Below are 144,179 nucleotides of genomic sequence, written 5' to 3'. Positions count from 1 at the left end.
GGGAAATCACTAGAGAAAATAAATACAGAAAGAAGACAAACATTTTAAAGGTCAAACTCACATCCAATGAGACTGTAGCTAAAATTTATTATGGTGCTAATTGGAACGCCTGCCCATCTTTACAGCTCAACTATTTTGCATGATTTATGAGTTTAAATAAACTTCAGTTCATGAGTTTTAACCCTCAAATACCAGACTATATTTGGGCCTAAAAAGAATGTGTCACATGTATATTTTTTTAGATTGTAGATTTTTTATTCTATTTTCCATATGTGATAATTGTTGTCCTACTGTGAATGATGGATCCTTTGTTATTTATATATAGGTGTTACCTTTCCATGAGATGATTGCTGATAAGTTATCTTTATATAACAGTGTCATCCTATTGTGAGACTCGAGCAGAGGAATGAGCAAAGGATGAGAGTAGTGGTTATGGCTCCCTAAGGCCATCCAATGACTGGATGGCGCACCTTTTCTTCTCTCAGGGCACACCCTGGTATTGGGGCCCCTGCCTGGTGGTAGTTTGGGTGCACTTGATGTTGGGTGTGAGTCTGAGTGCAAGGTAGGAGAACAGGAGCAATGGGCGGCAAATGGTGGGGTCAGTAACCAGGCCAGTTTGGTAACAATAAATAAGTCTCTCTTTACTAAAGTTCAAATTAGGATCGTACATCCGACAATCACAAGGCACAATTCCAATGCATATATCACAGTGCAATAATTTTCTAATTGCAGCATATGGACAGCAGCAATGATGGAGGTTGTAGTTCTCCTTCTGTCTGTCTCTATAAAGTGTCTCAACAGAACCATTGGAAAGCAATGAGGCACTTGTTAACTGCTTGTGCAGTTTCTACATTGAGGGGTCCAGATCTAAGATACAGTTGGCCAAACCATCTCCCATTGTGAAAGGGTGTGTTAACAATGTTCCCTCACACAGCAGCAAAGTCTCTCGGCCATAAATGTACACAATACCTTACTGACTGCATCTAATGCACAGCTTTGCAGATTCAAGGCCTTCTGATTTTCTTCTATCTAGAGCACATTTGATGATAAAGTAGGTTGTTTGGCTGCAGAAGTCTCACAGATGAAGGCTTTCTGAGCTTGGGCCTAGAACCAGGGGGGCTTGCACATTTAAGTCTTCAGTGTAGCACAGCTAAGAATAGACTCTATACTTGCTAACCAGGAGGTGGACTCAGGTTTATCTACTGGCAACCTAACAGCAGTGAGCTTTTAGGTATACCAATATAATAAATCAGGACATATTTCACTTAGCAATATGACTTTACATCAGTAAACCGTTAACTGCAATAAGTCACAACATTTAACTTGGCAATATAACATAAGTTAACTCTTTGCAGTGACCCTTTTTTGTACTGCATTTGTACATTCTAGAACAAGTCACTGATATTAAATCAAGCATTTCTATTGTTCATGTATTACGTTGTCACTGTGGATTCTTTTATAAAGGAGAGACAAGTCAGCTATTTTCAGGACCCCCATAGTGGTGAAAGGAGGGAGGCCAATCATGTGCAGCTTGCTCTCCTTTCACTTCAGGGTTCCATTCTGGAGACAGGACCTATCAGATCTTTATATTCTAGCAATATACCATTGGACTACCCCGTCAAGGTCTAAGAGATGTGATGTCACACACTGCATCAGGTCCTAATCCTGTGAGCAACAGAAAAATCCGAGAAAGCAGAGAGCCATGCCATACTGTTTGATGGAGGCTGACTTCTATTGACATCATGGTTTTCTTCATGAAACAAATTTTTTAATTCTACATGAAAATGGTGTTCAAAGACGGACGATGCATTTGACAATCCAGTTTCGAATTTTCAGCAGCAGCAGAGAAAGACATAATTGATAGATCACAAGAGCCAGACTTACGATAACATGTTATAACACAGTACTATGATTGTTACCGTTACAACATTTCACAGTTAAATAAAAAGCAAGCAAACCTAAGATTATAAATTTGAGGCTTCTATGCTGCTATGCCCAGGGGCTCTCCCACAGTAAACAAATAAAATCTGGAGGTAGCAAGGCCTTTATTTATTTAACAATTACATTTATTTGTGTTGGGAAGGAGATGGTGATATATCTGGTGGATGCGCTATAGGGTGGGGGCACCTTCAAATTGCAATATAAGCTTGTATGCCGAAGCATATTTCGTTGGTAGAATTTATATGTTTTCATAAACGTTTAATGTTTTTTTCCCTCCTGAATTCGAGTCTGATGCCTAATGGCTGCATCCACACGGTAACGTCGAGCCAAGGAAAATAAAGACAAAAGTACATTTTCTGAAAATATTTCCATTTTCATGGCAGAGTTCAGCATTTCCAGAGAGAGGCAATGAAATATCTGTCAACAGCAAAGTAGAAGAAGTAGGTTTTAATTTTTAAATGTCTGTGTAATGAAAGTGTTGGGCTATGTTTGATGGCCTTGCTCTGCAAGGTGATCTATTTAAGTCATTCAACAACGCAGCTTTTATGTAGAATTACAAATCCTATTCCCTCTCTCCCTTAACTAACATATGGGGGATTTAATCCTAGCTCCGCTCTTGCTAAGATCGCCATCAGTCATCCAAAGTTTTTTAGCTAAAAGCAAGTCTTGTGGCTGTGCTGTCCTGCAGAGGTAAGAAACAGCGCTGTGCCAATTATAGCCAAGTCCATGCTGAAGGTGAAGTAGTCCATCATTACACCATGCTAGGGGACCCCTATGGGTTGAAATGCAGTATAATTGGGGCACCTGCGATAGACACTATAAGCAGTGTTGTAGTGCTTGGAATGAGAAATACTGCAGACGTGGAATAGCAATTTAAAGCATTGGTAGCCGTAGGGAACAAGGGAGATGGTTTAGATAAGGAGAAACAGCAGAGAAAAAAAAAACACAGCTCACCAAGAATTAGAGGATTTTATCGCCAGTAGGGGTAGAGTTGTCCTTGATATTTATATACCGTACAAGGAATTGAGAACATGCACTTAATTACTAGATATTTTGTTCACGCAGCAGGAAATAGAAGAAAAGGAGGCTAAGAAGTGTTTATCATTTACCAATCGGGTGTAATTATATATTGTGGGGTTTCGCTCTGGTAGACAGGATTAGCGGACGCAGTATAGAGGCAACAACAAGTTCTTTGGATCAAGCAGTTCAGTGTTTTATTCACTTTAGGCAAGTGACAAAACAAGCAGTCATAATCAAACAAAAAGTCACCTTGCGGTGTTGGTGGTAATTCACACCATGCGGCAATTCTGCCTCAAAGAGACCTTGACCATAGCAGCACCAACCTGTTTTCACGCCAAACAGGTAGCAAGCCTTCATCTAGACACAAAGCTCCCAGATCCCAACACAGAGACCTGGCTTCTGAGCCCAGCTGCCTATTTAAGGACAGCCAGGTGCTGCCAAACCCAGACGTACACTTAAAATTCGGTCCGGTATTTGACCTCAGCTGGCTGTAAATCAGCCCAGCAGCACATGCTGGGAGGAAAATACCTGTTTTCCCAGACAAAACCTCTCACTGTGTCACAATATCTTATTCCATAAACCTGTTACATGCTGCTTCAAGTCTATCATATAACACATGGTAGACAAATAACATAGTCGGCACTTTTCATATTTGTATATTGACTTGAGATTTGTAGATTTTTTTAATTTAGCAGAAATTATTTGTCAGTCCTATACATTTAGACAACTGAGAATAGCTAAAGGTAGGAGACCATGGATTTTTATAAGCTTTAGTGACTTTATGACAAAATAAAGACAGCTGTTAAAAAACTGTTGATTCAGTTTGGCCTACTCCTTGGCCCACCTACCAGATAAATAAGAGGTTAGAAATACAGTATAACTGGTTGGCTTTGGATTGCAAAAATACAGCACGCAGTGATAGAAGAGAAAGGGATCACACATACATTTTTAGCAAAATCATGTGATTTGATTACCGTATTTTTCAGACTATAAGATGCACTTTCCCCCCCCCAAAAATGGGGAAAAGTGGCAGTGCATCTTATAGTCTGAATGATAATGACTGCTTTCATTATTATAGAGTCTGATTGGGGGTCTGATCTGAGTCTGATGGTTGCTGGGGGTTTTATGGGGGCTTGGGGTTTTTATCTGAGGCTAAGTGGGGCTGGGGGTCTGATCTGAGACTAATATGGTCTGATTGGGGGTCTGATATGAGTCTGATGGCAGCTGGTGGGGTCTGATGCGGGGCTAATCTGAGGGTAATGGACGCTGGGGGGGTCTGATCTGAGGCTGATGGAGGATGTGGGGGTCTGATCTCAGACTGATGGAGCTTGGAGGTCTGATTTTTGGGTATGGTCTGAGGTCTTATGAAGAATGAGGTTCTGATTTGGGGGTCTGCTCTAAGGTCTGAAGGAAAATATATTTTTTATTATTTTCCTCCTCCAAATCCTAGTTGCATATTATAGTGTGGTGCGTCTTATAGTCCGAAAAATATGGTAAGTTAAACGATATCTGTGGTAAGAAGCCATTCACTGCTAAATGTTGACTGGACTAATTTTTGCCGTCATGTATAACGGAACCAAAAGGAACCGTTATGTGTCCCCATAGACATATATTAGGGCGGAGCAAAACAGAATGCCCCTTAAAGGTTTACGTTTTGCATTCCGTCGTAGAATTCCATTATATTCCATTATAACGATGTTCTAACGGAACCTAAAATGGAATTCAATAACGCCAATGTGAACCCGCCCTAAGTGGAAGCTTTTGAGTACAGTTTGCTTCTAGTGTTCATGCTAAGAGGTTGTATTTGCATTGTTGCTAAAAAAAAACTCATTAAGTGTTATTATAGGGGCACAAATAGTGACGTTACACAGTGAAGGATACTCTGAGCAAGACTTCTATCAATAACGCTGTCACAAAATATCTGGATTCATGTGATTTGAGTGATGGAAAGAGAAATGGATGTTTTAGGAAAACTAGCACATGTTATAATAGCTCCATAAACCGAATTGTTATGTGGTCTCCAAAGAGTTCTTTGACGAAAATCAAGGCTCATGTTCGTTCAAAAGGGTTGTATAATAGTATTAACGCTGTTTGCTGATGGCTCACCAAAGAATTTGGATTACCGTCACATAAACCTGCATGTAAACAGAGACTAACCCCAGCCATGAAAAAGAAGAGGATAGTTTTTGTGAAGCCTGAATCGTGAACTGTTTAAGATTGGAGTAGAGTGCTCTTTTCTGAAGAATCACTGCAGTAATGGGGTAATGCTTAAAAGACAAACCAATTTTTTAAAATTTTAATGAAGAATCCTATATAATAAAATCTATGTGTGCATGCGCATCTGCGCGTGTGTTCCCGAATTGTTAAGTGCACATGTGCGACGCGCTGGCCAATCGGCACACACGCACGGACAACGCCTGCAGCGCCCATACATGTGTGTCTGGCGGCAGTCTCTGTGAGTGGAGGTGAAATACCACTCTGCTAACCATGCAGCTGGATAACAGCTGACCCAGTCTCTCACAAAGAAACCGCTTTTATCAAAAATTGCCCTTTCGGCTCTACAAAGCTACACCTATTCTATAGATCACAGGCTCAACGCGTTTCTAGTTTCTACACTACAATATGCCTCATCAGGAGCCTCATATGTAACCCTTCACTATGAGCAGTACTCTTAACCTATTAAGGACACAGGGGGTACAGGTAAGCCCTGATACCCTGGTATTTAAGGACACAGGGCGTACCTGTATGCCCTGTGTAGTTCCGATAACCGGCAGGCGGTGATCAGAACTGGGTGCCTGCTGAAATCAATCAGCAGACACCCTGGGTCAATGCCGAGGGGGGTCCTGTGACCCTCCTGTATCGGCAATTGCTGCAAACTGCAGGTCAATTCAGACCTGCGGTTTGCAGCGCTATCGGAAGTTTCTGATCCCCGTGGTCACTGACCGCGTGGATCAGAAACTTAAAAATTAAATTTTTTAATGTTAAACCCCCCCTGCAGCCCTCTTTGTGATGTCCAGGCGGGCTGTGTGGGGTGGGAGGTGCGGGCGGTGCGTGCGGTGCTGGGGGGGCGCGGGCAGACGCGCGATCATCCACCCGCCCCCTCTCTCAGGATGGCCGAGCTTGTAAAGCAGAGTGTCAGCACATTGCTGACACTCTGCTTGAAACGGCTGACATCATCACACAAATGTCAGCCGTTTAACCCCTTCCATGCTGCGGTCCATAGGGACCACTGTATGGAAGAGGTTAACAGGGAGTGGGCTCCCTCCCTCTCCCATCGGGGGCTGCTATGCCTTTTCAGCCTCCAATTCTTGACGGGATCACAGAGGGAGGGGGCCCCCCTCCCTCCCTATCACCCGTTGCTCTGTTGTGGCAGCGAGTGATGGTTACCATGGCAACCAGATGCCTTCACAGGCTTCTGGCTGTCCATGGTGCTGATCAGACTTCTGCTAAAGGCAGAAGTCTGATCAGACTAAGTGTAAAGTGAAAATACTGTACTATATAGTGTACTGTACAATACTATATAATGTACTGTACTGTATTATACAGACATCAGACCCACTGGATCTTTAAAAACCAAGTGGGTCTGAGTCCAAAAAATAAAAAAAAGTGAAAAAAAAAGTAAAAACAGAAACACATTTATCACTGATTAAAAATGTAAAAAATAAAATTCCCAACACATGTTTGATATCACCGCGTCCATAACGACCTGATCTATAAAACGGTCATGTTACTTTCCCTGCATGGTGAACGCCATAAAAATAAATAAATAAAAACTATGATGAAATTGAAATTTTGCCCACCTTACTTCCCAAAAAGTCATATGTATGCCAAAATAGTACCAATCAAACCATCACCTCATCCCGCAAAAAATGAGCCCCTACATGAGACAATGGCCTAAAAAATAAAAAAACGATGGCTCTCAGACTAAAACATGATTTTTTTGTTTCAAAAATGCTTTTTTATGTTAAATGTAAAAATAAAATAAAAAAGTAGACATATTATGTATCGCCACGTCCGTAAGAACCTGCTCTATAAAAATCCATGAACTAAGCCCTGAGGTGAACACCCTAAAAAAAAAAAAAGTGTAATAGCAAGCGATCAAAAAGTCGCCCAAAAAACCTGAAAAAACATGATTTTTTTTTCTTTCTAAAATTATATTATTGTGTAAAACTTAAAAATGCACCCCAAAATAGTGCCAATCTAACCGTCATCTCATCCCGCAAAAATGATACCCAACCTGAGACAATCGCCTAAAAACTGAAAAAACTATGGCTCTCAGACTATGGAGACACTAAAACATGATTATTATTTTTTTGTTTCAAAATTGATATTATTGTGTAAAACCTAAATAAATAAATAAAAAGGTATACATATTAGGTATCACCGCGTCCGTAAGAACCTGCTCTATAAAAATAGCACATGATCTAACCTGTCAATATTTATTGCCCTGATTCTTTAGTTTACAGGAATGCGCCATATGTGGTCATAAACTGCTGTATGGCCACACGGCAGGGCGCAGAAGGAAAGGAACGCCATATGGTTTTTGGAAGGCAGTTTTTGCTGGACTGTTTTTTTTACACCATGTCCCATTTGAAGCCCCCCTGATGCACCCCTAGAGTAGAAAATCCAACAAGTGACCCCATTTAAGAAACTACACCCCTCAAGGTATTCAAAACTGACTTTACAAACTTTGTTAACCCTTTAAAAGTGTTCCACAAGAGTTAATGGCAAATGGAGATTACATTTCAGAATTTATATTTTGTGTTACTTACAAAAAGTGTAATATAGAGCACCCTAAGGTACCCTAAAATAGTACCAACAAAACTGCCACCTTATCCCGTAGTTTCCAAAATGGGGTCACTTTTTTGGAGTTTCTACTCTAGGGGTGCATCAGGGGGCTTGAAATGGGACATAGTGTCTAAAAACCAATCCAGCAAAATCTGCCTTCCAAAAACCAAATGGTGTTCCTTTCCCTCTACACCCTACTGTGTGACTGTACAGCAGTCTACGACCACATATTGGGTGTTTCTGTAAACTGCAGAATCAGAGTAATAAATGTTGAGTTTTGTTTGGCTGTTAACCCTTGCTTTGTTACTGGAAAAAATTTATTAAAATGGAAATTTTATCTACATTTTCCATTAAATCTTATGGAACGCCTGAAGGGTTAATAAAGCTTGTAAAATCAGTTTTGAATGGAAATCACTTTTATGGAATTTCTACTCTAGGGGTGCATCAATGGTTCTTCAAATGGGACATCGTGTCAAAAAAATCATCAAAATCTGCCTTCCAGAAACCATATGGCGTTCCTTTCCTTGTGCGCCCTGCCTGTTTGGTCATATAGCAGTTTACATACACATATGGGGTATTTCTATAAACCACAGAATCAGGGCAATAAATATTGAGTTTTGTTTGGCTGCTAACCCTTGCTTTGTTACTGGAAAAAATGTATTAAAATGGAAATTCAAAAATTTTATCTCCATTTGCCATTAACTTTTGTGGACCACCTAAAGGGTTAATGACATTTGTAAAATCAGTTTTGAATACCTTGAGGGGTGTAGTTCTAGAATAGGGTCATTTTTGGGTGGTTTCTATTATGTAAGCCTCACAAAGTGACTTCAGACCTGAACTGGTCCTTAGAAAGTGGGTTTTTGAAAATTTCTGAAAAAATTCAAGATTTGCTTCTAAAATTCTAAGCCTTGTAATGTCCCCAAAATATAAAATGTAATTCCAAAAATGATCCAAACATGAAGTATACATATGGGGAATGTAAAGTAATAACTATTTTTGGAGGTATTACTATGTATTATAGAAGTAGAGAAATTGAAACTTGGAAATTTGCTAATTTTTTTAAAATTTTTGTAAATTTGGTATTTTTTATAAATAAAGATTTTTTTTACTCCATTTTACCGGTGTCATGAAGTACAATATATGACAAAAAAATCTCAGAATGGCTTGGATAAGTCAAAGCGTTTTAAACTTATCCCCACATAAAGTGACACTGGTCAGATTTGTAAAAAATGGCCTGGTCCTTAAGGTGAAAATGAGCCCGGTCCTTAAGGGGTTAAAGGGGTTGTCCGGGTTCAGGGCTAAACCCGGACATACCCATAATTTCACTCAGGCAGCCCCCCTGATGTTAGCATTGGAGCATTTTATGCTCCGATGCTCTCCCTTGCCCTGCGCAGGATTGCACAGGGCAAGGGCTATTTTATTTACAATAACACACTGGCGGGTGAAAGCTTCCGTCCAGCAGTGTGTTCGGTGACATTACCGGCTCTGATGGGCAGGTTTTAGCACTGCCCTAGCCGTTTTACAGGATAGGCCAGCGCTAAAGCCTGCCCATCAGTGCAGAAACCTCCGCCTGGCAGCCCTAAGGAGAGCCCGGGTCATCACCAGAACGCCAGAAAATGCCTTTGGAACATGAACTGCTCCGATGCACAAGTCAGGGGGGCTGCCTAGGTGAAAATGGGGATATGTCCGGGTTCAGCTCTGACAACCCCTTTAAGGTAGGAAAGTGTCAGGGACGCGCAACCCCTCTAACACAGAAGCAACTTTGTTTTAATTTGTATCACGTCAACATGTTCGACATCCAAAAAGGCAAATGTTACGATGAAAAAAAAAATTGGGAGTAGAGATGTGAAAAGTAATCAAAAATTTGATTCGGCTGCTTTGCCGAATTTTACAAAAAAAGTTGCTTTGTGACAAATTACTTTGTAGCAAAATGCATTTCTTTGTAAGTAGTGGGTGCAATGACAGGTCATTGTACCCCTTTGGTGCTGTATTCATATATGATCTATATCTAAAAAATGTATATAATCATACTTACCTCACTATTTTCTTTTAACGGGCCGACTGCCAGCATCTTGATTGAGGATTTAACGCAAAATTTTGCGCACCCCGTGATGACGTCATCACATCCCCTGGCATGGTGACGTCATACATCACCGCATACAAGATTTTGTGCAAGATCTTCAATCAAGATGGTGGCGGCCAGCCTGTCGCAAGCAAATGGATGAGGTAAGTATGATTTTTTTTTTTGTTTTTGTTTATTTACACTATTTCAGCTTCATGGCGAATCAAATTTTCCCTGAAATTCGAATCGAAGTCCATATAGTGGATTCCATATAGTGGATTCGCTCAACACTAATTGAGAGCACTGTGATACTTTGGCCAAGTCAGATGATATGGGGTGCTATGTCCTCGAATGGAACCACTGCATTATGGTTTTTGCCCTGGGGGACTACCATGACTGGTCCTGTTTATTTGGAGTTGTTACAGGAAAAGTTATTAAGTCATATAGAAGTGCACATTCTACATGATGGTGCTCCATGCCACAAATTAAAGCCAGTAAAGGACTAACTGCAGGAAAACAACATCAACATGCTTGACTGGCCGAGTAACAGTCCTGACCTAAACTCCATAGAAAATTTGTGGACCATAGTACATTCTGTTCATTATAAAAAAGCAATGGTGGCTACACAAATTAATGATTTTAAACAGTTTGCGTACTCAAAGACAATAGATCCTAATACATTTGTTGAAATATCTCTGACAAACTAGTTAGTGGTGTTTGTTAAAGATGTGATTTTAAAGGGCATCTGTCAGCAGATTTGTACCTATGAAACTGGCTGACCTGTTACATGTGCGCTTTGCAGCTTAAGTCATCTGGGTCCCATGTTTATATGTGCAGCCAATGCTGAGAAAAATTATGTTTTAATTAATGCAAATGAGCCTCTAGGAGCAAAGGGGGCGTTTCTGTTACTCTTAAAGGCACTGCATTCTCTGCAACTGCGGCCCCCTCTGCACTTTGGTTGACAGGGCCAGGCATTATGATGTTTTCACTGCCTGGCCCTGTCAATCAAAGTGGAGAGGACGCAGTAGTTGCAGAAAGAACTGAGCCCCTGTTGCTTCTAGAGGCTCATTTGCATATATTCAAACATATTGTTTCTCAGCAATGCAGGCATATATTAATATGGGACCAACACAGATGTCTTCATCTGCCAAGCACACATGTAACAGGTCAATCAGATTCATAGGGACAAATATGTAGACAGGTGCCCTTTAACTAAAATAACAGGTGGTCCTAAACTTTTGTAAATGACTAGAGATGAGCAAAGTTTTGAAAAATTTGATTCAGTACCTTCACTGAAGTTCGACAAGAAATTCGATTAGCTACAAATTAATTTGTCACGAAACTGCCCAAAAGTAACAGTGGTGACGCACAGTAACTCTACAACAGAATGGATTAACTATGACTCTTGGTGCACTGCACAGTTATGTACACAGTGATAAATTGTTGCTGAGTCCACTATGCCAGGGGGCGCCAGGCAGCAGGCAGTAAAATGACGGCGATGGAAGCCGATGGCCGATGGCTCCCATCCCCTCCGTTCCACCTTATAAGCTTCATGCCATTCATGAAGCCTATAAAGCAGTAGAGTGGCGCAGGAGATCGTGATTACATCACAGTGACCTCCTGCACTGGGTCTCGCGAGATGATGCGATGACGCGGCGCAGAAGTGCACAGTGATGTGTCATATCTCCTCCTATGCTCAGCTCACAGGAAAATGGCGGCGACCACACTAGTTCAGGGTTTTATAGGGCTCTGCCTAGCTGTGACATCACAGGGGGATGGCTACCTGCGGATTGGCTAACTGCACGGCATTATGGGTGATCTTGCGTTCCTTGGCTTGTCTCCTCTACACTTACTTTCACTTTGTAACATGTGCAGCTGCTATTTTAGGAAAACTGATTTATTTCTACGAAGCGCGAGGAAATTTGGATTCATTTAGAATGAAAAAAATGTCTAAACTTCGGAATGAATTCCCCTTCGGATGCTTCGCTCAACACTACAAATGACTGTACCTATGAATACTTAGCTAAGCGGATAATGCATATATATGCTGGATAGGGAGAAACAGATCTTCGCCAAATCAGCATTCGGACAACATCTACCTCTCGTATATGACCAGCTCTACACAGTTGTTTCGAAATGCTTTATGTACAATGCAGCGTATCTACTGATAGTACCCAATTGGATGTCAAGGAGGCAGCTGAATGAAAAGATATTATCCAAATTTGATGACCCCCTCAAGTGAGTTATCATGGGACGCAAGTGAAACAGGTGAATGCGTACGCACAAACAGATCAATGGCTCTAGAGCATTATATGACTGTATAAAATTGTATATTTCCCTGTATCATAAACCGCTTTTATAGAGGAGATACTGCAATAGCAATTAACGCTGCTCAATGGAGAATGACTTTTACATTTTTCTCTGAGAAGAAATGTAACCTTTTTAACAAATCCTCTAATCCTCCTATTGCTGGACAAATAAATATTCTTGCTGGCGAGGTTTTGTGAAGAGCTTACCTAATATAATTTCTGTGGCAAAACACAGACTTGCTTTATGTTTCCCTTCCAACAAATGCTTCATTCTGTTATTGCAGCTATCTTGACATAAAACATGAAGTTAGAGGAAGTTTAAAATCACTGAGCGTCACACTCCGACCTTAACATGGGATGGAATCCAGATCCAACAGCCTTTCTCTAACTTTGCTTCGAGAAGTTTACACAATCTCCAAAAACAGGAAGCCACGCCTTCATTTCCAAGAGGAAAGGTCAGTGTTGGGTATTTGGAAATATTAATTGAATCCCGAGCAGGCTCTTTGGCAGCCAACTCCTCACGTCGTTAATCTAATAAATAGAACCAAGGCATAATGTGCAGAAACATAATGACTGCTTGCAACACAGATTGTCCATTGGAGATTTCAAAAAGAAACACAAAAATTGTTATGCATAGAAAATAATGTAAAATAAATGAGAATATAGTTTTATGTACTAATACAATGCTCAGTACACAGATTCTATTCATGCACTTCAGTTTATATCACTACCTGAAAAGTTTCTTTCTACGCGCTCATGCGCAATGCGGAGCCATGTGCACAGAGCCTGCACAGCAGTGCACAAAGGCTGTGCAACTCCTCAGTCTCATGGGCTCCATGTGCTGCCGTAAAGACTGTATAAACTCTCATAGGTACAGATATTTTCTACCCTATGAGCTTTGCTTCTAGGAGATGATTCCTTTAGGGTACAGCCACGAGGTCAGGCACCTGTATGCAGTTTTGGAACCCAAAACCAGGAATGATTTCAAAAAGAGAAGTCATGTCTGTCCTTTAGGGTATGGCCACACAGTCAGGTTTCTGCATGCAGTTATGTAAGCCAAAATCAGGCATGATTTCTGAGTTTTTAATTGAGGTTTTGAGATTGGGCAGAGGATCTCAAAACCTGAATTAAACGGATCAGTTTTGTCCCCATTCATTGTCGATGGGGACAAAACTGATCCGGATACATCAGTTCAGTTCAGTAGCGTTTTGGGGCCGGAGGCAAGCAGTGTTTTTGTGCATGGTTTGAAAAACTGAACAAACCTGATCAGGCATGAAAGTCAATGTAAGGATACTGTCACGGCTGAGGATGGGGGAAACCCTCAGCCGTGTGATGCCAGGTGTTGTTGTGGCTGCTCGGCCAGGAGAACAGGATAGGGAGCAGGTCACCTCCTCAAGCATCCCTAACCTGACCCTAACTCCTACCTGCATGGGCCGACCTTTAAGGTAGGAGGACCCATGTGCAGGAACCTTGGAGCCCTGACTTACCCTCCGCAGATCCCTGAGCTAGGAGCTGGGTAAGATGACCCACTCCTCCTAGGCACGGAGGAGCGGGAGTCTCAATGGCCAAGCTGTTGGGAAAAGGGGAACTCATACAGCCTTACGGGAATGACAGGCAAACTCATAGTTCCACCAACCTGTCACAGCCTTGCTGACTGGATCCCTGCGCAAACAGGAATCCAGAGCCGTAAGCTGCACCAAACACATAGGAAGGTCCCAACAGAACATAACATACAACATCAACACACAGCAAGACATCAACATAACGACAATATCCCTATGACCACAGGGGTGGCTCTTACTGGCAGGTAATATGCACAGGAGGCTGCTCCAGCCAAGCATGACTGAAGCAACCTACTGAGCCATGCCAAACACCAAGGCTATATAGGCCAAGAAGCCACACCCCACAGTCGGACACACCCAGTGACACACACACACTGGGAAGGGAGTTAACCCTTCCAGCACCTGAGAAGGGAAACACACATAAAGGGAAAGTGACCAAACTAAGATCACCCTGTGGACTGTTGCCGCAGGCAACGACATGGGTGGCAGCCGTCCTGGGAGACAGCCCGAAGGCCAGGACACTGCCACCACATGTACAACATACCAAACGTTGCCACGGGCAGCCACAGTGAAAGGAAGATGTCCTTGCGCACCAAACATAAAACACAGTGCACACCAGACATACAAAAGTGCCTACACACACGCACACAACTCCAAGGGAACCGCACACATAGCTGTTGTCCGCGGCAACCGCACTTGAGGCGATCAACATCAAGCCTCAAGCTGCGGTTGAAACAACAACCTAAACCGCGGGCAACTGTATGCGGCTCCCAAGGAGTCACGACCATAACCGTGGCCGTGACAGATACTTTCACACTAGCGTTAATATTTTCCGGTATTGAGATCCGTCATAGGGTCTCAATACCAGACAAAAAACACTTCTGTTTTGTCCCCATTCATTGTCAATGGGGACAAAACGTAACTGAACAGAATTCTTCAAAATGCATTCCGTTCTCATACCGGAGAGCAAACCGCAGCATGCTGTGGTTTTCTTTCTGTCCTTGGATGCGGAGCAAGATGGATCCATCATGAACCACAGTGCAAGTCAATGGCTACGGATCCGTTTTATCTGACTCAATCTAGACACAATAGAATACTGATCCGTCCCCCATTAACTTTTAATGGTGTTCATGACGGATCCATCTTGGGTATGTTAAAGATAATACAATCGGATCCGTTCATAACAGATGCAAATGGTTGCATTATCAGTAACAGAAGCGTTTTTGATGAACCCTGCCAGATCCAGCAAAACCACTAGTGTGAAAGTAGCCTAAGTCTAATGGTGCCTGATCCGTTTTTTTCTGCAACCATTAGCGGCAGCCTTCTCCGGCAGGCTGTTCTGGCGGGTGAACAGCCTGCTGGATCTGTGCTGCCGCTAGTGCACCATGCTACTGGAGGTCCGCTCCGGCCCCATTGACTATTATGAGGGCTGCCAGAGGTCCGGAAGCAGCTCAGCAAACATGCTGAGAGGCGGCCAGAATAAAACTACAACATGTCTTCTACTTAAATGCCCTACTTTCATGATATAATGAAAACTTTTTATGTTTTTCATAAATTTCACCCGAATTTTAGCCAAATATCCCAAACTTTTTGTGAGTAGTGTACATATGCCAATCTAATAACAAGGACAGGTGCACTCTACGATCTTCCTAAGCCCTCAAACTGATGTTAAAATTGAGAGATTAGCCAACATGTCCTACAAAGAGGACATGTCTGAGCCCGAGCACCGCGCCAAGGTTGCGGGATTTGCTCCCCTGTATATATATGCATAACCACATATGGGTTCGAGCACTTCCTGCCTGTTTAACACCACGCTATTTCTGTTAATCTGCTTGTATATGGAGGTGTAACTCCAATTTAAATGTGCCTGTTTTCCATCCACAGGCTACATTTAGGTGTGACGTTACGTTCATCATCACATGGCTTAGGCGCAGCTCAGTCCTATTCAAGTGAATAGGCCTGGGCTTCAATACCATGCATAGCCTCTATACAATGTATGGCACTGTGCTTGGTTTGCTGTGAGGAGGTCACGGTATTCACTGATGGCCTTTTCAAGCAGCTGATCATTGGAGGTGCTGGGGGTTATCCTGAGGATAAGTCATCCATATTGTATTCCAAGAAAAACCCCTTAAAAAGACTCAAGCAGGATCAAATTCAAATTGTAGGAGAACTCTAAAGTTGACTTCTATATATTTCTTTGTTCAGTGGGAAAATAACAGACAATAAAGCATGCCACAAACCTTCTGCAATATGTGGCCCCTGCCATGGACCCAATCCATTAGTTGGCAGATCATGCTTCTCTCACATTACAAAAATGACTCCCATAGGTGCCCCACTATTCCTACTATAGACTGTATCCCATAAAGCAATTAACAAATTTGGTTTAAACTTAAAATATAACATTATGCCTACCTACTGGAGCCACTGGTATTTCATTCCAAAGTGTTTCCTATTATTTTACAAAACTATATCTCATGTGAGATTTTTACAGTTAGACCCATTAGTAGGATTAACTGCTATATAAACATTGTACTACAGTCGAGATTCTTTGACAAATGATCCCTATAACCCATAATACGATAATTGATAATACTAGGCAGAGATAATAAGGGCTGGGGTGATTTACCCCTCTGGCTGTTAGGAAGGAGATTAAATAAATACATATGTATGCTTGAATTAGACCTAAATCCAAGGCTGCCAAACTAAAACAAGAATTAATTAATACATTAAATTATAGTCAACTGGCTTACTGTTCCCTGTGACTGTGAAAAATGACCTGTCACAGATCTCAACACTATGATTTACACAGCGAGCCGTGTGTAACCCGTTGTTCAGCGCGTACAGGCCTATAGACAGCTAGGCAAAGAATTTGTCTCATGAAATCTTTGTTAAGGGGATAGCGCTCTACAAGGAAAGACTGCGACTTTATCTGGCACTTAAGAAATCTTTGGTGAATATAAAAGCTAACAGTCCTTTAACCAGTTTAATTGAAAACTACTGCAAGTGGCTATAAAATATTACTAGCATGGTAAAAAAAAGGCATAATACCCGACTTTTATATAGTACGGCTCTTGTGCACAGTAGCCCAGGCATGAAGACTTCTGCCATAATATTTTTTTATAACAAGGCTATTATGAAATCTCAAAGCCATTAAGTGACTATTTAACTTGGTATTTTTTCTAAGTAAGCAAAATTTCTAACAAGTCTATGCGCACAGAGGTGTTCTTTGATATAATAGACAATAGTTATCGGCTGCTCTTTTTTTTTTTTTTTACAGAATTTTTAAGAAGATATATAAGAGATACCGTATATTCTGTAAAAGGTGAAACAGATTGGGATTCGTTTTTGAATTCGGACAACATGAGCTAAATATTATTTATTTATATCCCTTTTTTTTTTTTTACCAGAACCTGATAGTCTGAAATCCCAGCTATTCTGGCACTATTATTACTAGTAATAATAATGATAGTACTACTAATACTAATTACTATTATTACTACTACTACTACTACTAATAGATAACGACCTACAATTAGCGAAGCCAAGCGGTACAGATGCAAAAAAATATATGCTTTATTGAATAACATGTTTTCATACATAAAAGACATTATATTACAAAGAGGTAGTAGCAGGAAAAAAAAAAAAAAACACCATCCCAGTGGTACACTACGCTAAAAATAATAACATAGTGAAAATCATTAATAAAGCTCTATAACATGAGTCTCCTATGTTATGTGCAATCAATATCTCTCTGTGGGACAAAAAAGTCACTACAGGAGATGGTAACAGCAATCAGACCTGCAGATGTAACCAAAACATATGAGGCCCAAGTGGAGCCGTTGCATCTTGCAGACTATTGACCATAAAAAACAAATGATAGTCATGTATGGAGGAGACTCACCAAGAAAGGTAGTATATCCAACCGGGATGGCCTTACCCCAACGAAGGCACGCCGAAACGTGCGTTAGGGTAACGCCATCCCGGTTGGATACACTACCTTTCTTGGTGAGTCTCCTCCATACATGACTATCATTTATTTTTTTATGGTCAATATTCTGCAAGATGCCACGGCTCCACTTGGGCCTCATATGTTTTGGCTACATCTGCAGGTCTGATTGCTGTTACCATCTCCTGTAGTGACATAGCAAAATTTGTGGAAGATAACAATATAAATATAGTGCTAAGGCTAATTTCACATCTGCATCTTTGATGGATCCGGCAGGGTTCAGCAAAAACGCATCTGTTATGAACGGATCCAGTTGTAATATCTCTAAAATAGCCATGGTGGATCCATCTCTAAAACCATTGTAAGTCAATATAGGACAGATCAGTTTTCTTTTGTGCCCGAGAAAATGGATCCTGCACCACTGGCGTACATTTTATGCCATCCATCTTGCTACGCATCCCATGCCAGACAGAAAAACGCAACCAAACGGAACTGTACACATTCAGGTGCACTCCGTTCCATTCAGTTTTGTTCCCATTGACAATGAATGGGGACAACATGGAAGCTTTTTCCTCTGGTATTGAGATCCTGTGACAGATCTCAATACCGGAAAGGAGAAACGCAGATGTGAAAGTAGCCTGAGACTGCAGACTAATAATAGCTATACACACAAGCTAAGATGACCCAGAGACTATGTAACTGGGGGGAACCACAACATGTATTGTAGGGGAGGAGGGAAGGTTTCCTACCCAGCCACCCAGCATAAACACATAATAACCCATCTAACTACGATCTGGGGTACATCAGACATCTAACAGAGTCTGATAGTCGTGAGAGCCCTGCAAGAGGATGCAAGGGGTCTAGGTGAAAACAAAAGTATTGTGGGTATTCCAGAGGAATGCAGTGTTTTGAGTATTTTTTTTAGCTTTTTGAGGTGGAAATACACCAAAATAAGCACCAAAAACTCAGTGTGAGCTGGCCCTTAAAGTAATACGTTTCCTATCACCTTTCTCTGCTCTACTAGTCCTATTGAGTTTTGTTTCTTTTCTCAGTTCTCAGGTGCATTCCCTGTTATTGGGCCAGATTGACCTAGACCAGTGATGGCTGACCTCCAGCACTCCAGCTGTGGTGAAACTATGACCCCCAGCATGCTCCATTCCTTTCTGTGGAGTTATGAAAACAGCCAAGCAAGTGTGCATCTTGGGAGTTGTAGTTTGTCCACAGCTGTAGTGCCAGAGGTTAGCCATCACAGACCTAGACCTTGTTCCTATTGTTGCACTGTAACCCAGTTTTCTCTGTGTTTCACCTGATAAGTCCCCATAGCTCGTGAAGGCTACTTCAGAGTGCCAGCCATTATTTTCTGCCATACCCTCCTCCACCCGTTGCTTTATTCCAACCGATACAGCTCATCAGTCCATTAGCACTATTTTCCAGTGCCAGCGGCTGCTGTATGCCATGCTCAATTTGTCTTTGCTCTCATCGCTATTGGCAAATCTACATATTTGCCTCCTGTGTCTTTTTCAGAGGAGACAGCTGGTACACTGTCACAGCGCTGTCATTGTCCACCACTCAAGGTGTATGACACCTATTAGATGCAGATGTTAATTAATGCTTGTAAAATTATATCAGGGTAATGGAAGCACGTATAACTGTTTCAGAAAACACGACCGGTTCTATGACTAACTATAACGGAAAAATCAATTAACACCAACTACTGCAAATGGAGACTTTTTTGCATCACTTATCAAGCAATCCTTCGGACTGCACTGATACGGTTTTACCTTTTGTGAATTACTATATCATTAGGCACTTATTGTAATAGGACTGATTAAAATTTCGTTTTTAGACTTCCTTCTTGTTGCTGTTGATTTCAGTGCACCCAGACAAGCACTTTTCTCCCTGATTAAATTATTCTGCATGGTTAGTACCGGGGAATGTTCACACTGACACAGTCATTATTTTTTACTCCATTTGTCCCAGGGCATTTCATTCAGTAAATACTTTGTGCAGACCTTTTTATTTGTAATGTATAACTGATATTACTACTGCACTCATCAATTGAAATCCCAACATGATTGATGAAAATGTTACATGCAGTATAATTCCTGATAGCAAGCACAATTGTCTTGCTCTTCTACTTATGGACAAGGAGATGATACATAAAGTACAATGATTCAGTTATTGTCATGTATAAATAATTAATTAGTAATGATTACCTATAGTTTCAACAAATCCGAATGCTGGAGAAAAAGCGAATATTATCCCTAAAGAAGGTTCTTTTTCCACAGTGTTCAGACAGGTTCAGCATCCCTGTGTCATGCACAATCTCTTTTATATATAGGGCCTCATGCGCATGGCAAAATTATGGCTCCATACAAGCTCCAAGCTCCTGTGATAAGGCACACATTGAAGTCTATGAGACCATGCATTTTTTGTGTCAAATTAAAGGATAAGAAATTGCAAAATGCTCCATCAGATGCTATATAGCATACAGTGGTGCTTAAAAGTTTGTGAACCCTTCCAATTTTTCTATATTTCTGCATCAATGTGACTTAAAGAGGACCTTTCACTCGTATACAAACTAAAAACTAACTATACCTGTGGGCAGAGCGGCGCCCAGGGGCCCCCTTGCACTTACTAGTATGCCTGGGCGCCGCTCCGTTTGCCCGGTATAGGCTCCGGTGTCTCAGCTCCGTCTGTTGTACTGGACTGATTTTTTGTAGGAGGCGTGTCCCTTGCTGCAGTGCTGGCCAATCGGAGCGCACAGCTCATAGACTGTTTCAACATTACAAAGTTGAAGCTGTTTTGTACAGAGGAATGGGCTAAAATTCCTTCAAGCGTATATGCAGGACTCATCAATGATTACTGTAAATTAAAGATGAGCAAGCCAGGTTTGCAATTTTTCAGATGACAGATGAACCCGAACCTTTTCATGTTTGTGAATCCAGTAAAATGGAGTATAGTGCAATTTTCCTGCACATGTCGGTGGGAAAAAAGGACTAGAGATGAAGGGTGCTTACATGACCATGAGTTAGTGAGGAGGAGGGCTTGCCCTGATTGGCTCACAGGCTGACAGACAGCCTAGATGAGCCAATCAGTGCTGCAGAAGGCAGGGAGGTGCTCTAGCAGAATGAGCAGAACACCCTTCTGTGTTGGGCTGTGAATGAGGTTGGATGGATCTTACAATGTCTACCAGAAAAACAATCTTAGGGATTCAGGAACAGTCAAAAATCAAGTTTGTATTCTACTGCCAGGGACAGTGAAAGGAAAGGTTAGAATTACAAAGTAAAAGATTGTGTGTGTAGAATAGAGCCAGGCAGTGAGAAGTGAGGAGCTGAGGCTGGCTGTGCCTCCTAGCACAACTGAGGCTGCTGCAAACCTCAAAAGCAGCTTCCTGCAAGAAAATGTATTCTATTTATTTATTTTTGCTCATTTTAACAGAAATTATTTATTTATTTATTGTTATAAAAACCGTATAAAATGAGCAGGTTAGCGGACAAAAATATCAGTGATTGATAACAAAATATTAGAGCTAAATACATTTATTTCTATCTCCATTCGGTTACAATTTTTTGGAGGGCTTGTTGAATTTATTAAAACCAGCATTTATGTGATTACTACACCAATACACAGTACAGCGCACAACATTATCTGCGAATGATAACTTGGTATTGTGCCTTAATGCGTGTATATCTGTCTCCAGGCACTTTCAGTGTTCGGGTGGTTTCAGGGTAAAATGATTTCATAGTAGTTTGTCAACTTCTGTTTTACACTGGATAATTTTTTGTAATCTGAATATTTTAACGAGCAAAAGGCATTAGGCACAAATCTGCTAGTGGCGCCTATGCTGCAGTATTTTGGTAGTAGTGTCCTCAGTGTGTTTGTGTAAATGGAAGGATATGTTATGGAACCTCCCTGTCTTTAATTTCCAGAAAGAATATTTGCAAACCATTCTATGCTTTGTGTGATTGTGCACATTAAGGCCCAAAAATATCAGGGCTCCGGAAGGGTTAAAAATAAAAGACCCAGAGCCAGAATGTAGATAGTAGCAGCACCATATATCCGGTTAGAAGTAGTAGTAATAATAATAGGCTGCATTTGTCCCTGCTGGCTTTGGAACAGCGCAACATTATCATTGAGGAGAAAGAGGATGAGATAATGGATTGGCTCACTCCTCCGCTAGTGGACTGTCTCACTCCTCATCTCAGTCACAGCAGGATGATGTGGAGGTGACTTTGGAGTATGACACTGTGCCGTGAACCCAGATATCACAGCATTCCTTCTGCTTCTCCTTGCAGCCCCAGAGCAGGCTTTCATTGGAGTCCTCTCTGTCTTCACTGCCCTTTCTTAGTGGGAAACCTACCTTTTCCAAAGAAGTGGCAAGAAAACCCCACCATGCCCTATGGCAGACAGTCAAGAGAGTCTCCTTGATAATTACTTGTGTGAGCTGAGTCACCATTTGAGCTGCCCTGTGAAGGAGATTCAGGAGAAGGCTGGGGGCCACATGCATAGCTGTGTTGATAGTGATGGCAATAGTAGCACCCAAAGCAAGGGCATTGATGGTGGAAGCAGCAACAGTAGTAGTCGGGGAAAATGCAGAGCAGGGGAAGGGGACCCAGGAGCCCACTATGACATCTTACAGACTGATAAAAGTGACAGGGAGAGTGAGGACTCTGATGCTGATTGTGTGCTGGACAGGACCTGGGAGCTGGATCGGGGTGCTGAGGAGGAGAGAACATCAGTGGAAAATGGTGGTGATGGCAGCAATAAAGAGCAGAGGCAATGCACCTCCTAAAGAACAACCGGGGCTACGTCTGCTTCGAGATCTAGTGATGCTGCTGACACTGTGGGTAGGTTAGGCCCAAAACGTGCCAGAGCTAAGCTGAGCTCAGCTGCCTATAGCTCTGTGAGCAACTCCCATATGGCGCTTAGTCTCCACAAGGCAGGCATACAAAACCACAGCCGCTTGCAAGATGTGCAGGATTAAAATAAGCTGTGTGCAAACACAATCATAGGTACAGTACCAGAGGTCTGTAGCAGCACATACGGCCAGCATTCCAAATCAGAACAAGTCTGTCGTCCTTCTCCTGGTCCTCTTTGTGGCAGCCAACCTGCACTCCACAGTGGACATCTGGAGCAGTTCTTATGGGCAGTGACAGTACATGTCTTTCACATCCCACTGGGTCAATATTTTTTATGACAGTTGAGAACCACCACCTCAGCAACATGGCCAGGTCCTTTTGACTCCCCCTCCCCATGATATCATCAGACTGGCTTCCATAGTAGGCACTTATCCACCGCCTCCTTTATGGACAAGACCCTGTCCCTAACAGCAACAGGGTACAGTGTCGCTCAAACTTCCCCTCCTTCCTGTCACGTGTCAAGTTACGCAGTGTCATATGATGTGGGAGCTGATCGGCCTATGTGATAGTAGCCACACAGGTGAGCAATTGCTAAAGTACATCAAGCAGCAAACATCCCTCTGGCTGTCACCCCGCCGGCTCCAACTGGGCAAGGTCATCGACGAAGCTCCTGAGGCTAAGGATAGCTCAGTTGAGATACCCCAGTAGTAGGAAAGCACCTCCTGGGAGAAACCTGCAGCCACCTTACCCACCCAGCAGTGAAGACAGCTAGGAAAAGAAGGTATTGTAACCTAGTCAAGTGCCAATACTGGAGGAAGGATTTTATACCAAGGATTTAAGCCAGCAATTAGGCATCCGGGCCTTGGAATGCAGCCAGCTAGAATAGCTGTGGGGACAGAGCAGCATTGCACTGCAAAGCATTAACTATATACCCTCCAAGTATCTTGCAAGATAGGAACCTGCTGTGATATAAACCTGCTGTGCATTTGGAACTGTAAAGGACTGCATTAACATCTTCTGTAACTGCATGTACAAAGTTGGACGGTTTCCACAAAGTAAAGCAACGTTTGGTTCGCCAACTGTGTACTCATTTAATGCCACCGTTACAGGCACTGGCGTCACGATCCTTAAAGGGACCTTACCTAAGGCACTCAAAACACCTATAACATCCAGGGCACCCAACACACCATCAGGCCTGGTCCCTATCTACGGAGTGTGCCCCAGAGGAACTAGTGTCTACCTCTCTTTCACTGTCGCATGCCTGCCCAGGGTTCTCCTCAGAAAAGTGAGTAACCCTCGATTGCCCATACCGTGACCTCACTGTCGCTATACCCTGCAGGTCTGGCGTGCTGCATATGTATTTTTGAAGAGACACTAATGCTCATGCGATGAAAGAAGGAGAAAAACAGCTAACATATCTTGCTGTCTGCCCTGTAGCTGTTGGGGAACCACAATGAGAAACTCCCATGGGGGAGGAGGGGGAGATATGGGTACTAGAGGAGGAAGAGGAGTCAGAGGAACAAGAGAATGATGATGATGACGGTGACATCAGCAACGACACCCAGAATGGCGACCAGTAGACTCACTTGCTTATGCAGTGACAGGTATATAGTTGAAATCAAGCATTCTGATGATTACTGGATAGCCATGCATTTAGAATCTCACTATTAAAAGAGATTGTCCCATGAAAAATATTCTACAGTTTTCAAACCGGCACCTGGATCTCAAATATTTTGTAATTGCATGTAATTAAGAAATGTAGCATAGCCACTGAGTTATTCAATAAAATGTATCTGTACAGCGCCACCTGCTGTTTTTTTTTTCCTATTTTTTTGACCTGCTCACTGAGAAGGCCGCACATGCTCAGTTTCATCCTTCTAACTGCCTCCTGAGCTGTGATAGGGAGAGCAGAGAGCATGTTACACACCTTAGCTGCAGCATAAAATACACTTCAGCAATTAATGGGGAAATCTCTGGTTCCATGTGAGGTGCTGGACTGGTTATATCTTTGTTAGAAAGAGATTTTCATGTACTGGATGATGTCTGATTTTAATTTTTTATGTTAGTCATAGGATACCCCCTTTAAAGCAAAATGGGGGAATGTTTCCTGCGCCAGAAAGGGAGGATACATTTTGTTATAACCAGGAAACACTGTACGCAGCTTGCCACCAGCGTATCTGAAAGGGAAGCTCCAGTCTCCCCTCCCGCAGCCACAAGCAGCAGCAGTCAGTTCAGTCTTCTCAACATGATTGAGCAGTTTTTCCACATACCGCACCAGGCTGTGGCCGGTCAGCAAGCCGACACCTCCCGCCTCAACGAACAGGTTCAGGCCTACCTACACTCTGGGCAGTCATCATGCTCTGTTAGGTTTCTGCTGCCTCCGCCATGCCACTGCCGCCTTCATACCACTGCTGCGGCCTGTGCCTACCATCATCTTTTGTAAGGCTGCTGCTGCCTGACAACATGTACCATATGGCTGCCGCTGACACTGCCACCTCAGCTGCTGCTGCTCCTCGCTGCTAATCTCCTACTGCCACCACTATTAACCTAAAGCATCTGCCACTAATACCACTAATAATACCAGCACTACTACTAATACGACTACTACCCATAGACAGCCGACCTAGTGCCTTGTATGTTCCATGCTATGCTGCTGCCACTAATATTGCAGTCACATGCCACTATATCTGTACCGCACCCTTTCCACATCCACAATAATCTGCCGATGCTCCAATTAAAAGGTATAATTTTTCTAGGCTTCTTCACAATGAGCCATGTTTTCTTCTGACAATCAACACTTTTGTGTGTCATATGAGATGGCATTCTAACCCCGTCAAGGCATAATTTTTAGAGGCTTTGTCCCCAAGCCATAATTGTCCCTGATAAGGGACAAGTTTTGGAAGCTTTGGAATATGAAAAAGCATGAGACATGTGCCAATGCGTTGTGTTTTTAACATGCTGTATGTTAACACAGTCAAATGTGTGATAACCCACAGCTATGTACAGTGGATATAAAAAGTCTACACACCCCTGTTAAAATGTCAAGTTTCTGTGATGTAAAGAAATGTAAAAAAATGAGAAGATAAATCATTTCAGAACTTTTTCCACCTTTAATGTGACCTATAAACTGTACCACTCAATTGAAAAACAGACTGAAATCTTTTAGGTGGAGGGAAGAAAAATATAATAAAAAATTATGTGGTTGCATAAGTGTGCACACCCTTTTATAACTGGAGATGTAGCTGTGTTCAGAATTAAGCAATCACATTCAAAATCATGTTAAATAGGAGTCAGCATACACCTGCAATCATTTAAAGTGCCCTTGATTAACCCCAAATAAAGTTCAGCTGCTCTAGTTGGTCTTTCCTGAAATTATATTAGTCGCATCCCACAGCAAAAGCCATGGTCCACAGAGAGCTTCCAAAGCATCAGAGGGATCTCATTGTTTTTTTTAATTTTTTTTATTAAACATCTTTATTATTTGTGCAAGGAGATAACAGAAAGAAAGTAAAAACACAAAAAAAGGAAAATAAATCACAAGGAGATAATCGTTAGCATTTAATGTATTTTAAACTATCTCCCCGCTATCACCCCATCCCATTTTATCCCCTTCCCACCCCCCCCTTGAGATGCGTCCAGTGTCCTCCCTCCCCCCACGCCCCCATAGGGGGAAGAAGAGAGTGAAGAGAGAAAGAGAAAAGGAGAAAAAAAAAAAAAAAAAAAAAAAAACAAGATTAAGTAAAGGAAATAAACCAAGCCCATCAAAGCCTCCAAACCTCTCATATCTTGTTCCATTTCTCCAATCCTCCTCTCTGCTTATACAAGATCCGTAGTTTTTAATCTTGGTAACCAGATTAATCCAGTTGTTTAACTTTGGGGGATGGGGTGCAAACCAATTTCAACTGATCAACAGTCTGGCAAATAGTAGTACTCTACCCAGTAAAATCTTTTGATATTTATGGGCCGTCAATAAAGACAAATCGTTAAACAAAAACAGCTGTGGATCAGGAGTTATAGATATTTTTAACCTATCGGCAAGAAAATTACCAATGCCCTTCCAGTATACTGAGAGACTGGGACACAACCAAGTCATATGAAAATAGTCCGCTCCTATATTATCACAGCGAAGGCAATTGGTAGTATCTCTCAATCCACATCTGTTCATCCAAACAGGGGTAACATAAAGTGTATGGTAGATGTAAAACTGTATAAGCACATGATTAAAATTATGGGAGAGTACATCAGGGTTAGTGAAAATAGTTCCCCATCCTACCGACTTTATATTTGGGCAGTCCACTTCCCAGGCCCTTTGACCTGGTGATTGTGTATCCGAAAAACGTGACTTGATCAGTAATTTATATATATTTGAAATCTTCATTTTTCGTGACGTCTTCCCTAACCATTGATTTAATGGTGAGAAGGTATCTATTTGCAATCGTGATTTATCTTCCAAACTAAAAAGTGCAGAGCGAAGCTGAAAGTACCTGAACCATGAAAGGTTCTGTACACTATGTGATAATTCCGCAAAGGTCATAATTTCCCTATTCTTAAACACCTGTGCCAAGTATACAATCCCCTTACTTTGCCAAAATTGATCAGTTGCTATACTATCTAAAGCCTGTAAGTGCTTATTCTGCCAAAGAGGCGTGAAGTTAAGTGATCCCTTCACCCCCAACCATCCTCTAGTGATAGCCCACATTTTAAAAAGTGATTTTGTGGTTTCTTTGTAACCCCGGTCTCCCTCACCTATTAACCCAGACTCTAACAACGTAAAAATGTTATTATGCGTAGAGGCACTTATTAGATCAGTCAAAGCGGCACTATTTACCCACTCATTACATGTCCATAATTTAGCTGCCAAAAAAATAGCCTTTGAAGTATGGGAGGTTTACGCCCCCACACTCCAGAGGCTTATATAAATATTCTATTTTTAATCTCACTCTTTTCCTTCCCCAGACTAACTCATTAATTATTCTTTCCAGAAGTTTAAAGTATTTGTCATCTATCCAAGTGGGTATATTTCTGAGGACATAAAGAAATTGGGGGAGGATTATTATCTTAACCAACGAGACTTGATCGGCTCTGGATAAGGGAAGTCGCAACCAAATCCCTACTTTTGCCCTAATTTTCGCTATCAGTGGAATAAGGTTCAATTCCAAGACACTTTCAACCTTAGGGGATATTATATTACCCAAGTATTGAAAGGTATCAACGACTTCTAACTGATTTAACAGGGGCTCTTTTTGCGGCAGCTGGTCTAACGGCATCAAAGTTGTCTTTTACCTCCAGTCCTGAAACCTCACCAAATAATTTAACCGATTAAATAATCCTTGGGGCATTTATTTCTGTATCCTCTATAAAAAAGAGAACATCATCCGCGTATAGGGAAATGCGATCTTCCTCTCTTAGTGTTCCGAACTCTTCAATTTGAGGATCTTGCCTGAAAACCAACGCCAAAGGCTCAATGTATATATCAAATAGGAGAGGGATAAGGGACAACCCTGCCGGGTACCTCACTCTAAGTCAAAACTAGGAGTAAGGCTCCCATTAAGATTCAGTCTAGCTATGGGATGTCTATACAAGGTTTTGATAATATTTATAAATCTCTCCCCAAAGCCCATCCTGAGCAGGACCTTCCAGAGGAATCGCCACTTCACCCTGTCAAAGGCCTGAGAGGCATCTAGGGACAGGATAGAGCGATCAGATCCCCCAGGAGCCTGTAAGTTTGCAAAGAGACGATGAAGGTTATGATGCGTACCCTTCTTTGGGATAAAACCGTTCTGATCTGGATGGACGATGGAAGAGATGACGCCAGAAAGTCTGGACGCCAAGATCCTAGAAATAATTTTTACATCGGAGTTCAATAATGAGATTGGTCTATTCGGAACTAAAATTATTAGCCCTTCCATCAGTGAACCAGGAAGGTTCCCTTCTACCACTGATTCGGTCAGCACCTCCAGTAATTTAGGTAAAATTACCTCCTTGTATTTACTATAAAATTCGTATGGAAGACCGTCCGATGCGGGGGTAGAGTTGGCAGAGCATAGTTTAATTGCCTCTTCAAGCTCATGCATTGAGAGGTCAGCCTCTAGTGCCTTCTTTTGGGCCGCAGTGATAGTAGGGAAGATAATATAATCCAAATAAGAGTCCATCCTTTCCTCAGTAATCCTACCATTGGCTCTATAAATGTCTGAAAAGTAATCCCAGAAAGCCTCCTCTATCGCAGCTTGCTCCGTAACGACCCTTCCATTAGGCAGGCAAATATTATCTATGTTCTTTTTAGGGTCCTGACTCCTGATCACTCTGGAAAGAAGTTTCCCAGGTCGCCCTGACTCAGTAAAATACTTTTGGCCCTTAAAGAATAAAGTATGTTGCGCCTTTTCCAACAAAAAGTTGGAATATGCTTGTGTGTTTTTCTGCATTGCCTCCCTATTACCTTCTGAGCTATTCATATAGAAACTTTGTGTTGCCACGAAGGCTTGTTTTTTTTTATTTTTCCTCACTTTCCCCATATTCTTTTCTTAAATTTGCAATACTACTAACCATTTTTCCTCTCATATATGCCTTGAGAGTATCCCATACTACCTGAATCCCGGTTGACCCATAATTGGCCTCCCAAAATTGATCGATTTCCCTTTCTATTGTATGATGATTCTTCATTATTGACAGCCAATAGGGATTCAATCTAAAAGGGAGCGAGACTATTTGTTTATCCTGGCTCAAGCAGAGCTCAAGGAGCAATGGTAAATGGTCCGAGACTGACCTAGTTTCATACTTCATCCGTTTTACATAGCATAAGTATTTCCTATTAATCAGGGCATGATCGATTCTGGACATTGACTTACCTTGTTTACTAATACATGAAAAAACCCTTTTCCCCGACCCAGCCTTCCCCAGATGTCTTCAAACCCGGCCTCCGAACAAAACCGTGCGAGGGGGGACCCTGGGCGGAAACCACTCTTTCAATATCCATGGATACCCTGTCTATTACAGGGTTCATTACGCAATTGAAATCCCCAATGATCAATGTAGGGCATTCTGACCATTTGTCCATAAATTCCAACAGAGACTTAAGTATCGCAAAAGAAAAAGGAGGTGGAATATAGACAAATGCCAGAATACACATCTTCCCTGCCAGCCTACAGTATAGAAATACATATCCCCCCTGTTGGTCAACAGATGACGCCTCACACAAGAAATCAATCGCCTTATGGACAAAAACCGTCACTCCTCTGGAGTGGCTGAAAAAAGTAGAATGATACGTGTGCGCAGCCCATCCCCTGGTGGCCAATCTGGAGGTTTCCCTGGTAAGATGTGTTTCAGTAAGAGATACAATTGCTGGAAGATGTCTACGCATCCAGTCAAAAAACGCTTGTCTCTTTATTTTATCTCCCAGACCCCTAACATTCCAGGTAATAATTCTAATAGCCATTACACATAAAAATTATAACAACAAAAAATAAATAAAAAGGGAAAACAAAAAAAAATTCTCTCTCTCCCCCCCACCAGGCGCATCGCAAATAACCCCCCATCCCCCCACTCCCCTGAACCCACTAGTAATCCACCGCAGTGCAGCAGATCTCTTACCTATGAGCTGCCCTCCCCCCTCCCCACTGCTCGACGCCCCCCCAATATATAGCCACCAAAGAACACAGAAAACAAAAATAATAAGTCTGCCTGCTCCTACTCTCCTCCAAGGCCCTAGATAATAAAGTTTACATATTATTTTGTTCAAGCCAGTCCGCAACACTATCCGGTGTATCAAAAAAGAGGGTTGAGTCATAAAAATTATCCGTAGTTTAGCCGGGAAGATAGTGAATATTTGATGCCCCTTTCTCTCAGGGTCTTTTTCACGGTGATGAATAATCGTCTCCTTTCTTGAACCTCCTTTGAGAAGTCTGCAAAAAAAAAGCCAGTCTGTTTCCATCGTATATCACCGGGGGCTTTCCCTCGCCCTTCTTAGTACCGTATCTCTATCTCTTGAGGTAAGAATTTTAGCAAGAAATGTCCGAGGTTGTCTCCCCGGAATAATTTTACCACCTGGGACCCGGTGTGCTCTTTCTACTAAGAACTGGGGCGAGAAATGCTCCCTACCAAAATTTTCCGTCAATAACGCCTGTATAAATTGCGCAGGATTGTTATCTTCCGCACCCTCTGGAATCCCCAAAATTCTTACATTATATCTCCGGGATCTATCCTCTAAGTCCAGCACCTTTTTTTTTAAGGAACTTAACATCTGACTTCAGAGTGGCCATCTCTAAGTTCATTTTTTGGTAGTCATCCTGTATAATGACAATCGCACTTTCCACTTTATGAACTCTTTCCCGGATTTTAGAGAGATCATCTCTGATCAGACTCACGTCAACTTGGATTACCCCAAGTTGAACTACAATGGCCTGTATTAAATCCCCATTTTGTTTTACCGCCATTAATATCTCTTTCGATGAAGAAGGGTTAACGTCAGGGACATCTTCTTTCTCGATACCCTCATCACTTTGATGGTAGAGAGGGTCTTTTTGTGGGACCGAATCGGGCCCTTCCGGATTATCAGGCTTCTTAGTACCACTGCCTATATCCCTTTGTGTCCCTCTCGTATTGACCCTCGGGGACTTTAAAAATTGGTCTATTTTCGGTCCCTCATAACTTTTAGGGGCTGATTTCAGTAGATCAATAGAGCGCCTACTGGTTTTTGGTGGTTTTTCGTTCCCTTTTCCCCTCCTTCTCCATTTTACTTCTCTCTCCCCTTTCCTCCTTTATTCTGCGGGATCTCATTGTTAAAAGGTAGAGAAGGGTACAAAATTTTTTCCAAGGCATTAGATATACCATGGAACACAGTGAAGACAGTCATCATCAAGTGGGGAAAATATGGCACAACAGTGACATTACCAAGAACTGGATGTCCCTCCAAAATTGATGAAAAGACGAGAAGAAAACTGGTCTGGGAGGCTACCAAGAGGCCTAAAGCAACATTAAAGGAGCTGCAGGAATATCTGGCAAGTACTGGCTGTGTGGTACATGTGACAACAATCTCCCGTATTTTTCATATGTCTGGGCCATGGGGTACAGTGGCAAGATGAAAGCCTTTTCTTACGAAGAAAAACATCCAAGCCAGGCTACATTTTGCAAAAACACATCTGAAGTCTCCCAAAAGCATGTGGGAAAAGCATTTATGGTCTGATGAAACCAAGGTTGAACTTTTTAGCCATAATTCCAAAAGATATGTTTGGCTCAAAAAACAACACTGCACGTCACCAAAATACCACCATACCCACAGTGAAGCATGGTGGTGACAGCATCATGCTTTGGGGCTGTTTTTCAGCTGGAACTGGGGCCTTAGTTAAGCTAGAGGGAATTATGAACAGTTCCAAATTCCAGTCAATATTGCCACAAAACCTTCAGGCTTCTGTTAGAAAGTTGAACATGAAGAGGAACTTCATTGTTCAGCATGACAACGACCCAAAGCATACATCCAAATCAACAAAGGAATGGCTTCACCAGAAGAAGATTAATGTTTTGGAATGGCCCAGCCAGAGCTCAGACCTGAATCCAATAGAAAATCTGTGGGGTGATCTGAAGAGGGCTGTGCACAGGAGATGCCCTTGCAATCTGACAGATTTGGAGTGTTTTTGCAAAGAAGAGTGGGCAAATCTTGTCAAAATGTCAAAATGTGCCATGCTGATAGACTTCTACCCAAAAAGACTGAGTGCTGTAAAAAAATCAAAAGGTGCTTTAACAAAATTAGTTTAAGGGTGTGCATAATATTTTATTTTTATATTTTTTCTTCCCTCTACCTAAAATATTTCAGTTTGTTTTTTAATTGAGTTGTACAGTTTTTTGGTCACATTAAAGGTGGAAAAAGTTCTAAAATGATTTATCTTTGTCTAATTTTTTACATCACAGAAACCTGACATTTTAACAGGGGTGTGTAGACTTTTTATATCCACTGTATGTCAGTGTCACTCAGACATCAATTACTATTGCTGCCATTGTGTTCCAGAGCTTGGGGAGGAAAAATAAATCATTAATAAAATAAATCATTAAAAATAAACGAGAGTGACTAGAGAGTGTTATATACCAATTTTAAGGGCAATTGGAGCAAATTTGGTTTGGTCCAATTTGATTTGGGTCTGATCTGAATTTTTTGAAACATTTTGGTTTACGAATCTCGGGTATGCTCATCTCTACTGGAAATGTTATGTAAAAGCACAACACATGTGTCGGTGTGGTGTCTTTTTAAACACGCTGTATGTAACACTGTCAAACATGCATTTACCAACGGTTATATATGGCAGTGTCACTCACGAATTCCTACTGCTGACAGTGCATTTGAGCGCTTGGGGTTGGGGCGAGGAAAAAATAAAAAAAATCATTAAAAAAATCAACTAAAAGAGATAACAGAGTCCTAGAAGGTGTTATATACCAATTATCAGGGTAATTGGAGCAACTTTGGTTCGGTCCAAATTGATTAAGGTCCAAACCAAAGTTAAAAAAAATAATTCTGGTAGCCTGAACCAAACCGAATCTTGAGTGGTTTGCTCATCTCTACTGGAAATGTTTAGTTGCAGTTATTGCTGCACAAGGGGGATCACACCAAATACTGAAAGCAAAGGTTCACATACTTTTGCCACTCACATATAATATATTGGTTGGTTGTGGTATTGCAGCATTTTCATTAATAGACAAATTACCTATTTACTATTTTTATCTGTTATGTCTGACTTTTTTTTTATTTGGTTATATTTATCTACTTTTAAGATTAGTTTAGGTCAAATTTATGCAGAAATACAGAAAATTCTGAAGGGTTCACAAACTTTCAAACACCCCTGAAGGTGTGCTCCTCTGAAAGCTCTAGTGCTAAGGGAGAACTGGCAGCACAGAGAGTGCCTACAGCAGGCATCCTCAAACTGCGGCCCTCCAGCTGTTGCAAAACTACAACTCCCAGCATGCCCAAACAGCCTACAGGTATCAGCCTACAGCAGGGCATTGTGGGAACTGTAGTTTTTCAACAACTGGAGGGCCGCAGTTTGAGGATGCCTGGCCTACAGTTATCTTTTATGAATGATAGGGAATATCAATGCCACTGTAAAGCCTTAATAAAACTACTGCTAATGCCAGTTAGGATGGCTTATGTTTCAATTGTAATGATGGGTATTTCCTGAAATTTAATTCAGATTCCATCGGTTGGCCTATTCAAGTGTGGTATGAATAAATTCAACCTAAATCGAAAGTGCCCCGATGTCACAGACGTGGCAGGTACCAGGAGCTCGGAGAGACTGGAAACTCGTGGGTTAAATTGACAAGTTCACTGTGGATCTTATTGTGTCTGTGTTTTGGTGAATGCCACACCCCTTGCTTCAGGTGTTGCTTGTTGGTGAACTACCTTTTCCACAAGTAGCAGCTTCTATAACTGGAGGTGCAGCTTATAGATTTTCTTCCTGCCTTCTAACTAGCTGGTCGGTTGCACTCTGTGCTGCTTCTGGAGTTGCCAGTTTTCTACTTTCAGATAAGTCTTGTCTGTTCTTATTGTTTTGTGTTTGTTATATTCCCTGTTGTTTGTATCAGGGCCTGAGACAGAGACTTCCATTTGTCCATATGGGGAGGAATGGGTTGTCTCTGGTTCTAACCTCATTCCAGGGCCTTATAGGGATATAAGGACCTAGGTATACAGCATATGAATATTCCTACTTTCAAGGTCTATTCATATTGATAGGTAGTTAGGGCTCGGATTAGGATTGTTTGGGAGGTGACCTGTTTCTTCCCTAGTTTCCAGGCCTAGTTACTGTTCCCCTTTCCTCCTGTGTTCAGTGTGGAGTTTTTACCCCACACTGATCGTGATACCCAATTGCCCTGACAAGTTGTGGATGACACAGTAATGTCAAAGGTGCAGCAACATAATGTATATGTTTACGGCAAATTAGTTGTAGTGGTTGGTAGCAAACAGCCTGTTTAATAACACAATGCACAGGAATTTTTACACTCAATATTGTCCCAAAGTTTTTACTTTTTACACCACCTTAGGTCTTGTGTTCCTCCTTCTTCATGTTTTCTGTCTTCTGATCTGAAAAATGGCTGATACCATTTTGGAAATTTGTCTGAATCGAATCTCCAAATATTTCGATTTGATTTAAACAAAAATTTTTGAAACATTCTGGTTGAATTCTATTGGGACTGTATCAATTTGCTTATCTCTAGTGCACAACTTTGTCATCAACTTTTTATGGAACTTGCAGAATATAACTGATATGTGTTAAACCTGGCCTAAAGTCATTGTACAGGTTCATCTACATGAAAGTGAATGGGGTTGAACCAAAATACTCAACCCAGCCTGTGGACAACAGTGGCACTGTTTCTCAAGAAATTACAGACCCTTTTTCTTCTAATCTCACACAAACTCTGCAACTAATAGGCTTACATTTTACCATTATTGAATGATGTACCGATTCAGATGTATCATTTAAAAATGTTGCACAGGTTTAATAAGCAGTCAAGGAATGGGAAGTAATTCTATAATGAATTGCACATTGGTCAATGTGTGGCTGATAGGAGACCTGGCGTAGCTTCTTCTGCTAATATACAAGGCTGCGGCTTTTCCTTGTATTTTGTAGCACTCATGTAATCATGAAATGCAGCATGAACAGATGTTGTAAGTAGCTAGTTTGGCTCTAGTACACTAAGACAAAACACATCTTTATCTTAAGAGCGGTTAGATCTCAAGTATCTCCTGGGGAATATGACTTGACACAAGCTGTTTACGTGGGGTTTTTTTTTCCCACCGTTAACCATCATTTTGTATTCTGCATCAGGAAGGGACAATACTCTAACAGAATCTTTATTTAAGAAGAAAGGCATCTATTGAGCCTAGAAACCAACAAATGCAACATGACCGCTTAAGAGTGTATGAGACTTTTTAATTTAAAGAAAATGAGCTGCATATATAACCTTTGCGTAATTGTTCTTTTATTTTTCTAGTTGTCCTTTTCTTTTCTGACCCGTGAGTTGGAAAGTGGAAGTCAGAACAATCAGCAAACTCGCATGCAGCCTATCTCGCCATGATCCATAACTGCCTGTACTTGAATGTTGAATGCATGGCATTCATCTGAAGCCTCTAGGGAAAAGATGTTCTGAAGGAAGTGGGAAAATATTCACAATATTTTAATTTGACGGCATAGCAACATGCTGTATGCCAAAGTCTTATTTTAATGCTCAACCGAATAAGAGGTTTGGGTGAAGAAAAATCTCTTCAAATACAATACATTATTCATGGTATTGTAGTTTGTTTCTACAGTATGCATTCTGTAGGTATTGTATACATATATTTCAATATACACTAGCGGAAAATAGAAAAACAGAACACCTGGCAATCTTAATGCTGAGATTGACAAAATATAAACTGTTGGTGGCTCGGTGTTCACACAACCAAGATGGTGCACCCATAATTTTGGGTTCTTAAGCAGGATATATGTTGAGGCAGGGTCCCATTAATATTGGGTGGCATCTCCCCTTACAGTGATGCAGGCTGCCACTTTGTTATGGTAATTTCATTCCAAGCTCCTTATTTTGGAACCATACTTCAGTTAAGGTGGTTGTTGGCGGCTGTGCATGAGAGATCTATTGCCCCATCCAGTTCCAGACTTGAAAGAAGATATCTGGTGATCAAGCTGGCCTTGGTGCTGCTGGATACCCTGGCCAGCTTGATAACCAGATCAAGCGGAATACCCTGGATACCCTGATCACCTTCCCTGGATACCCTGAAGAGCATGTTGTATAGCACAGGCAGTGTATGAACAGACATTATCTTGTTGGAACACCACACCTCAAAAAAGGAAGTTGGACTGGTTCCACAATGTCCTGGACCGGGACATACCGAAAAACTGGTCATTGTTCCCTCCATAAATACCAGATAGGAACAGGTATGGCAACTAATGGTGCCCCACACAATGACACCTGGTGTTGGTCCTGTGTTTCTCCATGCAATGCATGATGGCAGTAGGCGCTCATCAGCCCCCCTAAAAACTCTCATGCGGTCATCATTAGTAACAAGGCTGAACATGCTTTCATTACTGAGCACTATTGTTACCTCAAATGGGCTCTCTCGTGGCACCAGTGAAGATTAGTGATGGACGAACATCAGCCAGGACGTTTTGTGAACACGAATGCGCGTCCGCGAACCGCGCAATCGCGGCGGGCCCCATTCACTTTAATGGCAGGCTAACCTGAAAAACCTTCAGGTCATATTTGCAGCCACCAAATACTTACTAGAAGTGTACAAATAGTCCCACAACATGGACAGTGACATACCAGAGGGGAATCAATGGCAAAAATTCCCACAAAAAATATGTATTTTAATCAAGGGCCATTTTTATGCATCTTAAAGGGAAACTCTCAAAAATGTGCCCTGCTGGGGCCTAGAAAGATTTTATTTTAGGCCACGTGAGTATAGGCCCCAAAAATTTGGTATTCACCTGACAGAAAAGAACAAGTGATTATGTGCCTGGAGGTATATTAGACGGTCAGTCGATAAGAATTTTACTGTAGGCCAGTGCAGGCCCCAAAAATTAGGCATTCACCTGACAGAAAGGAGAAAGTGATTATGTGGCTGTAGGTACATTAGGCGGTCACTGAATAACAATTTTACTGTAGGCCAGTGGAGTACAGGGCCCAAAAATTATGCATTCACCTGACAGAAAAGAACAAGTGATTATGTGGCTGGAGGTACATTAGGCGGTCACTGAATAGCAATTTTACTGTAGCCCAGTGGAGTACAGGCCCAAAAAATTAGGCATTCACCTCACAGAAAAGAACAAGTGAGTATGTGGCTGGAGGTATATTAGACAGTCAGTGGATAACAATTTTACTGAAGGCCAGTACAGGCCCCAAAAATCAGGCATTCACCTTAGTTACACGTGGTCGTCACAGGTGTTGAATTCCTCAGAGATCCATGCCTCATTAATTTTTAGAAATGTGAGGTAGTCCACACTGTCATGAGCTAGTCGAGTGCGTTTATCGGTCACATTCTCCCCTGCTGCTCTGAGCGTCCTTTCGGACAGGGACACTTGACGAGGGGTAATCCAAGAGTTCCATGGCAATTTGTGCCAGCTCTGGCCACAGGTCAAGCCTGCACACCCAGTAGTCAAAGGTTCCTCGCTTTTTAGAGTGTCTACATCGGCCGTTAACCCAATGTAGTCGGACACCTGACGGTCAAGACATTCCCTGAGGCTGGATCCGGAGGGCGGCTGTAGATGGGTGGGCTGCAAGAGTGATCTGATATCGGAAGTGACCAACACAACTTCAAACTGCCCTTTTCTTGCAGGTGTGGAAGGATTCCTCTGCCAGTGCCCGCAATAGCAGAATGCAGCATTTCTCGAAGCAAGGGCTGGAAATGCTGCATTCTGACAGCCCTCTGTGATGCTGGTAACATGTCTGAAATTTTGTATTTGTACCGGGGGTCTAAGTGCGTTGCCACCCAGTACTGGTCCTTGCTCTTTATGCTTTTTATACGGGGGTCCCTCTTCAAACACTGGAGCATGAAGGCCCCCATTTGCACTAAATTGGAAGCGGTGGAGCGCCCTGGGGAATATCGTCCTCGGTTTCCCCCAGCCACGGACAATACCAGGGATCCCTGAAAACCACAGACAAAAGGAGGATGAGAGAGCCGCTGCAAAACCCTGCTAATCCTGCTGCCCTCTGGCTTGGATAAATTAACACACTGCGTGGCAGGCTGCCTTACCGCAGTGTTCTGCTCCAAACTCGATGTGCACGATATGGAAACTGAGAGCAGACCGGTGAAGGCGGCGTGTGGAGCTAAATTTGTACTAATTAATTGTGGGCTTTAAAAAGTTAAAATACCTTTGAAAAAAACAATTTCAACAGAAAATATAGCATTTTGTATGCATGGGAGCACATTTCTGCTCTAGACGAAGAACCTGCTACAGTCAGAGGTGTCTAAGTTTATTTGTCGTGTTGACCGGTTCTGGTGGGGGCCCATTCCTAGGAACACATTCCTGCTGCAAAGAACCTGCTGCTGTCTGTTCTGATCATGCAGAGTTATATGTTGGCCTTGTACTACACCATTACCTTTATCTGCTGCTGTCTGTCCTGATCCTGCTGAGTTATGTGTAGGTCTTATAATCCACCGTTACCATTACCCGCTGCTGCTGCTGTCTGTCCGGATCCTGGTGAGTTTGCCATTGACTAAAGAGGCGATACTGCAACCTTATGGTTTAAAATTACATGAAAACATAACAGTATTTAAAAAGTACGCACATGTTTTAACTACAAAAGCTATTTATTCAAAAGCTCGAGGCTCTATGGCAACTTTTTAAGTAACTCCTGCATCTGATTTAGTTGCAGCGCATCAAACTGCTGCACCTTCAGTGCAAGCTTCCGCTGCTGCTCATGGAACTCCTTCACCTTCTTTGCCAGCTGCCGCTGCTGCTCCTCTATCTCCTGCATGTATTTTTTCTTCTCCTGCTGCATCTTGTTCAGGAGTGTTTTAAATTTACTGAGTAGTGTTTTGTTAGGGAAAAAGAATATATGTGAAAATTACTCGCTATTCAGATTAAAAGGCAATTAGTGCATTGTGTGTAGTATTTGTTTAAGCACTGCCGATTTACATCTCAATTCATTAGTTATATTATCTAATTCATTAGATATTTATGCTAATTATATAGTTGGTTAGTTAGTGATAGTTAAGTACAGTATAATGTTATTTATTTGGTCCAGTGTGTCCAGTGTTGTTTTCTATTACTGTACTTTGTCTTGTCCCCTCATTGTTGGCCGTTTTAACCCCTTTCCGACCAAAGCCGTAATAGTACAGTGCATCGGGACGTGAATTGCCGCCTAGCGCCGTACTATTATGGCGAAACGAACACCCGGCCGCCAAGCATAATTGTTCAGGAACTGGCGTGCAAAGGGTGCTCTGCTGAGCAGGCAGTCTTGTTAACTAAAGGCTGCAGGAGATTTTTCCGGCCCCTTGCAGCCCCGATGTCACAGAAGGTGTACAGGAAACAAGACAACACAAAATAAATATACGACTCACTGGATTCAAATCTAAGGAACAAAAAGGGAGACCCCTGCATCAGACCTGGCACTCTCCCTGACTGCTCAGACTATGCGAAAATCCCAATGGTAGATGATCGCATATCCTCGTACCTCGACTGTATAACACCTGAACACCCTATAATAGTGAGGGGACACGACCACCGGCTCCCTACACTAGATACGGAGGGAGTCAGGGTCACCTGGGATCCAGCAAACAGAAAAACACAAATTAATGCACAACACTTATCTTGTAGAAGACTGGGAAGTAGGATCAGCATGCACACACACTCCAGGAAGTAATATAAACCGCAAACTGATGCACTATGGGGAGGAATTTAAAGGGATGCAATCAGTACAACTACATGACAGCTGAGAGAGGCTAATGAGATGAGGAACTGAAAGCAAAACAAAGGAAGCTCAAGGAGGAGGTTCTGAAAGGCATCTGTCAGAGCTTCTCAGATATCTGGTGGTGACACCCGATTGCTCCTATTGGTGGGATTCCTTACACATGCGAATCGCAGCTCCGGAGCTGCGACGGGCGAAGCCGTTGGGTGTCGTGTGGCGGTGACCGACGATGAAAAAGTCATCACCTGTCTACTCCGAGGTGAGGAAGGGGATATCAGTGTTTTGGGTCACCTGCCAGCACTGCTATTGGCTGGAACAACGCCTCAGCCAATGGCAGGTCTGTAACTGTACAGGAAGAGGCAGAACTTCCCTGCATGCAGCTATTCTAGCTGGTGACTGCATGCAGAGAGGTTATGGACCTCTCTTATGGATTGCTGGGACTTGTGGTGCACACCTGCGATTTAACCACTTTCATGCTGAAAAGAAAAAAGAAGAAAAGAAGAAGAAAGAAGAAGAACATCTGGAAATGCTGCACAGATTATTTTTTTTCATTTGCAGATGTTTCAGATCATTCCCAGCTGAAGTCCCCCAGACAGCAAGAAATGGAAGGACCCAAAAAAGATGCAGAGTGTGTTCAAAAATGGGTATTATGAAGGACACCATTTACCACTGCAAAACCTGCCATGAAAAACCCGGCCTGTGCATGAAGTAGTATTTTAAAGTCTACCACTTATCCATGGTGAATAAACCTAATTTCATCCTTTATGGTCCCTGTAATAATTCCACTTTATATCTCTGATTTAGTCCACATCGCTTGTATATCCACTTTCTAACAACCAATACATAATTTTTCATGTAAGACAACTTTTAGGTCAAAAGTGCCCTTTCCACCCCTTAAAATGTTCATACGCGGGTGCTCTGTCCAAAATGGGGTCACTTGTTGGGGTTTTTATTTCTGGGGACCTCAGGAATATATTTAAAACATGTCTGCCAATTCAGGCCTGTCATCAAAATTCATATTTGGCAGTTTTACTCTAGATCCCTGCCATGGGCCCATATATATTTTTTTTAGCACATATGGGGTTTGGCGTATTCGGGGGAAATGGGGAACTAAATGTAGGCTGCATTTTGTCCGGTAACCCTTTGTGAAAGTGAAAAATGTGGGTGTAAAACAACTTTTTCTGGAAAAAATGTTAATTTTTATTTTTCACAGCCAAGCATTTCCTAATTCTATGAAATGCCTGATGGGTGAAGGTACTCAGTATATTCCTTGAGGGGTGTAGTTTCTGGAATGGAGTCACTTTTTGGGTTTGCCACTGTAGGTCCACCTCAGGGTGTCTTCACATGCAACATAGCTCCCAATTACCATTCAAGCTAAATCCTCTCTCCTAATGCCATATGTTGCTCATTCCACTCTGAAGCCTGCTGTGCGGACATCTAACAAGGCCTGGATAAGTAAAAGCTTTTTAAAGTTATTACCACATAAAGTAACACATGTCAGATTTGCAAAAAATGGCCTGAGCAGGAATTTGAAAACTGGCCTGGGGTAGAAAGGGTTAATGTTTCTGAATTTATTATGTATACTGTACAGAATTATATTGCTGTGTGCACATATTTACCCTCCTGGCGGGGGCTGGTGACATCCTCCTCATCATGAGCTGGGGGGAGGAATCCGGCTGATGGGAGGGGCCGGTCTCTTACACTGCCACCTCCACTACTTCGCCAACATCAGGTAAGGGAGGGACATCCACATTCTGATAGGGTCCCGCCTGCTCACCCTCCTTCTCCTCTACGGAGACCTCCGCCACCTCCAAATCCTCCGTGGAATGCCTGCGGCGGACTGAGGGAACAGGAACCACTGTAATCACACAATATTCATAATTTTGACAAACAACTCAGAACTTATAACAAATGCAAATTAAGTGGCAGATGTATCTAATGTAATGATGGGCGGGCCTTTTACTGGAATACAGAATGATGATTGCATATATATACTTATGTGTGTGTGAAACATGCAAAAAACAGCCGGTTACATCATACATGTCTACCTCGTTGTGTGTGTGTATATACAGTACAGACCAAAAGTTTGGACACACCTTCTCATTCAAAGAGTTTTCTTTATTTTCATGACTATGAAAATTGTAGATTCACACTGAAGGCATCAAAACTATGAATTAACACAGGGAACAAGCTGAAGAGACTTGTTTAGGCTAAAGAACACAAGGAATGGACATTAGACCAGTGGAAATCTGTGCTTTGGTCTGATGAGTCCAAATTTGAGATCTTTGGTTCCAACCACTGTGTCTTTGTGCGACGCAGAAAAGGTGAACGGATGGACTCTACATGCCTGGTTCCTACCGTGAAGCATGGAGGAGGAGGTGTGATGGTGTGGGGGTGCTTTGCTGGTGACACTGTTGGGGATTTATTCAAAATTGAAGGCATACTGAACCAGCATGGCTACCACAGCATCTTGCAGCGGCATGCTATTCCATCCGGTTTGCGTTTAGTTGGACCATCATTTATTTTTCAACAGGATAATGACCCCAAACACACCTCCAGGCTGTGTAAGGGCTATTTGACCATGAAGGAGAGTGATGGGGTGCTGCGCCAGATGACCTGGCCTCCACACTCATCGGACCTGAACCCAATCGAGATGGTTTGGGGTGAGCTGGACCGCAGAGTGAAGGCAAAAGGGCCAACAAGTGCTAAGCATCTCTGGGAACTCCTTCAAGACTGTTGGAAGACCATTTCAGGTGACTACCTATTGAAGCTCATCAAGAGAATGCCAAGAGTGTGCAAAGCAGTAATCAAAGCAAAAGGTGGCTACTTTGAAGAACCTAGAATATGACATATTTTCAGTTGTTTCACACTTTTTTCATAGTTTTGATGCCTTCAGTGTGAATCTACAATTTTCATAGTCATGAAAATAAAGAAAACTCTTTGAATGAGAAGGTGTGTCCAAACTTTTGGTCTGTACTGTATATATATTGGAGACATGGGTTACATGCTTGAGGCCGTCAGAAGGTTCACTCACTGTGCAGTAAAAGTTATGTACCTTCCCTGCCCGTGTTTACTAGACCACATGTCTTTTGTCAGATGTATCTTGGCACCGACACTGTGTGCCAGAGATATATTTACTTGCCGCTAAACGTGGCCATATAGCTCTGGGATGCCCTTCTGGGAGAAATATTTCCTTCCAGTGACCTTACATTGCGGTGTGCAAATGGCCACAAATTTCTAAAGGCCTCTGAGTCCACCAGATTATATGGCAGAAGTTGGTGGGCTAGCAGTTCCGACAAGCCAGCGGTCAACCGTTGGGCAAGAGGGTTATCCGGCGTCATCAACTTTTTACGGTCAATATTTGGTGGAAACAGGAATATCAAACCCCTTAATCAGCATTTTGTGGAAGCAGGTATATCACAGGCCACAATCAGTATTTTGTGGAAGCAGGTATGTCAAACCCCTTGATCAGTATTTTGTGGAAGCTGGTGTATCGTAGGCCTCAATCAATATTTGGTGAAAGCAGCAATATCAATCCCCTCAATCAGTATTTTGTGGAAGCAGGTGTATCGCAGGCCTCAATCAGTATTTCGTGGAAGCTGGTATATCAAACCCCTTAATCAGTTTTTTGGGAAGCAGTTGTATTGCAGGCCTCAATCAACATTCGGTGGAAGCGGGTATATCAAACCCCTTAATCAGTATTTTGTGAAAGCAGGTATATCAAACCCCTTAATCAATATTTTGTGGAAGCAGGTATATCAAACCTCTTAATCAATATATGGTGGAAGCTGCTATATCACACTCCTCAATCTGTATTTTGTGGAAGCAGGTATATCAAACCCTTAATCAGTATTTTGTGGAAGCAGGTATAACGTACCCCTCAATCAGTATTTTGTGGAAACAGGTAGATAGAACCCCTTAATTAATATATGGTGGGAACAGGTATATCGCGCCCCTCAATCAGTATTTTGTGGAAGCAGGTGTATCGTAGGCCTTAATCAGTATTTGGTGGAAGCAGGTATATCACAACCCTCAATCAGTATTTTGTGGAAGCAGGTATATCAAACCTCTTAATCAGTATTTTGTGAAAGCAGGTGTATCGCAGACACCAATCAATATTTGGTGGAAGCAGGTATATCAATCCCCTCATTCAGTATTTTGTGGAAGCAGGTGCATCACAGGCCTCAATCAGTATTTGGTGAAAGCTGCTATATCAAACCCCTTAATAAGTATTTTGTGGTAGCTGGTGTATTGCACCCCTCAATCAGTATTTTGTGGAAGCAGGTATATAGAACAGCTTAATCAATATTTGGTGGAAGCAGGTATATCGCACCCCTCAATCAGTATTTTGTGGAAGCAGGTATATCGTAGGCCTCAATTAATATTTGGTGAAAGCAGGTATATCGCACCCCTCAATCAGTATTTTGTTGAAGCAGGTATATCGCACACCTCAATCAGTTTTTTGTGGGGCAGCAGGTATTTTACACCTGTTGCAAATAGTTGTTCCAATAGCGCTTGTCCCTCTATATACCTGTGATATCGCAGCAGAACCGCACACAACTGATGCACAATACAAATGCACTATAATATACTTTCTATGTTAGAAAGCATATTATAAGTATATCACACCCATCGATAGCACTCCTATACCAGTCCTTAAAAGGACTTTTGTGACCCTATTAGCTTGCGTTTTGTGTCCCTAACAGTCTGTCCCTTCCCCATAAAGCAACCTCTCTGGCAAAACACAGAATGTAAAATGGCCAGATCAGGTTCTGTGATAGGGTAGGGGTGTGTCCATGTGCTGAAACGTCTCATTTGGCTGTCCTGTCCCACCTGATGGATGTGTCATGTTTCAAAGTTCGGCGCAATGCAAAATAATTTGGCTCCGGCGGACATCGTCATATGTTCGCATGTTCAGCGAATTGCGAATGCGCAAAGACCGCCGGACGAACCGCAAGGCCATCTCTAGTAGTAGCGTTGAGCGTGAATATTCGAAAAGCTAATTTTTATTGCGAATATCGGCACTTTGAGAATTTGCGAATATTTTGAATATTGTGCTAAATATTCGCAATGACGAATATTAATTTTTTTATTTTATTTTTAACACAGTACACACCAGATGATCATCCCTCCCTTCTTCTAGCTTGTGGGCTAATGAGAAGGCTTTGTCACAGCTTAGCAACATCCATAGCAACCAATAGAAAAGTTGCCTACCCTTTACTATATAAGAACCTCCCCAGCAGCTATTTTCTAAAGTTTATTGCAGTTATTAACCACTTCCCATCTGGGCCATTTGCCCCCTTCCTGACCATGCCTAATTTTGCAAAACTGACATGTCTCACTTTATGTGGTAATAACTTTGGAACGCCTTTATTTATCCAAGTCATTCAGAGATTGTTTTCTCGTGACACATTGTACTTCATGATAGTCATAAATTTGAGTCAAAATATTTCACCTTTATTTATGAAAAAATCCCAAATTTACCCCAAAATTTGAAAAATTTGCAATTTTTTAAATTTCTATTTCTCTGCTTTTAAAACAGAAAGTGATACCTCATAAAATATTTATTACTTAACATTCCCCATATGTCCCTTTATGTTGGCATCATTTTGGAAATGTCATTTTATTTTTTTAGGACGTTAGAAGGCTTAGAAGTTTAGAAGAAATTCTTCAAATTTTTAAGAAAATTGCCAAAACCCACTTTATAAGGACCAGTTCAGGTCTGAAGTCACTTTGTGGGGCCTACATAGTGGATACCCCCATAAATGACCCCATTGTAGAAACTACACCCCTCAAGGTATTCAAAACCGATTTTACAAACTTTGTTAACCCTTTAGGCGTTCCACAAGAATTAAAGGAAAATGGAGATCAAATTTTTAAATTTCACTTTTTTGGCAGATTTTCTATTTTAATCCAATTTTTTCTTTAACACATCGATGGTTAACAGCCAAACAAAACTCAATATTTATTACCCAGATTCTGCGGTTTACAGAAACACCCCACATGTGGTCATAAACTGCTGTATGGGCACACGGCAGGGCGCAGAAGAAAAGGAACTCCACATGGTTTTTAGATGCCATGTTCCATTTGAAGCCCCCTGATGCACTCTTACAGTAGAAACTCCCAAGAAGTGACCCCATTTTGGAAACTAGGGGATAAGGTGCCAGTTTTGTTAGTACTATTTTGGGTACATATGATTTTTTGATCATTCATTATAACACTTTATGGGGCAAGGTGACCAAAAAATTGGTTGTTTTAGCACAGTTTCTATTTATTTATTTTTACAGCGTTCACCTCAGGGGTTCAGTCAAGTGACATTTTTATAGAGCAGATTGTTACGGATGTGGCGATACCTAATATGTATACTTTTTCTCATTTATTAAAGTTTTACACAATAATAGCATTTTTGAAACAAAAAAATTATGTTTTAATGTGTCCATGTTCTGAGAGCTATAGTTTTTTTTTTTTGAGAGAGATTTTCTTATGTAGGGGCTCATTTTTTGCGGGATGAGGTGACGGTTTTATTGGTACCATTTTGTGGGACATACGCATTTTTGATCACTTGGTGTTGCACCTTTTGTGATGCAAGGTGACAAAAATTGCTTGTTTTGACACAGTTATTTTTTTTTTTTTTACGGTGTTCATTTGAGGGGTTAGCTCATGTGATATTTTTATAGAGCTGGTTTTTACGGACGTGGCAATACCTAATATGTATACTTTTTTTTATTTGTTTCACTTTAACACAATAATAGCATTTTTGAAACCAAAAAATGATGTTTTAGTGTCTCCATGTTCTAAGAGCTATAGTTTTTTTATTTTTTGAGAGATTTTCTTATGTAGGGGCTCATTTTTTGCGGGATGAGGTGACGGTTTTATTGGTACCATTTTGTGGGACATACGCGTTTTTGATCACTTGGTGTTGCACCTTTTATGATGCAAGGTGACAAAAATTGCTTGTTTTGACACAGTTTTTATTTTTATTTTTTTACGGTGTTCATCTGAGGGGTTAGCTCATGTGATATTTTTATAGAGCTGGTTTTTACGGACGCGGCAATACCAAATATGTCTATTTTATTTTTTCTATTTTTAAATTTATATTTTTTATTCCTTACTTGGGGACCTTTTCTTTTTTTTACATGTGAAACTTTTTTTTATTTTATTTTTTCAACCCTTTATTTATTTTTATTTTATTTTACTTTTCGTCCCCTATAAGTTCATACAAGACCTCTGGGGGACATTTGCTTCACTTTTTCACTGTTGATTTCTACTGTAACTGGGGCTGACATAGTAGCCCCAGTTACAGTGGAAATGCACCCCCCAGAGAGGCTGTACAGCGCAATACTGAGCTGTACAGCCTCAGTGCAGGGCTGATCAAGGTCTGTGAGAGACCTCACAGAGCTCCTGCACTCTCCGGTCCCGGCGGTCACATGACCGCCGGGCCGGAACAGGAAGCGCATAGCGCTTACTGCTCTGCATACACAGCGCTCAGTGAGCGCTGTGTCTGCAGCGATCTAGAAGGCAGGGACACCTGGGAACTGTCCCTGCCTTCTCTCTGGGTTGCCCTGCTGTCACTGACAGCGGGCAACCCGATCAGCAGCTGCACGATTAGCGTGCAGCTGCTATTTCTGAAAGGACGTTTTAAAACGTGCTTTCAGAAATAGAGGTCCACCCATAGGACGTTTATATCCTATGGGCGGACGTAAAGTGGTTAAAGAGACAGCAGTGTCATTGCTGTGCTCTGTGCTTTGTGTTATTACATTAGATAGGTAACTTATATATATAATTCAGATAGTTAGGGGGAGATAGTCAGTGTAGGTTAGATTGATCTATAGTGTAGCTAATAGGTTCCAGTGCAGGGTGTTAGATAGTGTGATAGGTTCTGCTGTCCATACACATGCTACAGTTATAGTGCTGTGATGTGACAAGTTGCACGTATTGCAAAAAAATATGTGCATCAATATTTGCCGAAAATTTGCAGGCGCAAATATATTGGAGCACTCTATCTGCATATAAAGCTATTCTTATGTTCTGCCGTGCCAACCATTTTCTCCAGTCTCAGGAAACTTATACTACCAAATTTTGCATAAGTGACCCACGCCGGTATTTTGCAACATTATGCAAATAATACATTGCCGATTTTCGCAATAAAGAATATAATCTTGACTTCTCGAATTCGTGAATATACAGGTATGACAAATATTTTACAAAATATTTGCGAAATATCGCAAATTCGGATATTGCCCCTGCCGCTCATCACTAATCTCTAGTGAATATGCCCCTGGAGATGAAAGGTCAGTGGTAAAAAAGTTAGTGGAGAGCTTGAATGCAGTCTTATACAGTGATCATGGCATGCATCTGTATGTCTCGACCACCCAGAACTCTCTCTACAAATCTTTCTGGGATCTGATGGATGGAGCATCCAGCTCCTTGATGTCCGACTATTGGACCCTTTCAAAGTCTGTTAGTTGTACAAAGGGTGCACAATTTCATTTAGCAGGCATATTGAACACTTCAACGACACCCAAAAACTCGTCGTTGTTTGGGTCCGCCCTTTCGACGGCTCAGATTGCGGACCCATTCACTTTAATGGGGCCGCAAAAGATGCGGACAGCACTCCGTGTGCTGTTCGCATCCAATGCTCCGTTCCGCGGCCCCGCTAAGAAAATATTACATGTCCTATTCTTGTCCGCGCTTTGCGGACAAGAAAAGGGATTTATATTGACGGCCGCCCATTCCGTTCCGCAAATTGCGGAAGGCACACGGGCGGCTTCCGTTTTTTTGCGGATCCGCGGTTTGAGGACTGCAAAAAATGGAACGGTCGTGTGCATGAGGTCTAAGAGAGAAGATGAAAAACAGTGTTGTCAGACAAAAGGCAACAACAGTGATTCCAGACATAAAAAAGTATGTGGAACATCTCTATGTAAACTAAGAATTGTGGAACATTGATCATTACTGTACATGTAACACCATTCAACGTTGCTTTTTCATTTTTTCATTTTCCAATAGGTTAGTATGAAGAATGGTGGGCAGAAACCACAAATGTACTATTTACACTTTACAGGGTTTTACAAGAATACAATATTCATGACTTAGTGACCCCCCCCCCCCCTCCCCGCCTATCAGCTGTTTGAAGAGGCCTTAGCACTCTGGTGAGTGCTGCAACCTTTTCCTAGGCTAGTGACATCACTATCACTTGTTAATTGGCCTGTGAATGGTCCTGGGCTGCAATATAGCACACCCACTTTACAATGTACAGCTCAGTGCTTGGTATGACTGTGAGGAGGCTGCACCACTTGTCCAAGCACTGCATCTTTCAAAACAGCTGATCATTGGGATCTGAGGATTTGGATCTCCACTGATCGAAAATTGTTGACCTCTCAAAAGGATAGGTCATCAATGCTGTAGTCCATATTTTAAGGTTGTTTCCAGTGATAAAAATATAGACATGTATGTTTATTCATATATTATGTATATTCCACAGATCCGTACAAAAAAAAAAATACTCACATTGATTTCTATCTTCAGTGGGGCTCACAATCAAATTTCTGTATGTTAAGCTTTCACACATTTTAGGGCAAGTTTTTAAGGAATATAAGTTTTCAAGAGAACCTGTGACCTCCCCGGACATGTCTGTTTTAGTAACTACTTGCATTTGCAACGTAATAACAATTCTGGAGCATCTATTCTTATGGCTCTATGTTCTGCCATTCCTTATTATTTGTACTAGAAATGTATGAATGAATTGCCAACAGCCTGCACTAGGTCCAACTGGGTGTTACCAGTTATGGGTGTGTCCCTACATAGTCTGACATTGGCAGCCCATTGGTAACGCCCAGTAGGACTTATAGCAGATTGTTGCCAATTTGTTCATAAATGTTATTAGTAATAATAGAAGAATGGCATAACATGGAGTCAAAAGAAATGATGCTCCAAAATGATTATGTTTGGGAATGCAAGTAGTTACTAAAACAGACATGTCAGGAGAGGTGACAGTTCCTCTTTAACCTATCCATGTTTTTCGTAGTGTGGGAGGAAATGAGGCTTCCTGAAGGAAAACCACAAAAACATAAGGAAAATGTAGAACCTCCATGTGGATGTTGCTTGAGTTGCATTCAGACTTTGGCTAACCACTACAAACATTTATGGGGAATTCCCATCAGGAGGATATGCCATCACTTTATGAGTGGTCAAGTTCTGACTCCTGGGATCCCTACTGATCCTGGATTTTTGCTACAGTTTAGTAAATGACCTGTTTTGTAGCACAGTATTTGGTCGGTTATGACATGGGTTAATACTTGAGACATTATGGTAAAACCGAATTTAGCTAAAGCATATTAATCAGCATATGACTAATATCCTTGAAACCAAATACTAATTCAGCTGGTTTGATGCTGTAGGTGGTTTGTTTATAACACTGGATTACAGCCTGCAATCTTCTTACTAGAAAACATTACATAAATGAAATGCTACCTAAATGGATAAGAACATTATTAAAGTCAGACATCATGAAATAAACTGTTCTAGCTCATTACCCAGAGAATATGTAACACCCCAAAATTAGTATATTTATTTTCTCATCCTTGTACTTAGCAATGGGATAAAAAATAAAAAGCAGACGCAATACACAATACAAAGGACTGATAAACCAAGTGGGGGAAAAAAGACCAACTCCAAAAATAAATAGAAATAGGCGCAAACATGTTAAATTAGGCTAAAACTGGCCATACACATAAGATAGCTTGTTTGACCGGCAGCTATCTCACCCAATCTTCCCATACATACAAATGCTTGGCTCAGCTAAGAGTGCACATGTAGTGAATGGAAGCAGCTTATTTTCCCGTTATCAAAAAGATCCAGCATTCAAATCCAACATACTGGATCCTTCTCCCCCTCCCCAATATCTGCTGTTGGGGAAGAATGGGGAGGCCACCATACACATTAGATGGTTGATGAAGCCTACAGAAACTTGCATGTTCAGCTGACTGGAAAACATCTAACATGTATGGCCAGCTAAATATGAAATACTGTAAATATTGTAAGGGAAAGCTCCCTCTCAGGGGGTCACAATCACAGACTTCTATGACAACAGGGTTCAAGTCCAAAAGGTGCTTTATTTTGGTACTTCAGCACCATCACACACATAAACATTGAAAATAAACACCTGCCAGTCTGGGCTCTACCTAATACACGTGTTGTCTCTACCTCACCTATAGAGTGCCGTACACACATGGGATTAGATCCGGCTTCCATAGCCATATAAGGTCCAGCAGCCTCCAGGCTGTGACCATGTAAGCACCCTGGGGGGGAGATGGTCCAGAAGTCCTCTCGACTCTGCCCATGCGACCCTCTTTCCGTAGGCGTTGCTGGGCCCCCCAAACTTCAGGCTTTCCTGGCTGAGACCACACAAATCCTCTCAGGCTTCCTCAGCCTTTCTCCCTCCAAGTCATACACAGAGGGTTGTTTTATCCCTCCTTGATTATAGCAGCCGGCCTCACCTGCGATCACCTCTGGCAAAAGACAATACATGTAGTAGAAGGTTATGGACTGGCAGATTCCTCTACCAATCCTATCCCCCAGTCCACATGAAATCCAGCCCAGAACAACATCTAGACAAAACTGTCTCAGCAAACTACACTTTGCTGACACCACTGCAGCTTTCTGGATTTCAGTTATCTCACCCAGCTGAGGTATCTGTGTAGGATATACATGCCTCCCAGCACTTGTACTGTACACATCACCACAATATGTAACTAATATAGAGTATATGGTCATAGAGATCTTACGCTTGTGGTCCCATGGACAACTGTATGGAATTCAGCAGGTAAGAGGATGAAGTCATGGTCGTGCTGAGCCATGGTCATAGGGGATGTAAGAAGTAATGTAAAATGCATAATTTTTTTTTATTAAATATCCATTAATTTAATTTCAAGTTTCAAAAGTGTATTCCAAGACAACTTCTGTAACCAAAGAATAGAGTAGGGGCATTACCAACACTAAATGTAGTCTGTAGTTTTGCTCTTTCATTGCAATCCTGGCTAATGCAGTAGTTCACAATTGTCCCATGTCTATGTGGTTCACCCAAAGGCTAAAGTACATTCACTATCCCAAACTGTATTTGATCTGTGCCGCTTTGGCCAGTGACCAATGTATGCATTATTAATTTAAATATCAATGCTACTTCTTTTTTTTAACAAGCAAACTGTTGTGAATACTGTGATGGATACCACCCCTCGTGCCCGCTTGACGTCACCTACGTTGAGCTCACGAGACGCAGTTTGGTCCCTGGTTACCAAGACGTGACGTGGGGATTCGTGATCGATATACAAGACAGCACAAGATTAAATTATATATTAATTTGCCTTAACGGCACACTAGATATAACACTATACACACAGAATATATACAGTGGTCTGAGGTTACAGATACAGGTAATATGGTACCAACAGGATTACACAGAGCACAAGTCAGTTACCGGGTAGATGAATGTTTCTTTGCTGTATTCACATGGAGGGCAGTGATGTCAGCTAGTTTCCAGGTCTCTCCAAACACATTTGCACGATGTGACCCCCTTTTCAGAAAAAGACACGCCCGCTTGCTGGCACAAGCCTTTTAAACTGTAGCCGGCCCCTCCTCTGGGAAGAGTCCACTCCCCCCTCTTCTGGGCTGGCATTAAATGACCCGCAAAACCCTTTAGGGTTCATAGCTCCAGACCAGAATGTCGTAGGGAGGTGGTTCCGGGCCCAATTGATCCGCCTGGGTTCCGGCTACAACTAGATTCCAAACATGGTGCCACTATGTGGTTTCTGTGGGGAGTTATATATATCTCCCTTCCCTGGCATCCCACCATCAAACTAAGACCATAGGCATGTTCATCATTGCCACCGGGACACAAATATGTATCTGGTTTGTGCCTGTGAAGGGCGGGCGATTCATAATTCCTTATAAATCGCTGGTTCCATGCTGTCTGCTAGATTCGATTTAACTGGGGAATGGCTTAGACCCCCTGCAGGGAGGTGTTTCTGCAGGATCCGTGCTGTCTGAATGGAGGTGTGAAATGTAAACAAAGGTGGCTTCCCTGCCTTATGGCTGGACCTTTGAAGCAGGGCCCTCCTGGGGAGTTCACTACCTCTGCTATCTTTCAGCAAATAGCGGGTGTGGCTGACAGTAAATATTAATCCATATTCCTGACAAATACATTGATAATTCTGCCCAAATAACTTGCTTAATGAATTGCTGCATATGATCCTATTTATTTGCCCTTCATTCTCGTATACTACACTAATACACTACACTGAGTTATCTCTCAGGCAGATATGTTAATTATTACAGGTGTGGACTGATTAAACACTTGCCACGAGAGGGGGTAAAAGTGCTACCACTGCCCTATAAAAAAAAGCACCCAGAGGTTACTTTTAGGTAATGAACCTCTTGGTGACAGATCATTGACTTCTATACATGCCTCTATAATATATTCAAAGACATTTTGCCCAGATGACAGACTTCGAGGAGACGCATCATTGGACTGAGACAAGCAGGGTGGTTGTTTTGACAAACTGCCTGCCATCTAAGCCATTCTGACCTACTGTAGCTGTTAGGAGGTGTTGGGAGCAGTGGTAAGGGCATGCACACACTGCAAATAGGCTCTAGACAGCTCAGACAGACCACCAGTAGAGGATCATTTGATCCACTGACAAGCACGAGCAGTTCCCACAGTTTTTTTTATTTACCATTCATACAGAGTTGGCACCTTCATTACACAAACCTATCTCTGACCGGACCATTTCTAGGAGCATAGCAGAAGGAAATTGTGTTGTAAATAAGAAACTTGGACTGCTACAGACTGGAACCATATAATCTTTAGTACCAAATCCAGGTTCTGTTTGGAATTCCAAGATCGTCAGGTTAGAGTATGAAGGCCTCATGGTGAGAGCTTCAATCCTGCCTTTGCTGTAGAGGGACACACTGAACCAACTGCTGGTGTGATCTGGAGAGTCATCACATGCAACAGTCAGTCACCCCTAGTAGTGATTCGAGGGACACTAACAGCTCAGTGATATGTACAGGACATCTGCAGCAAACCTTTGTAGAGCCAGTCCAGAGGAAGCCAATGGTAGTGACTCTGATGAGATGGGTCACAGTGTACTCCCTCAGGCCATTGCTCCCTGGGGTTCCCAGTGGAAAGGTAGTTTAAAGAATGAGGCCACAAGTAAATGTATAAAGTCTATCTTTACTAAGTGTAAAATAAAATTTGTGGCACACCCAGTAGTATTACCGTAAGTACAAAGTGCAATTTCTGGCACCAGATCAGGATATATGGTGGCCGGTTGGATAGCAGATTAATAGCACTTGCTGGCAATTGTGGATATAGGTGTCAACTATGATGCAGGCTTGATTTTAGTCAGGCATAGTGGTTGTTTTAGGTGATAGGTGTCTGAGCCATTGTCCCTCACCTGCAGCATTGTCTGTAAAGCTGTAATTTCACTGATCACTCTGCTGTCTTGGCACATGGATGCTTTCTGGAAGCAATGTTCTGAATTCTGATGATCTCTCTGGAGTGATGGTCTCACAGGAGAATTGGATCGGGTACCCAGGAGTAGGAGCTCTAGCATGTGCTTGCTGCCTACTCAGGGACTCTCCCTCCTGGCAGAAATTAGAACCAGCCTACTCCTACCAAGAGGGGATAGACAGGGTGGTTAGCCTTGTTCCTGCCAACCATTTCCAACTATATCTTCTCAACCTGGAATAAACGGCCTAAACATGATATAACATTACAAAAAATATATTATAAAACATTTCAGAACTTGCAGATATCCCCAGGTCTAGGGTACCCTACATTATGTGCCATGTGTGTTGCCTCTCATGGCAGAGCTCCCAACTAGCACTTTTTTTTAGGAGAATATTGCTCTCCCACACACAGTAAGAGTTTCCCAGGAATGTCTCTGGCAGATTGCAACATTTCCTTCAACTGTCCAGTCACCAGATTTATTTCCAATTGAGCATTTATGGGATCAGCTGGGATACCAACTTCACCAACCTAAAAGTATGCAGGAGCTACAGGCCCAGCTGCAACATTTGTGGGCAAATGTGCTGCAGGATACCATATGTAAACTGTATACAGCCATGCCCAATTTCATGTTAAGTCCAGGGTAGAAGTAGCCTGAAAGAGTACTAGAGCCTCCTTTCAATTGTACAGTTTCCCACAATAAATGTATTCTTTTGCTATAATATTGTAATCACTTACATATATCATCATCACATTCACACATTCATTCAATTCCAACAACTTCTTCCTGGTGCATTATACATTTTTTTTTTTTGTCAGTGACTGTATTTGAAATCTTTTCCTCAGTGAAAACACTGGTTACACTTTTCTTCCCCTAGAAATGTGGGAGATCAGTTCTGTTTTGCTTTGTGGTGTGTAGGCAGCATGAACTTCCCTCCCTGGAAATGATGTGTGATTCGGATGTTATGATTCCTACATCTGCACTAGTGGAGACACACAGAAAGCCCAGGAGTAGCCAGTGCCAGGAATACAAAAATAGCATTTTCTTGCAGAATTGGACAAAGGCAGAATTTTAAAGTTTATATTACATTATGTTTGAATACATTTCCCTTCATACATCCAATTATAAGGGAAGAGGGGATATGCTGTACCATATTTATACATTTGATATATCATTTGTTGAATAGCCCATAAACACAATAGTCTGTTCTTTGTCATTTGCCTCCATCTGACTCGGCCATTGCGTGTTTCAATTATCCCATTAAGTTGAGTCATATGAGTGGGAGCAGTAGCATGAATTATTTGATCATAGTAAATGTTAAATATCTGCATAACATACAGCTGGACAGACCACTTTAAATAAAGGCATAACCTACAGTATTTATATATTACCAGTACATCTTTCCAAAACTTGTTGCTTCACTAGATGAAAGAACTTATAAAGAGTTGAACTTCTTCCTACCACGTTAAATAGATGGGGTTAGATAGATGCTCTAAATCACAGTTTTTAACCCTTTTCTGACCCTGGCACCCGTCAACCTTGTTACCTTCCTGTGGCACCCCTGCCCTAGCGGGTGCGCAGCGGTGGATTGCAGAGGTAGGAGGGAGAAGGAAGCGGAAGTGGGAGGGAGAAGGAGTGCAAGCGACACTCTTCAGAGTCCACGTGGTGATGCATTGACTGGGAAACATGGTCACTTCTTTGTTTACTCTATTTCTCCCTTTTCGATTTTCTTCACTTCTATGCTTTTTTTTTTTTTTCATTTCTGTTTTCTTTCCTCAATCACTTCTTTGTTTTCTTCACATCTCACTTCCCTCTGTGGCCCCCTAGTCTTATGCTTAATGTGATTTTTACCTGTGGCACCCTTGGAATTCCCTGAGGTCCACAGGGGGCCATATAGATCCCAGGTGAGAAATTCTGCTCTAGACAATGATAAGACATAAACCTTATATATATAGGCGAGCCATGGAGAAGGTATGCAGGTGCCAGCGAGGAAGCTGCCTTACATTTAGAACTGGCACTGGATGCGCCGAAGCTATGTAGAGGCCGGCACCTCTATATAACTTCGGCAGATCCACCGCCAGCAATAGGGGTTAGACTGGCGTCTAAAACGCTGTTCTTAATAAATTACCCCCGTAGTGTATTGAGCAATGCATTACACAAAAGGAAAACTGCTCCAATATACCATATACTGTACCACCATGTATGTTCTAATATATAATATTAAAATAAGGGCAAAATATTAAGGAGGGATATTACTCTTTTGAATCCACACCTGGTTTTGGAAACAAAAACTGCATAAAAAATTAACCTTTGGCTGCACCCTTACAGCTGTCTGGAAGGTCATGGTTCTAAACACTCTCTACTTTCACCTCTTAGCAGCTGGCACACTAAAACTGCTTTTAATTGCAGTTATCTGACTTCATGTATTTAAAGTGGGACTCTTCATCAGACTATGCTATTTCTGCATACACAGCAGCCAGTCAATCACTGTGATTTTGTTAGTGGGGGTAATTATTGTGAATATGTAACTTTTGTCTTGAATTGATAAAAATAAAATATATAGGAGAAAAAAAAATCACTATGAGGAAGGAGTGGACAAAAAGAGGCTGTGAGAGCGCTCTGCTCATGAATACATCTCTCTCATAAATAATTTGTTCTATTAATTTTTTTGAACTCCTGTTAGCCAAATGGCACAGTTTTGTTTCGTACCATTTGGTTACTAGTAAAGATGAGCAAATCTATTCACAGATTTGTTCCGAGTCTCCGATTTTTTAGGCACCAAATCGAACCCTAATCTTTTCTGGTTCGATTTGGATGGATTTTGTAAAACGGCGCCCAGAGAATAAGCAATCAAGTGTGTTCTGTCAGCACTAGTATCTGTTTCTGCCAAGTGTGTAGTCAACCTTTTGATGTGGTTTAGTGGACAAGTTGAAGGTGTGCTGAAGAGAAATTGGGGGTGCATCCTGCAGAATCCACCACTGCAAGCAACAGGAACTGGCTTAGAGAGTGAGCCAGTTGAACTTCAGGGGATTGTTGGATACGTGGGTGGTGAAAGTGCAAAATGGCTGGCGTTCATTTCCTATATACTGATTTCTAGTCATGCAATGTTAAAGGGGTTTTCCGAGACTTTTCTACTGATGACCTATCCTTTGAATAGGTCATCTGTATATGATCTTTGGGGGTCTGATACCAGGGACCCCTGCTGATCAGCTATTTGAGGAAGCCACAGCACTCATGTGAGTGCTGAAGTCTTCTCGCTGCTTACCCTAGGCCAGTGACATCATGACCATCAGTCACATAGCCTAGGCCAAGCACAGCCCCATTAAAGTAACATAGTAACATAGTTTATAAGGCTGAAAAAAGACATCTGTCCATCCAGTTCAGTTTGTTATCCTGCAAGTTGATCCAGCGGAATTAAAAACCCTCATAAGGTAGAAGCCAATTTTCACCACTTTAGGGAAAATAAATTCCTTCCCAACTCCAATCAGGCAATCAGAATAACTCCCTGGATCAACAACCCCTCTAGTTACTATAACCTGTAATATTATTACTAGGGATGAGCGAATCGACTTCGGATGAAACATCATCGATTCACATAATACTTTGTTTCAATACTGTACGGAGCCAGCATTCCGTAAGTATTAGAATGTATTGGCTCCAATGAGCTGAAGTTATTACTTCGCAAAGTCTCGCGAGACTTCGCATAATAACTTCAGAAATTGATTTATACTGTAAAAAAAAAAAAATCCTGAACTTGGGTTCGGTTCCAAGTGGTACCTTGGAACCAAACCCGAGTTCAGGAAATGTTTTTTACACTCCAGAAATACATCCAGTCCCCTCTTAAACTCTTTTAGTGAACTCACCATCACCACCTCCTCAGGCAGAGAGTTCCATAGTCTCACTGCTCTTACCGTAAAGAATCCTCTTCTATATTTCTGTACAAACCTTCTTTCCTCCAGACGCAGAGGATGTCCCCTCGTCACAGTCACAGTCCTGGGAATAAATAGATGATGGGAGAGATCTCTGTACTGACCCCTGATATATTTAGACATAGTTATTAGATCTCTCCTCAGTTGTCTTTTTTCTAAAGTGAATAACCCTAATGTTGATAATCTTTCAGGGTACTGTAGTTGCCCCATTCCAGTTATTACTTTAGTTGCCCTCCTCTGAAGTGAATGAGGCTAAGCTGCTATACCAAGCACAACCTCTATGAAATGGACAACACTGTGCTTGGTGAGCAAAGAGTAGGCCGCAAAGCTACTGCGACCGCCAGTGCCTTCTCAGCTGATCGGCAAGGGTCCCGGTCCCAGGTGTCGGACCCCCACCAAACAGTTACAGATGACCTATCCAGAGGACAGGTCGTCAGGGTATATAAGTCTAGGAATTTGCTGATTGTAACTTTCCTGAACTGTGTTCACTCTGGTCATGTTAGAGGCCATGAATTTCATCATGCTTAATTAAATTCAATAAGACCTTTCTATTGCCTGCGGTGAAATTCTATGATGTCAACAGGCACATTTTGAGTAATCTGAAAGTGCTTGTAGTTGAATACAGAGATAATACAGAAACACCCTGCAGACCAAGTGCAACATTATTTATAGTTCATAGACTAAGATTTTCCTGTTTCTTTAAGGCAGCTGCTTGTGCTCTTCTATACTATATTGGGTAATTAGGCAAAAGGAATGTTGTTACATAGCTTTAGTAACTATGTATCATAATGTGTAGGCCACCTGTATGCATGAAACTATTGTACATAGTCATAAATAATGTGAACAGAAGGGATAACACATACTAATATACAAACTAGAAATCTTATATGTACAGCTGAGTGTATGTGTGTGTAGAAGGAATCCGCACCGTCACATTTACAATCACAACATTTTGCACACAGGTACATCAGATGTCCGAGAAGGTTTTAGACTAGGTCTCAGCTCTCTAGGACGTTCTGTTCCTGGGATATTCCCAAAAAATGCATTAGCCAATAGAAGCTTGGTCACAAGACCCTTATCAGCCAATAGAAGCTCGCAGGTCCTCCAGACTCCACATACACAGTTTTACTCCAGGTTTCCATAACAAACCAGCCATTTATCTTCACTGCTGTAGGAGAGCTTTAAATGAAATCTGTCACCAGGATAATTGCTATTGCAGTAAAGCTATGGCTGAATAGCACTTAGTACCTTATTTCAATATGTGCCTTTTTTCCAGCAATAGATGTTTTTATCCTCTGAAAATCCAGTTTATTTGGTATGCAAATGAGCCAGTAAGGTGCCCAGAGGGGCGTTACTCTTGCAGGAAGGAGCCCAAACACGCCCCGTGCCACAATGTGTCCACCCTCAAAAGACTTAAAGTCCCGCCCCCAGGTCCCGCTAAGCCACACCCCTGATCTGGTTAGGCTACGCCCCCTCCCACTCCTGAGCTGACGGGGATTGAAAAATTGAAGGTAAAAATCAACTTCTGTCAGCTGCAGGGGTGGGAGGGAGGGTGACTTTCTCCGTGTAGCTTACACTCAGACAGCACAGTGCTGTTGTCTTAGAGTGAGCTGTTCAAAAAGACATGCCCCTGATCCAGTAAAGGCCACTATTAAGGGGGCGTGCCCCTGTGGAGGTCACTGTCAAGGGGGTAGTATGCTGTGAAAGTCACTGTTAAAGAGGAAGGCTGCTGTAAAGGTCAAAGTTAAGGGGGTGGGCTGCTGTGGAGGTCCAATTTTAAAGGAACAGGGCACTGTGGGGGGGTCAGTGTTAAGGTGTGGGGGGCTGTGGAGGTCACTGTTTTGGGGGCGGGGTGCTGTATATGTCACTGTTATAGTGGATAGTGTTGATATCTTTTAACAACAAACACAAACATTAAATGAAATAGATTAAATATACCCGAGCGAAGCCAGGTCCTTCAGCTAGTAGTAAATATAATTGCCACCAGCGACATCAAAAGCATAACATGTCTGCAAACTCCAAGGATGGAACAAATCGTCTTTGTGTTTTTTTAGAACATTGCCTGATTATACTATTAGATTGTGCAGAATGAATCCTTGAATGGGTAATAAAAGTGACTAGTTCTCTTACAGTGCAACAATCATAACATTATTAGAGTTTCTAATACAGTTTTATAGCAATAACCTTATGTATGAAAAATCACATTTTCAATGTGTACCCCAAAATCAACCTAATCCACTACACAAATAATTTAGATAAAACATTTTTTAGGTCCACTTCATGGACTGCTTAATATTTTTTTACATCTTTATAACTGGGCTCAATTTTTCAGATACATGGCTCCAGTTCTCCTGCATGAACATAGCGTTAAGTGATAAAATTCTACCTGCCTGCAGTTGCCTTTTGGAGTTGGCATCTATTCTTACGGCTCTATGTTGTGTCATTCAATTTTTATACCAGCTAAAAGTTAGGAATGCATTGCTAACAGTTTGCAATTAAGATTCAGATGGGTGTTACCAGTTGGGGTGGGTTCCTGTACAGTCTGACACTATCCAATCAATACTGCTGGTGTCAGACTGTGTATGGACAAACCCCTAACTGGTAACACCCATCTGAACCTTTATTGCAAACTGCCAGTAATTCATTCATAACTTCTAGCAGTCATAAGACTACATGCTCCAGAATTGTTAATACAAGGGGGTGTTAATATTGAAGTTGCTAAAACAGACATGTCAGGAGAGGTTACAGGTTCTCTTCAACAATTTGGCAAAAATGTAAAGGTGTTATGCCATGATTGATGTAAAAAATGAAAATCAGACATCATAAAGTACATGACAAGCTCTTTCTTTTTTAACACATCTCTTTTTATTGAATATAAGTATCCAATGATTGTACACCATGCAAAATTGTAGACATAAAGACATAATGTGACTGTTATAATCTGAAGAACACTTTGTATATAGAGTGTATATAAATGCAATAGGGATAAAAGGGGGTGGGATATGGAACGAGGGAGGTAAAAGTAAAAGGGGAAAGTGGAAGAGGCAAAGGTGGGAAGGTAGGGGGAAAGGGGAAGGGAAGGATATATAAGAGTTTGTAACACATAATAACACAAATCTCAATGCTACATAGAAATGTAAAACAATTTAGAGATTGGTAGACATCCACCTAGCATCATAACCTAGACAATGTCTACTAACTTAAGTGAACCAAAAAACTGCAGAACTCCAAAACCTTGCATAAGAAAAGGTTAAGCTACAAAAGCAATATAAGTATATAAAGCAGCAAACTATTCAAATTATTTTGATAATTCAAATGTTAGAGGCAACAACCCTGCAATGGTATAAGATATGAGAGGCCTTGTTTAGTATCCTTTCCCAGAATCACGGAACTCTTTCCAAGGCTTCCACAATAGCGGAAATTTGGAATGAGACCTAGTAGTCCATCCTGCTAATTCCTCCATCAAATAAATCTGGTCAATCTTATCATACCACTTGTTTAGTGAGGGAGGTGAGGAGTTTAACCAGTTTAACGGAATTAACAATCTAGCTGTTTGAACTAGAAGGGTCGGTATCTCAAACAACGACGACTGCCATTTATTGGAAGGTAGCCACAAAAGTACTGATTGGGGAGTTAACTCTAATGTGGTGTTACATATCTTGTTTACTTTTTGTTCAACTTGGTCCTAATAGGAGCGAATTAATGGGCAAAACCACATGATGTGGCCTAGTGTGCCTCTGTGTCTTACATCTCCAACACAAATCGTTGTCTGCGAGGCCCATTTTGAAAAGTTTGTATGGGTCATTATACCATCTTGTAAAAGTTTTGAAGGAGTGCTCCTGCGTTTTTATGCATCTGGAAAAACCGTGGGATCTCAAAAACATCTGATCAACCTCTTGTGGAGAGAAGGACCTATCTTGATCTTCTCCCCAAGCTCTTATGAAAGCCGGGGTAACACTGCCTTTTTTAGGGATTTACCATTTGTATAGAAGCAGGCTTTCATAAGATGTAATCTGTTCAAACCAGGTATGGGTAGGCACGGTGGCATATTTGGTGATCAAAGTTTGACACACATTATTTATCTCTTGTTTTGCAAGAAAGTCTCCCTCTTTAATGAGTCTAGAACAGAAGGGTGAAATATCAACCATAGATTTCAAATCGGATAAAAGAGAGGATACTGGGGTACCAGCTAAAAGGCTCCAGAATTGCGGGATATGGGACGAATCTGGTTTCAACAGAAAGGAAATGGTTTCTGCAGGCAGATTACTAGGTGGATCAGAGAAAAGCTTCACGAGATTTAATGTTGTGAATATTCAGGTATATACCTTTGGATATTCCTGTGGGTATCTTAGTAGGAGTAACAATGCCCCAAAGCCTTGCGTATTGTTTTTCAGATAAAAGATCTAGCTCTATATCAGATCCAAATGTTCGGTACTTGGGGACATATAATTGTAACCATCGCCTTGTAGTAGTAATTCAAATCTGGTAAACCCAATCCCCCATGTGTGCGAGTTCTAATAACTTGTTGTAAGCTAATCTAGGTTTTTTGTTTTTCCACAGAAAGGAAGTAAAGGTCTGTCTAACTCTTCTGAAGAATGAGTGCAGGAGATGGATGGGGACCATTTGAAGATGATACAACTTTGGAAATGACAGTCTCTTTCTAACAAAGCTAGAACCATCCCTGTACCTCACATGGATCCAGAGCTCTACCCACTCATTGCTTTAGTTGATCTGCTAGGTTTATTTTAGACGGGCAGCTAAGGGTGTGTGTCCTTTCTTAGGGTGTGTGTCCTTTCTTAGGGTGCGTGTACTTTCTTAGGGGGTGTGTCCTTTCTTAGGGAATGTGTCATTTCTGCTACAGCTCTTTTCCTATAACTGCCACAGTTTCTAACAGTAAGTAAGGCTGATGGTAGTTGATTTAAACGGAGTTCATTCGACCATCTCAGTCAGGTAGACAAGGAATAAGGAAAAGATTAAATAGCAGGTGGCGCTATATAGATAAATGTCATTGAATATCTCAGTGGCTATACAAAATATTTAATTATATGGAATTACGTATGTGTTCAGATCCAGGTGCTGGTTTGAAAAATATAGAATATTTTTTGTGGCAAAACCCCTTTAAAGGGGTTACCCGGTGAAAAAATGAAAATGAGACATCATATAGTGTCATAGACATGACAGTATCTTTCTAACAAAGCTAGAACCTGTCCTGCATCTCACATGGATCCAGTCATCTATCCATTCATTGCTTAAATTGCTCTGCTAGATTTATATCAAGCTGGCAGCTCAAGGGGAGTGTCTATTCTTCTGCAGCTCAGGGGGCGTGTCTCAGCTCTCCCTATCACAGCTCAGGAGGCGGTTAAAGGGGGATTCGCATCAGCATTTCACTTTCCGTTATAGCATACTGTACAAATGCGATTAACCGAAAATAACGGAATTGCTATAATAGAAAGCCAAACGGAACACTTTAAAGGCATTCCATATTAATTCGTCCTAATACAGTTGAATAGACCAAAAAACAAAACGGAAACCAGCATTCCGGTGCGTTCTGTTATTTTGGATAGACACAAAAGTCCTGTCTACACAACTTTTTTTCCGTCCAAAATAATTCAAACCAGACATAAAGCTGTTTTCCTTTTTTTCTCTATTCAACTCTATTAGGACAAATTAAAACAAAATGTATTTTAAGTGTTCCGTTTGGCTTTCCATTATAGCAATTGTGTTATTTTTTCATTTTAATCGCATTTGTGTGGAATGCTATGACGGAACGTGAAACCTTGATGTGAATCCTCCCTAAGACATACAGTTAGTAGTGATGAGCGAGCACCAAAGTATTCGGGTGTTCGACCAGAACACATTGCTATATTCGTGTGCTTGGCCGATTACCCGAGTATAATGGAAGCCAATGGGAGACAACCAAACGCCCCCAATACACAATGCACAGTTGCAGAGAGTCTGTCTCATTAGCGGTACAATCACTAAGCAGCACTGCCGCTAGCTGGAGCCAGAGAGAGAATATTGAGGCTCATCTAACTGTTAGAGATGAGGGAGCATGCTCGGCCGAATTCCTGTTCGGCTCGAGCATCGCTATGCTTGGCAGATCCGAGTGCTCGACTGAATAATTTGGGTGCTCGAATACAATTTAATACAATGGAAGTCAATGGGAGACAACCAGGCACCCCCTGCTCAGAGACAAGAGGGTGTCTGGTTCATAAAAAAAGTTAGAAATTGATGGAAACCCCATCAAAATGGTTTGGCAACAGCATTAAGAGGATGGCTGGATGCATCTTAGACTCCTATTAAGTATGACATACAATAGACAACCACACAAAGGCTATATACCAAAAGCCAGGTATGTGCCCAATCTATCCACTGTGCATGGTGTATTGGGGGCGTTTGGGGTGCGATGGACCCCACAGAGACATCGGACCTAGGATAAATAACCCAAATGCCCCTATAATGATCTGCCATTGTATATTATTCTGCAAGTCACAAAATATATGGAAATGTAAAAAAACTGATCCCTTTGTTCCACCTCTGCAACGTTTCAACTGCTCAATGCAGTCTTTGTCAAGCATTGACTACAAGTGTGTTCTCACATATAAATACTCAGTGCACATTTGAACAGCATAATTAAAACTCAATTAATAGCAAAATACAAAACATGAGTAATATAATTGATATAATAGTAAAACTACATGATCCATATAAACAACCCCCTAAAAATCATTATCGCCATATATTTAATAAAGTGTCAAAGTGCATCAAAGTGACCAGTGGCAAAAAATTATAAAGTACAACAAATATACATATATATGATCCATAATTGTGATAATTAATAAAAAAAAATGAACACCTGTGATTATAGTAAGACCGCTCATTTGGACATAATTAAGTAATTTGTCAGGTCCACAAACTCACCAATGTAGTAGACACAATAGCGTCCGGAACACGCCAATGCGCATGCTTTGGCAATCACATAAGCATCAGTGCTACGAGCATGCGTGCCGTTTGCCAGTAGAAACTAAGGACAGGATCATGCACATGCGACCATTGTGCGCTTGTCCTAAACGGTCATACTTTAGCCCTGCTTGCTTCATTTGATATGGTAAGTCTATATACTTCCACAATCCACACAAAGGGGATTGAAGCGGTTAAGGAATGCCTTGCAGGTTCTTCCTATTCAAATGATTGGCAAATATTTGTTGGAGTTGTTGCAGTGTGTTTTACAGTGCAACTACTTCATGTTTCAGGACAATTTTTTTGTTCAGTTACAAGGCGCTGCAATGGGTTCCCATATGGCGCCTACGTATGCCAATATCTTTATGTCGTAATTTGAGGAAAGATATGACCATGTGGGCCACCATTCCAATTTTATTTTGGGGTTGTGGCGCTAAATAGACAATGTCTTCCTTGTGTGGACTGGCACGGCCACTGAATTGGAGTAATTTCTTGACTACCTGAATTCGGTGGATCATGATGTTCAATTCACTCTTACAAATTCTGACTTGAGGGCACAATTTCTGGATACATTGGTCTCTTTTTTGTGAGGGCTAACTTGTAATTTTTTTTTTTTACATCACAGAAACCTGACATTTTAACAGGGGTGTGTAGACTTTTTATATCCACTGTATTTTAAGTTATAAGATTAATTCTGACAAATTACGATGCGAACTACAAACAACTAAGAGAAGAAAGTGGCAACGGGATATGAATGATTATACTACTGGTTATGTGTAAATGTGGCAAGGAGATCTACATAAATATCGTAGAAATTCCAATAAAGAAGCAACCAAGTCCTCCTCCCAACATAAGGGACACGGAAATGTTCATGATCAGCGGTTATGTAATCTAATTTACCATCAGTTAATTTAACACCAACATCTGCCGATTTTTTTAGGACAAATCCCAGATCCCACAGGACCAGACGTAGGCGGCGTCAGCAACAAAGATGAAGGAAAAGACAGACATCACAGACCACAGAGGAATACGAACTGCAGGAAAAAGAACTAACTTCAGATAAGGACAATTTAGTGGTAAATATTTCATCTACTCCTCTTACTACTGCACAACATGCTCTATTAAGTAAAGGATTGACCTTTTGTCCATATGTTATGACTGATTGGTTTTATCTTGAATTGGAAACTTTTTCGCTTTTTTAGGTCAATCAAGCTGAAACTTTGGCTACAGGATAGGCAGGATGCTTCAAATGACACTATATCTAATGAGGGTCAGGAGTTGAAACTTAAAGATTTTGATCTGTTTTTGAAGAGTGAGTTTAATCCAGTGATTAATCATGCCCAGTTGAAACATTCATTAATGCAGTTAAACTTGATGTGGATGTTCTTAAAAATACTGGCTATAATAGGAGGCTTAACCTCTCTAGGGAAGAATCTGCTGCTTTAAAGGAATTGTCAGATAATATGGCGTTAATCAGCAGATAAGGGTGGGGTGGTGGTTATCATGGACACAGATTTTGATGTCAATGAAATTGTTAGACAACTGCAGGACAGAGAGGTTTAGTTGAAGGTCAATGGTGACCCTAAATGTAAGTTTTTGAGAAGAATTAGGACAATATTGAATTCAGCAAAAACATTGGGTATTATTGACGATAAACTGTGGTCCTTTCTTTATGTGGAGCGACCTCAGACGCTGATTATTTATGTACTACCCAAGATACATAATTTTTTGGAGAACCCTCCAGGTCGACCCATTGTCTCAGATTGTAATTCCTTGTTTTCCATTATTGCCACGTTCCTGGATCGCGTTTTACAGATATATGCGACTTCCGCGAGGTCATACATTAGGGACACCACTGACTTTCTAAATAGAATTAGTGATCTCATGCCACACCCAGGTGCCCTACTTGATTCATTTGATGTGGTAATTCTATATACTTCCATAAAGCACACGAAGGGGACTGAAGCGGTTAAGGAATGCCTTGCAGGTTCTTTCTATTCAAATGATTGCAAAATATTTTTGTTGGAGTTGTTGCAGTGTGTTTTACAGTGCAACTACTTCATGTTTCAGGACGATTTTTTTGTTCAGTTATGAGGCGCTGCGATGGGTTCCAATATGGCGCCTACGTACGAAAATATCTTTATGGCGCGATTTGAGGTAACATATGTCTATGTGGGCCACCACTCCAATTTTATTTTAGGGTGCTGGCGCTACATAGACAATGTTTTCCTGGTGTGGACTAGCATGGCCACTGAATTGGAGTCATTTCTTGACTACCTGAATTCGGTGGATCATGATGTTCAACTCACTCTTACATATTCTGACTTGAGGGTACAATTTCTGGATACATTGGTCTTTTTTTGTGAGGGCCAACTTGTTAGTGACCTTTTCACCAAAAGTACAGACCGGAATACTCTTCTTATGTATAATAGTGGCCATCCAAAATCTATGATCAGATCTTTTCCCTTTAGCCAATTATTGGGAGTGAAAAGAATTGTGGATGATGAGACCTTGGTTGATAATCAACTTAATGAGATGGGTAAGAAATTTATTCAGAGGAGCTACCCAAGGCCCCTTATTAAACATCATAGAAATAGGGTATCCAGAATATCTAGAGATTCCCTACTGGAATCCAGTGCTCAGGTTCACATATTCCTTTTGTTTCTAATTACACTCTCCAGAGTCCACATATTGGTGCTATTCTCAAAAAGCACTGGTCGATTGTGGGGAGTGTCTTTAGACAGATTCCAAAATTTAATAGACCTCCACTACTATCATATCGCCTTACACGTAATTTGAAAGATAATCTGGTTCCGAACGGATGTCGGTACAAAAAAGGTTTCCTTAAGCACATATTTTGGTTCTAAAAGAACTGGTTGTTTTCCTTGTCACAACTGTGTAAACTGTCCTCTCAGGTTCTGAATTTTTTCACCCAGTGACTAGTTACAAATTTCAGATAAAGAAATACCTTAGGCTACTTTCACACTAGCGTTCGTCGGTCCGCTCGTGAGCTCCGTTTGAAGGGGCTCACGAGCGGACCCGAACGCAGCCGTCCAGCCCTGATGCAGTCTGAATGGAGCGGATCCGCTCAGACTGCATCAGTCTGGCGGCGTTCAGCCTCCGCTCCGCTCGCCTCCGCACGGACAGGCGGACAGCTGAACGCTGCTTGCAGCGTTCGGGTGTCCGCCTGGCCGTGCGGAGGCGTGCGGATCCGTCCAGACTTACAATGTAAGTCAATGGGGACGGATCAGTTTGAAGATGCTACAATATGGCTCAATCTTCAGGCGGATCCGTCCCCCATTGACTTTACATTGAAAGTCTGGACGGATCCGTACGAGGCTATTTTCACACTTAGCTGTTATATGCTAAAATAATGCAGACGGATCCGTTCTGAACGGAGCCTCCATCTGCATTATTATGATCGGATCCGTTCAGAACGGATCCGATCGAACGCTAGTGTGAAAGTAGCCTTACATGTGACTCCACTTATGTTGTGTACCTTCTTGAATGCCCATGCTGCCTTCTCTATGTTGAGGAGACGACATAGGATGTAAAAGACTCGTTTGAATCAACATCGCTTCTCAATTAGAGAGAAGAGGATGGACTTACCAGTCTCTAAACATTTTCTGGAGGCCAAACATACTGAAAAAGATTTAAGGTTTAGGGTAATTGAGCAGAGACCAACGTTGAGGCGTGGAGGTGATAGGGTTGCTCTCCTTAAATGGTTGAGCGCTCTATTGGATTTATCACTTACATTCTTTGAAGTCTGAAGGGTTAATTGGGGAATTTAGGGTAATTTGACCCTTGATCCTGTGGGGTTATTGTGACTCATGTTCCTGATTGTGGGGAAATACAAGTGTAGGAGATAAATGTATGTGCATATTTTTGACATTATGGTAATTTTGGTCTCCCTTTTTTCTATTTGTTATTTTTTTCTACTTATGATCACCATACTTTGGATTTTTTGTCTATTTTTATTTGTGTATATGTTTAGTAAATTGGGAGGTTATCATGCATATGTTGTCACTGTTGAGCATTGAGGATTTAAAAATTGCACTGGAATCTAGGATAGTGTGGCTGAGGTAGTTTTCTCTTAATTTTAATAAAGTGTTGTCACTTTCCTCCATGAGGGTTGATAGAATTGCGTGCATAAAATATATGTACGCTCTCCCACTTATCTTGGGTATATAGTCCATGGTTCGGCTACTTGATCACCTTTGTGCTCCCATAAATTGGGGGTCGGGGTCACATAAATGTGACTGCTGTTCCCCTGGACTCGGGGACATGGCGACTTGGATGGCAATTCTAAGTCGAAACATCCCTCGAAGGGGTTCCTGGTGTATAAAATGGACCTGTTTCCATTAGGGCTAGAAGATTGCCTTAATGTGGAGTCTATAGTGACACTATGGTACATTGAGTTATGTAGCCACGCCTCTGATTACAGAGCTTTATAATGAATTTACAATTATTTTATGCTGCTAAAAGTATTACCGTTTAGGACAAGCGCACAATGGTCGCATGTTCATGAGCCTGCCCTTAGTTTCTTCTGCAAACGGCATGCATGCTCATAGCACTGATGTTTTTGGTGCTTGCGTAGTGTAGTGCCTGCTGCTTTCGCCCTTTTTTGACTCTCGTTTGTGATTACCGGGGCATGTGCATTGGCATGTTCCAGGCATGTTGTGTCTACTACATTGGTGAGTTTGTGGACCTGACAAATTACTTAATTATGTCCAAATGAGCTGTTTTACTATAATCACAGGTGTTCACTTTTTCATTAATTGTCACAATTATAGATCATATATATGTATATTTGTTGTACTATATAATTTTTTGCCACTGGTCACTTTGATGCACTTTGAAACTTTATTTAATGTACTAGACATTAAGCCTGTTACAATAACGGGCGCTAGAACATTAGTGCATAAACATTAGTTGGAACGGTCTATATTAAATGGCACTGACTGGTGGCTGAGATAGCTGGCACTGACTGGTAGTGCCAAGACTGCTGGCAGCAACTGGTGGCTGAGACTGCTGGCAGCGACTGGTGGCTTAGTCTGCTGGCACTAACTGGTGGCTGAGACTGCTGACACTGTTTTGCTGTGGCTAGTGGCACTGACTGATGGCTGAGACTGCTGGCACTGTGACAGGTGATGTGACTGGTGGCACTGACTGATGGCTGAGATGGCTGGCACTGACTGGTGGCTGAGACTGCTGGCACTGTGACTGGTGCCTGTGGCTGGTGGCACTGTGACTGGTGTCACTGACTGATGGCGGAGACGGCTGGCACTTACTAGTGGCTAATACTGCTGGCACTGTGACTAGTTGCACTGACTGATGGCTGAGACGGCTGGCACTGACTGGTGGCTTAGACTGCTGGTACTGTGACTGGTGGCACTGACTGATGGCTGTGACTGCTGGCAGCGACAGGTGGCTGAGACTGCTGGCAGCGACAGGTGGCTGAGACTGCTGGCAGCGGCTGCTGTCTGTGGCTGAGAGTGCTGGAACTGTGCAGCTAAGTGATACACGAACAGTAATGGCGGTGCTCCGACGTGGAGAGCACACCATAACCTGCGAGTGGCGGTGATTGGTCAGTGCGCAGGTGTGGGCGGTGCGGGCGGCGTGCGGAGAGTCGTGTGATGATTGGTTAGTGCACCATGCGCGCTGGTGTGTGCGGCGCGGTTGCGTGTGGGGCGGCGGTGATTTGGTGGCGTGCTGGTGAGGGCATCGTGTGTTGACTGGCTTGCGCGCCGCACGTGCGCAGTTCAATTATCACCACACACTCACGGACATGCAGCCCTGAGCACGCACACAGGGCTTTTGCTATAGTAGATATATATCCTCTTCAATAAAATCCCTGTGTGCGTGTGCGACCATGCGTGTCTGCTGATTAGTAAAGTACGCATGCGCGTTAGCCCACTGCTGTGCCCAGCTCCACCGTGCCTCCTCCTCCCCTCCGGCTTCCTCTGCAGCCGACTGACGCCCCGGGATCCAGGCCCTGCAACCGCCGCCTGCCACAACGTATCCTTCACCGGACACCCTTACGCACCGCCCACACCTGTGCACCAGGCAGAGAGTGGCCCCGTACCTGCTGCAGCATCACATCCTGGAGTTCATAGAACTGCCAAAGAGCCTGGGAGGACAAAGCAGGGAGCACTGGGGACCTCTGATTCTGGATCCCGGGTAACTGTCAGCACAGGGGGCACATGTTAGTCCCCGCAGCAGCCGCATCCTGCTCGCTCCTATTTCCCCCTAACCCCACCCACCAAAGTCAGGAAATGGCCGCACAGTAGCAAGTGATGGAAGCTATCACAGGCAGAGAGCATTACACTCCAACCCCCATCATTGTACACATATTACACTCCAACCCCATCATTACACTACAGCCCTCATTGGAGTGTAATGATGGGGATTGGAGTGTAATATGTGTGTAATAATGGGGGTTGGAGTGTAATATTTGTATAATGATGGGGGTTGGAGTGTACTATGTGTATAATGATGGGGATCTTGGGGTGTGAGGCGGCTGCAGAGGAAGCTGGAGGGGGAGGAGGAGGCACAGCAGCGGGCCTGCGCGCAGGTGCGGGCGGCATGTGGAGTGCTGTGTGCTGATAGGTTCCTGCGCCACGCATGCCCAGTATTACAAACGGCACACACACACGGACACAGGGCACTCACACAGGGATTTTATTATGTAGGATTACACTCCAGCCCCCATCACATAAAATCCCTGTGTGAGTGCCCTGCGTCCGTGGGCCGTTTGTTATACTGGGCATGCGCAGTGCAGGGACCCATAAGCATCATTATACCGCCATCATTATACACTCCAACCCCCATCATTAAACACATATTACACTACAATGAGGGCTGTAGTGTAATGATGGGGGTTGGAGTGTAATATGTGTACAATGATGGGGGTTGGAGTATAATATTATGAAGGTTGGAGTGTAATATGTATACGGTACAATGTATTTTCTCCTGTATCACCCTCCATCTGTATAATATATTCCCTGTTGCCCCCTCCCTAGCTCTCTCTAATGTCATGGCTGGAGTGTACAGATGCAGTCAGAGTAATAGGGGGAGGAAGGGAGCGGGGAAGTTTCCCCGCGTCAGCTGCCTGCAGCTCGGGATGACAGAGGAGGGCACATAGGGATGGATGTGGCCTCTCACCTCCACTCACAGAGACTGCTGCCGGACGCACATGTATGGGCGCTGCAGGCGTTGTCCGTGCGTGTGTGCTAATTGGCCAGCGCAACGTGCATGCGCACTTAACAAATCATCACATAGAGATTTTATTATATAGGATGATGGCGATAATGATTTTTAGGGGATTGTTTATATGGATCATGTAGTTTTACTACTATATCAATTATATCACTCATATTTTGTATTTTGGTATTAATTGAGTTTTAATTATGCTGTTCACATGTGCACTGAGTATTTATATGTGAGAACACACTTGTAGTCAATGCTTGACAAAGACTGCATTGAGCAGTTGAAACGTTGCAGAGGTGGAATAAAGGGATCCGTTTTTTTCACATTTCGGGAGTGCAGCCTTCTTCTTTTTCTTTGAACTATTGGATTCCTGTCCAGGAGTATTGGGATTTGCACCCGGGTTCTTTTTTGGAAGTGCCGCTATACATCTTTTTGTTATTTTTATATATATATTTATACTCTTTTATATCATGTCCACTTTTATATAATTTATAGCTTCTCTAATGTAAGTTCTAGCATCAGGGTTTCTTCAGGTAGAACCTCTAGAATGCAGGGCCACACAGAACAGAATGCAAAGCCATATTAGTACTTAGTCTAATTTACTTAAGGGCAGACATAGACAGTTTAGGGCCCCTGTGCCCTAAACTGTGGACTTTTTGACTGATATCATCAAGATTTATGAGCCCTGATAATCAAGTAGATAGTAGGAAACACAGTTATTTCCTTTCTAGGATGATGGAGGACCTCTTTGTCTACAGCAAGGATCAGCAACCTCTGGCACTCCAGGTGTTTTAAAACTACATCTCCCATAATGTACACTTGCTTGGCTGTTCTCTAAACTACCACAGAAGTGAAAGGAACATGCTGGGAGTTGTAGTTTCACAACAGCTAGGGTGCCGAAGATTGCTGATTCCTGGTCTACAGGTAGGGGTTGACTGACCTAGACCCTACAGGGAAATTTGCAGAGGGCCGATGCCTAGGGGACCACCCAAGCCCTCCTCATGGCCGCCGGTCAGGTAATTAGTGATCTGATGCGCTCAGCATTAAGTAATGCTAAGAGCATCTGGTACTTATACCCCTGGCTGGCAGTAGAAAGTGCCGTCCCCAGGACGGTGATAGAGTTGAATGCTGCGGCAGGGGCGGTAGTATTTTGTGGTCTGCTGGGGCAGTATTTTGTGCTACACTACAGTATTGCAGGCCTCACTTACTTATGTTGGCCCTGCCTACTTATATTGACCCTGCCTTCTGTCAATTTGAGCCCGCCTAAAACAAGAAGCCACTTTTATTTTTTATTTTTTCCAGGGCTACTTTACGTTTCCAGTCCGCCCCTGTCTACGGGCCCCTTTGCAGCTACAAATTTGGTGTTTCCGTCCCTGGATTTACTGCCAGTTCTGTACTTGGTGCCAGCCTATATAAAGTGTTAATCTATCAGTAGACAGCCAAAATATGCAAATAATGTTATGTTAGAAAAGGCTCCATAGAAACAGTTTATTAATGAGCAATATTACATCTAGACGCTAAAGAATCCGGAGGATCGGCAAGTTAACATGAAATTATGTTTACCGTCGATGGCTATGAAGTATTTTGTGCTGCAACAAAAATCCATCTGAGGCAGCAGTTTCCCCTGTGTAAGTGATTTGATTTTGCTGAGATACAGCAAGAGGTAAAAGATATAGCGGGTATTTGCTCATCAGGGAATAAAAAGCACAACATTTTCTTTCTTACTTCTGAGTGATAAAGTACATTAGAAGGCGGCAGGTTATCCGCTGTGTTTCTGTTTTCTGTTTCAAATCTCCACATGCGATTTATTGCAGTCCTCTGCCTCTCCGCTGACTTGTTCAACTTTGCCACATATTTCAGCTCATGATGATGAGATCTTATAAATGTTTGGAGTGTATTGAAAAGTGCCACTTGGAAACAGTTTACTGAATAAGACCCATGGGGCATACAAAAGACCTTACACAGTTGATTCCTTTGTGAAGTTGTTTTGCTTTGGTCTTGAAGAACAATACAGTCTAAAAGTAGTGCTGAGACTACAGATTTTTGTATTTCCCGTTCATTTAGCTTTATCTATTAAAGGGGTACTCCCATCTCAGACATGGGTGGCGTATGGCCAGTGTAGGACTGGAAACCCTAGGGCCCACCAGTGGAAGTGACTTTGGGGGGCCCATCCTACAGTTGCCTGCAAATATTGCTAGTTCATTGTTAGGCCTTTATGACACAGTAATTTTACACAGAATTAGATATGCTAACCGGACTAAGCTCAGCAATAAGATATGCTCAGATATGGTAATAGAAATAAGCTTTAAACATAGATATAGCAAAAGAGCCAAGTACTTAGATCCAGTAATAGAACCTAGCTCAGTACTAACATACAATATCTGAACCAAGATGAGCACTAAGAAATGCTAACAGAACCATGCTCAGAACTATCATACACTAACATATGGCATCATAACTAAGATTTTTAATTGGATAAGTCAACAGAACCAAGCTCTGTGCATAGATACATCTACAGAACCAAGCTTTGTGCATAGATACAATAACAGAACCAAGCTCTGTGCATAGATACAGTAACAGAACCAAGCTCTGTGCATAGATACAGTAACAGAACCAAGCTCTGTGCATAGATACAATAACAGAACCAAGCTCTGTGCATAGATACAGTAACAGAAGCAAGCTCTGTGCATAGATACAATAACAGAACCAAGCTCTGTGCATAGATACAGTAACAGAACCAAGCTCTGTGCATAGATACAATAACAGAACCAAGCTCTGTGCATAGATACAGTAACAGAAGCAAGCTCTGTGCATAGCTACAGTAACAGAACCAAGCTCTGTGCATAGATACAGTAACAGAACCAAGCTCTGTGCATAGATACAATACCAGAACCAAGCTCTGTGCATAGATACAATAACAGAACCAAGCTCTGTGCATAGATACAATAACAGAACCAAGCTCTGTGCATAGATACAGTAACAGAACCAAGCTCTGTGCCTAGATACAATAACAGAACCAAGCTCTGTGCATAGATATGATAACAGAACCAAGCTCTGTGCATAGATACAGCAACAGAACCAAGCTCTGTGCCTAGATACAATAACAGAACCAAGCTCTGTGCCTAGATAAGATAACAGAACCAAGCTCTGTGCCTAGATAAGATAACAGAACCAAGCTCTGTGCCTAGATACGATAACAGAACCAAGCTCTGTGCATAGATACGATAACAGAACCAAGCTCTGTGCATAGATACAATAACAGAACCGTGTTCTCACGGTGGGGAGTGGGGGGGAACCCCCCACCGTACAATGTCAGGAATAAAGGGGAAGCATCTAGGCCAAGAAGCAGGTCACCTCCTAAAGAGTCCCTAATCCTCACCCTAACTCCTCACCGTATGAGTGGACCTGGATAGTAGGATGGCTCATACCAGGATACCTTTGGCCCTGAGTCGCCCTGAAAATCCCTCACATAGGAGCAGGGGAGAGACAACTTGTTCTTCCCAGACACGGATGGACAGAAGTCTCAAATGGCCTAGCAGCAGGGAAAGGAAAAGACCAAATGCAGCAACAAAGTCGGCAGGTAAGAACACCAGAAACACACTTACCTGCCACAGTCACTACAACTGGAACCCTTGCATAAGTACAGGTGCCCACACACCAAATAGGACACCATACAAACAACACCACACACCGGTATTCAGCACTCCTGATACTGCCTGGGCCCCATACAACAAGGTGCATGGCAGCCCCAGGCAACACTGCATACAGACTTATGGTTCACCCCTCCTGGAAATTATCCCCCTTCCGGAGGTACAACACACACAGGGTAACGTCTTGCACACATGTAGGGACAAACATCAACAACAAACAAGATGTACAACAAACCCTGAACATAAACCCACACCAAACATACAACAAGTGATGTTGGGTACATAGGGGATAAGGGAGACAAAGGAATGACATCGCAGATGACATTGATGCCCTACAATGTGGCCTTCAAGGACTGGGAAGATAAAACACCCTTGACTGGAGCAGAGCTCCAGCACCAACGACAGCTGAAGTACAACTGACTCCAGCCAGGAAGCCACAGGAGATAAAAGCCAAGTGACCGCACCCAGTCAGGGAGTCAACCCTTACAGCACCAGACAGAGGGAGGCTACAACTTAAAGGGGAAGTGCACACACAAGCTTAAAAAAACACCCATTGCCGCAGGCAACAGCATACGTTGCAGCCATGTCATGGCGCACACAACAAAGGCCACGACACTGCCCCTGCATGCTATAACCGCAACACATTGTCTAGGGCAACTGCAAGCATGGCAAAAGTGTCACGGCGCACACAGCAAAGGCCGTGACACAAGCTCTGTGCCTAGATACGATAACAGAATCAAGCTCTGTTCCTAGATACGATAACAGAACCAAGCTCTGTGTATAGATACTGTGGGGTTTTGCTCTGGTAGACAGGATTAGTGTAACGGTCATGTACACACACACACAGGGGGAAGATAGTGACCACTGCGCTCCACCCTCACCCCTGGCTCTGCCTAATTGCCTTGCAAGTCCTAATGACAGGGAACAACTGGATGGCAATCCCTAGCTTAGAATATGTGCTGGGAGGACAGACAAGACAAATGACGGATAGTGAACGGACCGGGTCAATACCAAGAGAGCAACACAGTACAAAGGATAAAGCAGAGAATAGTCAGGAGAAGCCAGGGTCAAATACCAGGAAAGTAATAAAGTACCAAAGGAGTCAGCAAAGAATCGTCAGGTGGAAGGGTCAGAATACCAAAAGAGCAGCGCAGTACAGGAGGAGCAGGCAGAAGATCGTCAGGGAACAACAGTAACAGGTACGTATGCCAGGTAACAAAAATCGCCAAGAACCTAATTAACAGGCAACCTGTGGCCAGCAGGCTGCCTGTTAAATACTGGCCAGCTGGGGTCATGTGATGTGGCTAGCGCCAGATGACCCGCACTAGGAAGTACAGCTGAGCACCGAGTGCGCGAAGAAGACATGAGCGGCCGGTCCGTCCCGCCCCTATCACCAAGGAGACGAAGATGCTGTGCGCGTCCTCAATCCTGCACAGAAACGGGACTCCGACGGTGCTGAGGAGAGCAAGTGCCTCGGCGTCCTGTGACAATTAGCAGACGCAGTATAGCGGCACCAATAAGTTCTTTGGATCAAACAGTTAAGTGTTTTATTCACACTTTAGGCAAGTGACAAAACAAACAGTCATAATCAAACAAAAAGTCACCTTGTGGTGTGGGTGGTAATTCACACCATGCGGCAATTCTGCCTCAAAGAGTCCTTGACTACAGCAGCACCAACCTGTTTTTTTGCCAAACTGGTAGCAAGCCTTCATCCAGACACAAGGCTCCCAGATTCCCAACACAGAGACCTAGCTTCTGAGCCCAGCCTATTTAATGACATCCAGGTGCTGCCAAACCCGGACCGGCATTTAAAGTCCGGTCCGGTATTTGACCTCACCTAGCTGCAAATCAGTCCAGCAGCACATGCTGGGAGGAAAATACCTGTTTTCCCATACAAAACCTCTCTCTGTGTCACAAACCCCTTTCCTTTGTCCAACCCTGAGGGGGTGAACACACACCAGACAGCGTACCTGGGACAGGGCATCCGGGTTTCCCTGTAACTGGCCTGCCCTGTGTTACACCAAAAACGTAAAGTTTTGTAGGGAGAGAAACCATCGGGTGACCCGGGCAGTTCTGTCCTTGGCCTGGCTGATCCACTTGAGAGGGGAGTGGTCAGTCACAAGGTGGAATTTTCTCCCCAATAAATTATAGCAGAGAGATTCTAGTGGCCACTTGATAAACAGGCACACTCTCTGCACTATACTATACGGGGTCTCGGCTGGGGTGAGCTTACGGCTGAGGAAGACAACGCGATGCTCATCCCCATTGACTTCCTGAGACAGTACAGCACTGAGGCCTACTTCGGACGCATCGGTCTGAACTATAAACTCCCTTTTACAGTCGGGCGTCAGCAAAATCGGGGACCCGCACAGGACTTCTGCCCGATTATCCCAGAGAACCATCATTGACTTGTGTCCCTTCAAGAGTCCTGTCAAGGGCGCAGCTAGAGTAGTAAAGTGGGGAACAAACCTCATGTAATAGCCCACCATTTCCAGGAATAACTTTATTTGCCTAGTGATGACAGGCCGGGGCCAATTCCATATCGCCTCTATTTTGTTCACTTGGGGTTTGATGAATCTGCGCCCAATGACATACCCCAGGCACTTAGTCTCTTCTAACCCTATCGCACTTTTTTTGGGTTAGCGGTTAAGCCAGCTTTCCGAAGGGAGTCCACTACAGCCTGCACTTTGGGTAGGTGACTTTTCCAGTTGGTAATGTGGATGACAATATTGTCCAGGTAAGCCGAAGCGTACTGACAATTAGTGTTGGGCGCAAATATTTTAATAGCGAATATTGATCGCGAATATCGGCACTTTGAGAATTTGTGAATATTTAAAATATAGTGATATACAGTGCCTTGCAAAAGTATTCACCCCCTTGACTGTTTTAGTGTTTTGTTACATTACAGCCTTAAGTTCAATGTTTTGTTAATCTAAATTTTATGTGATGGATCAGAACACAATAGTCTAAGTTGGTGAAGTGAAATTAGAAAAATATATAAATAAAAGTTAGGAAGCCCATAAAAAGCTGTGGTGCAACCAATTACCTTCAGAAGTCACATAATTAGTGAAATGATGTCCACCTGTGTGCAATGTAAGTGTCACATGATCTGTCATTACATATACAGTCATTGCCAAAAGTTTTGAGAATTACATAAATATTGGAAATTGGAAACGTCGATGCTTAAGTTTTTATAATAGCAATTTGCATATTCTCCAGAATGTTATGAAGAGTGATCAGATGAATTACATAGTCCTTATTTGCCATTAAAATTAACTTAATCCCAAAAAAATCTTTCCACTGCATTTCATTGCTGTCATTAAATGACCTGCTGAGATCATTTCAGTAAAGGTTTTGTTAACTCAGGTGAGAATGTTGACGAGCACAAGGCTGGAGATCATTATGTCAGGCTGATTGGGTTAAAATGGCAGACGTGACCTGCTAAAAGGAGGGTGATGCTTGAAATCATTGTTCTTCCATTGTTAACCATTGTGACCTGCAAAGAAACGCGTGCAGCCATCATTGCGTTGCATAAAAATGGCTTCACAGGCAAGGATATTGTGGCTACTAAGATTGCACCTCAATCAACAATGTATAGGATCATCAAGAATTTCAAGGAAAGAGGTTCAATTCTTGTTAAAAAGGCTTCAGGGCGTCCAAGAAAATCCAGCAAGCGCCAGGATCATCTCCTAAAGATGATTGAGCTGCAGGATCAGAGTGCCATCAGTGCAGAGCTTGCTCAGGAATGGCAGCAGGCAGGTGTGAGCGCATCTGCACGCACAGTGAGACGAAGACTTTTGGAAGATGGCCTGGTGTCAAGAAGGGCAGCAAAGAAGCCACTTCTCTCCAAAAAAAACATCAGGGACAGATTGATCTTCTGCAGAAAATATGGTGAATGGACTGCTGAGGACTGGGGCAAAGTCATATTCTCCGATTAAGCCTCTTTCCAATTGTTTGGGGCATCAGGAAAAAGGCTTGTCCGGAGAAGAAAAGGTGAGCACTACCATCAGTCCTGTGTCATGCCAACAGTAAAGCATCCTGAGACCATTTATGTGTGGGGTTGCTTCTCATCCAAAGGAGTGGGCTCACTCACAATTTTGCCCAAAAACACAGCCATGAATAAAGAATGGTACCAAAACACCCTCCAACAGCAACTTCTTCCAACAATCCAACAACAGTTTGGTGAAGAACAATGCATTTTCCAGCACGATAAGGCAAAAGTGATAACTAAGTGGCTCGGGGACCAAAACGTTGACATTTTGGGTCCATGGCCTGGAAACTCCCCAGATCTTAATCCCATTGAGAACTTGTGGTCAATCCTCAAGAGGCAGGTGGACAAACAAAAACCCACTAATTCTGACAAACTCCAAGAAGTGATTATGAAATAATGGGTTGCTATCAGTCAGGAATTGGCCCAGAAGTTGATTGAGAGCATGCCCAGTCGAATTGCAGAGGTCTTGAAATAGAAGGGCCAACACTGCAAATACTGACTCTTTGCATAAATGTCATGTAATTGTCGATAAAAAGCCTTTGAAATGTATGAAGTGGGTGTAATTATACAGGTCCTTCTAAAAAAATTAGCATATTGTGATAAAGTTCATTATTTTCTGTAATGTACTGATAAACATTAGACTTTCATATATTTTAGATTCATTACACACAACTGAAGTAGTTCAAGCCTTTTATTGTTTTAATATTGATGATTTTGGCATACAGTTCATGAAAACCTAAAATTCCTATCTCAAAAAAATTGCATATCATGAAAATGTTCTCTAAACGAGCTATTAACCTAATCATCTGAATCAACAAATTAACTCTAAACACCTGCAAAAGATTCCTGAGGCTTTTAAAAACTCTCAGCCTGGTTCATTACTCAAAACCGCAATCATGGGTAAGACTGCCGACCTGACTGCTGTCCAGAAGGCCATCATCAACACCCTCAAGCAAGAGGGTAAGACACAGAAAGAAATTTCTGAACGAATAGGCTGTTCCCAGAGTGCTGTATCAAGGCACCTCAGTGGGAAGTCTGTGGGAAGGAAAAAGTGTGGCAGAAAACGCTGCACAACGAGAAGAGGTGACCGGACCCTGAGGAAGATTGTGGAGAAGGGCCGATTCCAGACCTTGGGGGACCTGCGGAAGCAGTGGACTGAGTCTGGAGTAGAAACATCCAGAGCCACCGTGTACAGGCGTGTGCAGGAAATGGGCTACAGGTGCCGCATTCCCCAGGTCAAGCCACTTTTGAACCAGAAACAGCGGCAGAAGCGCCTGACCTGGGCTACAGAGAAGCAGCACTGGACTGTTGCATGTCATTCAGAAATCAAGGTGCCAGAGTCTGGAGGAAGACTGGGGAGAGGGAAATGCCAAAATGCCTGAAGTCCAGTGTCAAGTACCCACAGTCAGTGATGGTCTGGGGTGCCATGTCAGCTGCTGGTGTTGGTCCACTGTGTTTTATCAAGGGCAGGGTCAATGCAGCTAGCTATCAGGAGATTTTGGAGCACTTCATGCTTCCATCTGCTGAAAAGCTTTATGGGGATGAAGATTTCATTTTCCAGCACGACCTGGCACCTGCTCACAGTGCCAAAACCTCTGGTAAATGGTTTACTGACCATGGTATTACTGTGCTCAATTGGCCTGCCAACTCTCCTGACCTGAACCCCATAGAGAATCTGTGGGATATTGGGAAGAGAAAGTTGAGAGATGCAAGACCCAACACTCTGGATGAGCTTAAGGCCGCTATGGAAGCATCCTGGGCCTCCATAACACCTCAGCAGTGCCACAGGCTGATTGCCTCCATGCCACGCCGCATTGAAGCAGTCATTTCTGCAAAAGGATTCCCGACCAAGTATTGAGTGCATAACTGAACATCATTATTTGAAGGTTGACTTTTTTTGTATTAAAAACACTTTTCTTTTATTGGTGGGATGAAATATGCTAATTTTTTTAGATAGGAAATTTGGGTTTTCATGAGCTGTATGCCAAAATCATCAATATTAAAACAATAAAAGGCTTGAACTACTTCAGTTGGTGTGTAATGAATCTAAAATATATGAAAGTCTAATGTTTATCAGTACATTACAGAAAATAATGAACTTTATCACAATATGCTAATTTTTTTAGAAGGACCTGTATTTCACTACATCACAGAAACAACTGAAACAAAGATCTAAAAGCAGTTTAGCAGCAAACTTTGTGAAAACTAATATTTGTGTCATTCTCAAAACTTTTGGCCACGACTGTACACTCCTTTTTTGAAAGGCCCCAGAGGCTGCAAAACCTAAGCAAGAGGCATCATTCACTAACCAAACACTGCCATGAAGACCAAGGAACTCTCCAAACAAGTAAGGGGCAATGTTGTTGAGAAATATAAGTCAGGGTTAGGTTATAAAAATATATCCAAATCTTTGATGATCCCCAGGAGCACCATCAAATCTATCATAATGGCACAACAGCAAACCTGCCAGGAGACGGCCACCCACCAAAACTCACGGACCAGGCAAGGAGGGCATTAATCAGAGAGACAGCACATAGACCTAAGGTAACCCTGGAGGAGCTGCAGAGTTCCAGCAGCAGAGACTGGAGTATCTGTACATAGGATGACAATAAACTGTACGCTCCACAGAGTTGGGCTTTATGACAGAGTGGTCAGAAGAAAGCCATTACTTTCAGCAAAAAACAAAAAGGCACGTTGTGAGTTTGCAAAAAGGCATGTGGGAAACTCCCAAAATATATGGAGGCAGGTGCTCTGGTCTGATGAGACTAAAATTGAAATTTTCGGCCATCAAAGAAAACGCTATGTCTGGCGAAAGCCTATAATATTCACCAAAAGAACACCATTCCCACAGTGAAACATGGTGGTGGCAGCATCATGCTGTGGGGATGTTTTTCAGCAGCCGGCTCTGGGAAAATGGTCAGAGTTGAGGGAAAGATGGATGGTGCTAAATACAGGGATATTCTTGAGCAAAACCTGTACCACTCTGTGCGTGATTTGAGGCTAGGACGGAGGTTCACCTTCCAGAAGGACAATGACCCCAAACACACTGCTAAAGCAACAATTGAGTTGTTTAAGGGCAAATATGTAAATGTGTTGGAATGGCCTAGTCAAAGCCCAGATCTCAATCCAATAGAAAATCTGTGGTCAGTCATAAAGATTGCTGTTTACAAGCGCAAACCATCCAACTTGAAGGAGCTGGAGCAGTTTTGCAAGGAGGAATGTGCAAAAATCCCAGTGGTAAGATGTGGCAAGCTCATAGAGAATTATCCAAAGCGACTTGGAGCTGTGATTGTCGCAAAAGGTGGCTCTACAACGTATTGACTTTAGGGGGTGAATTGTTATGCACATTTACCTTTTTCTGTTATTTTGTCCTATTTGTTGTTTGCTTGTTGTTTGCTTCACAATAAAAATTAAAAAACATCTTCAAAGTTTTGGGCATGTTCTGTAAATTAAATGATGCAAATCCTCAAACAATCCATGTTAATTCCAGGTTGTGAGGCACCAAAACATGGCACATGGGGGTGGTCTGGCACTTGATACAGGCACATTGGCGGGTTGGCAATTGATACTGGCACATGGGGGGAGGCACTTGATACTGGCACATGGGGGGAAGAGAGGCACTTGTTACTGGCACATGGGGGGGTTGGCACTTGATACTGGCACATGGGGGGCATGGAGAAGCACTTGTTACTGGCACATGGGAGGGTTTGACACTTGATACTGGCACATGGGGGGCATGGAGAGCCACTTGTTAATGGCACATGGGGGGCATGGAGAAGCACTTCTTACTGGCACATGGGGGGTGGAAGAGAGGTACTTGATACTGGCACATTATTATGGGGCACTATGGGGGCTTCTACTGAGGCCAAAAAGAAGGGGCATTTTATATGGGGGGGAGCTCTGTGTGGTACTGGTATTATCATAGGTATTATCTGTTTCTGCAGTATAGTATTTGGGAGCACACCGGCACAGTATTGAGGGTAGTAGGATGATTTGTCCAGAAGATGGGAGGATGATGGGAAAGTAGTAAACTAAGATTTTTTTTGTTGTTGTCAAACTGCAGAGATGGAAAATGGCGACAAAATGGCGTTCTGGTCTGAAGATCTGAAAGTAGAAGACGAGGAGAGAGAACATCTGCATCAAAAGGAGACGTCACTGAATGTAAGAGATATGGGGCGCTGTATTTCTGTAGTGATGGGGGGCGTTAAAGTCAGCAAGTGTCGTGTGGGGGGGTCCCAGGGCCCCTATTTCACATAGAACCGGCCCTGTATATGTATGATTGCTACATACATACATACATAGTGTTGTGATGTCACAAGTTCACAACAATACTTAGTGCACCATTCACTAATAAGTAGTCAGACCTGTTAAATTGTGAAGTTCCATGTATTACGCCAAAATATTTGCATCATAAGTGCACAATTTCGCAATCGCGAATATATTGGAGCACACTATCTGCATATAAATCTATTTTAATGTTCTGTCCGTACCAACCATTTTCTCCAGTCTGAGGAAACTTCTAGTAGCTTGAAAAATGTAGCTCTAGTGACCCATGCCTGTATTTTGCACGCATTCCGATAATATTCCACGACGAATATTCTACCAAATAGTCGCAAAATATTGCGAATTCGAATAGTGCCCCTGCCGCTCATCACTACTGAAGATGTGAACAAAGCATGATGTCCATTAGTCGCTGAAAAGTGGCGGGGGCGCCATGCAGACCAAAGGGTAAGACCTTATATTGATACAGCCCCTCAGGCGCGACAAAAGCAGTTTTCTCTTTGGTAGCCTCTGTTAAGGGCACCTGCCAGTACCCTTTCATGAGGTCAAAAACATAAAAGTACTGGGCTTATCCTAACCTCTCGATGAGCTCATCCACCCAGGGCATGGGACACGCATCGAATTTGGAAACCTCGTTAAGTTTTCGAAAGTCTGTTTAGAGGTGAGGTTGTCAACAATTTTTACTGTGGCAGCCACCTCTCTTGCATCAGACAGAGGGGCCGGTACCTCTTCTCCTAGAAAACAGGCTGCTGGCTGTCTTCTGTACAGGTCTCCCTATCTTTCCACGGTTTGAGTAAATTCACATTGTAAACATGCACCGGCTTTCGCCACCCTGGCTGGTGTACCTTGTAGTTTATATCTCCAATTTTCGTGAATACCTCATAGGGCCCCTGCCATCTAGCCAGGAACTTAATGTCCACGGTTGGCACCAGAACCAAAACCAAATCACCCGGGTTAAAGATCCGGACCCGAGCCTGCCGATTATATACCCGACTCTGTGCTCGCTGAGCTACCTCCATATGCTCCGTAACAAGAGGCAACACTGTCTCTATCCGATCTTGGATCTGGGTAACGTACTCAATGACACCTATTATGTGGAGTGGGTTGTTGTTCCCACGTCTTTTTTGGCCACGTCCAAGAGACCACGAGGGTCTCTGCCATATATGTAGCAGTTTGAAGGATGAGAACCCAGTAGTGGCCTAGGGTACCTCTCGCACTGCGAACATGAGATAGGGCAGAAGGAGGTCCCAGTCCTTCCCATCTTTAGCCATCAACCTTTTCAACATATTTTCTAATGTTTGGTTAAGCCTTTCTACCAGACTGTCTGTTTGCGGATGGTAAATGGACTTCTGTAGCTGTTTTATGTGCAGCAACTTATAGAGTTCCCTAATCACCTTGGACATAAATAGGGTCCCTTGGTCAGTCAGAACCTCTTTAGGTAGTCCTACTCGGGAAAACATCTCCATTAATTCCTTAGCTATGAATTTGGCAGAGGTATGTCGCAGTGGCGTAGTCTAGAATAACTAAGATGTGTTGATGCCCTCTGGCAGACTTAGGTACTGGGCCTATGAGGTCCATAGATATTCGGTCAAATGGTACTTCGATAATCGGTTGAGCTACTAGGGGACTACAGAAAGGGTGCTGGGGGATAGTTATCTTGCAGGTCGGGCAAGACTTACAAAACTCTTCCACTTCTTTGAATATGCTGGGCCAGTAAAACTGCTGTAGAATACGATCCTGAGTTTTCTGCATCCCCAGATGACCCCCAAGAACGTATTGGTGGGCTAGATCTAACACAAGATTGCGATAAGTCCTTTGGGGCCACCAACTGTTCAATAGGCTCACCCCGTAGTTGGTTTACCCGATACAACATATCCCAAAAAAACACAAAACTGGGAAACACTGACTCTGCCCTAGGTTGTTGCGGTTCACCATCTATTATTAACATATATTCCCAGGCGCGGGATAGGGTTGGGTCCCGACATTGGGAGGTACCAAAATTATCCCCGGAGACATTGAGGTCTGCCAATTCAGGAACCGGCGGCAAGTCCTCTACATTTCCCACCTTTACACTTAGTAGGGATGTCTCCCCCTCTTTCATCGAAGTGGCGCTCACCCCAACCTCTGGCCCTTCGGTCTCAGGTTCCCAGTGTTCTGGTTTACCCCCAGAGCCGGGCCACTCTGCTAGGGTTACCCCTGTCTCATGGATATCAGTCACTCTCATAGCTGGCCACAGTGCCGGGAAGCCCGGGAAGTCTCCCCCTATTATGAGTTCATAATGTAGATTTGTGGCGACAGCCACCTCGTGGTTCCATCTACCAACCACCGTAGTTAGAAACAACAGCACAGTGGGGTATTCTTTCAAGTCTCTGTGTATGCACACTACCCCAACTTTTCAGCCAGTATACTCAGGGGACTGCACCAGGGTAGCCCTTACTAGGGTCATCAGACTCCCTGAGTCCAGCAGAGCCTCTGCTGGAGTGTCTCCAACTTCCACCTGGCACAAATAATCTAGAGACTCTGGGGTACCTGCTGCACACAGCCTCCTGGCATATAGCGACTTACGGTAGCCATAGTTAGTGTTGATAGTCTAATCACGTGTTGTAGAAGCAACTGGTTAGTCTCCTGCTGATGCTTATTAGCCTCGCAGTTGCTGCAGGTTTGTCTCTCGCTGCTGCAGATTGGCCTCCATGAGGGCCTTCACAACAGCCTCCATTTTGTCGTGGGGCACTGGTTGTAATACAGCTGGTTTAATGTACAACATACAACTGTGCCTGAAAAATAGAGAAACCCAAAAAAATCAGGCATTCACGCCAGCCTCACTGCTTATGACCGCATCTTTCACCAATTGTGTAGACAGGATTAGCGGACGCACTATATAGGCCACAACAAGTTCTTTGGATCAAACAGTTCAGTGTTTTATTCACACTTTAGGCAACTGGCAAAACAAGCAGTCATAATCAAACAAAAAGTCACCTTGCGGTGTTGGGGGTAATTCGCACCATGCCGCAATTCTGCCTCAAAGAGTCCTTGACCATAGCAGCACCAGCCTGTTTTCACGCCAAACTGGTAGCAAGCCTTCATCCAAACACAAGGCTCCCAGTACCCAAAACAGAGACCTGGCTTCTGAGCCCAACTGCCTATTTAAGGACAGCCAGGTGCTGCCAAAACCCAGACCGGCATTTAAAATCCGGTCCCGTATTTGACCTCACCTGGCTGTATATCAGCCCAGAAGCACATGCTGGGAGGAAAATACCTGTTTTCCCAGAAAAAAACTCTCACTGTGTCACAATACGATAACAGAACCAAGCTTTGTGCCTAGATACGTTAACAGAACCAAGCTCTGTGCCTAGATACAATAAGAGAACCAAGCTCTGTGCATAGAGACGTAACAGAACCAAGCTCAGAGCATAGAGATGGATGGTAACAGAACCAAGCTCTGTGTATATAGACAGTAACAGAACCAAGCTGCATGTATAGATACAGTAACAGAACCAAGTTCTATGTTTAGATACGATAACAGAACCAAGATTTGTGCCTAGATGCGATAACAAAACCAAGCTCTGTGCATAGATACACTAACAGAACCAAGCTCTGTGCATAGAGATTTAACAGAACCAAGCTCAGAGCATAGAGATGGATGGTAACAGAACCAAGCTCTGTGTATATAGACAGTAACAGAACCAAGCTGCATGTATAGATACAGTAACAGAACCAAGCTCTATGCATAGAGACGGTAGCAGAAACGAGCTCTGTGTATATAGACAGTAACAGAACTAAGCTTTGTGCATTGAGACAGTAACAGAACCGAGCTCTATACATAGAGACGGTAACAAAACAAAGCTCTGTGCATAGAGACGGTAACAGAACCAAGCTCTGTGCATAGAGACGGCAACAGAACCAAGCTCTGTACATAGAGATGGTAACAGAACTCAGCTCTGTGTATATAGTAACAAAACCAAGATTTGTGCATATATACAGTAAGGACCAAGCCTGTGTATATATACCGTAAGAACCAAGCCTGCGCATGCATACGGTAATGGAATCAAGCTCTGTACTTCGATACAGTAACAGAACAAAGCTCATTTAGATAAAGCAACAGACGTCAATCTTAAATATGTACACAATCACACCAACCAGCACATAAAAAAATTGTGATACTGCAGTGATTACATGAGTTATTTTACATTGCATGCAACTGCCACAGAAATTTCTCATTTTGATGGGAAATGTGTCAGCTGTTTCATGCAACGCATATGCAGTTTTGTTTCTTATGAAATCACTAAGTTGCATGCAGCCCCAAAATACATTCCCTTTTACTTCACATTTGGGAGATTGTTTTCCCTTCCATGTTTTTAGATCAAAAGGAAGACTGGAATATGATTTTAAGAAAAAGATAAACCAATCCTAAGAAAATATTAGTGAACATTTCCTTTCCCCCTTGAATCATATTCACAGTTGCTTCTTTTAATTTAAAGTAATGAAGGGAAGAACGGATCTCTCAGGGTCCTAATAGGATCTTCTCCATCCAGGCATACAGACAATAGCGCACACAGCCTCATGCACATGACTGTATTCGTATTTCGTCCCGCAAACTACAGAATTGCAAAATACAGATACCTTCATTGTGTGCTCCACATTTTTCTCACACTAGAAATAACTTTTCTGGTCCGCAATACGTAACAGAATAGGACATGTTCTATAATTTGCAGAAGGGACATAGGGATGCAAACAGCACATAGATGACATCTGTGTAAATGAAAGGGTCTGTGTGCTATCTGCACGAAATGTGGCTAGCACACGAATGAAAAATACTGTTGTGTGCATGAGGCCTAAGATGCATGTTTTCACACACACACACACATACACATAAGCAACTTTCATGCGCTCTTTTTACACACAAGCATACATTTAAATGCAATAATTTGTATTTTTCCCCAGGCTGCAATAGTGACATATTGTTGTGGTTGCAGCTGTCAAATGGTATACACCACTGAGACCAATGATTGGCTGCAGCGGTATATGGGACGTCCCTACTGCAACCACAATGTCAGTGTTGTAGCCTGGGCAAGTGGTAGTGCTGGATTGGAGAGGAGTGAGAAGGCGAGTTTATTTTATTATTTTATTTATGTTCCTGCCATTGCCCCAAAAAGAAATATAACTTGGAAAACCAGTGTAGCACACTATTATTTTATGGTAGTGCATTTATGTTTCTACACATAAAGGCACACTTTTATATACAACATGCACAGGCAGGCGTTGTTACCCACATAGACACACATTAAAGCTTGGGCTACACAGCATCATTGGCCTGTGACACATGTTGCACAGCAATGCGGTGCTACAGTAAAGTCATCGGGGTGACTGTCCAGTCACAACACCATTCACTTTCATTAGTTACAATGTAGCATTGTGTAGGTCCAATTTTTGGCCGTACAGTGTGTGTTGTGAGCCAAAGTTGGTGTGTAGCGCAAGCCCTAACACACTTCACAGGCAGGCACACTTTTACACAAGAAGGCATGGTTTCATACACACTTTTACATATGAAGGCACCCTTTAACACTGCACTAGTATAGATGCACAGTATAGATTTCCCTTTCCTACTTCATATGGTGGCCCTCTCTGGCATGTGTATTGTGGCTGCAGCATCCTGCTGTGTCCTCCTCTCATAGCAGCAGGGCTCCAACTTAATGTCAGCAGCAGGGGCATTGCTAGGGTCTCAAAAGATCCAGGGCCCAAGCCCCAATAAATATGGCCCAGTTCTCCCAACATCCCCCACACACCGCATTTTGCTGTACTTGCTATACAGGAGCACATACCTCCAGTGGCATAGCGTGTGTGTGTGTGGGGGCGTGGGGGCCGTTGCCTGGGCACCAAATTGCAGGGGGCGCTAGGCAGCAGAAATTTCAATGAGGGCTACGGGAGCCTATGGCTCCTGTCCCCTCCGTTATGTCTCATAGGCTTCAGGCCACTAGCCTATAAGGCAGTAGAGTGGCGCAGGACTCGGTCACGATTACCTTACTGTGACCTCCTGCGTCGGATCTCGTGAGATGACCCGATGACGCGGCGCAGGGAAATCACAGTGAGGCATTCGTGACTGCCTGCACCGGGATGCCACAAGCTGTGATGGAGAGAGGTAAGTATTATTATTTTTTTTTATGTACCGTACCCTAATTACAGAGGTACTGGGGGCACTATGGGGGTGGGGGAGGAGCAGAAATAGCAGGACCACTAAGGACATGCCACTATATTCATAATAAAGAGTGGGCCATTACATTAATAATAAGGATGAGTTGTTGAGACACCAGGAAGCAGAGGATTATAGTAAAGTGAGAAACCAAAAAAGAATTCTGTGAAATTCTGCAGAGACGAGAAGGGTCTGAAAGAAGGTATCATGGTGGTCTTATCTCTGAATGAACACGCTGAGGAAAGAGTCTACATCCCGGGGACCTCACTGGATGTAACATGTATGGTGCTGTATTCTACTGTAATAATAATGTCCATTCACATATCTGTTTCACGGTAGGGTTGGGGGAAGGGATTGAGAATTTGGACCACCCTGCCTCATCATGGCCCCAGACTTCAGGTCACACTGTGCGTGTTCTGAATTCTGGGGGCTCACACCCATCTCTTACATTATCTGTACTCAAAGAGGTTTCACTGTGTTATCTGTGGTGTTACATAGGACTGCAGGGAACATCTATTACATTATCTGTACTCAGAGAGTTATCACTGTGTTATCTGAGGTGTTACATAGGACTGCAGGGAACATCCATTACATTATCTTTACTCAGAGAGTTATCACTGTGTTATCTGTGGTGTTACATAGGACTGCAGGTGACATCTACTACATTATCTGTACTCAGAGAGTTATCACTGTGTTATCTGAGGTGTTAAATAGGACTGCAGGTGAATCTACTACATTATCTGTACATGGAGAGTTATCACTGTTATCTGTGGTGTTACATAGGACTGCTAGTGATATACTACATTATCTATTAAAAGGGGCGTGCCCGGGGTGGGAGGCACAATTTTTGGTTTGCCCCTGGTGCTGGCAACCCACGCTACGCCACTGCATACCTCTCACTCCAGGGCCTCCAGGTGACGTCTCCTCGGATGTAGATCTTCTCTGTCATCATCTTCTCCATTCAGTCCGTACAACTTCTCTCAGCGGCCTCGTCTCTGCAGAGTGTAAAACACACTCATCTTAGCTTCCTCACATTTCTATCATCATCCCCCAATCTGGAGTTCCAACAGTGCTATCCTGCTGCTCGCTGTACCCTTCAATACCCTCAAATACTATCCTGAAGAAAAATGAATGCCCCCATAGTAATACTGCCCCCTACAGTGCCCCCCATTAGTAGAAGAGCCCTCCAGTATTAATAATACCCTCCAGAGCCCCCAGTACAAATAAGGCCCCCTATTGTTCCCCCAGTGGTAATAAAGCTCTCTACAGACCCCTCAGTAGTAATAAGGCCCCCTATAGTGCTCTTAGTAGAAATAAGGGTGATCTTTAAGTCCCTCCTATAGATCCCTCAGTAGTAATAAGAACGCCTATAATGTACCCTGGATTTGCAGTGCCCCTTGTTGTTATATTCCCACCTCCAACATACAGTCCTATGTAAATAACATCACACCATCTCTCCTGCCCCCTCCAAAATACAGTCCTATGTAAATAACATCACTCCCCTCCCTTCACCCCCTCCAACATACAGTCCCATGTAAATAACACTATTTCCCTCTCTCCGCCATAGGGTCCCATGTAAATAACATCACACCATCTCTCCAGCCCCCTCCAATATACAGTTCCCATATAAATAACATTTCTCTCTATCTACAGCCCCCTACAAAATACAGTCCCATGTAAATAACATCACTTTATCCCCAGCCGCCTTCAACATACAGTCCCAAGTAAAAAATATCACCCCCTCCCCAGACGCCTCCAACATTCAGTCCCATGTAAATAACATAATTCCCCCTCCACCAGCCACCTTCAACATACAGTCCCACGTAAATAACTTTGCTCCTGAACATTCAGCCCCATTTAAATAAAATCACTGCCTGTCACGGCTGTAAGTGAGCAACACACAGTAAATAGCAACTGACCGGACCCAAACTAGGGAGGATAAAGGGTGACCCCTGTCAGACCCTAAAAGCTCTCCCTAAGCTGCTATGCACATGTCCAGATCCATATGGTGGATCGAGACATGCCCGCGTACCTCAGGCTGATGACCACTGAAACCCCTACAATAGTGGAAGGGGCACGGCCACTGGTGCCCTGCTCAGTATATGGACGGAACCGGGGTCGCCTCGGTTCCGTCCAGAAACACACAATGAAAACAGAAACACACAATGTCTGAACACTTATCTGAAGGAGCTGAGGCTGCAGTGAAAACAGATCCAAAGTCAGCAGACAATATCCGAAGTACTTGCTTCAGCAGAACACAGATCCAGTGAAAAGATAACACACAGGTGAAGATACTCAAGTGAGAGATACAGCTCAAATGAAAAGTATAATCCGCACCTCTACAAAGGAGGAGGGGTGATTTAAAGGCAGCGAAATCAAACACAGGAAAGACAGCTGGGAGGAAGGAAACAAAAAGTAAAGACCTCATAACAGGGGCGGAGAAACAGGGCAGAGGGAACTCCTCCAAGCTCTAGTAGTGACATCATCACAGGGGTGGAGAAACAGAGCTGTGAGAACGTCTCAAAGCTCTGGTAGTGACAGTACCCCCCCCCCCCCCCCCCTCTACGGGTGGACTCCGGACACCCAGGATCCACCTTCTCAGGATGAGCCCTATGAAATGCCCTGATGAGGCGAGTGGCTTTAATGTCCGACACCGGAACCCACATCCTTTCCTCAGGACCATAACCCTTCCAATGAACGAGGTACTGAAGAGAACCGCGGACAATGCAAGAGTCCACAATTCTGGAAACCTCAAACTCCAGATTGCCATCAACCAAAATCGGAGGAGGAGGCAAAGAGGAGGGTACCGTGGGCTGGACATATGGTTTTAAAAGAGCCCTGTGAAATACATTATGTATCTTCGAAACCCGTGGAAGATCAAGACGGAAAGCAACAGGATTGATGACTGACAAGATTTTATAAGGCCCGATAAACTTGGGACCCAATTTCCAGGAGGGAACCTTCAGTTTAATATTTCTTGTAGACAACCACACCAGATCACCCACATTCAGGTCCGGACCAAGCACACGTCTCTCATCAGCCACACGCTTATATATTTCTCACTCATCTTTCTAAGATTACTCTGAATCTTTTGCCAAATGGTAGACAAAGACGAGGAAAATCTCTCCTCCTCAGGAAAACCAGAGGGAGCCCCTCCCGAAAATGTCCCAAACTGCGGATGGAACCCATATGCACCAAAGAATGGTGACTTATCAGAAGATTCCTGACGACGGTTGTTCAGAGCAAACTCAGCAAGAGGGAGAAATGAACACCAATCCTCCTGGTTCTCTGCCACAAAACAGCGCAAATATGTCTCCAGATTCTGGTTGACGCGTTCAGTCTGACCATTCGACTGCGGGTGAAAAGCAGAAGAGAAGGACAGCCGAACCCCCAGGCGAGAACAGAAGGCCTTCCAGAATCTGGACACAAACTGTGTGCCTCTATCGGAAACAATATCCGAGGGAATGCCATGCAATTTAACAATATGGTCGACAAAAGCTTGCGCCAACGTTTTAGCACTGGGTAAACCAGAGAAGGGTACGAAATGAGCCATCTTGCTAAAACGGTCCACCACCACCAGGATCACCGACTTCCCTGAGGAACGAGGAAGATCCGTGATAAAGTCCATGGAGAGGTGTGTCCAAGGACGGGAAGGTATGGGTAACGGGAGAAGGGGACCTGAAGGTCGTGAACGAGGGACCTTAGCGTGAGCGCACGTCTCACAAGCAGCCACAAAACCCTCCACCGACTTACAAAGAGCCGGCCACCAAAATCTCAGAGCAATGAGATCTACCGTGGCTCTACTCCCGGGGTGACCAGCAAGAACAGTATCATGATGCTCCTTGAAGAGTTTGTGACGTAACTCAGGAGGCACAAACAACTTCCCAGGAGGACAACGGGCAGGTACCTCAGTCTGGGCAGCCTGGACCTCGGCCTCCAAATCAGAATACAGAGCAGAAACAACCACCCCAAAGCAGAGCAGAAACAACCAAAATGGGACCCGGGTCCTCGGAGTTTCCTCCTCCCGGAAAACAGCGGGAGAGAGCATCAGCCTTCACTGATCCCAGGGCGGAATGTAACGACAAAATTGAATCTGGAGAAGAACAGAGACCATCTGGCCTGTCTCGGATTCATACGCCTGGCCGACTCCAAGTACGCCAGATTCTTATGGTCGGTAAAAACGGTGACAGGGTGCCTGGCTCCCTCCAACCGATGGCGCCATTCCTCGAAAGCCAACTTGATGGCCAACAACTCTCTATCTCCCACATCATAGTTTCTCTCTGCCGGGGAGAGTTTTTTAGAGAAAAAGGCACAGGGTCGCCACTTGGCAGGAGAAGGGCCCTGGGACAAAACCGCACCCACACCCACCTCGGAAGCATCCACCTCAACGATAAAAGGTAAGAAAACATCGGGATGCACCAAGACGGGAGCAGACGCAAAACTCTCTTTAATCTTAGAAAAAGCTGCAAGCGCCTCCTCCGACCAAGAGGAAAAATCCACCCCCTTTTTTGTCATGTCAGTGAGGGGTTTGACAACAGAGGAATAATTCTAAATTAACTTTCTGTAATAGTTCGCAAAACCCAGAAAGCGCATCAATGCCTTCTGATTCTCAGGAAGCTCCCACTCCAGCACAGCACGGACCTTCTCCGGATCCATGCGAAAACCAGAAGCAGAGAGGAGAAAACCCAGAAATTGAATCTCCGATACCATAAAAACACATTTCTCCAGCTTGGCGTACAATTTATTCTCTCGCAGAATCCGCAGAACCTGAAACAGATGATCCTGATGGGTCTGAACATCAGGGGAAAATATCAAAATATTATCAAGATACACCAATACAAATTTCCCAGTTAAATGGTAGAAAATACTGTTAACAAAATGCTGAAAGACGGCCGTAGCATTCATCAGGCCGAAAGGCATAACGAGATTCTCAAAATGCCCGTTAGGGATATTAAAGGCCGTTTTCCATTCATCCCCCTCTCTGACCCTGACCAGGTTGTCAAATCCCCAAAAAAAACTTGGCCCCAACAATTTGGCTGAAGAGGTCCGGGATCAGAGGAAGGGGATAGGGATCGCAAATCGTGATACGGTTCAGCTCCCTAAAATCTAGGCAAGGTCTCAGAGAGCCATCTTTCTTTTTAACAAAAAAAAAACCAGCGGCAACAGGTGATTTTGAGGGACGAATATGCCTCTTATCGAGACTCTTAGAGATATAAGTTTGCATTGCGATTCTTTCCGGTTGTGAGAGGTTGTAGAGGCGTGCTTTTGGCAGCTTGGTGCCGGGAATGAGGTTAATGGTACAGTCAAACTCCCGGTGAGGAGGTAGCTCCTGAACACCGCTCTCGGAAACTCACTCCACTCATTTATTTGCCTTCCTTGCCAATCAATAGTGGGGTTATGTCTAGTGAGCCAGGGTAACCCCAAAACTAGAGGAGAAGGCAATCCGTTAAGCACAAAACAAGATATATCCTCCACATGAGTGTCACCTACCGCTAACCGGATATTGTGAACAATGCCCTTCAGGGATCTCTGTAAGAGTGGAGCAGAGTCAATAGCAAAAACAGGTATATCCTTTACTAATGTGCAAACCTGAAAACCATGCATGGCTACAAATTGAGTATCAATAAGATTGACGGCCGCTCCACTATCGACAAAAATTTCACAAGAAATGACTTTGCTCCCTAGCGCTACCCTGGCAGAAAGGAGAAAACGGGAACTGCAGGTCAGAGGAAAAGCATCAATTCCTACATCAACTTTGCCCAAAGTAGCAGATGAAGCAGAGTTTGATGATTTACCTTTTGAGGTTTTTCTCTTATTATAACTCAGTTCAAGAATTTCCTAGACGGACAAACATTTGCCAAATGACCTATGCCCCCACAACAAAAACACACCATTCTCTGAGGACTAAATCTTCTTTCTATCAGGGGCAAGTCGACCTAGCTGCATGGGCTCCTCCACAGAGGGAACCGCGAGAGGATGAGGCCCCTGCACACTGAATGAGTCCGCACCACTGCCCCTAGACTGAAAATGACTGGACAGAGAGGTCTCGTTTCTTTCTCTTAGACGCCTGTCAAGGCGTACCGCCAATGACATGGCAGACTCTAAGGACGTTCGTCTCTCATGGAAAGCAAACGCATCTTTCAATCTCTCTGAGAGACCATGAGAGAACTGACTCCGGAGTGCAGTATCATTCCAACCTGAATCAGCTGCCCATCTCCAAAATTCAGAACAATAAAGCTCCGCAGACAGTTTGTTCTGGCATAAAAAACGTAAGTTAGATTCGGCCAGAGCAACACGATCCGGGTCATCATATATCTGTCCCAGGGCCACAATTTTTTTTTCCACGGATCGAAGGGAGGGATCCCCCGATGGCAACGAAAAAGCCTGAGCATTACCCCTGAGCAGGGAGATGACAATCCTCACCCTCTGGAGTTTGCATGCCTCTCTGAAACGAACAAAATTCTCACTGCCCCCGGAGAACGTTTCCGGAAGTGAGACCTTTGGCTCGCAACAGAGTCCATGGGCCGGAGCAGAGCCCAATGCTTGAAGCTGAGTCATAGATTGACGGAGATCCGCTACCTCCAAAGAAAGACCCTGCATGCGGTCAACCAGGTCAGAAAGCGGATCCATGTCAAAAAAGGACGGTTTGGCGGATTATAATGTCACAGCTGTAAGTGAGCAACACACAGTAAATAGCAACTGACCGGACCCAAACTAGGGAGGATAAAGGGTGACCCCTGTCAGACCCTAAAAGCTCTCCCTAAGCTGCTATGCACATGTCCAGATCCATATGGTGGATCGAGACATGCCCGCGTAACTCAGGCTGATGACCACTGAAAGCCCTACAATAGTGGAAGGGGCACAGCCACCGGTGCCCTGCTCAGTATATGGACGGAACCGGGGTCGCCTCGGATCCAGTCAGCAAAGAAACAGAAACACACAATGTCTGAACACTTATCTGAAGGAGCTGCGGCTGCAGTGAAAACAGATCCAAAGTCAGCAGACAATATCCGAAGTACTTGCTTCAGCAGAACACAGATCCAGTGAAAAGATAACACACAGGTGAAGATACTCAAGCGAGAGATACAGCTCAAATGAAAAGTATAATCCGCACCTCTACAAAGGAGGAGGGGTGATTTAAAGGCAGCGAAAATCAAACACAGGAGAGACAGCTGGGAGGAAGGAAACAGAAAGTAAAGACCTCATCACAGGGGCGGAGAAACAGGGCAGAGGGAACTCCTCCAAGCTCTAGTAATGACATCATCACAGGGGTGGAGAAACAGAGCTGTGAGAATGTCTCAAAGCTCTGGTAGTGACACTGCCTCCCCAGCCCCCTCCAACATGCTGTCCCCTGTAAATAACATCACTCCCTTCCACAGCTGCCCCCAACATACAGTTCTGTGCAAATAACACCCCCCTGCCCCAGCCCCCTCCAACATACATTCCCATGTAAATAACATAATCCCCTAACACAGCTGCCTTCAACATACAGTCCCATGTAAATAACATCACCCTGCCCCAGCCCCCTCCAACATACAGTCCTATGTAAATAACATCACTCCCTCCTACAGACACTATCAACATACAGCCCCATGTAAATAACATGACCCCCTCCCCAGCCACCTCCAACACCCAGTTTCCTGTAAATAACATCCCTCCCTTCAGCCCTAACATACAGTCCCAGTTAAATAACCACAAGTCCCAGCATTGCTCTGCCTCTCCTTCACTTACCTCTCCTGATGTATCAGACATCACCTCAGCTTCTTCCCCTCTTCACTGCCGCCCTCTCCTGCAATTTTTTAACCACCAAGGACCTGTGGTGTGATGTCACCACAGGTCCTTCAGCTCTTCCACCGTATTAGATTCAATTGTATTGCTGTCCTGTGGATGGCAATACAGTCCCTGACAAAAGTCTTGTCGCTTGTGTACAAATTGACCTGAAGTGCTGCTAAAATATATTTCTAATCAAGATTTTGTTACAAGAAATGGGTCATTTTAATCCCAACAACTTTTGTAATAATGTTTCAGTGCAAAACGAAACTGACAAAAAGTATTCTAATATTCACAGCTTGGTAAAGCCCATTGAGTCAATTTTTGCCAAGACATAAGTGTTGTCGCCTTGTCATATGAGCTTCACCTGTGACTAATAATGGATCAATTAGGTCTCAGGTGTGTATAAAAAGAACCCCAGTACACTAGACCTTCACATCAACTGCAACTAGACCTCTGCAAACATGCCTAAGATTCACCCGGAGACTAAAGTATTGATTATCAAGAGGCTGAAGACCAGATCCTTTGCTGATGTGGCAGACACCTTCAATGTGTCTCAGTGTCAAGTTCAGAGGATAAAAAAAAGATTTGAAGAGACTGGAGACGTTTTGGACAAGGCCAGGTCAGGCCGACCCGGCAAGACAACTGCTTGAGAGGACCATTTGTTGGCTTGAAAATCCAAGGCCAGCCCATTTTCCACTGCAGCAGAGCTCCACGAGACCTGGTCACCTGAAGTCCCTGTGTCAACCAGAACAGTTTGTCGGATTCTGTTTCGAAATGGCCTCCATGGTCGAATCAGTGCCCATAAGCCAGCACTAAACAAAAGGCAATTGAAAAACTGTGTGGCCTTTGCCAAAGGCCACAGCCTGCTAAAAGGATGGATGCTGGAAAAGTGGCAGAAGGTGAATTTTTCAGATGAATCTTCTGTTGAATTATACCACAGTCGCCGCAAATATTGCAGGAGACCTACTGGAACCCGCATGGAGCCAAGATTTACCCAGAAAACAGTGAAGTTTGGTTGAGGCAAAATCATGGTCTGGGGTTACATCCAGTATAGGGGTGTACGAGGGATCTGCAGGGTGGAAGGCAACATCAATAGTCTAAAATACCAAGAATCCTAGCTACCTCTTATATTCCCAACCATAAAAAAAGGGCAAATTCTGCAGCAGGATGGTGCTCCATCGCATACTTCCATCTCCACATCAAAGTTCCTTAAGGCGAAGAAGATCAAGATGCTCCAGGATTGGCCAGCCCAGTCACCAGACATAAACATCATTGAGCATATGTGGTGTAGGATGAAAGAGGAAGCATGGAAGACGAAACCAAAAAATATTGATGAACTCTGGGAGGCATGCAAGACTGTTTTCTTTGCTATTCCTGATATCTTAATTAATAAATTGTATGAATCCTTGCCAAACCGCATGGATGCTGTTCTTCAAGCTCATGGAAGTCATACAAGATATTGCATTTGGATCTCACAGCACCACTACTTAATTTGCTGACATATTTTTGGATTTGCAGTAAAGTTGTTCAAATTCTGTATAGGCGACAAAACTTTTGTCTTGCCAAAATCTGACCTTTCTGTCTTGATTAAATGATAAATCTTTTTTCAGTGAAACTAATTTATTTCAGTGCATTAAACATCATTTCGGAGGGCTTTAGCTTTTCATATGAGCTATTTCTAACACCAATTGATTAATTAAAAGTCAGGTTAATAGCAGGAGTTTCTACAAAATAGAGAAGCGACAAGATTTTTGTCAGGAACTGTTGTATCTAGCAGACAGGCAGGACATTCGGGCCTGGGACAAAACATCAGGGGCTCAGGCCCTGAATGTTTTAACCTTGCAACGCCCCTGGTCAGCAGTGCTTCCATACTAAATAGGAAGGCTGATAAAGCAGAGGAGAGGCTGTGAGTACTTTCAATTAAGGGTACTTTAATATTTGCCTTGTTGGATTCCAGATCCAGCAATCTGTATGCAAACGGATACCATTTGTAGATGAATCCGGATGCGGATCAGTCTCACAAATGCATTGCAATGCCGGATCCATATCTCCGGTTGTCATCCGGAAAAACGGATCCGGTATTTATCTTTTTCAAATTTTTACACTTGGGGCCGGATCCAGCATTAATGCATTTCAATGGAAAATAATGCCATATCCGGCATTCTGGCAAGTGTTCCGGAATTTTGGACAGAGAAAATACTGCAGCATGCTGCAGTATTTTCTCTGTCCAAAAAACGTACAGTGATTGAACTGAAGACATCCTGATGCATACTGAACAGATTTCTCTCCATTTAGAATGCATAAGGATAAAACTGATCAGTTTTTTTTCCAGTATTGAGCCTCTAGGATGAAACTCAATACCGGAAAAGTTTAACGCAAGTGTGAAAGTACCCTAACAGGGGTGCATCCAGCCAGCACTTCCTGTCAGTGAGCTTATATCCACATGTTCTGCTTTTCACAAAAATCACGGCAAAAAACGTTGCATGTTGCCGCTATTTTTTTTCTGAAACATGTGGATATAAGCTTCTTAGCTCACTGACAGGGACTGCTGACTGGAGGAACCTATGTCAGTTAAAAGTACTCAGAGACTCTCCTCCACTTTATCAGCCTTCCTATTCAGGAAGGAAGCACTGCCTGTACTACAGCTTGGGGCAGCCCCAGTGGTTGACATCTTTATACATTGCAGCAGGGGATCATGGATATGATCAGGGAGCGGGACCCATGAAGACAGAAGGCGGGCCCCTTCACACAGCTCATTGATTGCCACCTGCCTGCAGCTCAAGGAAAAAGTTTTAGTGACAGTGAGTTTTCAAACATGAAGGCTCACTTACGATGCAGGGACCCACCGAGGAATTCCCCGCCTCCCCAGTGGGCCAGTCCGAGCCTGCATATAGCTAGTAACAAAGTAGTCATAAATTCGGCTGATTCACCAAATTCTCCGAAAAAATCTGCTTTGTGACAAATTACTTAGTCACAAAGCGCATTTCTTTGTAAGTAGTGTGTGCAATGACAGGGAGTGGCGAGTACCCCTCAGATGCTGTGTTCATACATGATCTCAGCATCTGATATTAATAACAGAGTGCAAAATAATAAAAAAATTATAATACTTACCTGATTCATTTGCTTGCGACGGGCCAATCACCACCATCTTGCTTGAAGGTCTGGCGTGAAATCTCATGCGGCCTGAGAAGACGCCATCACACCGCCCAGTGCAGTTGCATTATACGTCACTGCGCATGGAATTTGGCCGAGATCTTCAAGTAAGATGGCAGCGGCCGGGCCGTCGCAAGCAAATGGATCAGGTAAGTATTTTTTTTGTTTGTTTTTTACTCAGTTTAAATTGATTCGCTACCTTGAAGCACGAGGAAATTCGGCTTCGCAGTGAATTGAATTTATCCTGAAATTCGGATTTGCTCATCACTAATGGCTAGGATAGGTGTGGGTACCACCTCTTGGACCCGGTTCTATCTCCAGAATGGGCCTTAAAAGTGAAGATTAGTGATGAGTGGCAGGGGCAATATTTGAATTCGTGATATTTTGCAAATATTTGGGCGAATATTTGCCATATATTTGAGAATTCGAGAATTCGTTATCTCCAGTCATTATTTTCTTGATTGCGGAAATCGGCAATTGAAAACTTTGAATTACGAAAATTCGCAATCAACACTACTCCTAAAGTAAAAGATATTGCAGCCTTCTCATTGGTCCACAAGCTAGAAGCAGGGAGGGATCATGTGTACTGATAAAAAAAAAAAAATCTTGAATATTTGAAATTGCGAATATATATCACTATATACAGAATATTGGCGAATTTGTAAAGTGCCGATATTCGCAATAAAAATTTGCAATTTGAATATTCATGATCAACACTAGTGAAGATGAGTACGCCTCTCAATTAAAGTAGCAACATAATAATTATTGTTATTTTCATGTTTAATTTAATTATTTTATTGTAGCTCATTTTATATCTATTTTATATTAATGTGTATTATTAAGTGAAATTTTTTTTTTTGGGGGGGGAGTCATTTTGACAACTATATTGTGCCTATCAATACTTTGTGGCCACTATAAAGTGATTGAAGTACTATGTGTTCAAAATATATACAGTATATGGGGAACGTTTATTAAGACTGGCGTTTTAATAAAGCCCTGGAAAAAAAGAGGCTGGTTGGCACTCTACGTGGAGAAATTGATGCTCAGTGGTGTTGATCGTGAATAGTCTAATCGTGAATTTTTATCGCGAATATTGGCACTTCGAGAATTTACGAATATCTAGATTATAGTAATTGCGAATATTCTAGATTTTTTTCATCAGTACCCATGCCATGATCACTCACTGCTTCTAGCTTCTGGGCTAATGAGAAGTCTGCAATATCTTTTACTTTAGGAGTAGTGTTGATTGCTAATTTTCGTATCGCAAATTTTCGTATCGCAAATTTTATCGCAAATTTTTATCGCAAATTTTCAGATTGACGATTTTCGCAATCAAGAAAATAATGACTGAAGATCAGGAATTCTCAAATATATGACGAATATTCGCCCAAATATTTGAGAAATATTGCAAATTCAAATATTGCTCCTGCCGCTCATCACTGGTGCTCAGTGATAAATCATTCACAAAATAATAGTATAAGGTACCATGGCATTCAAAAAATATTACAATTAGGAATTTTTTAAGTAAAACATAGCCAACGTTTCGGCCCAGCCTGGATCATGGCTGTAATGTCTCAATGTGCACTGAGTAAGGGACACCATGCCGTGGTAACTTATACTATTATCTAATAAAGCCCTTCACTGGAGGTGGATCAGCCGCAGTTATGTAGAGGCGCTTCCTTGCTGTCTTACATTTAGACAATTTTCTACACCTAAAACAGGCATGGAAAATGGTAAATGAGACGGGCCTGTCGGACCGTACCCTTACCCGCCCAAGCCAGGCACACTTTTTTAGACCTGTCTGAGCAGGGAAAAATCGCATATCCTTTGCGCTGCAATCTGCACCAGAAATACGCCTAATTTAGGCGTATTTCTATTTAATAAATTATGCCCTATATACGTAAAAATATACATATAGAATTTAGAACAGATTTTATTGAATATATATACTACTGGGCATACTGGGCACACCAGAGTGTTAGGAACGTTTGTGCAAGTGTTAATAAATCTTACAGAATTTTATAGCACCACTGTGATACACATTGACAATCCTCAGGTTAGACATATTTAACAATTAGGTTATCAATGTAATTACTAAAAACAAGAAGAAAAAAACACAGATGAAAACAGCAAGGGCTGGTTTAATAAAAGGCATTTTCTTCTGCGTTGAAATTCCTTTATGTTTCCTCACCGGCTAAGACAATTTTGAAATACAAATCTTTTCCTGCACAAGAGGAATGACACGGAGTACTGATTGTCAGTGGATGTAATTGACTGTCATGTCATCAGAGAGGTTTGATGCAATGAGGATGTGATTGGCCACTGCAGGTGCACTCGCTGGCTTATGGGTTCATCAATCTTACCCAGTCAACTTGGCATTCAATAGAAATGGACTGGACTGAATCAATGTGACCTGTAGAACAATCCAACTTACAGACCATGCCCGGAATGGGTGAGAGATGGGATTCTATTATAGATTTGTGTTATTTGCAAGAAATCCATACTTGTGTGTGATCGGAGCTGTGCATAATACTGCTTTGCATGCAATTACATTATCATTAAGACAATGGATAGAATGCCAAAGTCATTTCTATAATCATTTGCTCCCTACGGATTAGTAGCATATGTTTTAAATGAGACAATGGAAATGACACAGTGTAAGTGTATTGTCTATGCTGTGATATTCTGCAGATCAAACAAATGACTAGATTTCTATAGCGGTTGCTAAATAATTTCCAGATAGGAGGTCACAAGCATAGTTTGTATAGTATGGTTTAAAAAAAAAAAAAAAGGAAGAAACTATGAATGAAGGGAATGAGAGGGTTAAATCTTAAAACTTCGTTTCCACTTATTGATCCAGGAAGGGAAAAAAAAATATAAACATCTATGGGTATAGACACACGGTCAGGTTTCCTGATGCAATGTTGGAAGCCCCAAAAAAAATCAAAAAAAGTCACATCTGTCCTTTGTATTACATATAGTGATGAACAAATCGAAGTCCACAAAGTGGATGTCGATCCGAATTTCAGGATAAATTTGATTTGCCGCAAAGTGTTAACAAATCGATTTAAACTGAAATAGTGTAAATAACAGTACTACACTTCCCTATAGAGGGTTGGGTGATTCCCTCTACTTGAGCTTGCAGCACCATACCATAACTATTAACGAGTGAGCCACCACAACCTATTAACAACAACAAAAAAAACTTACCTAATCCATTTTCTCGCAACGGGCCAGCCGCCATCTTGCTTAAAGATCTCAGCTGAAATCCTGTGAGTGGTGACCTACCAGCATGATGACGTCATCTCGGGCCGCGCAAGATTTTGCGCCACACCTTCACTCAAGATGGCGGCGGCTGGCCTGTCGAGAGCAAATGGATCAGGTAAGTATGATTATTTTTTTTTATTTTACACTCTGTTATTAAAATCAAATGCTGCAATCATTTATGAACGTGGAATCTAAGGGGTACACTCCCTGTCATTGCACCCACTACTTACAAAGAAATGCTTCTCGAGACGAAGTAATTCATCACAAAGCGGATTTTTTGGTAAAAATCGGTGAAGCAGAAGAATAGAATTTATGAACACTTCACTCATCACTAATTACAAAGTCAAAAAATACTCCCAGCTCATAGCCATGGGAGAACATTCTGTGCATGTATATTAGGGTGTTTCATTTTGTAATGGAAAAAAATAAAATGTAAAATGTTTGCAGACTTTGCTTACGCCCCGAGTCTCAGTGATGTAAAAGATATATATGCCAAATTTCAAGAAGATAGTATTTAGAGGTTGCACGCTTTGATCAGTTTTGTAAAAGTGGGCAAAAAATTAAAATTTTAAATGTTAATTACTTTTATTGGGAAAACTAGAAATCACAAACTTAACCACCACAGCTCCCCTAGCTTAAACCCCGTTAATGACCAGACCACTTTTTACAATTCTGCACTACACTAAATTCACGGTTTATTGCTCGGTCATACAACTTACCACCCAAAATAATTTTACCTCCTTTTCTTCTCACTAATAGAGCTTTCATTTGGTGGTATTTCATTGCTGCTGACTTTTTAACTTTTTTTGATATTAATCGAAAATGACCTAAATTTTTGCCCAAAAAATGACATTTTTCACTTTCTGTTGTAAAATTTTTCAAATAAAACTACATTTCTATATAAATTTTTCTCTAAATGTATTGTTCTACATGTCTTTGATGAAAAAAATGCAATAAGTGTATATTTATTGGTTTGGGTAAAAGTTATAGCGTTTACAACCTATGGTGCAAAAAAATTAATTTACGCCCTTTGACATTCTGAGCACCTGTCATGTTTCCTGAGGTTCTACAATGCCCAGACAGTAGAAACACCCCACAAATGACCACATTTAGAAAAGTAGACACCCTAAGGTATTCGCTGATGGGCATAGTGAGTTCATGGAAGTTTTTATTTTTTGTCACAAGTTAGCGGAAATTGAATTTTTATTTCTTTTCTTACAAAGTCTCATATTCCACTAACTTGTGACAAAAAATAAAATTTTACATGAACTCACCATGCCCCTCACAGAATACCTTGGGGTGTCTTCTTTCTAAAATGGGGTCACTTGTGGGGTATTTATACTGCCCTTGCAATTTAGGGGCCCTAAAGCGTGAGAAGTAGTTTGGAATCCAAATGCGTAAAAATGCCATGTGAAATCCTAAAAAAACTCATTGGAATTTGGGCCCCTTTGCGCACCTAGGCTGCAAAAAAGTGTCACTCATGTGGTATCGCCGTACTCAGGAGAAGTAGGGCAATGTGTTTTGGGGTGTATTTTTACATATACCCATACTGTGTGTGAGAAATATCTCTGTAAATTACAACTTTTTAATTTTTTTTTTAATATAAAGTAGGTGCGCAAAGGGGCCCAAATTCCAATGAGTACCTTTTAGGAGGGCATTTTTAGGCATTTGGATTCCAGTATTCTTCTCACACTTTAGGGCCCCTAAAATGCCAGGGAAGTATAAATACCCCACATGTGACCCCATTTTGGAAAGAAGACACCCAATGTATTCCGTGAGGGGCATGGCGAGTTCATAGATTTTTTTTGGCACAAGTTAGTGGAAATAGTTTTTTTTAGTTTTTTCTCACAAATTCTTTCCGCTAACTTGTGACAAAAAGTTAAATCTTTCATGAACTCGATATGCCCCTCAGCGAATACCTTGGGGTGTCTTCTTTCCAAAATGGGGTCATTTGTGGGGTGTTTGTACTGCCCTGGCATTTGGAGTTTCTCCTTATATTGAGCATACGGAAAATGAGATTTTTTTTCCGACTGGGTCAGAAGCCTGTAGGCCTCTTCAGAAGAATACCCCTTCCTTGCCATTTGGTCAACTAAATTTAGGGGGTATTCCCTGAGACTACCCAAGAAAAGAAGCAAGCCTTTCTTACAAATGGGAGGCTAGCGAAGTACAGGAAGCCACTGCGATTGATAAAAAATATCAAAACTGATTTTTTTTATCGCCGCAGCGCTTGTGTAGGGATTGTGCAGTGATAAAAAAATAATAATAATTTTGTCACTGCGGCGGGGCGGGCGTGGGTGAACGCACGTATGGGCGACCGATCAGGCCTGATCGAGCAAACACTGCATTTTGGGTGGAGGGCGAGCTAAGGTGACACTAATACTATTATAGATCTGACTGTGATCAGTTCTGATCACTTACAGATACTATAAAGTACCAATGCTGATTAGCGATACACTAATCAGCGAATCAGTGACTGCGGTGCGGTGGGCTGGGCGCTAACTGAAGCTAACTACCTACCAAAGGGGCCTAAACTAACCTAAACCTAACAGTCAATACTGGTGGGGAAAAAAATGTGACAGTTTACACTGATCACTTTTTTCCCTTTCACTAGTGATTGACAGGGGTGATCAAGGGGTTAATTGGGGTCATGGGGAGAGTGATCTGGGGCTAAATATGTAGTGCTTGGTGTAATCACTGTGATCTGTGCTCTCTGCTGGGACCAACCGACGAAAAGGACCCAGCAGAGAGCACAGAAGCCATTTAACACATTATATTTATAAATATAATGTGTTATATGGCTGATGGTTCGTTATTTTAAAAATCACCAACCTGCCAGCACTGATCATTGGCTGGCAGGCTGGTGACTAACTCCTTCTGCGCCTTTTGCCGGCCCGCACTGCACATGTGCAGGCCAAATATGCGCGTAATCTCACGTCTTGCGAGATGACGCGTCGATGCGTCAAGGAGGAATAACCCGGCCGCCCGCATCCCTGCATTAGGCGGTCGGGAGGTGGTTAAAATAATATTAAAACTAGACACTAAGACTAATATGTCGTATGATAGGAAAAACATGTGTTATATTAATCAACTTTGAACGATGCAATCCCTTCTTTTGTTAGCTTGGTGACGACTTTTCTGTGATGCTCGACTACCTTCAACAAGAATTGTTTTTGTTGTTCGTCCCTGACCGATTCGTTAAACTTTCTTATCAGAGCAATTCCTCTTTCTGCTGTATCATTGGCCACCTTAAGAGCTTTAACATGGCTTCTTAGAGAATCACTGCAGTATTCTGTCATGTTGTGGATCCCAAACAATTCAAAGAACGTCTTTGTTTTATTAGTAATGACATTTTTCAGGTTTTTTCCTTCAAAAACTAGGTTTTCACCCTCTAATCATTCCATTTCCTTTTTCTTTGCAGGTTTGGTTTAAAAAAATGTTGTCATATTTTCCTTAACAGCCTGAGTAATACTTCGTCCAAAAAAGCCAATCCTACGTTTGTTTCTGACAGATACCAAAAGGTGTCTCTTAGCAACTGTGAGAGCACTTTTTTTTTACATCTACATCTGGGTAAGTGCTCAGAAGCTGTAGCATATCCAATCATTCTTTGGAGCCCATCGACTTACAATTGTCTTGTGCAAAAAGCGAACATATATGAGGCTGACAAAATGTGCAACCCGTTTCATTCCTTTCAATTCTCATTGAGGAATATTCAACTGTTTAGTGAACAGGACAATTTTAAGTGCAGATATTGCCTTTGCCATTCACCTTGCTTGATGCAGAGCCCCTGGGATCCTGAAACTGAAGTTGATTTTAGACCAACGTCCTAGGTTGGAGATGGAAAATTTGCCCAAAAATTTAAATTCTAAAATGGCAATCCATTTTTTCCAGTAAGAAATCAAGGGTTAGAGTGAGAGTAGTAATAAAAGTGATCAATGTGTGCAACCCTTAAATATTATCCAATCTTCTTGAAATTTGGCAATTATATCTTTTACATCACTGAGACTTTGGGGCATAAGCAAAGTAATATGAAAATCACATCTTTGGAAAAATGAAACACCCTAATGTACTGTATATGTATATGGATGGATGTGTATATGGATGCGTGGAGAAAGAGCTGGGCTGGATGCTATTTGTTACCGGCATCCGAGGCGTAGGTAAAATAAGACTTTTTTTAATTAAATATTGTCACGGCTGAGGATGGGGAAAACCCTCAGCCGTGCGGTATCAGAAGATGGATGGTCAGAGCATGGCCAGGACAGGGATCAGGGAGCAGGTCACCTCCTAAACAATCCCTAATTCTGACCCTGTCTCCTAGCCTGTATGAGCCGACCCTGATGGTAGGAGGGCTCATACTCCGTAACCTGACATTCCTGCTAGCCCTCAGGGTGGCCCTGGACTAGGAGCAGGGCAAGACAACCTGTTCCTCCTAGACACAGAGGAACAGGAGTCTCACTGGCCAAGCCACACAGAAAGGGGAACACAAACAGACATATGGCAATGACAGGTAAGTGAGACTAGTACCACACCTACCTGCCACAGACACACAACCTGGAACCCATGTACAAGTGCTGCTGTCCACAACAACACAAAGGACACAGCACACACCTGACATCACACAGGAACCCAGGAAACCATATTCTGCAATAAATAAAGACCAAAGAAACATCTACTGAACACCATTCATGAATCTTATGACCACAAGGGTGGCCCCCACTGGCAGATGGTATAACAGGAGGATGTCTCCAGCAACCATGGCTGAAGAACCCCCCAGCTAACTGAAAACAGCAGAGGCTTTATAGCCCAAAGTAGCCACACCCACACTCAGACACACCCAGTGAACACACACACAGAAGGGAGTTAACCCTTCAAACACAAGGCAAGGGAAGACATCAACTTAAAGGGGAAGTGCACACAACTAAAACCCTGTGCACACCAAACTGGGAATGTGCACACATATAAAGGCAGGTTGCCAGGTGCAACCGCTTGCACATTGCAGCAAGCTGCCCAGCACCAGCTCAGGCTGCCAAACTGCAAAACAACCACATGTTGCCAGCGGCAACCACAAGTGAGGCAACATACTAGCGGACCTCACCTGTGGCTGAACAACAACACCAGACCGCAGGCAACAGCTTGCGGACACAGGAGTCACGACCATGACCATGGTCATGACAAATATCCATTAAAATCAAGTTGCGCTACGACTAAAATGGACTTCTTACATGTTTCAAACAGCAATGATTAAGAATCCCGTGAAGATTGGAAATCTGGCTTTTATACTTTCTCTCCTTTCATGATGCAATCTCAAGTTTGGCTTCCAAAACTGCATCAGGAGACCTGACTATGTGGCCATACCCTATGTGCAGGGGTGGGATTCAAATTACATTTCTTGGTTTTCTTCTCTCCGCTTTTGGTTTTCACATGGACCCTGAGAAGGGCTGCGCTGTGCTTGATTGGGAGCTTCCTGAGAATCAGAAGGCGCTGATGCAGTTTTTGGGTTTTGCCAATTATTACAGAAAGTTAATTTTGTATTATTCCTCTGTTAAGCCACTCACTGATATGACGAAAAAGGGGGTAGATTTTTCTTCGTGGTCGGTAGTTGCGCTTAAAGCCTTTTCTAGTATTAAAGACAGTTTTGCTTCCACTCCCATTTTGGTACAACCTGATGTCTCTCTACCTTTTATAGTTGAAGTGGACGCTTCTGAGGTGGGTGCGGTCTTATCTCAGGGTCCCTCTCCTGCCAAATGGCGACCGTGTGCCTTTTTCTCAAGGAAACTCTCCTCTGCAGAGAGAGATTACGATGTGGGAGATAGGGAGTTGTTGGCCATCAAATTAGCTTTTGAGGAATGGCGCCATTGGTTAGAGGGAGCCAGACACCCCATTACCGTGTTTACAGACCATAAGAATCTGGCCTACTTGGAATCGGCCAAGCATCTGAACCCGAGACAGGCCAGATGGTCTTTGTTCTTTTATAGGTTTAATTTTGTTGTCACGTTCCGCCCTGGGGTTAAAAATGTGAAGGTGGATGCCCTGTCACGTTGTTTTCCGGGAGGGGGGAACTTTGAAGACCCGGGTCCCATTTTGGCTGAAGGGGTGGTCGTCTCTGCTCTTTATCCTGATTTGGAAGCAGAGGTTCAGGCAGAGGCTCCTGATCTTTGTCCTCCTGGGAGGTTGTTTGTGCCTCTCGCTTTACGACACAAGGCTTTTAAGGAGCACCACAATACTGTCCTTGCTGGGCACCCGGGGAGTAGAGCCACAGTGGATCTCATTGCTCGGAGATTCTGGTGGCCGGCTCTTCGTAAGACGGTTGAGGGTTTTGTGGCAGCCTGCGAGACCTGCGCTTGTGCCAAGGTCCCTCATTTACAGCCATCGGGTTCTCTCCTCCCGTTACCCATAGTGATGAGCGGGAGGTGCCATATTCGATTTCGCGATATTTCGCGAATATTCGTGTCATATTCGTCGAAATCGAATATTCGTAATTATAAAAATTTTCGCAAATAATATGCGATTAATTTAATCGCATGTTGCGAAAAAAATATTTTTTCTAGTATAACAGTATAAGTCAATGGTATTTTACTAAATTTCGTACTATTGCTCTAACTTCGTCTTTTCGAATATTCGTTATATTCTAAAAGACGAAGTTAGAGCAATAGTACGAAATTTCGCAAAATACACATATATGGAATATAGCAGTGCTAAGCTGAAATCGCGATGCGAATAATATAACACGAAATAATCGCATGTTGATTTCTACTTTGTACTGCTATAGTTCATATTCGGCGAATATGGAATATAGCAGTACTATACTTCGAGTTATATTCATCGCATGGCAATTTCAACTGATGGACTATGGCAGTACAAAGTAGAAATCAACATGCGATTATTTCGTGTTATATTATTCGCATCGCAATTTCAGCTTCGCACTGCTATATTCCATATATGTGTATTTTTACTATTGCTCTAACTTCGTCTTTTAGAATATTCGTCATATTCTAAAATACGAAGTTAGAGCAATATTACGAAATTTCGTAAAATACACATATATATTGTAATTTAGCTAATATACTGCTATTTTAATTTTTTTAACAGTGTACATATTTTACAAAACTTAAGTTCAGAAGAGGGAAGAAAAAATTAAAGAAAAAAAAAATTATTATAGCAGTATATTAGCTAAATTACAATATATATGGGTATTTTACGAAATTTCGTAATATTGCTCTAACTTCGTCTTTTAGAATATTACGAATATTCGAAAAGACGAAGTTAGAGCAATAGTACGAGATTTCGTAAAATACACATATATGGAACATAGTAGTGCTAAGCTGAAATTGCGATGCGAATAATATAACACTAAATAATCGCATGGTGATTTCTACTTAGTACTGCCATAGTCCATCAGTTGAAATTGCCATGCGATGAATATAACTCGAAGTATAGTACTGCTATATTCCATATTCGCCGAATATGAACTATAGCAGTACAAAGTAGAAATCAACATGCGATTATTTAGTGTTATATTATTCGCATCGCGATGCGAATAATATAACACGAAATAATCGCATGTTGATTTCAACGTAATTCTCTAATCCGACAGTACATTATAGTATATGGAGCGTCCCCATGGTGATGGGGACGCTCCGTGAGCACGACAACAGGCACTGAATGGAGCATTTAAAAAAAAAAAAGAATATTCGATTTCGCGAATATATAGCACTATATTCTAAATATTCGCGAAATCTCGATATTCGAGAAAAATATTCGCAATTCGAATATTCGCGCTCAACACTAGTTACCCATTCCTTCCTGTCCTTTGACACATCTGTCCATGGACTTCATTACGGACCTGCCTCGTTCCTCGGGGAAGACTGTGATTCTGGTGGTAGTGGACCGTTTTAGCAAAATGGTGCATTTTATTCCCTTTCCTGAGTTACCCAATGCTAAGACATTGGCGCAAACGTTTGTTGATCACATTGTTAAATTGCATGGCATTCCTTCAGACATTGTTTCTGATAGGGGCACGCAATTTGTTTCCAGATTCTGAAAGGCCTTCTGTTCTCGCTTGAGGATTCGGTTGTAATTTTCTTCTGCTTTTCACCCACAGTCGAATGGTCAGACCGAACACGTCAATCAGAATCTGTAGACATATCTGCGCTGTTTTGTGGCGGAGAATCAGGAGGATTGGTATTCTTTTTTGTCCCTTGCTGAGTTTGCTTTAAATAACCGTCGCCAGGAGTCCTCTGATAAGTCACCATTTTATTGTGCATATGAGTTTCATCCACAGTTTGGGACATTCTCTGGAGAGGGGTCTTCTGGTTTACCTGATGAGGAGAGATTTTCCTCGTCTTTGTCATTTATTTGGCAAAAGATTCAGGGTAATCTGAAGAGGATGAGTGAGAGATATAAGCGTGTGGCGGATAAGTGACGTGTGCCTGGTCCGGACCTGAATGTGGGTGATCTGGTGTGGTAGTCTACAAAGAATATCAAACTGAAGGTTCCCTCCTGGAAGTTGGGTCCTAAGTTTATTGGGCCTTACAAGATCTTGTCCATCATCAATCCTGTTGCCTTCCGTCTTGATCTTTCTCAGACTTGGAAGATCCATAATGTTTTTCACAGGTCCCTATTAAAACCTTATGTCCAACCCACTGTACCCTCCTCTTTGCCTCCTCCTCCGATTGTTGTTGATGGTAATCTTGAATTTCAGGTCTCTAGGATTGTGGATTCTCGCATTATCTGCGGTTCTCTCCAATACCTTGTTCATTGGGAGGGTTATGGTCCTGAGGAGAGGATGTGGGTCCCAATGGTGGACATTAAGGCCACTTGTCTCATCAAGGCTTTCCATAGGTCTCATCCTGAGAAGGTGGGTTCTAAATGTCCAGAGTCAACCCGTAGAGGGAGGGGTACAGTCACCGCCAGTTCTGTGAAAAGGTCTGACAGACGTCCTTCTCTACCTCTTGCATGATGTTCTTTGTTTTGGTTTCACTTTGTCATCTAATTTCCTTCTCCCAGGAGTCACCTATTTAGACTAATCCTCTTTCCTTTATATTCCCTCCTATACTGCCTAACTTTGCAGTTTATACTACTTCCTGGATGAAGTGTTCATTGCTGGAGGCTTCTGCTGCTGCTTGTTCAGATAAGTCCTTTCATGTATTGTGTTTCCTTGCTGGCTTGATTCTAGGTGACCTTGACTCTCTCCGTATGAAGTGCAGGGAGCTGTTGGTTGTGTCCCCTCACTATTATAGGGTTTTCAGGTGTCAGGCAGTCTTAGGTATGTGGGCATACAATCGTCTACCTTTGAGACTCTTGTATGTGCTTAGCAGTCAGGGTGAGCTCTTAGGGTTTTATAGGGGTCACCTAAATGCTCCTTAGTTTGGGATCAAGCCCGTCGGACGTTTATTCATAACTTCCAGCTATCTGCAACATCATCTGTGACACTAATTTTACACTGGCGTTTTAGTTTCCGCTTGTGACATCCGTTTCAGGGCTCTCACAAGCAGTCCAAAAGGAATAAGGATCTGTTCAGAATGCATCAGTTTGCCTCTGTTCAGTCTCCAGTCCGCTCTGGAGGCGGACACCAAAATGCTGCTATACACTGAACAAAAATTTAAGCGCAACACTTTCGGTTTTGCTCCCATTTTGCATGGCATTGTGCTGTGTGATCAAACTGCACATTTCAGAGTGTCCTTTTATTGTGGGTCTAAGGCACACCTGTGCTATATTCATGCTGTCTAATCAGCACCTTGATATGCCACACCTGTAAAGTAGTATGGATTATCTTGGCAAAGGATAAGTGCTCACTAAGGTCTTATGCTCACGACCGTTGTGTGTTTTGTGATCCGCAAATTGCGGATCCGCAAAACACAGATGGTGTCCGTGTGCGTTCCGCAATTTGCATAAAGGCGCAGACAGACATTAATATAACTGCCTATTCTTGTACACAAAATGGACAAGAATAGGACAGGTTATATTTTTTTTGCGGACCATTTATCAAACTGGTGCAAAGTAGAACTGGCTTAGTTGCCTATAGCAACCCATCAGATTCCACCTTTCATTTTTCAAAGTTTCATTGGAAAATAAAAGGTGGAATCTGATTTGTTGCTATGGGTAACTAAGCTAGTTCTACTTTACACCAGTTTTGATAAATCTCCCCCATGTACTTCGTCACACTGTACTAATCTGTGTGGGAAAAGTGATCGCTCACTGTGCGGACTGCACACAATACTGTATTCAGAAGAGAGTGCATGTAGTGAGAGCTGTCAGTAATGAGATCTATATCCTGCTTATAACACCACGGTTCTGACTGTAGATCGCTGCACTAACGTTACCAGCAGAAATATCTATTGTGTCTACAAATAATGGACTTTCTACAGAATGTGAGAAATAGATCTGATGATTACAGGCCCTAGCGTACTGTAGGACTCACCATGTTGTGGATTGGAATGAAATCTTACTACCAAGTTACTTGGTAGTTCCAGCAGCTTATATGTAAGTGGCTGCTAGCTGTGCTATGTAACAGGATGTGGAAGCGGGGCAGCAGATCTTGTGCTAGTGCATGTGAAATTCACAGGAACACCCACAGAGCCTCACAGGAGATGACAGCTATGAGCATAACTCATATCAGAGCATTTCTGAGAGTATGTGAAGCAAAGCTGATACTAGTAAAGAAAAAGGTGCAATTTTATTATGTGCTGCATTACGGTAGATATGGGTTTATTGATTTTAAGTGCAGAAAATAGCCTTTAAAGCCTGAATAGTCACCATTAAAGGCATGTTTGCACTTAACAATTATCATCATCATTTGCTTGTTTCTGGGGAATTGTAATAATAATTAGTCCGTGTTAAAAAGGAGAAGATGAACAATAAGCCTATTGTTTATCATTGTTTGTGATTAGAGATGAGCGAATCGAAGCCAAACAAATTGACTTCGATCCAAATTCCAGGGAAAATTTGATGTGCCGCAAAGCTGAATTTCCTTGCGCTTTGTGGTAATGACTAAATTTTCCCTGAAATAGTGGTAAAAAAAATAATAATACATACCATTTGCATGCGAAGAGGCCATTGCGGCCATCTTGATTGATGATACCACATGAAATCTGGCTTGTGATGATGTATGACAACACCACACCAGCGTGCTGGCCAGGCGCGGTGACGTCATCAGTGAGTATTTATTTATTTATTTTTACCCTGATTATTCCCTGAAAGGCCTAAATAGTAGCCTCAGATGCTGCGTTCAGCGATGAAGGAGGCATCTGAGGGGTTCAATGATGGTGTGTGATCATTGTTCTCCGTCATTGCGCCTGCTACATACAAAGAAAGGCGCTTTGTGACAAAGTAATTTCGTCAAAAATCTAATTTCTTTGTGAAATTTGACGAAGCAGCCAAATCGAATTTTTCATAACTTCACTCATCTCCAATTATGATGATGTTGAAAAAATGTTATGGGTGGTACGACTTAAAAATAAATTCTGGTTACATTTTGTCCAGCGCACAGTAAGATTCCAAGTGTAATGTGCTAGATAATAGATAATACAGGAGGCATTATGCGATACCAGAATGTAGATTCAGTTTAAATAGATTACCCTTACCCCCAAATAATATTGAAAAACATTAGTAATATGCTATTCTCACAGGGACTCAAAGCACAGGGATAGTTGTGTGACTGGGGCAACTCTCTGGGAAGTCAGTGACTGCCATATAGGCACTTGACCCCAACACACAATGTACACTAGGGTCAATCTCATAGGTAACAGAATTATTTTGTAAACTGGGAATCATAAAACATAACATTTACTTAGTCATTTAAAATAGTGATTACCACTGGGCGAGAGACAACAATTGCGTTTACCTCCACTATTACAAATCACAATATTGAAAAAAAGGTTGGGTCTCACCATGTCTTGTGAGATCCGCAACCTATGGAGGAAGGTCCTGGCAGTTGATGATACCTAGGACCAGCGTGACCAAGGTGCTTGTGTCAGGGTTGGCACTATATCAGCTCCTAGTATACCCTATTATGGCTTTCCTGCCTAAATGAGGGTTGGGGGCTGTTCTTATTGCCTGCCTAACACACATGGAGCACCCACTCCGACAGGGGCGACCCCACACCGAATCTTTCCCTCAGTATGGGTCTAGTATTATATGTAGCCCTAATTACAAAGCCCTACATGCCATGCTTCAGTCTTGCTTTCAGACATCATCAGGGGACTTCACAAAAGTATTCAGGGGTAATGAAAGATCAAGGTCGTTTTAGCCTCGTACCTTCACTCAGGATAGTGGGTAGTTCTTATCCATGCCATATCATGGGAAGTGTCCCATGTCAGCTTGTGTCTCACCTCAAACAAAGAACAGCCCCCAACCCTCATTTAGGCAGGAAAGCCATAATAGGGTATACTAGGAGCTGATATAGTGCCAACCCTGACACAAGCACCTTGGTCACGCTGGTCCTAGGTATCATCAACTGCCAGGACCTTCCTCCATAGGTTGCGGATCTCACAAGACATGGTAAGACCCAACCTTTTTTTCACTATCGTGATTTGTAATAGTGGAGGTAAACGCAATTGTTGTCTCTCACCCAGTGGTAATCACTATTTCAAATGACTTAGTAAATGTTATGTTTTATGATTCCCAGTTTACAAAATAATTCTGTTACCTATGAGATTGACCCTAGTGTACATTGGGGTCAAGTGCCTATATGGCAGTCACTGACTTCCCAGAGAGTTGCCCCAGTTACACAACTATCCCTGTGCTTTAAGTCCCTGTGAGAATAGCATATTACTCTGTTTTTTTTAGTCTCCTCATTACTTTTCACCACTGGTGTACAGTAAAAAACAATCATCTACTATCTGCTTACTGTCACAGACCCCTGCAAGGAACCACCATAGGCACTGGACCTCCAGTGCCTAAGGGTAAGTTTGGTCCTGCCTAGAATAATAAGCAAATAATATAGACTGACCATTCACAGACTTGTTGTTTTGAGAGACACAAAATACAGGAAACGAATAGCGGTGATTCCAAATACAAAATAATAGACAAACAGAATAAACAGAATGTGTGTTTGGTGCCATAGAGATGTGTGTGCCAACAAGTTGGTCTCTACTTAACACATAACGTTTTTCTTTCACGTGGTTCTTCCTGTCTCTTTGTTCTTCTGTATTTAACAGTATAATAAATGTTCTGCTGCTATCGGGCTTGCTGTCTCACGGTGAATTGAATGCCTTTTTCTTGCCCTTCATTGTGATCTTACAGTGTTTGTCTGGCAGAATGATGTACCACTTCCAGCTGTTATCGCATCTTTGCTGGCTCTCCAATATGTTACTTGTCTCTGGTCACAGTGTCATGTTTGTATCTGAAAGTGTTCACAAATTCCCTGAAATCTATGTTCATCTCTGTGAAAGAATCAGGTTACATGAGAATATCTGCTTATACTGCGCAGAATTATTTTAAACAAATGATGTAATCAGAGATCTAATATGTACCAAGCCTAGTCAATCATTACCATAGCAATGAAACTGACTGGGTGCAGTTATCTAGGACATGGTGGAGTCATCTAGGACAGGATGGAGCTATCTAGGACTTGAAGCTACACAACCTTTGAGTATGGCAGTTATGGAAGTCTAGTAATTATAATATACAAGCTACTTTCTGCAGCTTACTATAAAATACTGCAGGGCACTACCTTCCATTTCGTAGGCCTTGTTTTTTTTTAGTATTTTATTTTTTATTTGCTCCCAGCCAACTGTACCTGTGCTATGTACTACCATACTCACTTATTCCTCTTGGGCTCTCTTCACTGAACTTCGAGTCAACTTCCACATGTTTGCGGTCATGTGTGCCACTACAGACAATGACCAGCCTCAGCAGTGATGTGTCACTAAGAAACTGCTGGGACCAGTCACTGGATGCAGCAGCACACACAGCACTGTCCACATACGGAGTGGTGGGAAGCAAGTGAGTATGGATTTCTTTACAGGTACCACTGGGTGTGAGCAAATAAAAAAAATAAAAAAGCCTGGAAAACTCCTTTAGACACTACGAACTTTACAGCATCCATTTTGTGCAAACCATGAATTTGTAAAAAACTGATACCAGCGATGTGCGTCCTGCACTTTCCCGTTCCTCATGTCCCCCACTATTGTAAAAAGGCCTGTTCTTGCCCGCAAAGCAGAATTAACAAGAATCGGACATGTTCTACCTTTTTGCGGGTGGACCTAGGCATACGGATGTAGACAGAACACGGCGTGCTGTCTGCATTTTTTACAGCCTCATTGAAATGAATTCATCCAATCCGCAAAAAAAATGCGGATCAGATGCGGACCAACAATATGGTTGTGTGCATGAGGCCATAAGTAGGTAGCCCAGGATTAAGTTTACTTTTAGCATTAGCCACGAGTGGTCATTTTACTTAAAATAAAACAACTTTGAATTATACTTTTTTATACAGTAGCCACATGATGGGGGTCATCATGTTAATATATCCCCATATCGATTGGATAAATGTGTAGCTCAGTGATTAGCACTGTTGTTTTTCAGTGCTGGGGTCCTAGGTTCTAATGTGACCAGGGAGAACATCTCCCTGTGTTTGCGTGGGTTTCCTCTGGGTACTCCGGTTTCCTCCCACACTCCAAAGACATACTGATAGGGAACTTAGATTGTGAGCCCCATTGGGGACAGCGTGGTGCTAATGTCTGTAAAGTGCTGCAGAATATAGTAACACTATATAAATGAGTAAAATAAATAAATGTGTACATCATACTATGGGCTGAACCAGGGGCATTGCTAGGTTAAAACATTCAGGGTCTAGCCCCTGATGTTTTGTCCCGGGCCCCAAATGTCCTGCTTGCCAGTTAGATACAACTGTATTGCCGTCCTCAGAATGGCAATACAATTGAATCTAATGCACTGGAAAAGCTGAAGGATCAGTGGTGACATCACAGGTCAGGTGACCAGTAAAACAGGCAGTGGCTGAGAAGGACATGTGATGATGTCACCATCATGTGACCAGTGCAGAAGAGGACAGCAGTGAAGAGGAGAAGTCCTGGGGGAAAAAGGTGTGGTGACGTCTGCTACATGAGATGAGAGGTAAGTGAAGAGAGAGGCAGAGCAATGCTGGGAGTAGTGGTTATTTAACTGGGACTGTATGTTAGGGCTGAAGGGAGGGATGTTATTTACATGGAACTGTGTGTTGGAGGTGGCTGGGGAGGGGGTCATGTTATTTACATGGGACTGTATGTTGATGGCTGTAGGAGGGAGTGATGATATTTACATGGGGCTGTATGTTAGAGGCGGCTGTGGGAGGGAGTGATGTTATTTACATGGGACTGTATGTCAAAGGGAGCCGGAGGAGGCAGTGATGTTATTTACATGAGACTGTATGTTGATTGCGGCTGTGGGAGGGAGTGATTTTATTTACATGGGACTGAATGTTGAGGGGGCGATGTTATTTATATGGGACTGTATGTTGGAGAGGCTGAAGGGAGGGAGAGTGATGTTATTTACGTAGGACTGTATTTTGTAGGGGGCAGGAGAGATGGTGTGATGCTATTTACATGAGACTGTATGGTGAAGGGAGGAATATAAATACAGGGGGCACTGCAAATCCAGGGGATATTATAGGTGTCACGACCACCCCTGTTTAAAACAGACTTATGACCGCCAGGACGCCCCAGCAGGGAGAAAAGCCCAACCAAGGGTGGACCGAGACTGGGGGAGATACAGAATTACCCAAACAGTCAATCCTGGGCCCCCCTTATTTTCTGCTGCCACCACGTTCGTGAGTGAACGACTCTATTATTGTAGGAATAGGGGTTCGGACCACTCACAGATCAGCCCCGGTACCACGCTACAAGTTAACACCAGTTGAGTCATAAAACAGTTATGTCTCTAATATCAGGCATAAAACAGGTAGGTCTCTTCAAGGTGTACAAGTACTTTGTTGCAGTGTGGCTTATAGCGATAAGAGAGACAATTTAAAAGATATAAAAATATATTTTACTTTAAGTAACACAGAAGTGAAACAAACAATGCATACAAAAATTTACAGAAAAAGATTACAATAGCAAGCTGGGAAGCATGTGGAAAATAAATGTGGATAAAAAGAGAAATTACTATCTTGGACTTTGCCTATGCAAAATCCAGGCACAAAACTTACGTTCAAACAGACAGCCTATTGGCGATGTGACCACAGGGCAAAAAACTCTCCTCTTTCATTGCGCACAGACTTTTATGACCCATTTTGTGAGAAAGTAAGGGGGGTTGGCCCAGACAATCGCTGGCCAAGGGCTGCACGGTGGTTGTTCCTGAAGGAGGGTTTGGGAGGGCTTGTTCGCCCCTCCCTGCTGCAGGTCAGTTTTCCCTACTTTTACAAAAAATGGCCCATAACTTTGCCAGCGTAAAAAATATGAAAAATCGGGCCCTTGTGCTGGGTCTCCTATGAATTCATGGACGATTCCATGGGTGACACCACACCTCACCCCCTCTAGGTGACTAGCAACCCATTTCCCAGTCTGGGAAGACCCCAGAGCTGCCAAGTTTGGACTCTCCCGGTCCTCTGGGTAAGGACCGGGAGGTGCATTTTGAGTGTACCTACATTTTTGTATCATAATTCCATATAGCCCAAATATGCTTTTTGGGGTTCTCAGAGCATGGTTCACATGTTTCTCCTTATGCGCTTCCCCCTCTCAGCTCTCTCTGCTTCTGATGTGTAAATTAACCAGGCTGCAAGGAAGGGGCCCTAGCATGGGTTTAATTTTTGTGGTTTCAAAGTGACCAGGAGATGCGTGGTCTGAGGTTTGTCCTTTGTAGCTGTCCGATGTGTGAGGTGATCTCAGAAGGAGGTGATTAGAGTCTGTGGTCTACATAGGGCTACAGGAACGGCCAAATAATTGGACGTCCTGTTCCCTGGCTAGAAGCGGTTCATTTTTTTAAACTGACAATCAAACGGATTCTATTCATAAAACAGTTTTATGAATAAGATCCGGACGGGGACGTGACATCGCGTCACAATAGGCATTCTTATTACTACTGGGGGCTCTATAAGAGGGACTTATAGATTTCCCTTATTTCTACTAAGAGCACTATGAGGGGGGGCTTATTTCTACTGAGGGGTCTGTAGATAGCTTTATTACCACTGGGGGGACAATAGGGGGGCTTATGTGAGAGTATTATTAATACTCATACTAATAGGGGCACTGTAGGGGGCAGTATTACTAATGAGGGCATTCTAGAAGGGAATTACTATTGGTGGGACTATGAGAAGCACTATTACTATGGGGGGCATTATTTTTTCTTCAGGATAGTATTTGGGGGTATTGGGGAGCACAGTGAGTAGCAGGATAACACTGTGGGAACTTCAGGTTGGGAGATGATGATAGAAATCTGAGGAAGCTAAGTCGACTGTGTGTTACACTCTGCAGAGAAGAGGCGGCTGAAAGAAGTTGTCCAGACCAAATGGAGAAGATGATGACAGAGAAGATCTACATTAGAGGAGAAGTCATCTTGGAGGATCTGGATGTGACAGGTATGTGCTGCTGTATAGCAAGTACAGAAAAATGCGGTGTGTGTGGGAGGGGGACGACTTAGAGAACTGGGCCATATTCATTGGGGCTTGGGCCCTGAATCTTTTGAGACCCTAGCAATGCCCCTGGCCTGAACCATAGCTACAATTTTCTCATGCTGCTATGGCCAATGGGAGTTCAGATTGAATAAAAGTACCTCAGCAACGCTCCCTGTCTTTTGTTTACTTAAAGGGGTTCGCTCATCTCAGACAATGGGGGCAGATCGCTAGGATATGCCCCCATTGCTTAATAGGTACAGGAGCCCTGTAAAGTGGTGGCTGGAGAACACTGTTTAGCCACCACCAAGCGCTCTCCCCATAGAAGCGAATGGGAGCACACCACACATGACTGGCCGCCACTCCCATTCACTTCTATGGGCCTGATGGAAATAGCTAAGCCAGAGCTCCGTTATTTTTGGCGGCCCCATAGAAAATGGATGGAAGGCGGCTGCGCGTGCGCAGTGTGCCCTCTACCACTTTCGGGGCTCCGTTCTCGGTATAGGTGCGGATCCCAGCGATGGTCTCCACACTGACTGATGCTTTGATGCTTATATACAGTGGAAAGTCTACGCACCCCTGGTTAAAAAAGTCAGGTTTCTGTGCTGTAAAAAAATTAGACAAAGATAAATAATTTTACAACTTTTTCCACCTTTAATGTGACCTGTAAACTGTACCACTCAATTGAAAAACAAACTGAAATCTTTTAGGTGGGGGAAGAAAACACAAAAAACAAAAATAATGTGGCTGCATAAGTGTGCACAGCCTCTTATAACTAGGGATGTAGCTGTGTTCAAAATTGAGCAATCACATTCAAAATCATGTTAAATACACCTGGCATCATTTAAGAAGCCCTTGATTAACCCCAAATAAAGTTCAGCTGCTCTAGTTGGTCTTTCCTGAAATTTTCTTAGTCACATCCCACAGCAAAAGCCATGGTCCACAGAAAGCTTCCAAAACATGAGAGGGATCTTATTGTTAAGCATCAGTCAGGAGAAGGGTACAAAAGAATTTCCAAGGCATTAGATAAACCATGGAACATCAAGTGAAGAAAATATGGCACAACAGGGACATTACCAAGAACTGGACGTCCCTCCAAAATTGATGAAAAGACGAGAAGAAAACTGGTCTGGGAGGCTACCAAGAGGCCTACAGCAACATTAAAGGAGCTGCAGGAATATATGGCAAGTACCGGCTGTGTGGTGCATATGACAACGATCTTCCGTATTCTTCATATGTCTAGGCTATGGGGTAGAGTGGCAAGACGAAAGCCTTTTCTTACGAAGAAAAATATCCAAGCCAGGCTACATTTTGCAAATCACATCTGAAGTCTCCCAAAAGCATGTGGGAAAAGGTGTTATGGTCTGATGAAACCAAAGTTGAACTTTTTGGCCATAATTCCAAAAGATACTGTATGTTTGGCCTGAAAACAACACTGCACATCACCAAAAGAACACCATACCCAAAGTGAAGCATGGGGGTGGTAGCATCATGCTTTGGGGCTGTTTTTCTTCAGCTGGAACTGGGGCCTTAGTTAAACTAGAGGGAATTTTGAACAGTTCTAAATACCAGTCAATATTGGCACAAAACCTTCAGGCTTCTGCTGGAAAGCTGAACATGACATTTCAGCATGACAATGACCCAAAGCATACATCCAAATCAACAAATGAAATGGCTTCACCAGAAGAAAATTAAAGTTTTGGAATGACCTAGCCAAAGCCCAGACCTGAATCTGAAAATCTGGGGGGTGATCTGAAGAGGGCTGTGCACAGGAGATGCCCTCGCAATCTGACAGATTTGGAGTGTTTTTGCAAAGAAGAGTGGGCAAATCTTGCCAAGTCAAAATGTGCCATGCTGATAGACTCATACCCAAAAAGACTGAGTGCTATAATAAAATCAAAAGGTGCTTCAACAAAGTATTAGTTTAAGGGGGTGCACACTTATGCAACCATATTATTTTTATATTTTTTCTTCCCTCTACCTAAAAGATTTCAGTTTGTTTTTCAAATAAGTTGTATAGTTTAAAGGTCACATTAAAGGGTTTCTACCACTTGAATATCACATATTTGGTGTTCAGACACTAGCGATTCGCTAGTGTCTGTTCTTGCCTACAAGCTAATTATCACATTAATCCGGGCTGCCGATACCTCAAAAAAAGCACTTATATCTTTATGCAAATGAGCCTCTAGGTGCTATGCAGGCGTTTTTCTAAGCACCTAGAGGTTCCGTCTACCTTGCATTTTGCCGCCCTGCGCCTCGCTCCAGCATGCCCATCTCTCACTGTAATCGATCCTCCCCCTGCTTCAGCCTTCCGAAATCCCGTGCCTGCGCCGTCCGTCGCGGCATTCGGAGGCATTCGGCGCAGGCGCAGTCAATGTCTGACCGCTTGCTGCTGGGCTTCGTCTGTCCCACGGAGCTCTGTGACGTCATCGGCGCAGGCGCAGTTGAAATGTCTGAGCAGGGAGCGGTCAGACATTGACTGCGCCTGCGCCGAATGCCTCCGAATGCCGCGACGGACGGCGCAGGCGTGGGATTTCGGAAGGCTGAAGCAGGGGGAGGATCGATTACAGTGAGAGATGGGCGTGCTGGAGCGAGGCGCAGGGCGGCAAAATGCAAGGTAGACGGAGCCTCTAGGTGCTTAGAAAAACGCCTGCATAGCACCTAGAGGCTCATTTGCATAAAGATATAAGTGCTTTTTTTGAGGTATCGGCAGCCCGGATTAATGTGATAATTAGCTTGTAGGCAAGAACAGACACTAGCGAATCGCTAGTGTCTGAACACCAAATATGTGATATTCAAGTGGTAGAAACCCTTTAAAGGTAAAAAAAGTTCTGAAATGATTTATCTTTGTCTCATTTTTTTACAGCACAGAAACCTGACATTTTAACAGGGGTGTGTAGGCTTTTTATATCCACTGTGTGTATATATATATATATATATATATATATATATATGTATATATATGTATATAATCTTATACAAACCGGGTTCCCAAAAAGTTGGGACACTATACAAATCGTGAATAAAAACTGAATGCAATGATGTGGAGGTGCCAACTTCTAATATTTTATTCAGAATAGAACATAAATCACGGAACAAAAGTTTAAACTAAGAAAATGTACCATTTTAAGGGAAAAATATTTTGAATCAGAATTTCATGGTGTCAACAAATCCCCAAAAAGTTGGGACAAGGCCATTTTCACCACTGTGTGGCATCTCCCCTTCTTCTTACAACACTCAACAGACGTCTGGGGACCGAGGAGACCAGTTTCTCAAGTTTAGAAATAGGAATGCTCTCCAATTCTTGTCTAATACAGGCCTCTAACTGTTCAATCGTCTTGGGCCTTCTTTGTTGCACCTTCCTCTTTATGATGCGCCAAATGTTCTCTATAGGTGAAAGATCTGGACTGCAGATTGGCCATTTCAGTACCCGGATCCTTCTCCTACGCAGCCATGATGTTGTGATTGATGCAGAATGTGGTCTGGCATTATCTTGTTGAAAAATGCAGAGTCTTCCATGAAAGAGATGACGTCTGGATGGGAGCATATGTTGTTCTAGAACCTGAATATATTTTTCTGCATTGATGGTGCCTTTCCAGACATGCAAGCTGCCCATGCCACATGCACTCATGCAACCCCATACCATCAGAGATGCAGGCTTCTGAACTGAGCGTTGATAACAACTTGGGTCGTCCTTGTCCTCTTTGGTCCCGATGACATGGCGTCCCAGATTTCCAAAAAGAACTTTGAATCGTGACTCGTCTGACCACAGAACAGTCTTCCATTTTGCCACACTCCATTTTAAATGATCCCTGGCCCAGTGAAAACGCCTGAGCTTGTGGATCTTGCTTAGAAATGGCTTCTTCTTCGCACTGTAGAGTTTCAGCTGGCAACGGCGGATGGCACGGTGGAATGTGTTCACTGACAATGGTTTCTGGAAGTATTCCTGAGCCCATTCAGTGATTTCCTGTACAGTAGCATTCCTGTTTGTGGTGCAGTGTCATTTAAGGGCCCGGAGATCACGGGCATCCAGTATGGTTTTACGGCCTTGACCCTTATGCACAGAGATTGTTCCAGATTCTCTGAATCTTTGGATGATGTTATGCACAGTTGATGATGATAGAGGCAAAGTCTTTGCAATTTTTAGCTGGGTAACACCTTTCTGATATTGCTCCACTATCTTTCTGCGCAACATTGTGGGAATTGGTGATCCTCTACCCATCTTGGCTTCTGAGAGACACTGCCACTCTGAGAAGCTCTTTTTATACCCAATAATGTTGCCAATTGACCTAATTAGTGTTAATTGGTCTTCCAGCTCTTTGTTATGCTCAAATTTTCTTTTTCCAGCCTCTTATTGCTACTTGTCCCAACTTTTTGGGGATGTGTTGACACCATGAAAATTTGAATCAACGTATTTTTCCTTTAAAATTATACATTTTATAATTAATTACGGATTAAACGTTTGATCTGTCATCTACGTTCTATTACAAATAAAATATTGACATTTGCCATCTCCACATCATTGCATTCAGTTTTTATTCACAATTTGTTTAGTGTCCCAACTTTATGGGAATCCGGTTTGTATGTCTGTCTGTCTGTTCCTTATGCGCTTGAGGAGGCCAATGTCAAGGGAGTGGGGTGCGGGCTGCTGTGAAGGTCAAAGTTAAGGGGTTGGGCTACTGTGCAGGTCCCATTTTAAGGAAGTGGGGCACTGTGGGGGGGGGGGGGTCAGTGTAAAGGGGTGGGGGGCTGTAGAGTTCACTGGTAAGGGGGCAGCGATGCTGTAGAGGTCACTGTTATGGGGGATATTGTTGATATCTTTTAACAACACACAGAAGCATTAAATAAAATAGATGAAATATACCCATGCGAAGCCTGGTCCTTCTACTAGTCTCTTATATATATAAAAATTAGTTTCTGTCTGTCTGTCTGTTCTTTATGTGTGACCAAACAGGACCGATCTTCACCAAATTTGGCGCACAGGTACATCAGGTGTCCGGGAAGGTTTTGGACCTGGTCTCAGCTCTCTAGGATGTACCGTTCCTGAGATATTCCCAAAAAATGACCTGCATTAGCCAATACAAGCTAGTCATTCTCTTTATATCCCAACTGCCATACACACGGACACATGTCCCTTATCATCCAATAGAAGCTCGCAGGCCCTTAGTCTCCACATACACAGTTTTACTCCAGGTTTCCATAACAACCCAGCCATTTTTCTTTACTGCTGTAGGTCAGCTTTAGGCTAGAACCACACAACGACAATAATTTGCACGACACATAGGGCACAACTACACTGCTACATGCATCCATCTTGGATGGATTTTTTGCGTCTGTCGTGTCGCCGTCACACAAAATGTTGCACAACACATGTCATCATGTAGCCTTAGCCTTAAAAGGGACAGGGCGCTGTGGAGGTCACTGTTAAGTGGGCAGGGGCCAGTATTAAAGGCCAGCTGCTGTGGAGGTCACTGTCAAGGCGGCAGGGGCCAGTATTAAAGGGGCAGGCACTGTGAAGGTCACTGTTAAAGGGCGTTAACTGTGGATGTTACTGTTAAGCGGCAGGTCACTGTGGAGGTCACTGTTGAAGTGGCAGGCACTGTGGAGGTCACTGTTAAGGGGACAGGGGACACTATTAAAGGGCCAGCGGCTGTGGAGGTCACTGTTAAGACAGTAGGGTACTGTGAGGTCACTGTTAAGGGAGCGGGATACTGTGGAGGTCCATGTTAATGGGAATGGGGTACTGTGGAAATCACTGTTAAAGGGACGGGTGCTGTGGAGGTCTCTGTTAAGGGTGCAGGGAACAGTGGAGGTCACAGATAAGGGAACGGTCCCCTATGGAGGTCAGTGTTAAGGGGGCGGGGTGCTGTATAGGTCACTGTTAGGGGGCGGGCCCCTGAGGAGGTCAATGTCAGGGGAGTGCGGTGCTGTGAAACTCACTGGTAAAGGGGTGGGCTGCTGTAGAGGTCCCATTTTAAAGAGGTGGAGCACTCTGGGAGGGTCAGTGTTAAGGGGTCAAGGGCTGTGGAGTTCACTGTTGAGGGGGCGGGGTACTGTAGAGGTCAATGTTATGAGAGATACTGTCAATATATTTTAACGACACACACAAACATTAAATGAAATAGATGAAGTACAGTCAGGTCCATAAATATTGGGACATCGACACAATTCTAACATTTTTGGCTCTATACACCACCACAATGGATTATAAATAAAACAAACAAGATGTGCTTTAACTGCAGACTGTGGGCTTTAATTTGAGGGTATTTACATCCAAATCAGGTGAACGATGTAGGAATTACAACAGTTTGCATATGTGCCTCCCACTTGTTAAGGAACCAAAAGAAATGGGACAGAATAATAATCATAAATCAAACTTTCACTTTTTAATACTTGGTTAAAAATCCTTTGCAGTCAATTACAGTCTGAAGTCTGGAACGCATAGACATCACCAGATGATGGGTTTCATCCCTGGTGATGCTCTGCCAGGCCTCTACTGCAACTGTCTTCAGTTCCTGCTTGTTCTTGGGGCATTTTCCCTTCAGTTTTGTCTTCAGCAAGTGAAATGCATGCTCAATCGGATTCAGGTCAGGTAATTGACTTGGCCATTGCATAACATTCCACTTCTTTTCCTTAAAAAACTCTTTGGTTGCTTTTGCAGTATGCTTTGGGTCATTGTCCATTTGCACTGTGAAGCGCCGTCCAATGAGTTCTGAAGTATTTGGCTCAATATGAGCAGATAATATTGCCCGAAACACTTCACGTCACATCATCAATAAATACAAGAGAACCAGGTCCATTGGCAGTCATACATGCCCACGCCATGACACTAACACCACCATGCTTCACTGATGAGGTGGTATGCTTAGGATCATAAGCAGTTCCTTTCCTTCTCCATACTCTTCTCTTCCCATCACTCTGGTACAAGTTGATCTTGGTCTCATCTGTCCATAGGATGTTGTTCCAGAACTGTGAAGGCTTTTTTAGATGTTTGGCAAACTCTAATCTGGATTTCCTGTTTTTGAGGCTTACCAATGGTTTACATCTCATGGTGAACCCTCTGTATTCACTCTGGTGAAGTCTTCTCTTGATTGTTGACTTTGACACACATACACCTACCTCCTAGAGAGTGTTCTTGATCTGGCCAACTGTCGTGAAGAGTGTTTTCTTCACCAGGGAAAGAATTCTTTGGTCATCCACCACAGTTGTTTTCCGTCGTCTTCTGGGTCTTTTGGTGTTGCTGAGCTCACCAGTGCGTTCCTTCTTTTTAAGAATGTTCCAAACAGTTGTTTTGGCCACGCCTAATGTTTTTGTCATCTCTGATGGTTTTTTTTTTTTTTTTTCAGCCTAATGATGGCTTGCTTCACTCATAGTGACAGCTCTTTGGATCTCATCTTGAGAGTTGACAGCAACAGATTCCAAATGCAAATAGCACACTTGAAATGAACTTTGGACCTTTTATCTGCTCATTGTAATTGGGATAATAAGGGAATAACACACACCTGGCCATGGAACAGCTGAGAAGCAAATTGTCCCATTCCTTTTGGTTCTTTAACAAGTGGGAGGCACATATGCAAACTGTTATAATTCCTACACCGTTCACCTGATTTGGATGTAAATACCCTCAAATTAAAGCTGACAGTCTGCAGTTGAAGCACATGTTGTTCATTTCATTTCAAAACCATTGTGGTAGTGTATAGAGCCAAAAATGTTAGCATTGTGTCGATGTCCCGATATTTATGGACCTGACTGTATATCCGTGCAAAGCCGGGTCCTTCTGCTACTATATGTATATACAGTACAGACCAAAAGTTTGGACACACCTTCTCATTCAAAGAGTTTTCTTTATTTTCATGACTATGAAAATTGTAGATTCACACTGAAGGCATCAAAACTATGAATTAACACATGTGGAATTATATACATAAACAAGTATGACACAACTGAAAATATGTAATATTCTAGGTTCTTCAAAGTAGCCACCTTTTGCTTTGATTACTGCTTTGCACACTCTTGGCATTCTCTTGATGAGCTTCAAGAAGTAGTCCCCTGAAATGGTTTTCACTTCACAGGTGTGCCCTGTCAGGTGGGATTTCTTGCCTTATAAATGGGGTTGGGACCATCAGTTGCGTTGAGGAGAAGTCAGGTGGATACACAGCTGATAGTCCTAATGAATAGACTGTTAGAATTTGTATTATGGCAAGAAAAAAGCAGCTAAGTAAAGAAAAACGAGTGGCCATCATTACTTTAAGAAATGAAGGTCAGTCAGTCAGACGAAAAATTGGGAAAACTTTGAAAGTAAGGGCTATTTGACCATGAAGGAGAGTGATGGGGTGCTGCGCCAGATGACCTGGCCTCCACAGTCACCGGACCTGAACCCAATCGAGATGGTTTGGAGTGCTGCCTATTCTTTGGATATACTATACTTGAGGATTTCCATATTTCCACTATACTTAAGAATTTCCATACCTTTCCATGGGATTTGCACCTGAACTTTTCTTTCACTGTGCTGCTGTCACTTTTTGGTATACATATATATATATATATATATATGTTATAAATTCCACGGCACTCCCACAGGTTATTGATTAAAAAAAAGTGTTTCTCAAGAATGAGAAAAGTCCCACTGAGAGGACTGAAACGTCGCGTTGGGGATTAAAGAGCACTTTTTTTTTTAAACTACAACCTGTGGGAGTGCTGTGGAATTTATATTTATATGTAACTTCTGGATATAGGATTGTTTCCATAGCCGCTGGCACACCATTTGCTTTTTTTCTGCTGTTCCGCTTTCATTTTTGTTTTATTTATATCTATATATATATATATATAAATATAAGAGAGAGAGAGATTGGCAGGGAGGACAGCAGCCCTCAGTGTGAAGCGTATCTCCACAGTTAAGTGAACAGAAGACAGGGAGTGTTGCTAAGGCATAAAATGGGCCATTTTAGAGCTAGTTTTGTAATAGAAATATACGATTTCAGTAATGAAAGCATATAACAAAAATGTTTAGTATCACTGACCCTACACATCACAACATAACCACATACTGTATGGTCAATGCGAAGAAGAAAGGTAAATGGGTTGACCAGGATGAGAAAAAAAGAGTCTGCTGGTTTTTCAGAAACAGCGCTACGTATGTTTATCGGCTGTGTTGCAGCTCATCCCGAATCCCCATCCCCAAAGAAAGGGAGCTGAAGGGCAAAACCAGACACAAACCATGGGCAGATGTAATCAACAGACTATTTTTTCTAGTCCTGGACAACCCTTTAACCCTGAACAGTGTATGGTATGTGTGCTGTGTAAATAATGCGGTATATTAGATGCGCCAAAAATTAGACATTTATATTTAATAGTCCCAAAAACAATTAATTTATTTGAACAATGCAATGGTCGATCCGCAGGTATGTCGCAGTAACGCGTCACTGTGTATCTTCTTTGTAATCCAATCCACTGCAAAATCAAAGCTTTGCTTTTCCTTTTCATTAGAGCTCTAGTAGAGAGTGTTAATGTTACATGACCTGGTGCTGAATACTCACTGGCCGCATTGCTATAAATCAGAGGTATTATGGGATGTAAATGTAGATGAATGACCACAAAACACGGCTTTTATGCTGCTGCTCTATTAACATTACAATTTACCAAGGAGAGCTTCTGACACTCTGTGATATGTGGCTGTGATCAAAGCAAAGAACTGTTTCATATGTTTTTACAGCAGACTTAATTTGCTCTTTCATTGTCAATAAATCTTTATATGAAACCCAATATGTCCAGGGTATTGGTAGCAGTACCTTGGGAAGATTAATGTGTGGAGAACTGAAAATAGCTTCATTTACCAAGAGATAGGTCCAGGAACCTTAGGAGGATACTCACTTATGATGGCGATGTAGAACAGGACAATTGGGAAGGCTATGCTTATAGTTAATATTGTCACTGGGCTTCATGCAGTGTATTAAACAACTTATGATTCAATACAAAGTAGCTTTATATGCAGCTGATGAATCATCTTGACGCAGATGCGAGGGTCGTAATTGGTGACTCTGCCAAGAAGTAATGATTTCCCACCTACCTCTGACATATTTCTTCTAGAACTGCTGTACATTGCATCTTTTGCCAATAAGTCATTGTGCTTTCCTTTTAACACTGATTACCTTCAATTTTGTTATCTGTACGGCTTTGCTATTTACATAGTCAGTAAGTCATTATAGGTTTGTCATACCATGGAGATCATTAAAGGAGTTGTGCCATGGCTGATATATATATATATATATATATATATATAAAAATTAGACATAAAGGACATGTCTTTCTCTTTCTAAGAAAGCTAGAACCAGCTCAATACCTCATATGGATCGGGAGATCTTCCAATTTATTGCTTCTAATGCTCTGCTAGATTCTCTGTCTTTTCTTGGGTAGGTGAGTATTTGGGTGTCCTTTCTGCTGCAGCTCTCTCCCTGTAAGTTTCACAGCTTCTAACAGTAGATATGACCGGTGGTAGTAGAAGGATGGAACTGAGCATGTGTGACCACCTCAGTAGGTGGACGTGCACGCCATAATAAAGAATAAACATCAATGGGTGCCATTATAAGGAAATACAGACAATATCTCAAAGCTGGAGCATTTTTAGATTAGAAAGTAAATTACAAAAGTTGATAATTTTTTATGCTGAATTATATTACAATAACATTTAACAGTGGGACAACCGCTTTAATTGGTAACTCTAGAATTTTGGTTATTGCACAGGGTTTAGCAGTGACATCTGCGCTCATGAGGGCAAGTGCCACTGGGTAGTGGCAGCAGCATTAGATGTCATCAACACAGCCAATAAGAAGCTGTGCTGGTGACATGTGATGCTTCCACTAACCAGCGGTCTCAGTTCCTATTCTTATGTGACTATTAGCCTCTACGATAGACATTAACCCCTCCATGCAGCTTGTCACATCATGTGACGATAATATCATTTGTCATACATTGGCAATCACTCCCCCTATAAACCTACCGTTTTTTTTCCCAGAGAAAGGGAGGATTGGTCTATAATGGGCCTTTGGCATCTCTCTCCTGTTACCAGCTCAGTTCCTGGAAGCTCCGGGTCATTTATTTCTGTGTGTGTTTGTATATGTTTGCCTTTATAGTACATAATACAGTGCCTTGAAAAAGTAGTCATACCTCTCAAACTGTTCCACATTTTTTTATATCCCATAACTTATGTTAAAAATGAAAATCAGATATCACACGGGACATGACAACCTCTTTCTAACAAAGCTAGAACCAGCTCTGTGCCTTACATGGATCCAGACATCTCCCTATTCATTTCTCTGACAGCTTTTTATCAAGGGGAGTGTCTTTTCTGTGGTAGCTAAGGGGGCATGTCCATGCTCTCCCTATCACAGCTCAAGAAGCAGTTGAGCGTTGAAACTGAGCATGTGCGGCTTTCTCAGTGAGCAAGACAAAGAAATAAGAAAAAAACAAACAGCAAGTGGTGAGCTCCTCTAGAGTGACCATTGGACTCTTGGCTGCTTCTATAATTAGTTCTCTCTTTGCCTGGGCTGTCAGTTTAGGTGGACAGACATTTTTTGGTAGGTTTGCAGTTGTGCCATACTCCTTCCATTTTTGGATGATGGATTGAACAGTGCTGGATGAGATGTTCAGAGCTTGGGATATTTTTTTTAGACCCTAAACCTGCTTTACAACTTTATCCCTGACCTGTCTGGTGTGTTCCTTGGTTTTCATGATGCTGTTTGATCACTGATGTTCTCTAACAAACCTCCAAGGCCTTCACAGAACAGCTGTAGTTATACTGAGAATAAATTGCACACAGGTGGACTCTATTAACTAATTAACATATTTTTCACCCTATAAGACACATCTGCCCATAAGACACACCTAGGTTGTAGAGGGTGAAAATAGAAAAAAAAAATTTTATGCTTTTGGTGGGTTTTGAACTAATGGTGGTCTGTGGATGACACTATTATGGGGGAATCTGTAGATGACACTGTTATGGAGGGGATCTGTGGGTGACACACTGTTATGGGGGATCTGTGGATGACACACTGTTATGGGGATATGTGGATGACACACTGTTATGGGGATCTGTGGATGACACACTGTTATTGGGGATCTGTGGATGTCACACTGTTATGTGGATCTGTGGATGTCACACTGTTATGGGATCTGTGGATGACACACTGGTATGAGAATCTGTGAATGATACTGTTATGGGGGATCTGTGGATAACATTGTTATGGGGGATCTGTGGATAACACTGTTATGGGGGGTCTGTGGATGACACTGTTATAGGGGGATCTGTTGATGACAATGCTATGGGGGGGATTTGTGGATGACACTGCTATGGGGGGATCTATAGATGACACATAAATCGCATCATCTACAGATCCCCCATAACAGTGTTCCTGTGTAAATACTGACCCCAAATACAAGGGGTGGAGGCCGGCAACTGATGTTGGAATCACGGCAGGGCCCAGTGCAGTCTCTGTACTCTATTACATCGGGTCTTGCTTACTGCAGTCTTTATATGTAAAGTGTAGACATGGGAGGTTTGTTAAAGTATGGCAATCCTCTACAGTAGTAGCACAATCCTCTGTAGTACTCACTATGAAACTCCAGTAGCAGGCAGGCTGGGAGAGTTTCATAGTGAGTACTACAGAGGATTGTGCTACTACTGTAGAGGATTGCCATACTTTAACAAACCTCCCATGTCTACACTTTACATATAAAGACTGCGGTGTGTGCGGGGCCCCGGTGTAATAGAGTACAGAGACTGCACTGGAGACCGATTCCAACATCACTTGCCGGTCTCCAGCCCCTCCTCCCTCCCCACTGATACATCTCAGGCCGTGCTGTGCAGCATAGCGGCCGGCAATATATCAGCGTCACCAGTGTAAAAATGGCAGCATTCGCCTTATAAGACACACTGCCACCCCCCCCCCACACTTTTGGCGGAAGAAAAGTACGTCTTAAAGGGCAAACAATGCGGTAGATGACTTCTGAAGGCAATTAGTCACAATGGGTTTTATTTACGGGTATCAGAGTACAGGGGGCTGAATACAAATGCACGCCACACTTTACAGATTTTTATTTATTTTGAAAACCATGTATCACTTTCTTTTCAGTTCACACACAATTGCTACCATGTTGGTCTATCACATAAAATACATTTAAGTTTGCAGGTGTAATGTGATTTTTTTTTTTTAAGTTCCAGGGGTATGAATGTTTTTTCAAGACACTGGATGTATCCCATATATAATGAGTGTGCTGTATGTGTGACTGTGTAGTTAGCATATATATGACACCAGATCTCACTCTCCATCTGTTTTCTAAAGGTTCTATGTCTGTCTGTAGGGTGCCTAGTTCTGATTCTTAGTTTTAAAACATGACCTGCCTCGCAACCTCTCAGTTGCTGCTGGGCTCCCCTGACTTCAGACTATAAAGGGGTTATAAAAAAAAAATATATATCGCACTGTAAATCTGATGTTCAGCAATATATAACTAAGCTAAACAAGTTTTAGGCAAAAAACGATATGCAAAATACTACAGGCAAAATACTATATATTTGGCAATACATAGGATTAGTTGATATGAATGATTTATTTAAATAGACAAATAGACAGTATACATTAAACCATACAATCACATTAAAATCAACAGGGTATGAAATATATTGGATCAGCATCAAGCTGTATAGTATAAACTATATAGTCCAGATGGAGGCGATGTCACAGCCGTATTGCCTTATATAGTTGTGAGATCATCTATATTTCAATGGCCAGTGTTTGCTCTGGCAAATGGGGAATATGTGGACCCCAAGGTAATATACCCAAAAATGTTATGGGCTACATCAGCTCCACGATCAGTCTGTATGTTAAAGTTAATTGCACAGCGGTCGCCACACCTCAGCTTGAACCAACTTTGCAGTAAGCGTCCCTCTAAATAATAAAAAGACGTCTCTTACCAGTCCAGGGTTCATCCTATATCCAGATGTTCTCACTGGACGTAGGTACAGGGGTCCGAGATCCTACCGTTAGCTTTTCTAGTGCTTCTGATCGGACGATACAGGGTTTTCTCCTCGTTTTTCCCTGCAAGGACCTACGCGGCGTCCCACATGGTCCGCGGCACCCCTCGTGATGTATCAGCTGACCTGACACGTGACTCCGAAGGTATGTCTTTGGTTCCGTGTTTGAAGGCACTCATTTGTGCAGTAGTTTTGTTTCTTTGTTATTGATGATTTCAGAACTCTGATATTCTTGAAGCCGCTATTATTTTTCTTTTTAACCCTCACTGTTCAGTTCCAGACGCTTTTCGGGGTTAAAAGTACCCCTTCCTCAGTGGCTGAACAGTGAGTGTGAAAGGATGCTTTTTATACAACAGCTATCAATGAGGCAATGCATTCTGGGACAGTGAGATTATTTGGGAAAATGCGGAATTCTGAGTTTTCTTCCAATATTTGGGATTATTGTCCTGTATGGGCTTCTGTTTTTAAAAATATCAATTATACAATCCTCACACATGCAAATGGATTTTTTAGCTTGTATGCTGAGCAAAAATCGACATAAGGCATATGTGCGCAATGTAAATCCCATCAAAAGTATATTCAGAGTGGTGACTATGTACCACCTATGCTATATACATGTATAATGAGTAAAACGCATATGCGTTTTCCATGCGTTTTTAAAACCGCACATGCGTTTTCCATATATTTTTTCCTACAAGACATGGTAGTAGGACTATATATGTGCAAATTCAGCTCAAACACCATACATATATACAAAATCCATTTAAGACCTTTAAAAGACTAGAGAGGTATTGTAGTTAGCATTCTGAAAATTCTATAAAATATAGCATAGCATACAACATATAAAACATAAATACTAAGTAATAAAATTATAAGATATAAGTATAATAAATTCCCTCTCTGTGTTCAGGGGAGAACAGACCAGAAGTTGTGCAATTCTGATCTGAGGTGTGTATTCAGAGCGGCAGCTATGTATACTACAAATAGCAACCATAAAATCATACACAGTTAGAGGAACTGCATGTGCATCTCATGCGTTTTTTCAAAGACGCACATGCGCCCTCAAAACCGCATATACGTTTTCTATGCATTCTAAATAATAGAGTTGTATGTATACAAATTGAGTATAAAACTACCTATAAAATACACAAATTGTATAAAATATGTAGAAATTATATAAAAGACCATATACAAAAATATATAAAGATATAAATACATATAAATATATACAGTGCAGACCAAAAGTTTGGACACACCTTCTTATTCAAAGAGTTTTCTTTATTTTCATGACTATGAAAATTGTAGATTCACACTGAAGGCATCAAAACTATGAATTAACACATGTGGAATTATATACATAACAAAAAAGTGTGAAACAACTGAAAATATGTAATATTCTAGGTTCTTCAAAGTAGCCACCTTTTGCTTTAATTACTGCTTTGCATACTCTTGGCATTCTCTTGATGAGCTTCAAGAGGTAGTCACCTGAAATGGTTTTCACTTCACAGGTGTGCTCCGTCAGGTTTAATAAGTGGGATTTCTTGCCTTATAAATAGGGTTGGGACCATCAGTTGCCTTGTGGAGAAGTCAGGTGGATACACAGCTGATAGTCCTACTGAATAGACTGTTAGAATTTGTATTATGGCAAGAAAAAAGCAGCTAAGTAAAGAAAAACGAGTGGCCATCATTACTTTAAGAAATGAAGGTCAGTCAGTCCGAAAAATTGGGAAAACTTTAAAAAGTGTCCCCAAGTGCAGTCACAAAAACCATCACATGCGGACCGCCCCAGGAAAGGAAGACCAAGAGTCACCTCTGCTGCGGAGGATAAGTTCATCTGAGTCACCAGCCTCAGAAATCGCAGGTTAACAGCAGCTCAGATTAGAGACCAGGTCAATGCCACACAGAATTCTAGCAGCAGACACATCTCTAGAACAACTGTTAAGAGGAGACTGTGTGAATCAGGCCTTCATAGTAGAATATCTGCTAGGAAACCACTGCTAAGGACAGGCAACAAGCAGAAGAGACTTGTTTGGGCTAAAGAACACAAGGAATGGACATTAGACCAGTGAAAATCTGTGCTTTGGTCTGATGAGTCCAAATTTGAGATCTTTGGTTCCAACCACCATGTCTTTGTGCGACGCAGAAAAGGTGAACGGATGGACTCTACATGCCTGGTTCCCACCGTGAAGCATGGAGGAGAAGGTGTGATGGTGTGGGGGTGCTTTGCTGGTGACACTGTTGGGATTTTATTTAAAATTGAAGGCATACTGAACCAGCATGGCTACCACAGTATCTTGCAGCGGCATGCTATTCCATCCGGTTTGCGTTTAGTTGGACCATCATTTATTTTTCAACAGGACAATGACCCCAAACACACCTCCAGGCTGTGTAAGGGCTATTTGACCATGAAGGAGAGTGATGGGGTGCTGCGCCAGATGACCTGGCCTCCACAGTCACCCGACCTGAACCCAATCAAGATGGTTTGGGGTGAGCTGGACCGCAGAGTGAAGGCAAAAGGGCCAACAAGTGCTAAGCATCTCTGGGAACTCCTTCAAGACTGTTGGAAGACCATTTTAGGTGACTACCTCTTGAAGCTCATCAAGAGAATGCCAAGAGTGTGCAAAGCAGTAATTAAAGCAAAAGGTTGCTACTTTGAAGAACCTAGAATATGACATATTTTCAGTTGTTTCACACTTTTTTGTTATGTATATAATTCCACATGTGTTAATTCATAGTTTTGATGCCTTCAGTGTGAATCTACAGTTTTCATAGTCATGAAAATAAAGAAAACTCTTTGAATGAGAAGGTGTGTCCAAACTTTTGGTCTGTACTGTATATATATATAAAACATGTACAAATATATACAAGACCAGAAATGGGTGATGTACCTAGCAATCTGGAACATTTACATTATATAAATAATATCCCATTAATATAGTATATGTGTTAGGGTGTATATACAACCTGGCTATACATATACTGGCGATGGTGGAGGTTGGGTGTTGGCCCACATGGGAGGGGAGATCTGGGTGCTGGGAAACAGCCAGACGCAGATGTCTCATCCCAAGAGTGGGTCCCCATCCCTCTTACAAAAATCCAAATAACTTCATCTCGCCATTGAGACCCCTAGGAATAATGGTTTCAAAATCAAAAAAAATTCTAGATTCCATTCTGGACATTTGTGCAATATGGTTGCCTCCCCTCCATGTTTTTTTTATTCTTTCTAATGCCATATATTTGAGTGTTGAGGGGTCACTTCCGTAGTGGTCCTTATAGTGTTTAGATTTAGGGAATGTAATTCATAGCTCTTTTTTATGTTTAAAACATGTTCTGTTATTCTTTTTCTCAGAGTTCTTTTTGTACTCCCTATATATTGTTTATGACATGGGCACTCTATTAGATATATTATATCTGTAGAGTCGCATGTTAGGCCCTCTTTGATGTCTAAATAACACACATTTTGTGTGGACTGCGCCCTCAAAATTTTCTTAGGGAAGGATGTCCGCATCTATGGAACCCACTAAAGGACAAGTTTAAAATTTGGGAACTTGGTGTATGTGATCTGGGGAATGTTTGTAAGTAATAGTCCAATCACCTTGTCATCCAATAGATTCGTGCCAATGATTCCCAATAATTTTTTCAATCATTTTATGTTGTACATGAAATGGTAAAATCATTCTAATAGTGTCATCTATTTTTTGTTCCTGTTTGGGTGTGAAGAAATCTACCCTGTTCATCTCTCTTAGAACGTACCTGAAGACATGGTGGTGAATGTGCGCTCAGGGCCCTCACGCCCATTCACCACCATGTCTTCAGGTACGTTCTAAGCCGGTATCTCCCTGTCTTAACCTCTGCTAGGGATCTCTGCACGTATCCATAGTGAGTCTCTCCATGCATCCATGGTATGTATTGTTTACATTGTGATCTCTATTAGAGAATTTTCACTCCCATGGTCTGCTGTTTCATGGTTTCAATACCATGTGCAGATTCACTGTGTTTTTCCCCTGCAATCAACAGGGTTAATTGTACTACTTGCTTACAGGTATTGTGTAGAGCTTTCATATCTGGCCATTTGGGTCATCTTTGAAACGTATATTAATACTTGATCTTGGTACCTGTCAATGTGTCATCATTTATAGACACTTAGGTGTATTGTGGCGTCTGTGACCCTGTGCTTCTCCGTATTCATGTATGGTGTTTGAGCTGAATTTGCACATATAGTCCTACTACCATGTCTTATAGGAAAAAATATATGGAAAACGCATGTGCGGTTTTAAAAACGCATATGCGTTTTACTCATTATACATGGATATAGCATAGGTGGTACATAGTTACCACTCTCAATATATTTTTGATGGGATTGATATTGCGTGCATATGCCTTATGAAGATTTTTGCTCAGCATACAAGCTAAACAATCCATTTACATGTGTGAGGACTGTATAATTGATATTTTGAAAAACACAAGCCCATATAGGACAATAATCCCAAATATAGGAAGAAAACTCAGATTTCCGCATTTTCCAAAAAACCCTCACTGTCCCAGAATGCATTGCCTCATTGATAGCTGTCGTATAAAAAGCAGCCTTTCACACTCACTGTTCAGCCACTGAGGAAGGGGTATCTTTAACCCCGAAACGCGTCTGGAACTGAACAGTGAGGGTTAAAAATAAAAAGAATAGCGGCTTCAAGAATATCGAAGTTCTGAAATCATCTATAACAAAGAAACAAAACTACTGCACAAATCATTGCCTTCAAACACGGAACCAAAGACACACCTTTGGAGTCAAGTGACAGGTCAGCTGATACACCATGAGGGGTTCCGTGGACCATGTGGGACACCACGTAGATCATTGCAGGGAAAAACGGTAGGATCTCGGACCCCTGTACCTAGGTCCAGTGAGAACATCCGGATATACACTACATGCAGAATTATTAGGCAAATGAGTATTTTGACCACATCATCCTCTTTATGCATGTTGTCTTACTCCAAGCTGTATAGGCTCGAAAGCCTACTACCAATTAAGCATATTAGGTGATGTGCATCTCTGTAATGAGAAGGGGTGTGGTCTAATGACATCAACACCCTATATCAGGTGTGCATAATTATTAGGCAACTTCCTTTCCTTTGGCAAAATGGGTCAAAAGAAGGAATTGACAGGCTCAGAAAAGTCAAAAATAGTGAGATATCTTGCAGAGGGATGCAGCACTCTTAAAATTGCAAAGCTTCTGAAGCGTGATCATCGAACAATCAAGCGTTTCATTCAAAATAGTCAACAGGGTCGCAAGAAGCGTGTGGAAAAACCAAGGCGCAAAATAACTGCCCATGAACTGAGAAAAGTCAAGCGTGCAGCTGCCAAGATGCCACTTGCCACCAGTTTGGCCATATTTCAGAGCTGCAACATCACTGGAGTGCCCAAAAGCACAAGGTGTGCAATACTCAGAGACATGGCCAAGGTAAGAAAGGCTGAAAGACGACCACCACTGAACAAGACACACAAGCAGAAACGTCAAGACTGGGCCAAGAAATATCTCAAGACTGATTTTTCAAAGGTTTTATGGACTGATGAAATGAGAGTGAGTCTTGATGGGCCAGATGGCTGGATTGGTAAAGGGCAGAGAGCTCCAGTCTGACTCAGACGCCAGCAAGGTGGAGGTGGAGTACTGGTTTGGGCTGGTATCATCAAAGATGAGCTTGTGGGGCCTGGGGTTGAGGATGGAGTCAAGCTCAACTCCCAGTCCTACTGCCAGTTTCTGGAAGACACCTTCTTCAAGCAGTGGTACAGGAAGAAGTCTGCAAGGTAAGAAAAACATGATTTTCATGCAGGACAATGCTCCATCACACGTGTCCAAGTACTCCACAGCGTGGCTGGCAAGAAAGGGTATAAAAGAAGAAAATCTAATGACATGGCCTCCTTGTTCACCTGATCTGAACCCCATTGAGAACCTGTGGTCCATCATCAAATGTGAGATTTACAAGGAGGGAAAACAGTACACCTCTCTGAACAGTGTCTGGGAGGCTGTGGTTGCTGCTGCACGCAATGTTGATGGTGAACAGATCAAAACACTGACAGAATCCATGGATGGCAGGCTTTTGAGTGTCCTTGCAAAGAAAGGTGGCTATATTGGTCACTGATTTGTTTTTGTTTTGTTTTTGAATGTCAGACATGTATATTTGTGAATGTTGAGATGTTATATTGGTTTCACTGGTAAAAATAAATAATTGAAATGGGTATATATTTGTTTTTTGTTAAGTTGCCTAATGATTATGTACAGTAATAGTCACCTGCACACACAGATATCCCCCTAAAATAGCTAAAACTAAAAACAAACTAAAAACTACTTCCAAAAATATTCAGCTTTGATATTAATGAGTTTTTGGGGTTCATTGAGAACATGGTTGGTGTTCAATAATAAAATTAATCCTCAAAAATACAACTTGCCTAATAATTCTGCACTCCCTGTAGGACAAACCCTGGAGCGGTAAGAGACGTCTTTCATTATTTAGAGGGACACTTATTGCAAAGTTGGTTCAAGGTGAGGTGTAGCAACCGCTGTGCAATTAGCTTTAACATACAAACTGATCGTGGAGCTGATGTAGCCCATAACAGTTTGGGTATATTACTTTGGGGTCCACATATTCCCCATTTGCCAGAGCACACACTGGCCATTAAAATACAGATGATCTCACAACTATATAAAGCAATACAGCTGTGACATCGCCTCCATCTGGACTATATAGTTTATACTATACAGCTTGATGCTGATCCAATATATTTCATACCCTGTTGATTTTAATGTGATTTTTATGGTTTAATGTATACTGTCTATTTGTCTATTTAAATAGAATCATTCATATCAACTAATCCTATGCGTCACCAAATATAGAGTGCCCCCCACCCAGTTATTCTTTTATTACCACTTTGCCACAGCACAGAGGGTGCTGAGGGGTGTGCACCCACCCACTCGGATAACTGGTGAGCCACTTTTCACTATGGTGTTTTTTTTTTACAAATATCTCATATGTTAGTTTCACCTTTTAATTTGGGGGACAGGCCAGCAGGCATGTCTCATTTATCACTTTCTACGCCTGTTTCTTCCTGGTGTAGATTTAGACAAGCGGTAGATACACTGGCGTTATGTAGAGGCTAGCGCTAAGGGGTATTAAGACTATATATAGAGTAGATAGTATTTGTCATTTCATAACTTAAACCTGGTATTTAGAGAAAGAAAAAATCCCAAAAAATGATCATGTCTCAGATCAGACCCCCAATAAGTCCTCAATCTCAGATCAGACACTCAATCTTTATAAGACCTCAGATCAGACCACCTAATCAGAATCACAATCAGACCAGCAATTTTTGCCAGATCTCTGATCCAACCCCCAATTAAGCCCCAATCTTTATCAGACCTCAGATAAGACTCCCAATTTTCATTAGATCCCAGATGAGACTCCCAATCAGACCTCAGTTCAGACTTTGTAGTCATCATCGGACCCGCAGTCAGTAGCTACGCTTTAATGGTGCTCTCTCTATTCAATGCTATAGGCCCTTTAAAAATAGCTGAGTGCATTATGTCCTTCACTTTGGGGGTCCCATTCTGGAGATAGGGATGGGTCCCAGAGGTGGGATTTGCATCTATTTGAGTTTGATAGCATGTCCTAGATTAACCAACCCCTTTTAATAGAAATATTTTACTATTCCTATTATGCACTAATATGATGTGATTTTAGATTCTTAGGATATTATTGATTTGATCTTAAGTATACTTTTATTACTAGATCAGACATTGGTAACATTTTACTATAGTGCAGAGATTATCAAGGGTGTTAAC

Source organism: Bufo gargarizans, chromosome 9 (assembly GCF_014858855.1).
Source record: "Bufo gargarizans isolate SCDJY-AF-19 chromosome 9, ASM1485885v1, whole genome shotgun sequence".
Classification (NCBI taxonomy): Eukaryota; Metazoa; Chordata; class Amphibia; order Anura; family Bufonidae; genus Bufo; species Bufo gargarizans.
The sequence above is the reverse complement of the archived record's forward strand: the minus strand, read 5'-3'. Positions refer to the sequence as shown.